We start from the raw sequence: 144,179 nt of genomic DNA, 5'->3' as shown, positions 1-144,179 counted from the left end.
ACTCTATCTCTTCCCCCCTCAAGGCCTTCCCATAGAGGTCTATTCATACCTCTCCCAATTAGTTTTTTAGTTGGGAAACAGTTGGGCCACGGGCAATAGGAGGTAATCAATGAGTAAAACCCATGAACTCTGCCCAAAATTAAGGAAATTTAATTAAAAAAAGTTTTTTAATACATATAAGCGGGTTGGGTATTGAGTGAATTGCGTGTACACGCTTTTAGCTCAGGGTAAAGTAGCATATAGGGAATAACACACTGTTTTTTATATATTTGGACCAAGTTTGGAAGGAGGGGTTGCCCTAGGCCAATAACAAAGCATCATATATACCAAGAGTGGTGAATGGTGCTACAACACTAACCCGACACCACTAAGCATGCTTCTTGCCTTTTCCATCAATGTCTTGTTAATTATTTATGCAAATCCATTTTGCTGAGGTGTGTATGGAGTAGTCTTTTGTCATGCTATACTACACTTCTTACAGAACTCTTCAAATTCCTTCTTGCAAAACTCCCCACCGTTATCTGTTCTCTGTCTAGTTTTCCACTAGAGCCTTAAATTATTTAAACTTGTCGAAGACTTTATATTTCTTCCTGAGAAATATATCCATGTATTCCTTGAGAATTAATCTATAAATGATACATAATACACAAACTTACCCAGTGATGGAACCGACACAGTTCCAAACACATCACTGTGCACAAGCTCTAATATCCCTTTTGCCCTCTTAGAAACAGAGGGGAAACTCACCCAATTCTACTTCCCATATACACAAGGTTCACAAAAATCAAAATCCGGAGAGAAATTAGACATACCTTCTACCATACCATTACCATGAAGTATTCAAAGGTCCTTCTTTCCAATATGTCTAAGCCTTTGATTCCATAGCATGGTCTTTTTTTGAGAGACCACTAGATTTCTTGCTCCACTTTTAGGAACCATAGAATTGTTGCACCCATTAATAACAATGGTACCTAGAATCTTGTACAAAATTCCAATCTGGTCTCCCTGCATCAATACCAGTTCTCCTCGAACCATCCTGTAGGTTTCTTTCTTGAACACTATTTTTACACCTTCATCATCCATCTTGCTTACAAAAATTAGATTTCTCGCCAATGCAGGAATATGAAAAACATCCGGAAGTGTTCTAAGCTTTCCACCTTGCAACTTTAGCTTGAGTTTTCCGTGCTTGACAATTCCAACCTTTTTTTCATCCCCTAAGAAGACATCACCACCATCATATTTCTCATCTTCACAGAACCACTCTCTATGGGGAGTGAAGTGAAAGGATGCACCTGAGTCAATCAACCATGCCTCATGGTCTACATGTGTGCTTGAAGCAGAAGCCAAGTACACATCCTCACCTTCATCTGAGGTGTTTTTCACCTTTGTAGAAGGAGCATCATCAGATCCATTTCCTTTATCAGGAGCTTTAGATCTATAGTCCTGTTTGAAGTGCCCTTCCTTTCTGCATTTCCTGGACACCTTTACAGGTTTTCCTGGAGATTTAGATCTCCCACTCAAGGACTATTTTTTGTTTCTGTTCTAGGACCGTCCTCGTATAGAAAAGGCATCACCATTCTGGCCCTCCATATTTTTCTGTCTCATCTCCTTCGACAATAAGGATGAGATTATTACATCAAACTGCAAGGTAGTTGTATTGCTACCTCTTGCAACAACTGGATTATCCCACAAATCTGGTAGAGAACACAACAAATTGATGCACTTATCTTCATCTAAAATTTTAATATAAATAGATAACAACTGGCTTAGCACAATGTTAATGGCATTCAGATGCTCTATCATTGAGTCTCCATCCTTCATCCTTAGGTTATACAACTTTTTCCGTAGGAACAATTTATTCACCAGAGACTTAGATTGGTGCAAAGTCCCTAACTTGTCCCACAAAGCCTTTATCGAAGCTTCCCCTTATACATTCAACAATAATGAATCTGAGATACACAACCGTATTGTTCTCTTCACTTTCTGATCCAACTTGTTCCAGTCTTCATCAGACATTGCAGTTGGTTTAGTACCTGGATCTACCGTAATGCACTGATCTTTATCCACCAGCAGTTCCTTTATCTTGAGTTTCCACAACTCAAAACTCTGACCATTAAATTTCTCGATATCTATCTTTCCACTACTCGCCATCTTATTTCACCTCAAGAATCAAACCCGCAGATATCCCACTGAACAGGGTCTACCACTGGCTCGAGAAAAACCCCTCAATAGTAAAGGCATCCCCTTGAAGCTGAAACAATTCTGATACCAAATGTAGGTTTTAAACCTATACAGAAATTACCTACATACAAATTAAAAAAAGAAGAAAATAAACAATGTCGAGAGCATAAAACATAAAATAGATATACACAAATATTGTCCCCTGGATCCCAAAATCGGGACTGCCAGATTGATTTTTCATTTTATTCCTTTCAATGTTACAATACATATATATACATGTCGAAGCATCCATAAACCCCAATCCATTAACCCTGGATTATAACATAAACGTATTTCCCTTGACCGGATCTACAAAATACCATGGGAAGAAAACCATCATGCCCAAAACCATGTGCGAAATCCATGCACAAAACCATAGGTAGGTCTGCCCACCTAATATATGGTCCAAAAAAAATTCCCGGGGCATTGCCTCGGACTCGCAGGGGGACTATTGACCCCCATAAACCGCCTGACAGGGGGGGTTTCTACCCCCTTGCTGCACCCCCTCTATCCCCCCGGCTTCACGTGTGGGGCTTGTCATGGAAAGAATATAACACACTCCCAATAGTGTAGGGGAAATCTCTCTATTTTCGCATCAAATCCAACACTCATCATCGATTTGTGAGGGTTCAAATGCACATTTCCCCATCCGTTTGTTTGAGAAGAAATGAATGAATGCATGAAACATATGTAGGGTTATCATTTTGTTGTTTGTATTCCACTCCGACACGCTTCTCTATCTAGTGATCCCTGGGCAAGGATCATTGAGCAATAACTTGTCGTGGTTGCACATTTATAGCTACAACAAAATTGGTGACTCCACTGGGGAGTTAGCCCTAATTTTGTTACAATATCCTCTTCCTTTTGCATTTTAGGTATTTTGTTGTTTCCATTTTGTTTTCTGTGGCTATATGACCTTTTATGGGTTTTTATTTGTCTAATTAACCTTAGATATACTCAGATCTCACTTGAATTAATCTTTTTTTTGTAAATTTTCTCCATCTGCGTGAGCTTATAACTGTATACAAAGTGACTACTGCAAGTTGTACACTACATCCTTGTGTAGATTGTCTCTTGTTGTGTTTGTCGTTCTTGTGCAAATATATTAAAATTAGGGTTTTTGAAGGTTTTTTCGTCAGATTTTTATTTTCTCTTTCAGGCTTGTTCTTGTGCTCTCTATTGTGGTTTTGATCTTCTTCATATCTGGTTTGAAAGTTTTGTTTCAGGTTAGATCTGTCTATTTTTACTCTTTAGTATTTCTCTTGGAACCCATTTTTCTTATATTTGAAGGATTCTCCTTTAGATCTTCTTATTTCTCTCTAGATTTGTCTTTTACTATTTTTTACAACTGAGATCTTCCTCAAATCTAATCTCTTGCTTTTATCTTGAATTGGTTTTGTTAGTATATTAGTTTGAGGGTTTCCTTGAAACTGCTTTTGCTTGGTTTTGGGGTATCTATTCTCAAGATATTGCTCTTATTTTGTAGATCTGTATTTTTGTTGTTTCTTACAATTCAAATCTAGTTCAAATATGCATTAGGGCTCTTGCCTCTTTTGGATCTAATCATTTTATTAATTGCTGGGTGTTCTGTTAGAGCCTATATTTGCATCAGGTTGAAAAGGCAAGGTCCTAGGTCCACATCAGACCACGCTCAGCCTCGTAGCTAGCCCTACGAGGACAGGAGAGGGCTCTCTCCGGGTCGATCTCGGCAAAAGACAAGCAATGGGGCTCGAGATGATTGAAATAAAAGCTAATTTTAGGCTAGGTATGAAGTACAAGGGTTTGATTTGAGATTTTGGGGGCTTTGTGCTGGAAACAGGGAAAGGCAAATTGGGCTTGGGGATGAGGCACAGTTTCTGCAGAGTTCTGATTGGGGAAAGGAAGGCAATTGCTTTGATGCTTTAAAGTGAGTGAATGGATATATCAGACTAGTGAGGAGCTAAGTAGAGCAAGAGAGTCTCAAGAATTCTCCTTAAACAAATGAAAACATGGAAATTTAAACAAATTCAAAGGCAAAGCATAACAGTTAATGGATTCTACCTTAATCACTCATTTGTTCAAATTCAGAAGAAGAGACAGGAAAATGATACACATAACACTAATGAACTTACAATTACTTAGAGAAGAACACCATCAAAACATAAAGCCAGATGGATCCCAAACAGTGCTGCAAAACCCTGGTCTTTCCTTAGCCAAAAATGCAGAGATAGAATGTACAATGATATGCCAAAGCAATCCCTAGTGACCAACCCTGAAAATGACTTTGAAATTACATAATATAAACAAGCCAAACCTTTCCCTTACCACTAGGGGTCGAGCTCATCATTCTAGGAGCTGTTTGAACTAATTCTAAACAAGGAACTGAAAACTAGGCAGTCAAACAACTTACCCCTATATGCTAGGAAACTGATTCATTCACTCACATTTCACCTTTTGGTGAATGAATCTTCTAGAAAAAGTTAAAATGTGCCAATATTACATCATGGTTATCAAATTATATCATGAAAGGTCAAAAGTAACACCAAGAAGAAAAACTGGTCAAAACTAGGCGAATTGCTGAGCTGAACTGTGAAAAATAGGCAAAAATCCCCTATGCGCTGCGCTAAAATCTGTATGCATCGCGCCACTTTGGAGCTGATTTTGAGGCACTTCCTGAAGTCCAAATTGAGCCCAAGATATCTCATTGGAAATCCCTACCTATCTACTTTCCAACCCAAGTGGAATTTTTCAATTTGGATGTCATTGGCCCCTCCAAAACTGCAATCTCCCAGGACTGCTTCCTGTGTGTCAAAATAGGGGCAAAGAGGTCATTTTGTGAGTGTTTTTAACCTCCTGAGGACTCAAAACTTGCCCAAACTTCTTGGCCATGCACCAGAAGTCATGATTTTTCATGAAAAATCCAAAAATATAAACTTTTTTCAATTTGGAGCTCCCTAGCAAAAGTGCGCGCCACGTGGCGCGACGCACAGGGAGAAAAACCTTGTTTTTTCTGCCAAAATTTGTCAAAATGCCAAAAATCCCCCAAATTTCTTGAAATTTGGGTTGGACATTCTTCATTAAGTGTCATGCTGAGCTAAAGAGGCCTCGACCGATATCTGAAGACGATCAAGCTCCCTTTGTCTCTTTTGCTTCCTTATTGCCTTCCTCAATTTTGCCTTTAAATTCCTGATTCGTGCCTTGCAGACCTTGTTCCGCGCCATGTAGTGGAAAGCCATGTGTCTCAGAAATGCATGATCCTTATTGGCCTTGTCCAACAGTCCCTCTAATTGGATGTTGACTCTCTCGAGATTAGACTCCTGATCCTCATTAATCTCTTGCTCCAATGACATGAGCTCAATTCTTCTCCTTTGTGCAGCTTGGCGATTCTCGCGGATGTTTTGTAACTCCATGATTGCTTTCTGATCTTCAAGCTGTTTGTTCCTCTGCTCCAAGTATTTCATAGTCTACTTAGCTCTCTCCAAGTCAAGGGATAAGGCTTGGATCTTTGTTTGCTTCTCTTGGATGATCTCCCAAAGTTTGGCACTTTGTGGGCCCGTATCTGTATCATCATCATGGATGAGAATGAAGTCGGTCTCTTGTTCACTTGAAGGCCCCTCATCCTGCATTGGCCTCTTGCCTTTGTCTTGTACATGTGGTGCTGATGTCGGAAACGAGGCCCCTTCCACACCGGGTGGAGATAACACTCGCTTTGCTGCTGCAAACAAATGTCTGGTGCCCCTCTGCTATGTGATGAATACCGGTACACTAGCGGTCTCATGGCGCTCATACTGATGAGAAGGCCCACCTGTCTCATGCTTGACCTCTGATAATCCCTGTGAAGCTCTGAAGAAGTCACGAGAGATGAAATCATCCCAAGTGATGCCCTGTAATCCAAGCTGATGAACCACCAAAATCTTAATAAGAGCAAAATGATAAACACTGTTAAGTTGCTGCTGAGGGGTTTTGTGTTGCACAAGTGTGGTCATCCTCTCTATGTTCCGGCAAATGAAATACGGAATGTTCATCATCCGTACCCTGGTGAAATGCATGAGCAACCTGATGTGATAATCATATAGACGAGAGAACTGTCCCTCAAAGCTGAAATATTTCATGATTAATTTCATTAGTGGAGCATATTCATCTTTCAGATATCAGAATGGAAACACTCTCTTGAGCTGCCTCAAGAAACCGGTTTTAATATATGGCTCATAATGCTGTCAGTCAATCTTCTTCCTCTTGGTCCATGGTTCCCCAATGTTTGGTATGTCGGTTGCTAGTGAGATAGATTATGGTATAAGTGTAAAGGTGAAACCAGCCAAGGTAGCCTGATCTCCATGTAAATGCAGCACAAATAGACGAGCCAACTCATGATGAAATTGAACATTAGCCACCTTTTGACAAAACTCAAAGCATGACTGATGCCGGAAACAAAACATGGCAAGAGGGCAGGCCTGTAATTCAGTGAGGGTGACCGGTTCTTCTCTGATATGCCTACCTCCTCTATGAGGCCCCCGGGGTGCATGTTCCTCCATGGGGAAATCACTTTGGGTTTCCATTTCATAATCCGATGAATGCTCAGATGCTATGACTGCTGTTTTTCAAATTGCCTTGGAGAAAAAGATGCTGGTGTAGGAAAACTGTGCTGAACTGCTCTTTTAGTGATGTGTTAAAATTCTGCCACCAAAGGGAAACAAATCAAACAAGGGACTATTAGGAATAGGGAAAGTAGTAAGGGATTAGTGACTATTTGGACTATAGGGATTAGGGAAATGTAGGAGGGTTTTGAGGGATTTGATGTATAGGGTTAGGAATTGTTGTGTAGGGTTTGAGGTGTGAGATTGGAGAATTTGGAACAGAGCATTTAGGAGAAGGAATTAATGATCTTAGGGGGGTAGGAAATTAGGGAATGATAAATACAAGGAAGAAATGGAAAGGAGTGACAACTTTGGTAGCAAAACACTGATTTTGAAACCCACAGCAATTTCTTTTGAGGCACGTTGAGGTAGGGTTTGGATTTTTGTTTCAATCGTTATCAGCCATAAACCACCATAACTTATCACACAATTGGATGAAATACCAAGATAACGACCCTACCTGGCAAATCCACACAAGTTATGGGCAATTTGGAGAAATTTCAAGCAAATTCGGGCTTTCAGGTGTATGCGCCGCGCCACATACCCAACGCACCGTGCCGTCCCAGTGCACCGTGCCCGTTCAGAATTACACTGGACAACTTCTCCCAGTGCGCCGCGCCGCCTGCTCTATGCACCGCGCTGGCCAAGTTTCCTCCAATTTCACCCAAATCGCACACTAACTCAACCAATTTGCTTTGAGTGGCTTCTCTTTGGTCTTGGCATGCAAATGACATTGATCTTCATGAAAATATCTTTATAAAGACATGCATTTGATTTTTGACTCTCCTAGACCCATCTTTGTAATGGTTTGGCATTGGCACTTTTTCCATTTTAATACAACTTTGTTTTTAAATTTCCTTTTTGATAGCTGACATGGAATTTGGCAAAGGAGACCAGGGTTGTGCCTGAAGAAATCAACTGAAAAACTTTTGAAAATTATTACAAAAATGAAATGTTGAATTTTCTTCAAAACAGAGTTTTGAATAAAAGTCATAATCCATCCATATGATGATGAAAATCTTTGAATGAAAACTTTTTAAGAACCTCCCTCTGGCCTGCTGGCTTTATTGGACATTGTGAAGACACAATTGACTAACCCTAGACCTAATGACTGAAATGACTCTTGTGATCGAGAAATTGAAACAGGACTGCAAGTGACTTTAAACTTGATTTTGACGGACAGACCTGAGCCAGCATGATAAGGCATGAGGGGCAATGTATGACAAGACCTTTCCGTCAGATTATGGCATGCTCCTAAATGGAATGTAGGTGATCGAGCAGGATGGGACACCTAAAAATGAAATGCAAAAAGAGTTTTGATCTCTGACGGAGGACTGACAAGACCGACTCTAACATGTTCCATTAAACATTTTATCCTTACATTTAGTTGCTTTCAATGGTGTTTTTGATTTTTGCTATTTCTGGTTGTGCAAATCTGAAATTGAAAGGTTTTGTTGGGTAATTTAGATATGCTTTTTGTATGAGATGTGAATATTTTTCCTTTATTCCCACTCCTTTCTAGTTTTTACCTTGTATTAGGGTTTTGGTTTTTCCATTGTAGATCATTATTTTCTTATTATTTATTCATTGAGCTACATCCCTGATACTTGATTTTCACTTCTTGTTGCTAATTATCAACTCTTTTTTATTTATTTTAAGTGATCTTTGGTTTGCAAACCCAAGTTTAGAGCTTGTGAGTGCATTGTGTTCTTATTTGGTGTTCCTTTTGCTCTCTTTTTGAATGATTTGCTGGATTTGTTTTTGGGTTTGTTTTCTTATAAGCTTAGTGAATTTTAACAAAGTGATTATTGAGAGTGTGCGAGGTTTCTATTTTCAATTGAAAAGGAAAATACTTTCTCTTCTCTAGTTAGAATTCATCGAATGAAAAGAGAATTTTTAATTTTCATATAGTGTACATTAGGTATTGAGTATTTAGTCTATTCACATTATCTTAGTTACATGCCACTACCCTATTGAGTAAATAACAACCATTAAAATTAATGGTTAATAAAATCTATTTGAGATTTTTTCTTTTTTCACTGGTAGCACAACAAGATTAGCTTAGGCTAGGGTCTTGGAATAGGAGAGTGAGGTTAACTACTTTAAAACCACAAAAACAAACTTAGTATCTTGTGTTAGGGAGGAAAAATCCTTTGTTGTCGCACGTTTCCTAGAAAGCCTTTCTAATGAGAGGTCATGCGTGGGGTTGCATTGAGGATAGTGGGGTGACGTGACCCTCTTTGTTTTTCATGGTGGCATGGTTTACACGTATTACAAATGGTGTTATTAAAATCTTTCCCTATAACACTTGGGGACCACCTAGGAGGAGTACACCTTGATTTTAGGAAACTCTCAAGGGAGTTTCAAGATTAGTTTCCCTTCCTTTGCATGTGAATTTGACTTAAAATTGGCCCCCTAAGGCATTTACTATAGGTGGTAGCCTTAGTGGCCTTTCCTAGGAAGCTTACATAGGTGACAATTAGGGGGTCATCCTTGTTGTACCTGGGGCATATTTCATCCAAACTCACTCGTTTCTCCTGGGGGGCACTCCACTACTGATATTTGAGTGTGAGTACTTGTGCCTAGGCGTAAGAGTCGTTAAGTATGTCATTGTTATAACTGTCCCAACCATATCTTCACTGTCGATCTAGGCCTTGATTAACTAGTTTCCGACAACGAGAAGATCCATTTTCTATCTCTATGGTTTGTGTGTGCTTATCTTTTTGGTCTCTTTTAGAGAGTGTTGTTTGGTATGATTCATAGTTTTTCCATAGGGGTGTCTTAATTGTCTTTATTTGATAAAAAACATATATTCACTGTGGTTGAAAAATAATGGACATTCTCGTATACTTTAGGCCTTTCTCCCGAAGAGGAAGGTCCATCACCTCGTAGACGTAGGTTAACTCTAGTAATGGAAAAATTAGACCATACACAGGTTGGGGGGGTAATATCGGTCCTAGGGAGGAAGGTATTATAATTGTTGAGGTAATTAATGAAAGTCCTTTGCCACACTATAACCCACCGTTGATTGATCCTCTTGCCTCAGTTTTAATGCAGCTGAATCCTGATGTTAGTGAAGCTTTTTCAAGCCTTTATTATTGTATGGCTAATGAAAATTCTACTTCTTCTGTGGGGGATATGGATCCCTCTTTACCCTCTACAATGATAATCTGTGCTGCCATGTCATCATTACCACCACTAAGTGTGGCAGGATCTATACCTCCTTCTACACTTCTCACATCTTCTTGGGTCATTCCACCAGTTATGTCTGTGAACCCATCATGTTCTCCACTTTTTCTATGTCTATGCCTCCCTCTAGCTTTGTGTTTGGAGTAGGGCAAAATCTTGATCAATCCACGAGAGCTGGGACATTAATTCCTAGCTCATCTCAACCTACAATTCCTACACTTAGCATGAGCATCTTTACTTCTAGGAACATGATGGGAGGGTCATCTCTTGGTTCTATCCAGGTTGGGGGGAACTTTATTTTTGGTAGTAATTATCAACCTTGGTCTAATTCTATGTTTGAAGGGATGCCTTGCTCTAGAGGTTTATTTTCCTTTGTTGGGGGGGGGGAGGGGGGCAATATACCTAGGGGAATTGTCCCCATTACTACCACTATGCCTATGAGATCTCATGCTTACAATAATGCTTCTACACATGGAGGATTTTCCTCTGGTGTTGGGTATAATCCTAACGGTAGCCAAGCCTTTTTGATTCCTTTGGTCTTTGGGGGCACTTACCCTTGGAGGATTAATCCTTACACCTCGTCTGTTAGCCCAGGATATTAGTATGTTGGGATGAATTATAATATTGGTTCACACTCTTCTACGTTTAACTATGGTATTGGGGGACCATATCGTCTGTTAGGGGGTTATGTCCCTTATGATTCATTTAGTCAATAGTAAATTCCTTTTCTAACACGTCTTGATTTATCAAGTTTGGATAAGCTGACAAATGACCCCATCTGCCACGATCCTAGGTGGCCACCTGTGCCGACAAAGTTACCCTCTATTATTCCTAAGTTTGAAAGGAAAATAAGAGAGATTCCTTCCATGTAAATCACCACGTATCATTTATGGTGTTCATTTAACGCTTTGGTGGATGATTTTGTGAGGTTGAGTCTCTTTCAAATAACCCTAATAGGGGTTTCTACAAAATGGTATATCGAACTTGATAATGCATCCTATAGTGACTTTTCTTCCTTGCCTCATACTTTCTTGAACCAATTTTAGTTACATACTAATCAAGATCTTGGGATTAACCTTTTGTCAATTTTCTAATAAGGTAATGCTACTCATAACTCTTACCATATTCAAGATTGGTGCAGACACAAGATGTTAGTATTAACTAAGCTTCCTGATGATGTACTTAGACATTGGTTCACGTGATCCCTTTTTCCACAAATAGCCAAGGATGTTGTTATGATCGGGGCAAATAATTTGGAGTAGTCCCTCTTACATGCCCCACACCTTGACATGATTTACTCTCAGTCGAGAACTTTATATGACATCATTCCTAATGATCCTCAACCTTCCACATATTTGCAATTACCCAAGTTGGGACCACACTCTAATGGTATTATTGGTTCCATTTTTTTCTGATACTGTCAGCCAACTTGCTTCTCAACTAGGGAAAATTATTTCCACTTCTCAAGCCCCAACAAGTGTATCTGGTTCTCAATAAGCACCCTCTTCTTTTGAGCACTCCACCAAGGTTCTCATGGTGAAGTCCACATCACCTAAGAATCCTCAGTAACGTAGTGGTAGAAAGAATAAGAAGAATAAACTTGATAAGGAGAATAACCAAAACCAAAGTAATCAAGGTGGTGCCACAAGTGAGTCTCATCAAAATATTAAGTTTCCTTATAATATTTGTCAGGGAGAACACTTAACTCATGAGTGCCCTTGTATGGATGAATTCCATCTCCTCCTTGCAACACCGACAACCACCCAATAGCTGATAGTTTTAACTCATCCATTCCCTACCTAGACACAATAGAAAATGGTTACACAAGCTCCTCAACCTCCTCCTAGGGGCAATGGGGGGTAATAATATTATGGTCATGGTGACAATGTTCCTGTTCACATGTTATAGTAACCAGTTGCTTTGACTATGAGAGTGAAATCCTATGACCCTCCCGAGTCAAGTTTTGCTTCCAATGACTCGAGCACCCCTGTTGTTCCATTGGACCTCTCACACTAGATAAGCCTATGGAACCGATATATCACCCGCCTAAGGGTATTGTTCGAATGTCAACACACTATCCTAATGCACATGCTGCCAAATATTATAGTGTTGTTGAGGACTTAGCCCAAGCACCATGTGCCATTTCTGCCTTGAAGATTTTGCAAAGATTCCCCATGCAACACAAGGCCTTATTCAATGTTATCGGAGGGTTGGATCCCTCAGAATCTAGTTTGATAATGTTTGAAATTTATTCCCCTCATTTTAGACTCTCTTGTCAGGTTGCTTTTTAGATCTCGGTGTGTATTTTTAATCGCGACATATATCACACTTTAGTAGATGAAGGGTCTTCTACATATTCGATGTCAGTGTCATGCAAGAAATATATTGGTTCTCCAACACTCACTAAGTCAAGTACTACCTTACAAGCCTTTGACAAAGATCATTTTTTTCCTCAGGTAATTCTTCCAAAGTTTTCCATCGAGCTAGGGGGAAAAACCACATATGTTGATGTTGAAGTCATTGATGCTTCTTTATATCATAATATGATCCTTGGTCATAGTTTTTTCTATGCCATGTTCGTTTTCGTGTATTCAATGTTTTGTGTGCTTCAGTTTCTCCATGAAGGACATATTTTCATGATAGATTAGTTAGATTACTGCATACCATATACCAAGTCTACCACTACAAGCAATATTGTGCCATTCGTTGGAGATAGCCCCACGAATTATGAGAGTGTTGGTGCGGAATTGTTTATAAGTATGTCTCTCATCGATGTCTTTCATTTACCCCTACTCGAAATTCCTTCTTCTTCTATCAATTCTCCCATGCACATGATCTCATCTGTAACTTGTGGACCCTATAGGTCTTAGGACCCTTGCGTGGTACCTTCATCATTGGACATTGATCAGTATGGTGAGCACATGCCTTTAAGTCCAACTGAGATTACTTATAAATGCATCTAGTTGGAATCTGAGTCTGTTGAGTTGGGTGTCACACCTCTTGAACCACTCAATGATTATCTTATGCCTATTTGGGCAGTTGACCATCCATATGCTAGTGAATTTCTTGATACTATACTTCTATCTGACGAATACATTATGTACGGATCCAGGTGGATATTGGTGGCCACCCGTCTATTCCACCTAGACCCCCAGTCAGTTTCATCTATTTCCTTGTTCATTTCAGCATTTACTATTTTTAGTAGTTTTTTCGGGTCCTGAACTTTCGGAGCAATTTTGACCCCCTAAACGACATTTTTTTTTGGGTCCGCAGCAAGCCCATTGCCATAGGTAGGGGTTTGCGGTGAAACTTGTAGTACTCGACGAGACCTTTCCAACAAGGTATTTTATGCACCAAACAGAGATAATATGACCAAGTTACGACCCTGGGAAGTTAGTTGCCCAACTAACCCCAACAAGGCCCACAAACTCTTGGTGTTACATCTCTCGGGGTTAGGGTTTTCTCATGTTTTCCAATAATAAATAGGCCCTTGAGCCTCATTGTAACACAATTGAGAGGCAAGTAGCTACCACATCTCTTCTCAGAGATAAGCTACCATCACTCGAACTATCTTATTTCCATTCTGTTTGTAAGCATGGTTCAATATTTTTCTATTAATGAAATGAAGTGCTTTTCTACTGCATCTTTGTGTTTATGATTATATCTACAATTTGTTGCATTCTTGTTTAAGTTCGGATTAGTGGTATCAGAGCGATATGCTCTTTCTTTGTTTTTTTTTGCATGTCCCCAACGAGGTCATGGTATAAGGAGTTAGGGCTGGATCTAGTTGAACCATTGCAAGATTAGCCTCGCAAAACCCGATGACCTCCCATGGTGGAAGAAAGGAAAGACGAGGGGGTAGGAGATCCTTTCAAAATGTTGCTTGAGGAAGCCCTCTAGCGATAGAGAGACGAGATGATGGATAACTTTGCCCAGATCCTTCAATAGTTACTGACATATGATGCATCTTCATCCAACAGCCACTCTTGAGGCACCACTCCTTTTAAGGTATAAGTTAACTTCAATATTCCAATATTCAAAGGCCTGATAGATGTAGACACTGTAGATAAATGGTTAAATCTATTGGAAGGATATTTTTCAGTTCATGAATTCTCCAATCAAGAAAATATTACGTTTGCACTTCTCAAAGTCGTCCCACACGTCAAGGACTGGTGGGAAACCTACTGTGAACAAAAGGACGAGACGCCATCAAGGAACAATATTACCTTGTTGGCAGCTATGAAGACAAATACATAAAGTGGACCATGCTATGATAGGGAAGGGATCAAGATGTGCCAAAGTTCACAAATATTTCCCATATGCTTCGTAGGAAGATGGGTATCAAAGATACTGAGTGCATTTGGTGCTCAAGTACCACGACTGTCTACACAAGTACATCTAGGATGAGATGGAGTTCCTGGACATTTCCTCACTCGACACGGTGTATCGGTACACTATTCAGATTGAGCAGAAGTTTAAATAGAAGAAACAAAAATTTGGATCTACAAATCTAAAGCAAGGAAAAGGTGCCCCCAAACCATAGAACAAAGGACCAAGCCAAGGCGGGGCTACCCAGGACAACCCGTCGAAGCCACAAGCAAAGAACAATACTATGAAGATGAAGAAGGACACGAGAAAATGGTGTGAGTTCAATAAGAGCTCCACTCATAATACAAGTGAGTATCGGGGCAAGAACTCACTGGTGGTTGAGTTGAGGGCTTCCAAATCAGACGCAAGTTCAGACTATGAATCAGAACCCGATAAGGGAACTTACAAAGGGAAGTAGATCATTGATGCGGAGCCTAATGCCACTATGGCCACCACTAAGATCCAGAAGATTGAGCCTGAAGATCCAGAGGAGGGGGAACGCCTCTTCCACTCACATATGTGGGTGAAGGGTTCTCCACTATAGTGCATTGTCGACAGTGGGAGCCAAAATAACCTCATTTCAGCAGAGGTCATGAAGCAGCTAGGCCTAAAGACTACAACACATCCACAATTGTACACCATCGGGTGGCTTCACTAAGGACGTCATCTTCGCGTCAGCCAACAGTGCTGCCTTCCCTACAACATCAAGCTCTTCATGGATGAGGTACTGTGTGATGTTGCTCCTCTTGAAGTTTGTGATGTATTGTTAGGACAACCATACTTGTGGAAGTGGCATGCTGTATATGACGCTAGACCTCGCTCTGTGTCTATTACTTTGGATAATAAGTTGTATAGGATACCGAAGGTAGCTTGCCTACCGCCATCTCTTTGATCACTGCAAAGAAATGCAATAAGATCATTTCCCAGACCAGGAAATTTGTTTTCCTTATGATTCGCCCCTAGGGCAAGAAGAAGGTTGTGGCCATGAATTCCAGGAAGGGCTCCTCTGCACAACAACAACAACAGATGGACAAGGTCATGGAGGAGTACAAGGATATTTTCACCTCACCCACAGGGGTACCTTTGCACTGTCAGGTCAAGCACTACATAGATCTAACCCCGGGTACGACACTTCCAGATAAATCGATCTATTGACGCTCTGTTCTGGGGAACAATGAGATCAAGAGGTAGATTCCGGAACTATTGCAGAAAGGGAACATCAGGCCAACATCACCACCTTGTGGGAGCCCAATTGTATTGGTACAGAAGAAGGATGGGACCTGGAGGCTCTGTATTGACTATCGAGTGCTGAACAAGATCATTGTCTAGAATAGGTACCAATCCTACGGATTGATGACCTTCTGGACAAACTCAAAGGGGCCAAATATTTTAGCAATATTGACTTGAAGTCAAGTTATCACCAGGTGCCTATCAAACTCTTTGATGTGTGGAAGACTTCCTTCAAATCCAAGGAGGGACTTTTCGAATGGTTGGTCATGCCGTTCGGATTGACGAACGCCCTTGCAACCTTAATGAGATTGATGGATGAAATCTTGCGACCCTTCACCAATGCATTCATGGTGGTGTATTTAGATGGCATCTTGATCTTCAGCCAGAGTTGGGAAGGGAACTGTTGTCATTCATTGTTTTATATGCTTGTAGTTGTGAAAAGGGTAAGAAAAAGCAGTGAAGTTTGAAGTCCCCTTCCAAGCCACAAGAGCTATCAGAGCTTAATCAAACCCTCTCCACTACATGGTGCTCTGGAAGAGATTTCTAATGGTATATGGAAGTCCAAGAATGGACTTATGGATCAGAAGTTAGAACATGTTGAAGTTACCCTTAGAAAGCCTGGAAAACAAAGATAAAACACCAAAGGACCAAGGAAAACCGCTTGTCGCAGGACAATGAGCTAATCATAATCGCAAATCAACACTTTTCCGAAGTGGCAACAAGGCACGCAGCGGAATCTATGATCATCTGATCGCCGATATCGTAAATCGACTATCGGCAGGTGCGAGCAGAGCTGTGTATCACATATCAGAGGTTGGGGGTCTCGGGCACAGTGATCTCACATATCGAACATGTCATCTCGCAGTTTCATGGTCCCATAAATAGCAATATTGGAAATCAGTGGAATAGAGGGGCTACCACTGTAAAAATCCCTACGAACTGTCGAGTTTTCGATCCAGTGTAAAAGCATCGGGAGGTCAAAAAGGATTAACAAAAGAAATGCATGAAAAAACCAAGGCCAGGTTGCTCCCTTCTCTCTCCTCCATGTGGTGGAATATGATAAATCCTGCACTCCCACATATCGGGCATCCTGCAGTCCCACAACCCTGCAATCCGTAGTACCGTTACCCCGCAGTGTCGCGATCCCGCATCTTGTAACTTCACAGTAAATCCTGCATATCGGCGATTGACGTGGCGATGAAATTCTAACTTTAAAAACCTTGTAGTATCGCCGATTTGCGATACAATATTAAATCATCGGGGAGGGGCCGATTCTATTTAATAAAGGAATTCATGGAAAAATCAAGGATGGGCGGACCCTTCTCTCTCATCCACGTGGCAATACAGAAGGTGATGCGATAAGTACAAAGGACACGTGTCACTAAGATTCTACATTTGCAGGGGTCTTACAGGGGCATTTCCAAGTGACGCTTGTCACCACTCACAGGGTGACACGTGGCAGTGATGAAATCACCCCTCGCAGATTGGTGATCGACAATTGCATAGGTTAAAGCACTCCTACACCATAGTCTCCAGGCTTGTGATTGCAATATGCGGGGAACCCTCCTGGATGCGATATTTTATTTGTCATATATCATGAGGACATCGCGTTCGAACTGTCGGCCTATGATGTAAAAAGACATAAAGTCCCTCCCTCTCCCCTATTGTGATCACGATACAGTTGGTGGGCCTAATCCCACAGATCGGCGATCACATGTATCACCGAGTGTTATCAAAGGCAGGCGCGGGATATCTTCGGGATACAGGATTCCCAGTAACAAATGAAAATGACCCCTAGACACAGGTCTAAAGGTCTTAGCACTTGAAGGCTAAGCCCCTGGTCGCAGCCCTTGGTCATATGAGGAAAACAATAGTATAAGGGGCTAAACTCAAGGGGGATAAGGAACATTGAAGCCCGCCATTATGCAGTGTCTGTAAGGGTAAAGGCCTCGATTACAACAAGGCCCGTAGAGCACGGTACAGGGTAGTAAAGGCAGATGGGTCAGCAGCTAGGGCATTGAAGGAAGCATGGCGCAACGGTGAAGCTAGTATGGGGGGCTCCGTAATGACTCAATGGTTCGGCACATGACTCCACTTCGACACACAACAAAAGGACTACTGAGATAGAGATTTACAGTCAACCCACTCCCTACTCCAGAGAATGAGTCATTCACGCAGTAAAGGCAGAAGCGATAGGGAACCAACTAAATAGCAGAGGCACATCATGACTGAGATGTGGCTTGACCATAGACCTTTAGAGGGACAACAGATTGACACTTTCTCCTTCCTCTTTCCATTTTATTTCTTTGTTCATTAATTTCTGTTTATTTCCAAGAAGGGGTTGAATCTGAATTGTAATCTTTTTGGGCAATAACACCTTACATAGGCCGAGACAGCTAATCTAGCAAGAAATCTGGAGCTCTAGCTGAGATATTTTGTAAACTATAATTCCAACTCCCCCTCTTCTCATAAAAAGGGGGAAGCAATACTTTAACAAGTGTTGGCAGGTTCCGAAATTTCTCAACCGAGCGATATGAATTTTGAGATGTCATTTTGGTTCTATTTTCTTATTCATGGGGGACTTGACTGATGTTGTGCTGGATGTTATGGAATGGTATGTTGGAATTTTATTGGATGAATGAAACTCTCTGGTGATTCCAAGCATGATCAATGTGCAGTATGTTTTTCCTCCTGTAACCTCATTTCATAAGCTGTTTTTCCTTCTCTGAAATAGTGTAATGAGATTTTTGGTTTCTCCTTGATTCACGGATTTATCCTGGCTGCTAAATAAAGAACAATGCCTCTGTGTATTAAAGACTTACTTGTGTTATTCAATAGCCTACAATACCTGCAGTGACTACATATTTACTTGTGTTATTGGATTAACCTATAGTACTGGTATGAGCACAACCTTTCTCACTCTGTTTGGTGATAGACGTACCCATGTTATAGGCATGAAACCTCAATAAGTACTCCGCTGTTTATATCACTGTACCTCCTCCCTCTTCCATATTTCCATTGGAAAATCTTTTCTTAGGATTCTGTGTTGTTTATAGCCCTATACATCGAATTCCATTTTTCTGCTGGAACGTTGCTGCTTAGGATTCTGTTTGTTACAACCCTATGTATCTTGTTGTAGTGTTTTATTCTCAAAGATGTACGAAAAGAACCCACTTAAGATTGTGGATGACAAAAAATATCAACAATATAAATGGCTGCTAAACATTGTAGATCTGCAACAACTAATAGAAACAAAACCTGCCAAAGTCTGGATCTATGCCACAATCATAGTTAAACAACAAAAAGAAAGAGTAATAACTCCAATCATCCAATGGAAACTAGATATACAAAGAATACTTTATTAAAACACATGTCAAGGGAACAAATAGGTGTTACCGGTCCCCCTCTATGGGATGGGCTCTTGGCTATCCTCAAGCGTCTTCAGCTTGTGTAGAGTCTCTCTCCTTTATAATGTATAAACCCAACAAAAATATGGTGTGCGACAATGAAAATAATCAGAGTTACAACAGTGAGTGCAACAATGAAAATAATCAAAAGTGAATAATGAATGGAAAACCCTTCTATTTATAACAAAATATTGAGTTATCCTCGAATAATGAGCAATAATAAAATATTATTGATCCCATTCTTGGAATAACCACCTGGAATATTTTATTATATTTGTTTAGGAGGGAAAAAGTATTTAAACTTTTATTTAGAAATAATAAATAAATAAATGATTTATTTATCATCTCAAGGAATTAGTTAAGGAATAATAAACAAATAATTATTTATTTAATTATTCTTAATGGATTTACTCAAATTTGACAAAGAATAATAACTAATTAGTGATTAATTAATTATTCTTGTAGAAAAATAAGATAATTAATGATTAATCTGTTTATTTTTCATGATTGGGTCAAATATGACAAGGAATAATAATTGAGCAATGGTTTAATTAATTATTCCTAGAAGAAAATCAAATAAATAGTGATTTATTTAATTATTCTTCATGGGTTTAACTATAAATTACTTAACAAAGGTGGTTTATTAAGTAATTTCTCATAGTGAAAGCCATTTTACTATGGTAAAATTGGCTTTACATGGTGTACTTCGATCCATGTAGTAAATTAGGCTAGATGATCAATCTTTTTGTGATAATAGATTGCCCCCCAACATACAAGTGTTAGGAGAAAAATGTATGACCAAAGTACATTGTAAAGACACAATCACTAGACAACACAGGGCAGCTAGAGATTGAGAGAGAGAGATCAATGAAGTTGAATGTGAAAGAGAATAGGGATAAAGGGGGTGAGACTAATGAAAGTCTCCTTTTATGTTGTGGTACCAGACCTGAATGAGGTAGGAGAGGCATAACCATACCACCAAGATAACTTAGTACAAAAATAATGGTTTGCCCAGAAATATAAATCTGAGCAATGAAGTACATGTTGAATGATACATGACACGCTGACATAATAGAGCCAGAAAATAATACAATGTGTCCCATATACATAATGCACTTGGAAAAACATGAGCCAAGACTGAATACAATAATATATGAGTACATGAGATACAAAGGCCCTTCCCTCAAAAAATGGGTGGGAGGGAGGGTAGAACAACCGGAGAAGCCCTGTTGAACAAGGAAGGGCTCTGCAAAACTGAATGGATCATTTGGAGGAGACGTGCATGCTATGAACACTGTGATCGGTAGGAACCGAACCCATCAACTCTGCGGAACTGCATATGAGGCTATAGCATAATAGGTATGCATACGGGCATGTGGGGGGCTACCTGAAGGGCCACCCCCTCATGAGGTATGAAACATCTCACACACACCCTGAAATCATTGGTACAATTTGTTGCATCACTGGACCATCAAGTGTTTGGATCACGAACATGAAGCGACCAAGTCAAATGGAAATAATGAGACCCTCTGCTCGATCCAAGGCGCCGAACAAGAATGGAAGCTAGAACCAAGATACACGCCCTCTAGGCTATTCTTCTAGAATAAATGAGCTGATGTTAACAAAATAGGGCCCGCGATAGATGAGGCACTGAGGATCCTCAACTAAAGCGTGAGGGAAAATAGTAATGTGACTGATGGACTGACATCAGGGATAATGGGGAAAAGTGGGACAAAGGGACAAACAAATGACTACCCTCTTTAGAGCATAAAGTGCATGGTTGACCTGGCAACAATTGACTCAACTCCGGAGGGGATGGGGACAATATGATTGGAGGCCAAAATGGGTAACATAGGATGAATGGTCTACAAATATGGACGAAATACTATGACATGATATAATGGACATGAACTAGAATCCAAGAATTCAAAGGTGACTCATCGCGGATGCTCTAAACAAGGGTGACTCAATGACGTTGCCACACAGACGAGGCCCGATGGGGACCATCAAAACATGAGTAAATGATGGTTACTCATGACGAAAGTCAAGATATGGTACGAAAAGTATTAAGAGGAGGTGGACCTCAAAGTGCAAGTGTCGCTTTATGATGAAATTCGATTTTGAGAGGCGACGAAGTGACCTTTCTTGGAAAAAAGGCTTCCTAGTGAAGTGTCAAATCATAAAAAACTGAGGAAGACCCATTATAAATCTTGGTGAGAGACTTCCAATGGTACTGATGGTTTGTCAAATTGAGCTATGGTCTGGTCGCAATGGATGACAAAAAAATTGGGGATTTTTCTATGAAAGGAAGTTTTCCCTCCAATTTGGATTCATTTACTAAGTGAGTTGTGGTGAATTTGGAGGGGAGTTAAAAGGCCCTATATCTTGTGGAGATCGTAGCAGAAAAACTAACTATTGGACTTAGGATCTGCGACTATTAGGTAGGTAGCCTTACTTATCTCTTCAATCTCAGTGGTTTATTTCGTGATTTTTGGCACCTGTCAGCTCTTGAGAAACCCCTGCTCTGATCGTGGTCGCATCACACTTTCTGATCCCAAAAGTGCGATATGGATGGCATAAAATAGCTGGAAACCTGTGAGCTTGCACTTTCTGGGTTGAAAACTGCGATTTGGGGCTAGAGAGAGGGTTGGTCTGCTAGCCTGGTGGGGGCTGTAGGTTGATCAGTGCAGACCATTGTTTTCTTCTTTGAACTAACAAGACATGTGGTGTGTTGTAGGCATGGCAGAGCTGAAAATAAACTGGCGTGAACCAGAATTAGATACTCTTGGATCCGAGATCCAGGGGGATTAGGTGGTTCGAGGGGTATTAGCCCGTTATGGGGTTCTCAAGTTGATAGAGAACCCACTGATGAGGGTAGGTAAGCCCTTGCTATCAAGAATTATGAGCTATTGGGATCCAGACTAGGAGGTCTTTGTCATTCAGGGGCACACGATCGAGCTCACATTACAGGATATTTACTTCTTGACCGGACTGCCTCCCCTTGGAGTGGTGGGGGATATTCATCCAATGTTACCTTATGGGAGGAACATTACTGAGTTTGTGGAGTGCCATTATCAATGGGGTGTTCGTGTCAAGGGCACGACTATCCTGCTTGTTGACCTAGAGAGGCTAGAGACACAGGCTATTACTGCGGCTGTGCTATGGGTCTTGGGTAGCTAGGCGTTCCACCACATCACTGGTGGGAAGATGATGTTGCTTGAGAGTGTTTTGGTGGGACATATTATGTGTGGGTCCAGATGATGCTGTTGTTAGTGAAACGAAAATTGAGTCTTTGCAAGAGGCAGGTGAATTGTGACTATCCTTTTGGTACAATACTATGTGCGTTCTTCTTTGAGAAGATACCCACTATTCATCCTCATATGCAGATTTGAGATGCGGGCCCATAAGAGCACAAGATGCGTTGCTGGGGGAAGCTACTGCGGAGAGGAGGAGGGGGAGTCGGATGGGTGTTCCGACCCGAGTTTTTCACACACTGGGATCAGATGCCCCTTTACATCGACGATTACCCTTATAGCGGGATTAACTATGAGGGGGAATCTAACTTGCCACTTCCGCTTGGGCGAGCATGGGGACCAGACGGTAAGTGTTAAGTTGCTATTGTTATTGTTCATTTCATATGTTTATCACATGTATATGGTACTGAGTGTAAAATATGTTGTATGCAGACATAACACCAGTAAAGCCGATAGGATATGCAGGCTGACCCGCAGCACTTGGGGCTGCAGATCAGGGTACATCATCGTCACAGCAGGGTCCAGAGGATACTGCGCTTCTCACTGATATTCATCGTAGGTTTGATGTACTCTTGACCGGAGTTTTAGAGTGCAGATGGCATAAATTAGAGGATCGATACACATATGAGTGCATTGGTCTTCCCTCAGAGTGGCAAGGTATCGTGTGCTACGTGGTGATGGCAGGTGAGACAGTACGTGATCTATGTGCAGGTGGAGCAAAGCCTTTGGCGCAAGATCCGCCAGACAGTGACTAGATGTAGGGACATGTGAGTCTCATTGATTGTGGTTTTTGTAACATGCTATGGGAATGTAGGATGTATTTAGAGCTATGGCTCCAAATTTTTTTATGATACATAATATGATTATGCTTTTTATATGACGATGATGGTTCGTCATTTGTTTTGTTTATGGTTATCTTCTGTGGTATACATGTGAAAATGACAATCTAGAAGGTTGTTTGCGATGGTATCTACATAGTGATTTTTGGCTTTAGGTAAATGATTGAATGTAATGGTTTCAAATTCACGTACCAACAAATTAACTCGTAGATATTTTCTAAATAGGACTTGGTTATGCACATGATACACACCATTCAATTGCATAATGAGTAGTAAGGAATCTAAACGAACATGAAGATGAAGGATGCGATGGGTGAGGGCATCGACTAACAAACCTATCACTGCATCATATTCAACCTAATTATTGGTGGCAGATCCAATGTAAACGCCATTTGAAAGGACTAACGTATGCAAAGGGGTGAAAATGGCCCAGGCTGCCGAGGCTAGATTTCGGGAGAAGCGATTCACACCATCGGTGTGACCAATATATGGTGTGGATGATGGATCCATCTGAAAGGTTCAAAACACAACGGATGAGAGGATACAATCTACCTAACTTCATGGAAGAAATAAAGACACGTAAATCAAAGGGACATGCTATGAGCAGAATTTCTTGAGGTAGAGCACATTGGGAGAATTAGGAAGGAAATGGCCTTCGAAACCCTCTCAAGAAATGCCCCTTTGCTTAAGTGCATGGGTAATCAGGGGTAGACATAGCTTCCATGGTGTCCTCATCGGGTGGGGACATGGGTAGACGGGAGGAAGTTTGAATACATGATGTGAAGACGTTACCTGGTGCATCTGCCTGAGAAAGAAGGTTCACATACACATCAACTTGAATGATAGATGATGGGCTAGTAGATGGAGGATCTACAGATGTTGAGACCTGTGATTCTATCGAAATAGGTTCAATAGAAGCGCGTGTAGAAACCTCAGAAAGGTTTGCCTGCAAGGAACTCAAGGATGATGACAGGTAAAGGATATGGCCTATGGTGTCCATCATCTCGACATCGGGGGGAGGGATCACAATGGTGGGACCAGAGTCTCCATGTTCTGGTTGACTAGTGGTACCAAAACCTATGGGTAGAGGAGTAGATGATCCACTACGAGTGGCATCATATTCATGAAGTGCCCCAAGGTAATCGTGAAACTCATCGAGATGAGGGCAACAATGGGAATAGTGACCATGATGATCACACATGGCACAAGGGTGATTTGTGAGCAATGTTTTGAGTTTCTTGGGTGGGTCTGGTAAGTTAACATGGAATTCTAGGATATTTGACCTAGGAAACGCTTCATGAACCAAAGGTTTGATTTGAGGAAGTTTAGGACAATTTTTGGTGGCGTTCCCAACAACCTTACAAAAAGCGCACAGGGGTGTCAACTTTGGGGCCTTAAGGGCTTGTTGTGGCCAGCAACAACCCCCCCCTAATTCAACCTAATATCAGTCATGATGATAGATTGAATAGGGGACCCTTAGTTAATTTTCAAAAAAACAAAGACTTCTTATGAAATTACAAGCATAAAACGTAGAAAAAGGTCCTTGGACGATTTAAGCCTAAAACTATGTTCATAAAAGCAAATCTCTAAGAGTGCATCACGAAAAAGATAAAAAACACCTTCGTTCCCTCTCTAAAAAACGCCAATATGCGCATCGCCTCGGCGTTGATGAACAACATCGCCAAGGATAATTTTAGGGGCGAATGTTCGCCCTTTGGCGAAATTAAGGGGTTTTAAATTTTTAGTGGGCGAATATTTTGTATCATAGTACATTTTTACAAATCACCTCAAATAGCCCACCTTATTTTAAGGGAGAGGGTAAAAAAGGTAAATTTAGCCCTTGAAATTAGGACTTACAACCTTCCATTCACCCATTTTCAAGAATAGGTTTTATTTAAGTGAATCCATTCGCCCATTTTCAAGAATAGGTTTTATTTAAGTGAATCCTATGGGCCAAATACCATATTTATAAAAGAGGTATGGTAAATTAATAAAAATATAAATAAATGAGAGGTATGGTAAATAAATAAAACATTTTTTTATATTTACTCCATAAGTCACCTTATATACATGTAAGGGTGTAAACAAATAAAAATATAAGTAAAGTGGAGGTATGGTAAATAAATAAAACGTCTTTTTATACTTACTCAAAAGGTATGGTAAATAAATAAATATATAAATAAACTAGACGCATCGTAAATAAAACCTCTTTTATATTTAGTTCATAACCCTTGTTCTATTTATGAAGGCTCAAGAAAGAGGTTTTATTTAAGTGAATCCTATGGGCCAAATACCATATTTGTAAAAGAGGTATGGTAAATTAATAAAAATATAAATAAACAAGAGGTATGGTAAACAAATAAAACATTTTTTTATATTTACTCCATAAGTCACCTTATATTTATGAACACTCAAAAAATGGGTTATATTTAGGTGAAACCTATGGCCAAAATACTATGGGACAAATACCATGGACTAGATTGTTATTAATACCATGCAAAAAACCATTATTAACCCTAATATTAGAATTAATAAAAATAAAAATGGCACATGGTATTGACCCATGGTATTCACCAAAATGGCACATGGTATTCACGTGGAATGTAGCCTATTTAAATGGGGGAATTAAACCAACATGTAGCATATGCTAAGATTCACTAGGACTTTACAAAGTTTTATTATTTAGTGAAAGACTCGCCAAGATCTTACAAGATTTTATAATTGAGTAAAATATTCGCCATGCGTGGTGAGAGATTCGCCAAAAAATTATATATACATATTATATTATTGATAAAATCGCCTTCCGTTTTTCCTATATACCATGGAGATTCGCCCATTTATTATATTTATAAATTTAAGGGGGGTTCTTAAAATTTTCCCTGAACATCGCATCGCAATACACTAGCCTCCATAAAGAAAAACTTGTAAACCCGCCGACCTGCGATCGTGCGATCGCGTGATCGCACATCGCAGAAACTAGGCAAAGTACGTTGGCAAGCATTGAATTGTTGCGATCTGCGATATGACGATCTGCGATGTTGCGATCACTGCCGTTTGCGATCGTGCGATATGTGAGGATGCGCTGGCAAGTCATAAAAGCACCTCGGTACGACTCTTTCGGGCACGCCACCCAAAGAAAATCCACTTACCATTACCTGACTTGGAAATTATGTGCATTCAATGTTAGTAATGAATTAGTTGTCAGTTATTAAGTGGCATGAAGACGCGTGCCTTAATGTGGATTTTGCTTCACGTAAGGTGGCGTATCTAATCTATCTCTTGCATTTAACGCCTTCCCATCACCTTTTTGATCGATCTTTCCATTTCGCTCTTAACTTGTAGGAGCAAAGCTCGAAGGCAAAACCGAACAGAAACGCTAAGCGAGATGGGGAAGAAGAACAAAGCTCAGAGCTCAGAGGCAAGGGAAAAGACCAAAGAGATGGCGCCCCTCTACACAGACACTGCATGCAATAAGGATGCGGGCATCTCAACCTGGGAAGGCATGTATAGGATATTGGAGGAAGAAAATCCGAGAATAATCAAAGTAACTCCTGCTGTCCCGGATGCATTACGTTCTTCAGAAGCATCCCTGGAAGACCTAGCATGTTCTTTCCTCCACAGAATTGCAGCAAGGCCGAAGATCCTGCCATACATAGACATGATCAAATGGATACTAGATGATGCGGAGTTGCACCAGAGACAGTTCAAAGCCCAGGGACATGGGATCGTAGCAGCGTTTGCAGCTCAAGACCTAAGGCTCATGTATCATTTACTTGAGCCGCAAGCGACCTACAATGCAGAATTCGTTATGAAGTTCGTAGCAGAAAATCCCGACTTATCTGATACCACTAAGGAGTGGTCAAAAAGAGATGAACCATTGAAGAAAGATAAGAACGGTATGTATAGCACTGGTTCTCTTACTTCCCCATATTGTTTTGCTGCAGCTATGCTCTGTAGAATATTCGGTAAGCCAGATATCAATAAATTTTCAACCGAATGGCTACCCCTGATCGATGCTGCAACTAACTCTGAGATAGTGGATTGGGCCAAAATCCTTTCTGACACTCTGTACACAGCGGTCCTCCACTACCGTTCTAAAAGATCCCACTCCTAAAGAGTCTATCCACCTTTTTATTTGTCTGCCTATATAATGGATTCTGTCTGTCTTGTATCCAAATTCCCTACCATGGGTTGGCAATGGACTACCCAGGACCCATTGCCTATTCATGTCTATCATAAAATTCTGTGGGATTCCCAGTTCGCCCCCCATTTTTACCAGATTTGCCATGGACTTATATTACCCATACATAGGATAATATACAATAAAGATCCCCCAAGATGCTCTCCCGAGGCACAGATTGATATCACCTCCATCGCAAGATGGTTTGGGGAAGAATGGTTTACTTATATCCGAGTTTTTGGAAGCACAGTACCCCCGCATGTCCTACCCTTATATATCCCAGATAAATTGTTGGCCCGAGAAATCGCTTATCAGACTTGTTCTGAAGGTGGTTTAACTAAGGACCTAAAGAACAAAAAGAAGGCCATTTGGCCTCAATTCCCAGTCACATGTGGGGTCTTCTCTTTATTCGATGTAGGGCACGCTTTTGGTGAGGTGGAGAATGTGACGTGTCTCCAACTATTTAAACTCCCACCAAGGCCATTCGACCCAAATAAAGTTGCCCAGGAATTTACAACTAGCGTCAGGATAAGTGTGTTCTCTGGACAGAAAGATCTGTTTGACGATCTTTTTCAGGGAAAGAACTCGCTCGAAGAAGTTTTGCAGGAAGCACGATCGAGGCTGTCCCCGGACGACTTCCGGAAATTCACATTGTATAGAGAAAGAAGGCTGGCTAACATTCCACTGGAAGGACTGCGGATAGCTGCTAGAGAACCGACTCCAAGCGTCAGCCTCAGTGAACACTCCAGTGCCTCCAAATCTGATTCCAGCGCCGTGCAAGAAATATCTCCAGATCTTGAAGAGTCTGCCTGCAAAGAAGAAAGAAACGAAGAAACAATCAAGGACACATCTCAGTCAAGTTCGATGGCTCAGCAGCAAGTTGCCGCCTCGTCATCAAGAGAAGTTCCTCCCCCCGTCACCGAAGCACCTCTTGTTACAGTAGAATTAGATAAAGAATGGGAGACCTTCAATGAACTGATTAATCTTGAAGGTCAGGTCCCGAAAACACCTGTGGACAACACGCAGGTGGCGCAAGAGGTCCTCTCAACCATAGTCAGTAGCACCACAGAGATGGAGCATCTTCCTATCGCTCCATCCTCAGAACTTCTACTTAGCGTAGAAGAGATCCCTCCACTGGACGTATTCTACAGCCCACAGCACAAGGCAGTTGTAAGGAGACAAAGAAAGAAAAGAAAGCTTGCGGATGCACTAGCTCAAGATGCTGAACACCTAGATGTCTTGTGGAAAGATCCGAATAGCAATCCAACCGAAAACCTCACCAAGTTGTCTCAGATTGCAGGAGCATATGCTTCTGCGACCATCGACAAGGCTTCTGAAGTTCAGCAACTTCTAAAAGAACGTGAGAGTCAAATACAACTGCTGCAACAACAGTTGCAACAAGCCAATATAAACGCTGAAGCTTCCAAGCAGCTTGAAAAACTACAAGAAGACTTTCGCCAGATGCAGCTGAGCCACCAAAGAAATATTGAAGAAAAGGAAAAGCAACTGCAGACGGTGCAAGAAATGCACAAGGATGAACCCAAGCTGACAGAATTTATTTCAGAGTCCATCAGCTTGAACGACCAACTGTCACAGCAACAGGAAGACATGGTACGTAGAATATCACAGTGGAGGCATTTTTGTGAGCTGAGCGACAAGATCACCAGCCAGGTAGTGGAACTACGGAATGACTATGACCAGGCCAACAAAAGAGTAACAAAATATCTGGCTTGGCAAAATGACGAGGAAGGGAAGAAAGCAGGGGCGCCTAAGATTAATGAAAATCACAAAGACTTGCTCTTCAACAAATGGGACGAGCAAATAACACAGGCGGAGCAGGCAGCAGAGTCAGCGGCAACACAGGCGACCATACTTATCGATTGTGTAAATGAAAATTTGCACAGAGCTAATTTGATTTCAGAGTCCACCCCGGGATACTTACCAAGTGCGTTACAGCTGGGAGCAGAATGGAAGCAGAAAGCACAGGCGAACGGGAAGACAATTCAGGCATTGGCTAGGTTAAACTGGGAAAGTTACTGGACTTACTTAGTTAAGCCTCACAGCCAATGCATGACGGTAAGGTGCATCATGAACGCGGCCGAGAAAGTAGCGCCAGCTCTTATGGACGCTGTTTTCGCAGCCCAACTAAGCACGGAAGTCGGCCAACCGACTCTTCTCAAGCCCATGCTTGATAACTGCAATTTCAGGGACCAAATTAAGAAGTAATTTCAATTTAGAAAGTTGTTTTTCTTTTTGTTTTACTGAATTAGAAAAAGGGCGGTCATTTGAGAGCCGTATCCTAAATTTTGTAATAATACTATTATTAGGATTAGATAGTAGTATTTGAACCCTTCTCATTGCATTGGAGAAGGGTCCAGAAATTTGTCAAAAACTTGTCCTCAGAACATGCACTTCTGCACCCTCAGAGGAGGTTTTGATGAATGGAAGGATCGTGATTTATTTATGTTTGCATTTTTATGTCTGCTACTGATGTTGCACTTCTGTACTCTTGGTAGACGTTAGAAGCAAGTAGAGGTAGATCGTTATTGTTTGAAGTCTATGAGTAAGAATTAGTCATTAATGGTACTTTTATCTCTTGATTAATTTCTGCTTGTATTCTTAAAGCGATATACAGCTGATATTGTTTGCATGCTAATGTATGAATATATAAGTTATCATTTGGCACTTCTGTACGGTGGATTTATCTATTCATGCTTAATATGCGAATGATTTGATTATGCGATGTGCTGTTCACAACCGCTCTGCCTAACTTCTTATGCAGAATGGTTTATCTTTATTGATTTATATTCTGATATCAGTTGAATGATCTTTATTACCAGCTGCTGTTAGAAATCTTTCTAGATCGCATAACAAAAGAAACATCCCGGGTTAATGTAAATTCTGTGTGTTGTTTTTCATTTGATTATAGTAATTTAGATTCAAGTTTGCAAGATAGATTTACAGTAGTTTTAGAACGTTTCTTAGAAGTAACCTAACCAAAATTCCATACACACACACATACACATCCCATGCATCGGGAAGCTGGTCCCGTTATCCCCAGTCGGACTCGCTACTCCAAACGGGCAAGGAGCCGCCAACCAGGTTTCGGACCGGGTGGGCATCCCCCTTGTTGTTGACCCGACTTCGGGGCCCTCAACAGGGCTGGAGGAGCTTAGGGAGCCTTGTCCTTAGGTTCTTTCGTCTTAGCTTTGCCCCCCTGTCTGGATGCTTTCACAATAGGAACTAGTTCCTGTTGAGGTTGTGATGGAACTGAAGTAGTGATAGGGGCCATGTGGACCGGTTGAACTGGGGTCAAAGCATGATAAGGTCTTAACTGACCAGGCAAAATGTTTGCAGTGGGGGTCGATGTACCATACTAGGATACCCAAAGTCATGTTAGGAAGGAACAACGAAGCCATGACAGGGACAGAAAATACTCGTGGAGGTTGGAATAAGAAAGGTATCTATCCTATAGGGTAATGTCTCGACATAATAGCTCCTGGATGGTTGAGACCTGGAGGAACAGTTCCTGGTGGAAACATAGGAGAGGCACCCACAAACAGAGGAGGTCCTGGGGGGGTGGATCTAGAGGGCTTAGCTGGAAGGGAAACAACAGGGTGCTGAGGAGCTGGCTATTGATCAGGTGTACTGGATTGCTTAAGGGCAGCTCGTGATGCTTGTAACATGCAAACACTCATAGAATTAGGCTCTGAGATGGGAGAGGGAGGACCAGGGAAAGAACCCAACAATGAGGAATCTTTATAGACTCCGATTGAAACATTGGTGCGAGGACTTGAAGACTGTTTATCTGACATTGATGAGATAATGGACTCGAGGGAGGTCATGGATGCCGTCTCATAGTAAGTCAACTAATAGATGGTAATGATCTTCCCTTCATGGGGGAAACACATCTTACGGAACACTGTAAATGTGATGGCTGACATGGCATATGTGTAACTACAACCTAAGAGAATGTTGTAATCCAAAGGGGCATCAATGAATTTAATGTCGACATCGACAGTCTTGCTCGAAAGGGTCACTGGATAGTTGCAGTACATGACAAGGGGCTGGGAGGAGTGTTTATCTCAAGCACAGAAAGTGATGGTGGAGGGGGACAACTCAGGTGACTTAAGTTGTTTCCAAACGATAGCGGACATCGCGCAAGTTGATGCGCCTTCGTCAATAATGCATTGGGAGATGATGGCATTATAGACTCTAACTGGTATCTAGAAATCAATAGATGTAGGAAATGGGGGATGCTCTGATGTATCAACTGAGAAGACAATCAAATGATCATCATATGGATATACTGCACCCAAGGCAGTTACTAGTGCTTTCTTTTGAGATGGGCATGAGTGGAGGACTTCCAATGTCGACATGGCATCAGATGATTGTGCCAAGTCATCTACTATACTATATGTATGGGAAGCTATGTTAGAAGCTGCATTACGATGTAATGGTCCCTTTGGGATCTTAGGAATGGACTCAACTTTAGGTTGAGGGATCTATAAAGGACCATTTGGTGTCGTAAGAGGCTCAACAGATACTTTGGTTTTGGACTCAGTGGTAGATGAAGTCGAGGGCTTGTCATATTGACACGACTGAGTTTTCAGGTTGATATTGGAGGGGTTAACCTCATCATAGTTCATCATAAGGATTTGGTAGTCACCAGGACCAGAAGGTTGGGGTGGATGGGCTACTTGACCTGGCTGAGGTTGAGCAGCAACAAATCCTTGCTGAGGGAAAGGATTTGTGAGCACTGCTGGTTGAGATGACGTAGGATTCTGAGGCGATTATTGACCTCTAGAAGCTACTTGAGCTTCCCACATTTGTCACATCTAGGGTAAGATACGATACTCATGTGTATAATGGCCATGTACACCACAACATGCACAAGGCTTGTTCATACAAATATCCTTGTTGTGCTTGGGTTGGCTGCCTTGTTGTTGGTTGTTGGTGTTAGGCTGGTTCCCATGGGGTTCACTAGGCTGGTTACCCTTATTACCCTTACCCTTATTCTTTTTCTTCGAATTTTGGGGATTGGTTGCACTCTGCTGCGGAAACACTTGATCCTGAGGGGGCGGTGGTTGCTGGGGATGAGGATGCATGAGAGGCTACAACGCTAATGCTTGAGGGGCTGGAGTGCTAGGCTGTGCATAAGGAGGAAAAAAAACTTGGTAGATGGGTTGGAGCACTGGAAACATGTTGCTAGTAGGAGGGGCATAAGTGTTAGAGGAATTGGTGTCCCCTTACGGGTAGCCATAACTTTGCTGAGTATATGACGAAGAGTGTGAAAGGGATCCAATGATACCATCGGCGGCATGAGATGCCCCCGGTGCATTGGCACTTCCAAGACGAGGGAGGTCTGGAATGATGGCATAGACATAACGATATTGTGCATAAATCAGGCCATATCTTAGGGTGGTTTGGAGAGCTTCTTCCTTGGTTTGAGGAAAATGGGACACGAAATCTTTTCCAATGGGAGATAAAAGGCTCCTAAGAAACCAATCTAGATAGACATGGTCTTCGAAAGGTGGGGCACGACATGTGCTCCTCCTTCGACGCCACTCTTGAACATGGTTAGAAAGGTGAGTGGCGGAGGACTGACGGAATGTGGTCAATAGCTCCGTACCAGTGTCGTACCAGAGAGGTAACTGGAAATATGAGAGGAACGCTTTAGCAAGCGTCACGAAAACGGAATGAGATGTGGAGGGCTGGTCTACATACCATTTTGTAGTGTCTCCAGTGAGCGTGCATTGGAATAGTTGAAGACGAATGGAGTCATCAGTTATGGAGTTGGATGAACACCACATGTGGAAGGATCGGACATGGTTGGTAGGATCCTCTCCAACATTACCCTCAAACTTTGGGATGTCTGAGGGAAGCTTAGTCAGTTAGGTCCCTATACTACTAGTGTAACCCTTTTATTATATTGTTGTGCCCATGTAGTCCCCATATTGTTATTATTGTGCCCGATAAAAGCCCACTATTGTTATTATTGTGCCCTTACATTATTATTGTTATGTCGGATCTGATTATATTATGACCCCTTAAACTCCTATATATAGAAAGGAGGCCTTATCATTTGTATCATCCAAGAATTGTTCATTTGTGTAATGTAAAGGAGGTTTCCCCCTCGAAGAGGCTGATTCTGAAGTCGTTGATCTATCTTTTCTATCTTTTTGTGAGCTAGTTTCTTAACATTTGGTATAAGAGCTTTGGATTCTAGGGTTTTGCTGCTCCAAATAGGTCATCATGGCATTTTCGCTATAACTTGTTTTCTGTGACGTTTCATAAGCTAAAAAAACAACCCATTTGAAACAGAATCATTCTGAACCTCGAGTCTGAATTTCAGATCTTGTATCACTATATTTTCAGAGATATGATCTGAGGAAGTTAGGGTTTTTGTAGACTCCCGAATTACATTCCAAACATGTGACCTTGGGAAAATAGTCATAACTTTCTCTCTGAGCATCATATTGAAATTTCGTAAGAAGTTACAGAAAGAGGACGGACTTTGGTTTTATGTGTATCTTTTTTAGACATGAAGGTTGAAATAGTGACACGTGGCACGTCGTACAAGTTTTCTCTACTGAAAAATTATATAATCAGGTCATCTTGGGAGATTGGGCATAACTCTTTCTTGGAGAATCCAATTTTGATAATACTGGTGGCATTGGAAAGAGGACTCAGAGGGATACCGTAGGAAGAAATTTCAGACCTTGGCGACCCATAATTATAGAGATAAAATAGATGCAATATCGAGCTCCTAAAATCAAGAAAAAGCGATATGAGGAAGTTTGATGGCAAGGAACCGGTAAATTAGATACTTCAGATGGAGAAATATTTTGATCTACATGGTGTAAAACTGTTACAAAAGGTACATATTGCATCTTTATAGTTATAACCGAATCAATTTTTATGGTATAAAGGGCTTTGTTCTCGTAAAACACTTGTCACTTGGTCAATTTTCACGGAGGAAATGATAGCACATTATGAGGATACAAAGAGCAACACCTTCTTTAGCCAATTGGTAAATCTCAAACAAAAGGGTTCAATGGCAGAGCACATTGAGGAATTCCAAAAATTGAACATAAGGGTAAATGATATTCCAAAGAAGCAAAGGATTGATGTCTTCATAGGGAGTTTAAAGGATAACATTCAACATGAGGTTTGTCTTTGGGAATGTGATTCATTGGAGAAGGCACTCAGGTTGGCAAGAAAAATTGAAAGAAAAATTATGGAAACAAGGAATCCTACGACTCACAACTATAAATATGGAAGTGTTTTTGCTCCTAGCCTTCCAAAACCTACAAGGTTTACACCACAACAATTGGAAGAAAAAAGAGAAAAAGGGCTTTGTTACAGTTGTAGCAAATGCACTAAAGGTCATAAGTGTGCTAAGAAGAAATTATTTTACATAGATTGTGAAGAGGAGGAACAAAAGAATCAAGAAACATCAAAAGAAGAGGATATACACCAGGAACCAACCTCAGAGAAAGAAGAAATGAATCTGACCATATATTGTAAAGCATTGGCAAGAAGTGCCACTCAAACTCTCAAGATAGAAGGACATATGAAGAAGAAAAAGTTTCAAGAAGTGAAAAATTACATCGAGCATCAAGAAATGAATCCGACCATATCTTGTAATGCATTGGCAGGAATTACCACTCCTCAAACTCTTAATATAGAAGGACATATCAAGAAGAAAAAGGTTCAAGTAGTGAAAGATCACATCGAGCATCAACAACATGTTCTCCAACTTCTAAAGGATAACCCCACTTTGGTGCATAATAGAATTAAACAATAGGTAGATCAACATCGCAATGAAAGAAGTTTTGATATAGGTGACTGGGTATTTTTACGAATAAAACCATACAAACAAATGTCCCTCAAGCAAGCTAAGAAGGATTATAAATTATCACCAAAGTACTATGGTCCTTACAAGGTGCTGCAAAAGATTGGTACAATGGCATACAAATTGGAGCTTCTTGTATCTTCCCGAGTGCTCCTAGTTTTCCATGTTTCATGCTTAAAGAAGGTTATATGTGACAAGCTCCTAGTTCAAACAATATTGTCAGAAATTGATGAGGAAGGAAAAATGATATTGGAACTTGAAGCAGTCACGAAAATAAGAACCCGATAGCTACGAAATCAATCAATTTCAAAGTATCTAATCAAGTGGAAGAACTTACCCGTTGAACATTCCACATGGCATGATGAGAATTTTATGTAGAGGCATCCAAAACTACTCAAGCATTGAGGACAACACTTTTTGAAGGAGAGGGGCATGTTAGGTCCCTTTAATACTAGTGTAACCCCCTTATTATATTGTTGTGCCCATGTAGTCCTCATATTGTTATTATTCTGCCCCATAGAAGCCCACTATTGTTATTGTTGTGCTCTTACATTATTATTGTTATGTTGGCTCTGATTATATTATGACCCCTTAGACTCCTATATATAGAAAGGAGGTCTTGTCATTTGTATCATCCAAGAATTGTTCATTTGTGTAATGTAAAGGAGGTTGCCCCCTCGAAGAGGCTGATTCTGAAGTCGTTGATCTATATTTTCTATCTTTTTGTGAGTTGGTTTCTTAACATAGAGGGCCAACCAACATCATGGTGTATGAGGTCGTTTATCAACTGGTTAAAATCTGGTAGACTTAACCCAGCCATAAATGGGAGCATGGGGGCTGCCAGAACAGTTCTTGAGATTGTTCCACTTGATGTGACTACTGGGATAGAACCGGAGCCAACAACAGGTTGGGTTCCTGCACCAGTTGTGGGTCCAGACATGGTGATGATATGTGGTGAAGGAGGCTCGGAATCAGAAGAACCAGGAGAAGAGTCAGTATGGGGACTCGGAGGGCTATGAACTCGAACCTGACGGGGAGGGGTAATATGCCCAAGTGGAAACTGGGTGTGAAGGCCTAATAGTATCCGCAACAAACGCCTTAGTGGCGTAATGGTGGTAGGACACACGTGACATGAAAATGGTGAAGGGAGATCAACAATATGCCTTTGTCTCAATGAGGGGAGATAAATTTATTATGTTAAGTCTTGGCTTGGCGGTGTAAACCAAGTGCCCTTCACTTAAGGTGTGCTTGTGTGTGCAAGTGTATTAATTGATTAAGCCCAGATCGTGTTTGTAAAAAAGAAAAAAGCTTGTTGAAAATAAACTGAAATTAATAACAGAAAATGAACAACAAAACAATTAACTAAACCCCACCCAAAATGGGTTTGCAAACACTGCACTGGTTGGTGGCTAAATTGATGGAAAATACACTAAAACGGTCAAGAGATCTAAATGTCAGTGTGACTAGGATCAAGTGACACTAAGCTGCTGGAAAGTGGTGCAACAACAACAAAAAACTAGAGAGGAAGATCACTGCAAAAAGATAGGGAGATGGGTGAAACACTTAGGGAAACCGATGGGACCCTAAGGAAAATGACCAAACAAGTTTAAATGTGAAACTATGGATGGTAACAACCTATCTTAATAGATATGAAACAGAAGGGTATAGATCTGGAAAATGTGGCTGAAAGTGCTGCAGAAACTCAGACTACTCACTCAGCTAAACTCCTCCTAGAAAGGTGGAAGCGTACTAGAAGCCCTAGGGGAGGCTAAATTCGACTTCAACAAGTAAATCAGAGTGGATCAAGGCCTAAGTGGGATGAGACAGAGGTCAGACAACCCAATAGACAACTCTCTGCAAAACCAAAAACAGATATGAGAAAAACCCTAAAACCCAGAAATCGCAGGTACTGACCTGTTTTCCTGTAGGGATCGCACTTTTTGGGCTGATAAGTGCGCTTTGGCCTCGTGATCAAACTTTTTTGGCCAAAAAGTACGTTTTCTGCTCCGTGGATCCCGGTTGGCATATCTCGGAAAAAAGTACAACCTTTGTCACGACTGGTTCCGGTGACCCGCGAAAATGACCAGAAAGCTTGCAGAAGTCAGAAATTTAACAGATCTAGGGTTAAAAGACTAGGAAACATTAAGAGAATTGGAAAAATAAGAAACCCTAAGTTGAAAACTGAAGGTCACCCAAGTTTCTGGATCTGAAGTATAAAACCCAACGGAGTCGCCAATTTTGTTGTAGTGTTTTCTTCTCAAAGATGTACAAAAAGAACCCACTTAAGATTGTGGATGACAAACAATCTTAACAATATAAATGGATGCTAAACATTGTAGATCTGCAACAACTGATAGAAAGAAAACCTGCCAAAGTCTGGATCTATGCCACAATCATAGTTAAACAACAAAAAGAAAGAGTAATAACTCCAATCATCCAATGGAAACCAGATATACAAAGAATAATTTTATTATAACACCTGTGAAGGGAACAAATAGATGTTACCAGTCCCCCTCTATGGGATGGGTTCTTGGCTATCCTCAAACGTCTTCAACTTGTGTAGAGTCTCTCTCCTCTATAATGTATAAACCCAACAAAAATATGGTGTGCGATAATGAAAATAATCAGAGTTACAACAGTGAGTGCAACAATGAAAATAATCAAAAGTGAATAATGAATGGAAAACCCTTCTATTTATAACAAAATATTGAGTTATCCTCGAATAATGAGCAATAATAAAATATTATTGATCCCATTCTTGGAATAACCACCTGGAATATTTTATTATATTTGTTTAGGAGGGAAAAAGTATTTAAACTTTTATTTAGAAATAATAAATAAATAAATGATTTATTTGTCATTTCAAGGAATTAGTTAATGAATAATAAACAAATAATGAATTATTTGATTATTCCTAAGGGATTTAGTCAAATTTGATAAAGAATAATAATTAATTAGTGATTAATTAATTATTCTTGTAGAAAAATAAGATAATTAATGATTTATCTGTTTATTTTTCATGATTGGGTCAAATATGACAAGGAATAATAATTGAACAATAAATTAATTAATTATTCCTAGAATAAAATCAAATAAATAGTGATTTATTTAATTATTCTTCATGGGTTTAACTATAAATTACTTAACAAAGGTGGTTTATTAAGTAATTTCTCACAGTGAAAGCAATTTTACTATGGTAAAATTGGATTTACATGGTGTACTTCGATCCATCTAGTAAATTAGGCTAGATGATCAATTTTTTGGTGATAACACATCTATTTCCATCCTTCCTTTACTCCTCTCCACCATTACTACAACTTTAGTATTGAGCTATCTCATTGTTGGTGTCAGCCACCGGATGAAGCCATTTCTCTTTGAGATTGCCCCAATGAACCCCCAACATTTAGATCCATGTATTGGCTTGAATCTACCTCAACGAAGGCTTATTGAATCAATCCCATCCTATTACCTTTTTCACGTGACAATTGGAGTGCAACTGAAGCCCCACTCATAATCTTCCAACACACTCCTCTACTTAAGATGTCCTAGGCACTAGTCTAAAATCAACCTAGAGGCTGTCTCTACGAGGCTTTTTATCTCCCCTGCAAAAATTGTTCTACAAGTGGGATTTGAAGCGGTAAGAGGCACCTCCACCATATTCGATAGGTCCTTCAAACCCTATGACACCACAAGTTGTGTGCTAAATTGGATAAATGCACCATTGGCCTGACCCAGGTTTAATATCTGGGATACATCATTGATGAGTAGGGTGTGCATGTGGACCCATCTAAGATACAAGTCATTTGGGATTGGCCAGCCCCAACCACTCTAACAGAGCTCTGCTGCTTTTTGTGTCTTACCAATTTCTACCGTATGTTTGTGTTGGGGTTCTCTCATATCACTTGGCCTTTAATTCAAGCCACCAAGGGAAAAGAGAAAGCAAAGTTCTTTTGGTAGAAAAACCAACAAAAAGCATTCTCCGAGTTGAAGAATCACCTCTGTTCTACACCAGTTCTCACATTATGAGACCTGCAACAACCATTTGAGATTGAGACAGATGCCTCTGACTATGCTATTGGTGCAGTTATTACTCAGCATGGGCATCCAATGGCTTAACACAGTGAGACACTTTCAGACATAGTCCAAAAGTACCCCACTTAGGACAAATAAATGTATTCCATTGTGCAGGTCTGCTGTCAACGGAAGCATTACATTCTGGGGAAGGAAAAGGTCATCCACATAGAGCACAGACCTCTATAGTTCATACAAACACAAGGGAAGTCACAGAATGATTGCCATCAGAAATGGTCCACCTATCTGCAACAGTTCCATTTGAACATTAAGTATAATAAGGGTAGCACCAATAACATCGCTGATTACCTCAACCGACCACCAGTCATGGCGCTGATCACTGTGCTTGACTCCTGTGGGAATGAGACATCGGGGTGGCCACATCTTTACAAGAGCAATCCAGAATTTGGCAACATATACTAGACACTTCTGGAAGAGAAGCAAGTTCCAAAATTTCACCTTCAAGATGCACTATTATGCCACGTGGGACACATCTATGTTCCTTCAAGTGAGCGTGCCAAGATTATTTGGGAGGTGTACTACAGTCGGGTTGCTAGACATTTCGGAGTAGAGAAAATAGTGGCGGTATTGCAGAAGTATTTTTATTGGCTAAAACTTCTTCAAGATGTTGGGAAGTACATCCGATCCTGCATTGCCTGCACCATTGCCAAACCAACCATCAATAATCAAGGATTGTATAATCCTCTACCTACTCCTAGCCAGCCTTGGGAATTTGTCTCCATGGATTACATGTCGGGCATTTCTTCTACTAAGCACGAAAATGATTGTGTTTTTGTGATTGTTTACAGATTCTATAAGATGGCCATCATGGCGGCCTACAAGAAGAGTATCACATTAGAGGCCACTGCTAAGCTCTTCTTTCAGTGAGTGTGCATACACTTTTAGATCCCATAGTCTATTGTCTCGGATCGGGACAACAGATTCCTGAGTGCATTTTGGTCAAGTCTTTGGTCGATGATGGATACAAAAATTACTAAGTCCATGACTTTCCATCCCCAAACTGATGGCCAAACAAAGGTTGTCAACATGATGATCGTACACATTCTGCACATGTACAACACGAGGCATCCACACACGTGGGATGAAAGTATCCCCAATGTACAACACAGCTACAACAGGTCTCTCCACAGCTCGACAGGCCACAACCCCTTTCAGGTAGGGCTGGGATTTCAGCCATTATGCCCCATTGATGTGGCCATACCATTTGTAGCTACTCAGGTAGATTCAGATCACATTCAGTCCAAAGCTGAAAGGGCTAACAAATTCATTGAGCTAATTTAACACATCCGCCAACAGGTCCATGATATATTGGACAAAGCCAATGCTAAGTACAATTGGCACCATGATTATTATCAAGTTCTACACAAGTTCCAAGTGGGAGACAAAGTTTGGCTACATTTTCAAAAGGAGCACCTTGTTGGACCCCACCATAAGCTTCACCCACTTCGATATGGGCCATACACCATGACCAAGGCCATCGTTGAAAATGCCTTCGAGCTCAAAATCCCACCGTTCCTTGGTATTGTTGTACTATGAAACAACCCCCCCCATTTATATATAACAATAACTAATTTTAGACATATAAGTGGGGACCCTTTTTAAAATTTTAAGTCTTTAAAAAAAAAAAAATCCTAACTCTAAGAAATTGCCTTGAAAAACTCTTAGAACGACCCAAGTTTAGGATCCCCATAGTAAATCACATTTTTCCATGTGATGATCATAAACACCTTGAAGAAATTGAGATATGCGATCAAACCTCTCACTGTGACATACCGATCAAAACCTCTTAAGAAATCACAATCACATTTTCCGAAAGTCGCAAGTAAATAAGACCCGCCACAATGTCATTCGTCGATGATTTGTGAAATGCGATATTGCGATATCCGCAATCACAATTCGCATTATGAGAAGGTAACGCTATATAACATTGTTTTAAAAACTGCGATGCACGAATCAAACAACAAGCATGGGAAGTAACTGTGTTTTAATATAATAATGAATAGTTTGACAGGGAAATTAATGTTTAGCGGCTCGAGGAGAGGTAATTGATCTGTTAATGAGATCTAAGACAATTATTAAGGTATTACAGACTCATGTGCATGGATTTGCCTATGTTATTTTGTGCAATGGACCGATAAGATTTTGAAATACATAGGCAATGAAGTAGTAAAAGAAACATAATAGACAACACACATAAACACAACAAGTTTAATATGGATTTCACCCAAAACTCTTGGGCTACATCTCCTGGTCCAGCCTTTAGTGGTAGCCTGTCTATTATGTCTTCAGAAGTAGAGTTTTACAACAGTGAGCTCAAATTGAGCCTCACACAACATATACAACATCAAGAGTTTTGCTTGAACCTCTCAAGCCTCTTTGAGTACACAAACTCTCTCTATCACTCTTTGTCTCTGTCTTTGATCTGTCTCAGCACTGCCTTCAATACTGCCCTCAATACTGCCTTCCTTCGTTTCTATCGGCCTGTGGCTTTAAATCCAATCTGCGCTGATTGTTAATTTCCTCTTCTCGGCTTTCTGTCTCCCGGCCTCTGTCCGCTCGAATCCCCCTTCTGAGCGTTAATAGTCATTGCATAATGTCTTTTAGGGGAGGTGGCCACCTGTTCCACAACGGATGAGTGCATCGGGCCTTTGCAATCCTTGAAAAGACCGTTCTCTGTATACACAGAGAAATGCATTCAAACATGGGAAAAAACCGCCAAACATAGTTTATCGGACTTCAATCATTCATAAATCTGCCTTATACTCCTATCAGATCCACCTATAAGTCACTATCGCATGTCACAATGCCCCTCTCTGTGGTTTCCCTTTGTATTTTGAAAATACGTAAAAACACGAAAAATCCTGTAAAAATGGCTTTGGGCGGATTTGAAATATTATTCATTTTCATTCCCAAAGCCCTTCAGGTCTGGGTTTCATCGCATTGAAGCTTATATATATGTGCATATAGCCTTGCTCCATTGTGTTTTCCGATTGCGATATGATGATGCGATTGATCGCAATCATACATCGCCAATACCCCGGGCCGTTTGGTGAGCACTCTATTCGTATTTGCCAGCTGCGATGCAACGTGGGACATCGATCTGCGCGCTTGATTGACGGTCCCCTTTGACCCCGGTGATTGTTGTCGTGTATCCCATGTGGTCTCCACCGATAGCCCTCACTTGCCACTACCGATTGCGATTTGCCAACCAAATCTGGATCGTTGATTGGCCAGATCTGACGGCTATTGTGCATCACTCCTTTGACCACTGATAAGCCTGTTTTCCACTGTTTTTTGGTGTTTTTGGGTCCCGATAGTGTTTTATGAAGATTTTCTCACACCATTTTTTTGATCTTTTAACCGATTTTAAAGACTTAGAGAGTTCTTGGATCCATTTTGGATCACGCCTTCCCACTGAAAAAGATTTTGGACCACCAAAAGTTGGTTTTCAAGCATCAATCAAGTGAGGATATAGCTCCCTCACTTGCCCAATCTTTATCCATTTTGCACTACTGGGTTTTGAACCTTTGAGTCCGATTCTGAGGTACTCAACATCTCCTCTGCGCGTAGTTCTCACCTTCCTGTCCAGAACTGTATCTTCCTGCAACTCATTGAGATATTCAGGCAACAGATCATCAATGGAAGGCAATTGACTTTGCTCTTCAGGATCTTCAATCAATGAAGGTTCAAACAGTCTTAAATTTTCTACATTTACCACTAAATAGATGTGTATGTAAGCTGGCAAATCAAGGCGAAAAGCATTCTCACCAATTTTCTCAAGTACCTTGAAAGGCCCATACCTTATTGGCTTTGGCTTCTTCCCTTCACCTTGCATTATGTCCTTGCTTATATAAAACCAGACTTGATCACCAACTTGGAAGTTATACTCCATCCAATGCTTATCATGCCTTGCCTTGTACTTGGCTTGGCTCTTTTCCAACTGTTCCTGCACTACCTGGTGATTTTCTTGGATCTGTTCAATGAACTTGGTTGCTTTGTCCACATCAATGTGTCCATCAACTGTTATGTCTTTACTAAAGAAAAAGTCCAAGGGAGACCTTGCTATGAAACCAAAACAAGTCTCAAAAGGAGATCTCTGTGTAGAAGAATGTTTAGCACGATAGTAATAATGTTGCACATAACACAAATGTTCATCCCAAAGGTTGGGATGCTTGCTGAAATAACCCCTGAGCAACTGGATCACTGGCCTGTTGACCACCTTTGTTTGGCCATCTGTTTGTGGATGAAAGGTTGTGCTCTTCTTCAGTCTGGTGTCCATCAATTCCCACAGACTTGTCCAAAACTTCCCAACAAATCGGGAATCTCGATCAGATACTATGGAAGTGGGTAACCCAAAATGTACCCAGACATGCTAAAAGAACAACTTCGCTGTTTGTTCAGCTATAATCTATTTGTTACAAGGTATTAAAATACACATTTTGCTAAACTTGTCCACAATAACATATAAATAGTCATGACCCTTTCTAGATTTTGGCAGTCCCCCAACAAAGTCCATGGAAACACTTTCTCAAGGATGAGAAGGAACTGGAAGTGGAGTGTACAAGCCTAGTTTTCTATTGCTGGGCTTGCTTTTAGCACACATGGTACACCCTTTAATATATCTAGAAACTATTTCATGCATTCTTGGCCAATAACAGAATCTTTGCAGCTGTGCAACTGTCTTACTTACCCCAAAATGACCTGATATTAGAGAAGTGTGTGGTTCCCGGATTATATTAACTCTTTCAGTTTGAGGAATGCATAACTTTCCCAAATGATACAAGAGTTGGTCCATAACATGATAATCCAATTCTTCTACTTGTTTTCCATGACTTAAAGTTGCATATGCATCTTTAAAATCTACATCTTGAGCATATTGTTCAATGTAGCTTTCATGCAGTACTGAATTATGCTTAAGTATAATAGATGCATTTTGATTGGTCTAGACAACATATCTACAAATTTATTGTGTATGCCTTTCTTATATCTGATGACTAGATGAAACTGTTGTAGAAACCCCATCCACTTATAGTGTCAAGATTGCTGCAACTTAGTTTGTGAGTGTAAATATTGAAGTGGTTGATGATCAGTATGTATAACTCTTTCTTTGCCCAATAGGTAATGTTTCCACTTTTTCACACTCTGCACTAAGGCATACAATTCTTTATCATATGTGGGATAATTAACTACTGCAGAATTAAAAGTCTCAGAGTGATAACATATGGGTTTACCATGTTGCACCAACACTGCTCCCATGGCATAGTCACTGGCATCTATTTCAATCTCAAATGGTCTTTGAAGATCTGGAAATGCTAGTACTGGTGTTGTACTAATCTTTTCTTTCAAGGTGTCGAAGGCTTTCTACTGTTTGCCTCCCCACTGAAACACCCTGTTCAATCCCGTTAAAGCATCTAAGGGAGCTGCAATTAAGGAAAAGTTAGCAATAAACTTTCTCCAATATTGTGCTGCCCCTAGGAAGCTCCTAACTTTTGTAGTAGATTTGGGTTTAGGCCAGTTCACAATGACTTTGACCTTAGAGGGATCTATCTTCAATTCACCACCCCCTACAATATGACCCAAATAATTTAAAGATGTTTTGCCAAAATCACATTTTGATAACTTAACATAGAGATTTTCTTTTTTCGAAACATCTAGAGTCTGCTTTACATGCTTCAAATGTTCTTCCCATGTTTTACTGAAAACAAGAATGTCTTCTAAATATACAATTACAAAATCATCAATAAAAGGCCTGAGTACATCATTCATTACTCTCATGAAAGTGGCAGGGGCATTAGTTAAGCCAAAAGGCATAACTAGCCATTCATACATCCCTTGCTTCATTTTGAAAGCAGTCTTACATGCATCTTGCTCTGCCACTCCGACCTGATGTTAGCCACTACGCAAGTCCAACTTGGAAAAGTAAACATCTTCTTTCAGCTGATCTAATAGATCATCTATGCGAGGAAGAGGATAACGATTCTTGATCGTTATTTTATTCAATGCTCTGTAGTCAATGCACATCCTCCACAAACCATCTTTCTTTCTCACCAACACGATTGGAGATCCACATTGTGATGTGCTTGGCCTTATGAACCCTTTCTCGAGCAGCTCCTATACCTGATTCTTGATCTCTGCATTCTCTAAAGCAGATAACTTGTACATTCCGATGTAAGGCAATGGAGCATCTTGCTGCAAATGAATATCATGTACAATTTCCCTTTTGGGTGGTAGACCTTTAGGTTCTTGAAATAGGATATCATATTCTAACACAACTTTTTCTAAATCAGCTTTCTGTTTAGCATCACAGCCCTCAAATACATTGGTTTTATCAGGTTGCTTTTCCTTTACAACCATCAGTAAAAATTGCTTGCATGAATTTACAATTCTTTTCATCTGCCCTAAGTTTATGAGAGTATAGTTATTTTTGAGTTTATGAGCTCTTACAATATATTCTATTCCATGTTTGATGAGTTGATACTTATTTTCAGCTCTATATAAAATGACTTTTCTATCGTACAAATAAGGACTTCCTAAAACAATACCACATATATCCAAGGGAACTATGTCTAACTTAACCTCATCTACAAACGCTGACCCAAAAGCAAACCTAAGTTTACATTGTCTAGTCACATGCAGCTTTGCTTTATCACATACCCAACCTAATGGATATGGCTTCTTGTGAGGTGTGGTTAGTAGTCCCAACTTCTTTACAATTGCTTCAGAAATAAAGTTTACTTATGAACCACTATCAAATAAAGTATCAATCTTTTGATGCTTGGAAATAACTCTAATATGAAAAAGCTCATGTCTTTTCCTCTCATTTTCTTCATTATCAATAGATTGTGTAGAATTACTAGTAGATACTTTAGAATTTTACATTTCATACCTGCGGCTGTGATTGTTGTTTCATCACCCGAGTCTGACCCCAAATATTTCTGAATAGTAGCATCAGTCTTCTTCTTCTTGCCATCGAACTTCTTGGGTTTCAGCTCCGGATGAAAAGACCAACAATGTTCATCATCATGTCCATCCTTCTTGCAGTGAGTGCATGAAGGTTTGTCTTTCTGTACAGTGTTTGTCTTCCTCTCTTTCCATTTCTGCTTCCTCTTTTCCTTGTTCTTGCTTACAGTGGGTTTTGATGATCCCCCAATCTCTGGGTTCACATTCTTGCCTCTAGCCTCTAGATGTGTAGCCTGAATAGATACCTCCTCTATGCTAGTAGGATTAAACATGAGAATGGTATGTCTCAAATAACTATGTAGACCACCTATATAGTTCAACAAAGTTTCAAGTGAGTCTAAGGAAATTCCTAGAATTAAAGCTCTTTTTCTAAATTCTTGGGTATAGCTTAGTACACTTTGCCACTTTAATTGGCGAAGAGTTTGCTAACTCATCATAGCTTGTTGCATATAAGCTAGTGGATAGGATTTTTTTTAAATGGTAGAAACAAATTCACTCCAGGTAGAAAGAATTTTACCATGCTTCTTCAAATCAGCTTGGGTCCTGCCTTCCCACCACACTAGCACAGTTCCTCCAAGGCGCAGGCTGGCCAGGTAAATCTTTCCCCTTTCTAAATCGATGTTCTGCACCCTACAATATACATCAATCTGTCTAATCTAGTTATCTAGATTTTATGCATTTAATTCTCCATCATATATTGGCAAATCAAATTTTACATCTAATTTAATCAAAGGGCTAGAAGGAGGTGTTGATAGAGGAGGCTCTTTTCCTCTCCCTTTGCCTTTAGAATGGCCATCTAGAAGAGGTTCCTCTCTTTCTTTGTCCTGTTTGGAGGTTGAAGAATCTTCACTTCGACCTTTCTTAAATTCTCTATACATATCTTCTACCATGGCTCTCATGGTCATGAAACTGTCCATGAACTAGGAGTCTGATTCCAAGCGAGTTTCTTCTGCCATTTTCCTCCTAGGATAGACTCTTCCTATTTCTGGGTTAGCTTCAACCAATTCTCCTTCTCCTAATTTGAGCTTTGACCTAGTTATCATTCACCAATCCAGCACAAGCTTGTTTAACCTTATCAAACCTAAAGCTCTGATACCACTTGATCTATTAATGAGAGCTAAGACAATTATTAAGGTATTAGAGACTCATGTGCATGGATTTGCCTATGTTATTTTGTGCAATGGACCGATAATATTGCGAAATACATAGGCAATGAAGCAGTAAAATAAACATAATAGACAACACACATAAACACAACAAGTTTAATATGGAGTTCACCCAAAACTCCTGGGCTACATCTCCTGGTCCAGCCTTGATTGGTGGCCTCTCTATTATGTCTTCAGAAGTGGAGTTTTACAACAGTGAGCTCAAATTGAGCCTCACACAACAGATACAACAGCAAGAGTTTTGCTTGAACCTCTCAAGCCTCTTTGAGTACACAAACTCTCTCTATCACTCTCTGTCTCTGTCTTTGATCTGTCTCAGCACTACCTTCAATACTGCCCTCAATAATGCCTTCCCTCGTTTCTATCGGTTTGTGGATTTAAATCCAATCTGCGTTGACTGTTCATTTCCTCTTCTCGTCTTTCTGTCTCCCGGCCTCTATCTGCTCGAATTCCCCTTCTGAGCATTAATAGTCATTGCATAACATCTTTTAGGGGAGGTGGCCACCTATTCTGCAATGGATGAGTGCATCGGGCCTTTGCAATCCTTGAAACGACCGTTCTCTGTATACACAGAGAAATGCGTTCAAACATGGGAAAAAAACCGCCAAACACAGTTTATCGGACTTCAATCATTCATAAGTCTGCCTTATACTCCTATCGGATCCGCCTATAAGTCGCTATCGCATGTCGCAATGTCCCTCTTTGTGGTTTCCATTTGTATTTTGGAAATACGTAAAAACACAAAAAATCCCGTAAAAATGGCTTTGGGCGAATTTGAAATATTATTCATTTTCATTCCCAAACCCCTTTGGGTACGGGTTTCATCACATCGATGCTTATATATATGTGCATATAGCCTTGCTCCATTGTGTTTGCTGATTGTGATATCGCGATGCAATTGATCACAATCGCACATCGTGATAACACCGGGCCGTTTGGTGAGCACTCTCTTCATATTTGCCGACTGTGATTCTGCGATGCAACGTGGGCCGTTGATTTGCATGCTTGATTGACGGTCCCCATTGACCCTGGTGATCGCTGTCACGTATCCCGTGTGGTCTCCGCTGATAGCCCTCACTTGCCACTACCGATTGCGATTTGCTAACCAGATCTGGACCATTGATTGCCCAGATCTGACGACTACTATCCATCACTCCTTTGACCGCCGATAAGCCTATTTTCCACTGTTTCATGGTGTTTTTGGTTCTCGATAGTGTTTTCTGTTGTTTTATGAAGATTTTTCTCATACGATTGTTTTGATCTTTTAAGTGATTTTGAAGACTTAGAGAGTTCTTGGATCCATTTTGGATCAATAATGATTTTCCAAGTTATGGCTAATTAATGCTGAGTATCTTATTTGAAATCCTCCCATGATTCAAATTCTTTTCACAAAGATTTTAGCCTTAATCGCCCAATATTGTCTACGCTGATATATCTTGTCCATTCCAGGCAAGCTACAAAAGATATGTCATTGTGGAAGGTGATGCAGAAGCAGAAAAAGCAGAGCATTACAGAGTCTGAGCTAACATAAATGTCTCCTATATTCTTTGATACGGTATGCATCGCTGACAGGGGAGCAATAGCTTGGGAGGTCATATACAATAGGCTTGAGGACGAGCATCCCAAGATTACTGTCACAAGAGCAACAACTGACTCAATAAGACCTTTGAGACTCCAATTCAAGGATGTTGCCTATTATTTCCTTCATAAGATAGGAGCGAGAGAAAAAATCCTCTCATACACTGATATGATTAGGTGGGTGGTGGAAAACCTCACCATTAAAGATAGGCAATTCAGGAATTCGAGAATGGAACTCATGAGGTCATTCAGAGCAGAGGACCTGAAGCAAATGTACCATATACTTGACCCTCAATATATATATGATAAGACATACGTGGCCACTCTCATTTAAAAAAAAACCATACTGGGAAATTGGTCCCATTATCCCCAGCTAGAGCCACCACTTTAAACGGAAAAGGAGCTATCTTAAGGTATGGACCACTTGGTTATCCCCCATGTTGGAGTAGTAGAAATCTGAGGCTTCAACATTTTGGTGCTAGAAGGAGGCCTGCAACTATGAATGGCATATAAATCTAAAGATCAATAAAAAAAACATTCGTAAGAGTCAAAACCCCTCCACCACTTCTACACCTTCTAGATCTCGTTCAAAATATCTGGATCAGAAATATGAAGTTGTAGAAACATCTCCCTCATCTCCTGAAGTAGTAAGACAACCACCTTCTCCAGATTACACTCCCGAGTCTCCCGAAGTCCATTCTTTGATACATAAATTGGAACAGATATCCATTTCTGCCGAGAAACTAGAGAGGCCCGAAGCTTCTGAAGAAAGTGTTACTTCCTTATTATGAGAAACTAGTGTATTAACTAGATTACAAAGTGAAAATCTTGGAGTAACTCCTTTTGAGTTTCCCATCCTTCCACAGCACAGGAAAGTTATTACATAAAGATCTGAATCAGATACTAGCGAGATCACATCAACCATCCATTCACTTCCCCATCCATTTCTACTCAATCTGCTTCTTCCTAACTATCCACTTCTCCAACTAGTACTGCTACTAGTAGTATTATCCCAGTAGTAAGTTCTTCACCATCTATAACTACTTCTGGACCGACCTTCCAATATTTTCAGTCTCCAACTCAAGGTATGGCCAATCAACCCGCTCAACCTTGGACAAATCTTGGTGTTGTTCTGGTTGCTAATCGAAATGCTTTCCCAACAAACCTAGAAAAACGGTTACCTAAGTACAATCCTGATTATGGTCTTCCAGCTAAAGGACATCTAAATAACTTTATGTTAGCCATGAATCTTAATGGAGTTTCACATGAAGATGTTGTGATCGAACTGTTTCCTTACACTTTCCAAGGATCTACTGGGTCTTGGTATTTTTTCCTTCTAGCAGGTTCAATAAGAGACTGGGATACTTTTCAAGAAGTATTTCTTGCAAAATTTGGTGATGACAGGACCATTGCATCCTTAATCAATGATCTTTCTAACTTAAAAGAAAATTCAGATGAAAGGATCGAAGATTTCAACACCAGATTTAACGAGTTACTAACAAAATCCCAGCTACCTCAAAACCTGTAGCAGATGTACAAATAGAATGGTACATATCCTCTCTTCCTTCTAATATTGAAATTTTTGTAGATAGAGCCAATAAGGCTACCCTTGTAGAAAACATGAAAGAAGCCCTGTCTATAGAAAGAAGGATTATTGCTTTAGAAAAGAGATCACAGACAGACGAAAGGAAGTCAAAGAAAGTAACATTTAAGGATGATTCCAAAAAGAAAAATTCAAAGGACACTTTTGATCTTCGAGGCCTTCAGAAAATATTAAAAACCATGTCCAATGAAATGGTCGAAATCAAGAAGCAGGTTGCAGAATCCTCTGCTCCCAAGAAACCTTTTCGCTCATTTAAATGAAACCCTTCTTCTACATCGCAACCACTGAATATTATTTCAAATGCTGAATCTGATCCAGAGATAGAAGAAGACTCTCCAGCCAAAGAGGAAGCCGAAACGGAAAAAGAGGTTGAATTAAATGGAATGTGGGATTTCATTCTTCCAACTAAAGAAGAAGCACAAGCTATGCCAGTAACTACAAGAAGTAAAAACTCTCCTGATATGTCTATCACAAATTAGAAACAAAAAACTGCTACTCCTGTAAAGGAGAAAACAATAAGTAAGAAGTCTAAGACTAGTCAAACTGATCCTATTCCACTAGACCCTCTAAATGCTTCCAAAACATTGGTAATCTCAGACACAGTGGAATATAACATAGTCGAAGATATGAAAAAGGCGAGAGCAAACATTTCTTTACACGAACTCACTAAACTCAAGCAACAACAAAAAATTCTATTAAGAGAGTTAAAAGCAATTCCTATGTCGCCTCTGCCATCCACTGTAGTTACTCAAGTTGCTTACAATATGGGAAAACCTCCTTCATCTTAAAACAAAGTAAATTCGACAAATTTAGTCCTGATAGGTGATAGGTCTATCTCTCATACTCCTCCATTTCTTCTTACTTATGAAATTTTCAACAGAAATGTCTATAATTTCCTTGTTGATTTAGGTGCCTCTTCAAATATTATGTCAAGGACCGTGTGCACCAAATTGAATATTACATCTCAAAAATCTGCAGTACACATAGTTCAATTGGACAGGCCAAAAGTAGAGGTACTTGGAGAAATAATATTAGTTTCAATTAGGATTTCCTCTAATCCAAAAGTTTCACAAATAATCGATATTCTAGTGGTTGATATTCCTGAATTTTATGGTTTAATTCTAAGAAGGGATTGGTTTGAAAAGTTGCACGGATACTTCGCAACTGATTGGTATCACATGTGGTTGCCACACAAATGGTAAACCAAATCAAATTAGAGTAGACCGAGAAAAGTTCATGAAATACATAGCCACTGATCTTGAGGGAAGCAATGAACCTGTTGCCTTCACCAATAATATCATTGGTAATTACTCAACTAAGTCATTTTAGGATCTTTTAATGCTCAAAGGTCCCCTTTTCTGAATGATGTTGTAGTGTCTCAAATAGAGATTTTTTCACAAACAGATGCTTCAAAGTGTGTTAATATAGTAGATAAAATTGTAGATAATTCATTATTTTGGACTCTTTATTTTGATGGTTCCAAATATGAAGATGGTGCAGGTGCAGGATGTATTTTAATCAACCCGCAAGGAGAGAAAACCATGTTAGCCTGCAGACTTGAATTTCAATGCACCAACAATACCGCAAAATATGAAGCATTGATTCAAGGGATGTATAAAGCCATTGGCCTTAATGTCAAATATTTGCAAGTATATGGGGATTCTGAAATAATTGTTAAACAGGTAAGAAATACAATTCATTGTGTGTCTAGGCACCTTAAACATTATCAATCTCTTGCCTAGAATATTACTTCTCATTTCACTGCTTTTAACATTTCTTCAGTTCCTAGGTTGCAAAATGCAAGTGCTAATCTACTTGCTAATGTGGCATCCAAGCTTATACCTCCTGAAGAATTTAGTCTAGATAGATTTTCAATAGAGTTAGTTTTTAGGCCATCCATTCCTGATAATGTGACAAATTGGAGAGTGTTTAATAATGATGTGGATATAATCAATTTCCTTACATCAGAAGGGTCTTATGAGGAACATACCATAGATGAACATGAGCATGATCTACAAATCAACCATAAACAAGATCAAAACCCAATTCTGAAGTCTATAGTTAAGATGGAAGATCTCTATGATTTAAAGGATAGATTCAAGAAAACTACCAACTCCAAAACTCAGAGTTCCACTTTGAGATTTGAAGTGGTAAACCTAGGGTCAATTGAAAAACCTCAAAATGTCAACCTAGGTCTTGGTTTATCATCTGAAGAAAGGATATCATTCATTAAGTTTTTAAAAACGTATAAAGGTGTCTTTGCCCGGGATTATGCAGATCTCAAGACCTATGATACTTCTGTAATTCAATATACCATACCAATGACTTCGAATGAAAAGCAAGTACAACAAAAGCTTAGGAAAATTCACCCAAACCTTGAAAGTCAAATCAAATCTGAATTGAACAAGCTCCTCAAAGACAAAATAATCTTTCTCGTTAGACACTCAAAATGGGTATCAAATATGGTCCCGATAAGGAAAAATACTGGTGATATTAGGATTTGTATTGATTTTAGAAATCAAATAGAGCTTGTCAAAAGGATAACTTTCCTCTGCCTACTATGGAGCAGATATTGTAATCAGTTGCAGGTTTCGAATTAATGTCTTTTCTAGATGGATTTTCATGATACAATCAAATTCTTGTACATCCAGATGACAAATTAAAGACAACATTCATGACCAAGTGGGGAACACACACTTATCAGAAGATGCCTTTCAAACTCATAAACGCAGGTGCTACATTTCAACGTGCTATGGATATTGCTTTCAAAGGTTTGATAAATAAATCAATTGTTATTTATCTAGATGACATCACAGTCTATTCTAAGGATAGAAACAATCATTTAAATGACCTGAAGCATATTTTTGAAAGATGCAAGAAATATGGCATTTCCTTAAATCCAAAAAATCTTATTTTGCTTTACCAGAAGGCAAACTCCTTGGATTTATAGTGTCCAAGAAAGGGATTTACATCGATCCTGATAGAGTCCAAGAGATTGAAAAAATTCCTCTGCCACATAACGAAAAAACCATGCAATCGTTCCTAGGCTTGTATAAAGATTTGTTCTAGATTTTTCACAGATTGTCCTACCCCTTCAAGCAATGATAAGAAAAAAATGCAGTCTTCAAGTGGGGTAAAGATGAAAGAGAATCATTTGAGTTGATTAAAAAATCCATTATCAATGCTCCTTCTTTAACAACCCCTAAATTTCTCAAACCTTTTGTTTTGTACACTTTTGCATTTGATACATCATATGCAGCGTTTTAACACATTTGAATGAACAAAATATTGAGGCACCCATCTCTTTTTTCAGTTCTATCTTGCAAGGTGCCGAGTTAAATTATTTAGCTGTTGAGAAACAAGATTTTTCTATTTTTAAAACCTTGAAACATTTTAGACCTTTTCTTCTTAAAACCCATACAAAAATAGTAGTACCTTACCCTGCAGTAAGGAAATTATTGATTCAAAGAGAAGTGGGGGAGAAAAGAGACAATTGGGTTACTGCGCTTTAAGAGTACAATGTAGAAATCTGGCCAGCTAAAATTGTTAGGGGCCAAGGTTTTTTTAGGATGTTGACTGGAGCTTCCCACCTATCAGTAGAAGAAGGCCAAGGTAATGAAGTGTAGATATCAGAGGTAAGCCTCAATGATGCACAATTGCAATATGTTGATTTGAAGTTTTATTTGAAGAATGGATATGCCCCTATGCATCTCAATTATAAAACAAAGCATGCTTTAAGGTTGAAATCAAATCAATATGAATTAATCAATGATGTATTGTTTAGAAAAAAATATGATTCGGTATTGTTAAGATGCCTAGAAAAACCTGAAGCTGAAAAGGTCATGCAGGAATTACATGATGGACCAGCTGGAGGACATTTTGGAGGAAATACCACAACTCACAAAATCCTCCATGCAGGTTATTATTGGCCAACACTATTCAAGGATGCACATGAATATGCAAGAAAATGTAAAACCTGTCAAACTGCAGCTGGAAGAGAAAAGAAGCCAGCATTCCCTTTGCAACCAGTGAACATCCAACAACCATTCGAACAATGGGGATTAGATATAATTGGTGAGATTGTTCCTAACTCTTCCAAGTAGCACAAATACATCCTTACAACTACTGATTATTTTACAAAATGGGTGGAAGCTATCCCCCTAAAGATAGCTAATACAAAAAGCATTACAGACTTCATTGATCAATACATAATTACCAGGTTTGGCTTACCCACAACTTTAATGTTTGACAATGCATCTTATTTCTCTGGAAATACAATGGTAGAATTTTCTTTGAAGAGAGGTTTTAAATTAAAGTATTCAACCAACTATTATCCACAAGGTAATGGACTAGCAGAATCAACAAACAAAAACCTCATCAGAATCATCAAAAGGACTATTGACCAAAATCATAGGAATTCCCACAAAGCATTGACATTTGCTCTTTGGGAAGACAGAATTACACATAAGGCCTCCATCGGTTCTTCTCATTTTGCTTTAGTTTATGGAAAAGAAGTTGTTCTACCCACAAACATATCAATTCCATCTCTTGCCCTAGTGCAATTCATTGATGAAAACCCTTCCTCCTCTTTGCAAGCAAGACAATTATAGATTCTTAAACTCGAGTAAGAATGAGAAAAGGCTAAAGCAACCCACTTCCATCATTAGCAATTAGTCAAAGCCTCTTTTGATACAACCTCTGCTAGTCATAAAACTTTTGAAGTAGGTGATCTGGTTTTGAAATGGGACAAAGCACATGAGGGAAAAGGTAAACATATCAAATTCCAAAGAATATGGCTTGGCCCTTTCCAAGTCATTGACAAAATTGGTCAATCAACATTTCTTTTACAAGACTTATCAGGAAGGACATATTCCTTGCCTATTAATGGGCAAATTCTCAAGAAATACTTTCCTAGAAGATAACCTCTTCTAATTTTTTATCATAACCCCTTTAAAATTGTTAAGAAAATAAAGGTTAAGTAGTATTTACTTTTGGTTTTTCAAAATAAAATCTTTGATAATATTTTTGATTTTTTGCTTCTATAATTAGGAGAAGTTAAATAAATAATTAGGACATTTGAGTATCAAAGTAAGCCTGATTTCTTTGGAAAAACTTGATCTTGCTGAAATATTTATTCTATGAACAAACTCTTACCTTTACAAAGTATAGATGTGTTGTTATCAGTCAAGAAAAGAATCTTTAACCTAGTAAGGACTTTCTGCAGATCAGTATCTTAAAACTCTATCATTATCATCCAAAACTCTTAAATGAGCCAATGATTCACCCCATCTGATAAAATCTTCCTTTTTCAGAGTGTAATTCTAAAATATAAAATACTTAGAAGATAATAAGTCTCATTACGAGCTTGTTTACCATGATCATAGGGAAATAATTAAACTGATATTACCAAAACTGCATACCAAAACAAGGTAATAGCCAATGATCTAATCAATCAAAGGACAAGGGGTCTCATCAAGAGCCAGCTTGTTCAGTTTAGTTACAATCAATGAGTGGCATTCTCATTATTAGGTTACCAATCTTAGACAGTGTCTTTTAAGAAACAAAAAAGAAAAAGGACAAGATCCAAATGAGATTGGAAGCAAGTGAATATCATTTTGAATTTTGAAGATTGCTTCAGATGGGACAATGAATCCTTATTGGTTAAAATATAACCCTGTCGAGGCCATGAATGCCCGCTAGCAGCAGAGGCTCTATATGTGATAAATGAGTAAAAAAGCAAAAAACTAATCTGTAGAAAGACACCTGCTATATCTCTTTAAAATCTTAATATTGATTGGTGAAGGCATTTGTATTTTTATCACTATAAAGGGTAAAGAAATTGAATAAATAGATTGGGTAAGTGATTATGATTCTAGAGAAATGTTGTTTACTTTATAACTCATGTAATTATTATTCCTATAACTCTTCTTACTTTCAAAGTTCTATAAATTTCAGAAAACCAATCAGAGATAACTGGTTCTCCCAAGTGAATTACCAATTGTTGTGCTATGAAACAACCCGCCCATTTATATATAGAAATAGCTAATGTTAGACATATAAATGGGGACCCTTTTTAATTTTTTTAGTCTTTAAAAAAATAAATCCTAACTCTAAGAAATTGCCTTGAAAAACTCTTAGAACAACCCAAGTTTAGGATCCCCATTGCAAATCACAAATCACATTTTTCCATGTGATGATCATAAACACCTTAAAGAAATTGCGATATGTGAACAAACCTCTCGCTATGACATACTGATCAAAACCCCTTAAGAAATTGCAATCACATTTCGCGAAAGTCGCAAGTAAATAAGACCTGCTACAATGTCATGTAATACAAAAATTCATATGTAATTCCAAAATTCATTTGGAATCCCAAAAGTTGTAGAAGTCCAAAGGTCACAAGAAGTTAGAAAGTCAAGAGTCATGAGAATGTGAAAGGCCATTCTTCAAGTTATAAATAGATCCTCATTTCTCATGTAAAGAACTTTTAACCTTGGCTTCTCCCACAAGGCATTAGAGAGACAACATTAGTACTTTTGGGGAGCAACTAGTGGCTCTAATGCTCCACTATTGGAACTAGTGATGTTAATTGCATTTATGTATCTTGTTACTTTTGCTTAATATTGAAGCTTTCCAGGCCATCACATTTTCACACGTGAATTGTGAATGTTTCTAAGACTATTTTTTGAATATTTATGGTTCATGTTTTCTTTTCATCAGTACTTGATTAGTTGAAATAGTTTGGTTACTCTGATGATCCTTGTTGGAAATGAGTTGTTATGCTATAATGATCGTCGCATCCTTGTGAGCTATTTCACTTGATTTTATATGGGCCTTTCTCTTTCACTTGTGTCTCCATTAAGGTAGCACTATTACTTCTTGTCGTGGCGGAAAAAGTCGTTTGTGCGGACACAACTGACCTCCCTAGGAGTCTAAACTCTCTAGTGACAAACAAGACAAAATGGAGTGATCTTTCTCTAAATATACCTTTTAAAACATGAAAACTACAAGTGTTTAGGCTTACCTTATTCCAAAATGCTGTTGTTGTAGTCCGTCCTTGCCGATCCGGATGAGCTCCTCCTTCAAGTCAATTCCTGCAACCACAAACAATCAAACAATTACCAAGCACTTGCATTTCATATAATAAAACATATATTCAACATGCAGACCAAGGAACACATGAAATAACTCATTAACACAAGCTATTGAGAAAAATAAACCAGTTTGTATTAATAACGAAACAAAGAAACTCTTACAACCTGGCCTTGGTGTTGTGCAAGTCCCTCCCAGGGTCCATCAAGGGTTTTCCTCTACTTTGACAAAGCTCACCCACTTCCAAGTAGAATCAAGCAAAGACAATCTCTCCTCACAAGGTTCTAAATGGGAGTCCTAATTCCTGCAGCATTTACCCAAAGAAAATGTATAGCTCCAACCTCTCCTCCCTCTGGCTCAATGTCTTTATTTATAGTGCTGTAAAGAGGTTATTCAGGTCCACCATCAATGGGATAATCCCCCTCTTTGGGTGGGATAGCTCCCTTATTGATGGGATAAGTTCCTCCTTAATAGGGATACATGAACCAACTGGAGGCGCATCCATTTCATCAAACCGACCTCTAGAAAGTTCTAGAAGTAACCACAAGTAACTTTTTTAAGATGAAACTCGCGCATTTTGCCTTTTACAGAAGGACGCACCTGTCCCTTAACATACAGAGCGTCCAAGGACGCAACTTTTGTGAACATTGTGAGCGTCCCCGCAGGTAAGGCTAGAGAGAACCTGCGACCCCAGAGATAAACACATTTTTTACAAGACTTTCTCTCTTCTTTGAGTTTGAGATGGATAGCAGAGGCATAAGACTTGCCTAAGAGGGTAGCATGACTGTTGATTTGAGCCATACTAACTGTAAGTAGTCATGGTGACATTTTTTAGTGTAACAGATTGCCCCCTAAAGTGCGAAGCCTGGAATAGATTAGGGTTTTGTAATTCTAGGAAGGGTGAAGCGCTTTATCATTTCAAGGATTGTCTTGTGGATGACCTGGTTGGAACCTGCAATTTTCAACACAAAATACATGTATAAGATTATATCATCACTGAGGTAGGCATTCCCATACTCAGATTCAAAACTTTAACTAATGGACTAACTATTCTGATACAGGAATGATCTTGCAGTACATCATTTTTATAGACTTTTGTAGACATAGTATGGATGCAGCCATCTATTTATGATTAGTCTACATAGATAATGAATACAAAACTCCTCGCAGCCTGGATGGTAGAAACTAGATCCAGGGTCTTCACTTCTACTTCCCGAATTGGTACGATTCTAGCCATGTGATTAAATGATTTGATGTCGAACATGTTAGAAACCACTTGATTACCAGTCGATGATGTAAACTGTTAACAAGCGTGAGAGAGACCACCAGTAATGTCAATGGTTCTCAAAGTACCAAGCACAACTCGTGAAATGTGAATAGATGTTTTGATGTCGAACACTTCACGGAATCCTTTGATCGAAAGTCAATGATGTAAACTGACGTCAAAGGCGAGAAACCTGCCATTGATGCATGCAGACTTCAAGGTACTGTCGATTCCTAAGTCATCTTTCTAGATAATGTGTCGATGTCGATAGAAAGCGACCCGTTGCAGGCAAGCCCGCAACACGAAATCATTGTTCAAGTTGAAGAAATGTTGCTGTAAAGACTGACTCAGGGATGGTCAAATGGATGACAAGTATTTTGCAGATGAAAGTTTTGCTTGCAGACCTCTTGAACACATAACGACACGACAGATGGCTTGGTGACGAAGAACTCAAAGTTAATCCCCGGAACCCGGTTAAAGACTTTCAAAGTGGTTTGGTCAACTGTGAGGTAAAAGATTTCCCAACCCAGGTGAATGAAAAGTGTCGTGTTCAAGAGTGGTAATAAAGTTTCTTTTGAGACAAAAGGTAACAAACAGGTTCATTCTTCTCTCTTTTCCCCCACCATTTCTGGCAAGTACCTCTTTATTTTTAACAAGCTTGAGGAGGATAACATATGCTTGATTATAAGCTCATCCTTCGAACGAGTCCAACCTAGTTTAAATTCGAACCCTAGGAAGGAGTGGTTCGTTCCTGTTTGTAATTGAACAGGTCCTTTACTGTAAAAGTTTAACGAGCCCAGTATAGGAGAAACTCGGCGTTTTTCATTTTTAGAGAGTCTGAAAAAACAAAAGGAGACTCCACGTTGAACTTTTTCGTATATTTGTGTCCCTCAAGCCCGAAAAAGTATAAAATAATACCTGGGGGAACCGCTTGATCTTGCGACCAAGGAGTACTTTCATAATAGTGTCGTTGACCTGAAAAGTAAAAAGCGATCAAGGACACGTCGTTTTATTTCCTTATCGAGTTTGAAACGACAAAAACCCGGCAATCTTTTCCTGATTTTGCGGTCAGAAAAGAGCTAAAAGGGGACCGTCTTTTAATTCCGTTTTAACGAGTGTAAAAGAAACGCTCGGCGATCTTTTCATGTTTTAGGAGTCAGAAAAGGGCTTAAAAGATGACTCTGATATTTTTATTTGTGAAAAATGACAATTTCCCTCGAAATCCCTTTGTCCTGCACAAAAGCAACACATTACTCATACCTGTTTAAAATAGGCAAAAATACATCGAAAAATATATTTTCATGGTAAAAAATGAACTAATTCATCCAAAAAACCTATAAAAAGACCTTTTACCATGTCATTTTTACCGTTTGACTGTTGAGGTTGAAAAAGGAGCTTTTGACAAGAAACTTCCCGTGGTCGCTGCGGAAAATCCGACCGTCGGAATCGAACGCCGTCTTATCCAGGTATTTTACACATCCTACTCTGCATTTCTATCCGTTTAGAATCAATTTTTAGGTCTTAGTTTCATTTTTTGGGGGGGTTTTGGTTTTGGAATGCGCTTCTCGGCGGACGCGGGTGCCCTTCGGGTGACCCGCGTCCCCCGACTTTTTCTCATACGGGAAAATGGTCGGAAGACGCGGCCCGCCTTCAGGCCAGCCGCGTCCGGGTGCCCTGTGCTACAAAGTCGGGGTGCGTCTTCCGAGAAGTGCGCATTTCAAAACCCCAACTCCCTCAAAAAACTACCAAAAATTCCCAAATCAATTTCTAATTGCTATTTCTGATGTGCAGGGTATTAACCATGTTAGATTGGAGAGAAAGAGAGCATGTAGAGGATGATGAAGTTGCAATAAATCATCAACCTTCCCTGGATGCCCTAAGAGCATGCGGATTATACAAATATTGGACCATACCGGGCATGAGGGGCCAGGTAAGATTCTTGGAATGGCTGGTTGAGCGATGGAACGTTCAAGAACAATGCTTTTACATAGGAGGGCACCAGCTCGAGATAGAGCCCTCGGATGTATACTTTCTCACTGGCTTGCCGAACAGAGGTGAGCAACTCAGTCTTGCGGGGACTAGGCCGGGTGGCCAATCCCTTGATAGTCTCCGCGACGAGTGGTGCACACCTGGGGCTCACCATTCAAAAGGCATAGAGATAAAACACATCACTCTGCCTGAACTCAAAGTCATAGCGTTCACGGTTACCAGAATTTGCGGCGCGGCCGCTTTACACATTGCTTCCGGATCCCAAATGCGGATGGCAATTGACTGTTACCAAGGCACCATTTTCAACTGGTGTGAAGCTGTGTCGGCTCATATGAAGAGCCAACTGACCAAGGCAAAGAACGGACGACTAAAGACTTTTGGATATGGGCCTCTAGTCGTGAGCTTTGCCTTGGAGAGAGTTCCAATGCTGATCCCTCAGCAACTCACTGTTGATATCTTGGGTCCTCGGGAGCCAAAGCTGATACGATGGGTTGCGGTGATGGCCCGGCATCCTGACGAGGGTGCGACAGTGGTTCGATTCTCAGATAGTTACTTTCACTGGTTAGAGGACCAGGTTTTTTCGATACAGGACTTTCCGTATGCCGGAGTGGATTTTAGAGGTGATCCGGACATGGTTCTTCCACCGGGAGAACAATGGGATGACAGAGGTACTTTTATTTTCACAAGTTTTCTAATTATGTATTTTTTTTTATTTTTCATATATATCGTCTCAAAACTAACAGTAAAATTTTCAAAATGCAGATGTTGGTCCACAGCGTCCAGCCAACCTCCGGCCTTTTGATAGACTACATCCAGCTGCACCGGTACCGGCCCCACAGGACGCGGCTGCAGAAGTACTAGCTGAGTTGGAGCATGATCTAGAGCGTCTCACGGCAGATATACCTGAGACTACTATGGATGACATTCCTACCCGGCTTCAGCGCTTCGTAGTCGCGGTCCCTGGACCGTTTAGGAGATTTTTGCGTAAGGTAGCCCGCGCAGTGGTGTCATACAGAGAGCACCACCAGTGATTGACTAGTCACTTTTGTAGTCACATGTGACATTTTGACTTTTTGTACTATCATTTTGCCGATCATAAGGTGTTTTCAACCTATGATCGAAGACGATGTATATATTTTTTGACACACTTCTATCTATATATATCACTATTACCGGCTTATCTTGTTTAACATATGTGATGAAATGTTTTTAAATTTACTTGCATGATTATCGTAAATGTCTGTCCAACATTCGAGAAGCAATTGCATCTGCTAATGTATTCAAAGACCTTGGAATATGTTGATATTCAATGTAATCAAATTCACGTTCCAAGAGACGCACTCTCAAAAACAACCTTAATAACACAGGATTCCTAATGGCATAAACTCTATTAAGCTGTAATACAACAAGTTCAGAATCTAACCTCACTATCAAACGTCGAATTCCAAATGAAATAGATTCGGATAATAATTCAATCACTGCACTGTATTCTGCAATGTTGTTCGTTGTTTGACCGAGGCTTACCCCATGCATAGAAACTAACTCGTCAGAGGGCGAATAGATAACCCAAGCTGCGGAAGAGATGTTCCGTGTACTACGACAAGCACCATCAGCAAATCCAATGTATGTTTGGAGAGGCGTCGACATCTGCAATATCAAGAGTAAAACCAAGATAAGCCAGAATAACGACGAAAAACCACACTCTCTAAGCTAAGCACACTGACTAAACTAACACACTTGCTAGCTAGAAAGAAAATCTAACCTATCTAAAAATTTCTCCATACCCATCATTTAAGCATAATACCTCTTTAGGTAAAGTCCATTTCTGGGTTTACCCAAAGAGTCCCCATCAAAGTCAACTAGCTCATAAGCCCCTTTTGCTAGCTTTCGCTTTACAATGTAGGGCCCATGCCACATGGGAACGAATTTTCCAGCACCTAGCTTATCGTTAGCTTGATCATATAATAGTACTAGGTCTCCTTCCGAAAAACTTCGAGGGGTTACATTTTTATCATACTGAGCTTTCATTCGTTTCGCGTGAGTCTCGATTGCCAATGTAGCGTCACGTCGAGTCTCATCTAATTTAGCCAAGTACAATAAACGTTTCTCCTCTTCGGAAGTAGCTGGAAGTAATTCGACAGCCATTTGAAGTGATGGGATTTCGCATTCAATGGGTAACACAGCTTCTAAGCCATAAACTAGCTGGAAAGGAGTGAACCCTGTTGAATTTTTCACTGAGGTTCGGTATGCCCATAGCGCTGAAAATAACATGTTGTGCCAATTCGACCGATGAACACCAATGGTTCGTCGGATCATGATAACTAGAACTTTGTTGATAGACTCAACCAAACCGTTGGCTTGCGGATAATAAGGAGTAGAGCTATCGTGGCGCAAACCAAGCTGGCTTGTAAGCTCAGTCATCATGACGTTTCGAAAATGGCTCCCATGGTCAGTAATGATTGCTTGTGGGACACCAAACCTAGTTATGATATGATTGAATACGAAAACTGCAGCTGTTTTGCCGCTTGCGTCGAATGTAGGCATCGCCTCGGCCCACTTAGTAAAATAATCAACCGCAAGGATGATATACGCATGCCCCCCGGCCGAGTGAGGGTTACAAGTAATAAAGTCGATACCCCATTTGGCGAATGGACCAACGGCAATTATAGGGTGGAGAGGAGCAGGTGGAGCGCGCATCTTGCGATCAAACACTTGACAGTTGTGGCACTTCCTGACTGCAAGGATACAATCTTTAAACATAGACGGCCAGAAATAGCCAGCGCGCAACACCTTCTGAGCTGTGGCATACCCAGACATATGACCGCCACATGCTCCAGAGTGACAATCATTCAAAACCCTCTCAGCCTCTTCGTGAGTTAAACAACGTCGAAAAACTAAGTCTGCCCCCCGGCGATAAAGTGTATCTCCAATAATTTTGTATGGCTGGGATTGAAACCGAATTTTTCGACGTTCCGCTTTGGAAGCTTCAGGCCGAAAGGTTTGGGTTTGGAGATAAATGATTATATCCCCGTACCACGGATCTACAGTACTGATAAGAAACAAAGATTCGTCCGCAATGGACTCCTCTGCCACAGTCTCTGTGTCAGCACTCGGGAAATCACACATCAATTCCGCAAAAACTAAGGATTTCTTAGACTTGGACTTCTCGAACTCCAAGTCGAACTCTTGCAGGATGACAATCCATTTAGAGTACTTGCCCCCTAGCAGTTGTTTTGTCAAAATATAAATCATAGGGTTGCAATCCGAAATAACTGTAGTTTTGCGGAGAAGAATGTAGTGACGGAAACGCTGGACAGCTTGAACGGCTGCCAGGGCCAATTTCTCCACATGCGAATATTTTAGCTCAGTGGGATTCAAGGTCCTACTAAGATAATATATCACATGCTCCGCTCCGAATTCATCTTCTTGAACTAACACCATTCCAATGGTGGAATGCGAAGCTGCGAGGTATAAGAAGTAGTCTTGGTTGTAGTTGGGAGGATGCAATAACGGTGCATGGGTCAACGCGTGTTTAAGTGCATCAAAAGATTGTTGGGCAATCTCGTCCCAAAAGAATTGTGCATTCTGTTTCAACAACCGTGTAAAACCTTTAGTGACCTCGGCGTAGTTTGGGATGAATCGGCGTAAAAAGTTCGCTTTCCCTTGCAAACTTTGGAGTTGGCGCAAACTCGAAGGAGGAGGCAATTTGATGATAGCCTCGACTTTCGAGGGATCGACGCGAATGCCGGCTTTTGAAACAACAAATCCCAGCAATCGACCTGTTTCTATACAGAAAACACACTTGTGGGGATTCAACCGAATTCGATAATGCCTACACCTCATAAAGATTGCTCGTAGGTGGACAAGGTGATCAGCTCGATGTAAAGAATGAGCAGGCAAATCATCGAGATAGGGTTGCACAATGTGCTTGATGTCATGAAATGCATAAGACATCGCCCGTTGAAAAGTGGCCCCGGCATTCTTAAGCCCAAAAGGTAACTTGCAATAAGCAAATGTCCCCCATGGACAAATGAATGCCGTTTTTGGTTGGTCGGCAGGTAGAATATTGATTTGATTATAGCCCGAGAAACCATCCATGAAGGAAAACATTTCACTTCCGGCACAATCATCAATAATTTGATCGATATAAGGCGTAGGATAGTTGTCTTTTGGACAAGCTCGATTTATATCCCTATAGTCGATACAGATTCTTATTGTTCCTTGTTTCTTATTGACCGGAACAATATTCGATACCCAATCCGTTAACGGGATCGGATAAATGAAACCTGCTTTCAACAGCTTTTCGACTTCTGCTTTAATCGCAGCCGCTTTTCGAGGGTGAATTTGACGCAACCGTTGCCGGACGGGTTTAGCATCCGGGTAGGTCTTTATTTCATGAACAACAATGGCAGGATCAATTCCCGGCATTTCCTCGTAAGACCAGGCAAACACGTCGCGGAATTCTTGGAATAGGGCCTTGTAAGTTTGGATTTCTTCTTCAGTACATGCGGCACCTATATGAATGTTTTCCTCGATTCCGGGCTTCACTGAAATATCAATGGGAATAGTACGAGAAATATTCCCTAAATTCAACTCTGAATCAGAATGTTTCGTTGGATCCTGAGCGTCTTTGACATATTCAGCGGTAAAGATAGATGAAAAATCATTTTCAAATGCATCATCCTTAGGTAAAAACGAAGATCTGTGATGGAGATCCTCCCATGGTAGATCATCTACACTTAGGATTTCGCGAAGTTGTTCGTCAGATGACACGACTTCGGGAAACGTTATCCGTTCTAAGGGTGAGGTGAAAAGTGACTCTTCACTGACCACATTCATTTGGTCGACTTCGGTTGAATGAAAGTCAGTAAAAGACATGAGAGCTTCATAAGCAATTTCATATGGACTCAAAGGCATAGCATCACCGAGTGAGTCTAGCTCAGAGTCAGATGGGACGAACCAAGGATCATCATAAATAATGTTTTCTGATGTAATCATATGAATGGTTGCAAACGAAGGATCTGCGCTGAGTGGAGGGAGAGGAAAAGTTCCCAGTAAACCGGAATCCTTAACTAAACCTACACCAACGTCCCTATAAGGGATTGTCGTCTTACCAACATGCTGGATACTCTCTGAAGAGGCTGGGTCGGATGAAAAGTATGTCAGCTGATCAATAGTCACGATCTTACCGTTATGTGGAAACTTAATTACTCTGAAGACCGATGAAACGACCGCTGTCATAGCATATGACCAACTTCGACCCAAAAGAAGGTTGTAGTCTAGAGGGGCATCAACCACTTCCACATCCAGACTAACGGTTTTACCTTCAACCCCTATAGGCAATTCTTGTAGAATACCAAACGGACGGAACCCACGGCCATCAAAGGCCTTAAGGATGGTGGGGGATTGGTTCAACGAAGGAGAACCAAGCGATCTCCAACATTGAATCGACATAATACACGTAGAAGCTCCCTCATCAATCACAGTCCGATGAATAGGCCTGTTTTTGACTATCACTGGAATTTGGAAAGCCATTTGATGGGGGAGACGTGGCGTACTATTTTCTAGATCAAAGATCATTAGGTTCGGGTCCTGAACATCGACAGCTCCGATAGCCGACAAAAGCAATTTCCGTTGTGCTGGGCATGATTGCAGCACTTCGAGTGCCGACATTGCTGAAGGTGAAACAGCTAAGTCCTCAACAATGTTGTAATTCTGGGCTGCTCTCGCATGTGGATTGAAAGCAGACCTTCGAAGTACACCCTTGGCGGGCGGCTTAATCACTAAGTCTGGGTTAGGTTTTTCGATCTGTAGTGGATCGGAACCAGGAGCTGAGGTTGATGGGTTAGAGTGAGAAGATTCTGCTTCCTTGCCATCAACAGGAGCCTTACTACCATAATCTTGCGATCGAGTCGCAATCCTCACATGAGACATCATCAAAATGGGTTCTTCACTGGCATTCGAAGAAGAACCTATCATCTTATTCTCCTGCTCTGGAAATGGATTCTTTAACACAGCAGGAGTGGGAGAACCTTTGACTATTTTTACAACCTCGGCCCGATGAGGGCAATCTCTCGTAAAATGATCCTCTTCACAAATAAGACAAGGATATCGAGGTTTGCGTTTTTCGTCATTGGTTTCCGACTTTTCAGTTTTCTCCTTTGGAGCCTTGTCTGCTTTAGCCTTCTTCTTTCCTTTCTTCTTTCCACCGTTTTTTGGTTTGGCCGTAGATGAGTCTACAGCGTGAATGTCGGCGGTGAGTTCAGGTAGCTAACTGGCTAAAGTTGTAAAAAGAGGCCCGTGGTAACTCAATGTACCACTTGGCCGCGAGACCAATGAGTGTACGTTGGAAAAGACGTAAGCGGATGGAATCATCTGAGATAGAATTCGAAGCACACCAAAGGTGGTAAGTCATCACATGATTGGACGGATCTTCTCCAGACTTACCTTCGAACTTGGGTATATCGCTGGGCAACTTATTTGGCATTGGCGGCCAGAACTGAAGATATTGAATTGGATCGTTCGTTAGGCGCGTCAAGTCGGGTAAATCCAAAGTTGCAATAAACGGTAACTGCCGGTTAGGATCTCTAAAACTCTGGGTCACAATACCAGCCCCAGGAGGAGGATATCCAGGATAACTAGGAACAGGAGTCGCATTTGGGATATTATATCCTCCTGGAAAACCAGGATTAACCGGACCGTACTGGGGTTGTTGAGGTTGTTGATAAGTGTACCCAGGATACGGTTGATACTGGTAAACCGGTTGTTGGACAGCTTGCCCAGGTTGGTACTGTCCCTGGTACGGAGGTTGAACAAATTGAGGTTGAGTAGTCACAACCGTACTTATACCAGGCTGACCTACAGGCATCTGGACCGTGGTTTGAATCGTAGATCCAGACAACGGTAAAGATGTCTGAGGTGTGGTAACAGGGACAGTAGAAACTGGAGCCGTCGATACTCCAGAAGTAAGTATGGTAGATGTAGCGATAGTTGCGGCAGCCGTTTGAGATGGAGTACTAGGTGCAATTGACGGCTGAGTAACTACCGAAGCTACAGAAGTTTGAACATTTGGCTGGACAGGTTGCGGTTGCTGGGTTGGACCAGAAACTACGGGTTGTCCAGCTTGAGGAACCATCTGTACACTTGGCTGCAACACCTGTTGACCCTGTGATGGATCCCACACTAACATTCCAGGGTACTGACCCGTAACAGGTTGAGGATACTGAGATCCATAACCAGATTGAGGGTAGGATTGATAATTGTAAGGTGCAGTTCCCATACTTGGAACATATGACTGACCTTGAGGCGGTTGATAACCTTGACTTGAGTATTGACCTTGAGGTTGATAACCTTGAGGTAAATACTGATACTGGGGTTGACCTTGACCTTGAGGTTGGTACCCTTGAGGTTGATAACCTTGGGGTTGATAACCTTGGGGTTGATACCCTTGAGGTTGCCATCCTTGGGGTTGCCATCCTTGAGGTTGATATTGATACTGAGGTTGACCTTGGGGTACATATTGAGGCTGAGGTTGACCTTGAGGCAAGTATTGCACCATAGGTACATACTGACTTTGAGGTTGCCCCCCAGACACGATTTGTGTACCTTGAGGTTGCCCCCCAGGCGTTAACTGCGGTTGCCCCCCAGGCGGTAATTGGCCACCTTGAGGTTGGGAAACGGGAACTGAACCTGACATCATGTAAATGTCTCCTACACCCAATGGTATATTACCACTGTTTCCAGCAAATAACCCATGATCAACGGGTTGAGGAGATGCCCCCGCAAAGGTACCAGAAAGTGACTGATACCCAGTGGGAACAGAAGGACCGCCGTGTAAAAAAGATTCAGGACTTTGTGTAAACACGGACGACTGACCAGACATATTTACAGGAGTATGAATACCTCCAGGTGGAAAAGGAGTACGAGGTGTAGAAAAACCGACTGAGTTGTCTAAAAAATTGGTTAACGCAAGGTACCAAGAAGTACTTCTAGGAGGACTGTAAAAGATGGATTCACGCTCCCTTAGATCAATAGTAAGTTGACCTTCAAGGTGAGAGACACCTATATCTTCTTCTGGAGCAAGTTCTTCTATAGCAATCAAACCAGAAGGTAGATTTTCGGTGATAATTCTTTCTATTCTCGGTGAATCAGGGACACTAGAAGTTGGAGTAACAGGTTCGGAAATTTCAGGTTCTTCGCCTGTTTCACTGGCAGATGAAAAACTACCAGCAAGCTCGGAAACTGTAACAGTTTCGGGATTGTAACCTGTTTCTAAACTTTGGTAATCTGGATGGACTACCAAGGAAGATTCTCCTTCTTCAGGTGAACCTACTCTACTGTCACTAGGAGGAGTTACAAGGACCTTTAACCCTTCGTACTGACCCGGAATGTCTTCAGAGATTCACCCCGCGATTTACGGAGTTTTCTTAACAAATCTATTCCGGTAACAATCTCAGGAGACTTGCCCCGAAGTTGACGGGACTGTCTCGGTAATTCCGCCACAATTAAAGATTTTTAACTACAACACACGAAAACAAAGTAAAAATTTCAAATCAAACCACCTAAAGTCTTCTAAAGAAGCAAACAAATTTGAAGCACACGCCTAAAGAATCTAGAGCGTCAAACCAAACACAAACAGTAGTCTTCCGGACCAAAAGCGCTAGTTGGTGATTAGGCCCAACCTCGCAGGATTCAGTACAGAAATGGCGGGTGGAACAGTTACCCCGGCAACCTGCTTAATGAATAGACCGGCACAAGTTCCTCCACTTTAACCGTCTCGAAGTGAAGTGAACCCCCCGGAAAATCCAAGTGAGTATAACCGACGTCTGCTCCAGGTACAGTGGGACCTTCCCTCCACCGTCACCTCGGTAGAAACCTAAAGATTATGGTCACTAAAGTTACCAATCACAACAATTACACCTGGGGGAACAGTCTAAACTCCGACAGCACGCAAGGGCAGAGTAACAAGCTCAATCCCCTTACCGGCTCCTTGACAATAATCCAAGGTTTACCGATAAGTGACCCCTGGCTCCTCGACAATGGTTAATCCGAGGTTTACCGTTTGTAATACGTACTGTCTGGCGTCGTTCCCAACGAGGGGGGAATGATCCCCTCACTGGTTCGGACACGAGCTCGTGCTTCTCCTTTAAGAGGAGCTTTCCCAGAGTGCAACTGAAACAATTGGATTTAATCTACTCAAGATAAACTATCTGTTTGGTTTTGTAGTCTTGGAGAGTTAAGTACTCACCTACTCCAAGACCCTAGCCTAAGCTATGTTGGTGTTTCAGAGCCCTAGAAAAATAAAAATTACTAGATTGATTTTAATTTAAGCGTTACTTTTAAGGTTGTTTCTTAAGTCAAAAGGTGATGGAAGTGAAACCAGTGGTGTGTTGACTCGACTCGAAACCACTACAAAATGCACCTAGGATGATTTACCCACTACTTTACTTTTTCGATGAATTGCTTAACTAAAAAGTTGAGAGAATGCAATCTTTATAAAAGCAACTTCTTAATTGAAGACAATCAAAGAAACAATTCGTTTGTCTTTTCCAAGCATAAAAACATGACCGCTCTTTACATGCACGAAAAAACTCTTTTCCTCTTTAAAAAACAAAAAGCTACTTGAAACAAGACTTTTAAAGAAGATGTTTTTGTATTTTTCTTTTATTAAAGCAAATAAATCTAATATAACCAAAAATCAATCTTAACAACTATTAAAATCTACGAAAATTCACTCATAAGCAAACTAAAAGGTAAATTTACTCTAAGCAATCTTAACGAGGCCAAAACCAACAATGATTATTCTAAGGTGTTTTACTTGATCACAATCAAATCAAGGACTAGCTTATTGCAGAACCAAAAACTAGTCAAAACAAAACTCTAATCTTTTTGTTCTTTTGTAAAATGGAAATCAACACTTTATAAACAAGTAATTCGAAATTTGACCCAAAACAACTTAAATGGCAAGCTGCTCACACAAGGAGACTTTACGACAGGCCCGACTTCTAAGAAGGCTGACTAACCAGAGAGATCTAAGGCTGGACAACTTTCTACCGTCAAAGTCACTACAAGACCTATCCAAAAATCAAACCCTAGGCCTAAACTTCGTTGAAATCCACTAAAACACTCAAAGCTCACAAAACAAGTTCAGGTGAAAATTCTTGACAGGGTACTAAAGGATCTGGGCAGAAAACACTAAGAAAAATCAAAATCTAAAAGCAATTAAAGCAAAAAATGGAATTTTCCTAAATTTTACAGGAAGACGCAGGCAACCCGTTATAACAGGTGCGGGCCCGCTCTGTGCAAACGGCAACAGCGCGTCCAAAGACGCACTGTGCAGTACTCAGAGGGTGCGTCCTTCTGGAAAAGTTAAGAAAAACCAAATCTAACTAAATCTAAAGCTAAGCCACCCAAATACTAATTCTCACAGTCAAAAACCAGAAAATAAAAATGATTTTCTCAGAGCAAAGTTCACACAAAGGAAAAGACTTTCTCATTAATGGATTCCCCAGTGGAGTCGCCAATTTGTCGTGGCGGAAAAAGTCGTTTGTGCGGACACAACTGACCTCCCTAGGAGTCTAAACTCTCTAGCGACAAACAAGACAAAATGGAGTGATCTTTCTCTAAATATACCTTTTAAAACATGAAAACTACAAGTGTTTAGGCTTACCTTATTCCAAAACGCTGTTGTTGTAGTCCGTCCTTGCCGATCCGGATGAGCTCCTCCTTCAAGTCAATTCCTGCAACCACAAACAATCAAACAATTACCAAGCACTTGCATTTCATATAATAAAACATATATTCAACATGCAGACCAAGGAACACATGAAATAACTCATTAACACAAGCTATTGAGAAAAATAAACCAGTTTGTATTAATAACGAAACAAAGAAACTCTTACAACCTGGCCTTGGTGTTGTGCAAGTCCTCCCAGGGTCCATCAAGGGTTTTCCTCTACTTTGACAAAGCTCACCCACTTCCAAGTAGAATCAAGCAAAGACAATCTCTCCTCACAAGGTTCTAAATGGGAGTCCTAATTCCTGCAGCATTTACCCAAAGAAAATGTATAGCTCCAACCTCTCCTCCCTCTGGCTCAATGTCTTTATTTATAGTGCTGTAAAGAGGTTATTCAGGTCCACCATCAATGGGATAATCCCCCTCTTTGGGTGGGATAGCTCCCTTATTGATGGGATAAGTTCCTCCTTAATAGGGATACATGAACCAACTGGAGGCGCATCCATTTCATCAAACCGACCTCTAGAAAGTTCTAGAAGTAACCACAAGTAACTTTTTTAAGATGAAACTCGCGCATTTTGCCTTTTACAGAAGGACGCACCTGTCCCTTAACATACAGAGCGTCCAAGGACGCAACTTTTGTGAACATTGTGAGCGTCCCCGCAGGTAAGGCTAGAGAGAACCTGCGACCCCAGAGATAAACACATTTTTTACAAGACTTTCTCTCTTCTTTGAGTTTGAGATGGATAGCAGAGGCATAAGACTTGCCTAAGAGGGTAGCATGACTGTTGATTTGAGCCATACTAACTGTAAGTAGTCATGGTGACATTTTTTAGTGTAACACTTCTCTCTTAGAGGTTCACTTAATTTCCCCCCGTAGTAGAAGAACCTTGATACATCAACAATCGAACATTCACAAGGCATACTAGCTTGCTCATTCGAAAGGACAATTGCGCTTCTCTCTTGTGCTGACAACTAAAGCCAAGGCATATCTTTAAGTAAACGACAATTAGGCAATATTACGGATGGGACTCCTACGCCAAACGGTGTGAGGTCTAGTTGGAGCCTTATATCAAGTAGATCCCCTATATGTTGACAGTTTCCAGCGATGTCAACACATGCAGAATTGTTAGTTTAAAATAATAATAAATAATAGTTAATGATATTAAGTTACCATGGATACATCAACACTAGCTTAGGATAACCTGACATTCTTGTTTAACACATTCGGAAACAAGTTAAATAAATTAGGAAAACCAACAAGGTCGTCACAACATATATTCAAATTAATTCTTTGTTCTAAGCTCATTCATTCCAAGTGCTAAACTATAAGCTCTAATAGTTCTATTGGGTGGAGCTCTAGATTTATCCCTACGGTGTATTACTGGCCCTCTAAGCCTAGTGTTTGAACGACAATTATGATATCACTTTGTAACACACCAAATCCCCTAATGTTATATTAGGGATGTGGGGCATAATTAGACCCAAATTTCAATGTTTATTATGAAGATGGGGTTACTAAAATTTCCTCTTTCTTGTGTCATATAAAATTATATTTCTAATACCATCATCATCTTCTGCTCATCCAGAGATTTTTAACATTATAATTTCATCTCATACTGAGATCTGATGTAAACTTATGCCCACTTCAAGTTCTTACCTTCTTGAGGCCACGTTAGAACCAAAAAATCCACATGATTTACACATGGTGGCACTTGGCCACACATTCTAGTCTACATCTGTTAATAGCTTGTCATATTGACACATTGCCATATTAACAATTCTATAAAATATCCATTGTTAAGATCTCTGGTGGTTCCATTTTTCCAATAAGTCGATAGGCCTGAAACTTAGATATGTCAATATGGTTGATTTCCTTCGATATGTTGATATTCAATATCCATCAATACCAAATACTATGATATTGTCAAATTCTTTGAAACTACAAATCTTTGCAAATTATGATAAGCCAATGGCCCATACGCAAATCATCATGCCACCTCATTTGTTTGACAGCCAATCATTGTTTCATATGTAGAGGACACTGATGTTCTAGACACATGGCAGTGCTAACGTGTATACCAGAGTATTAGATATTTTCCAAGGCACAACCCTCACGATGTATCGATATGTCAATATTTAGATATGAAAACTCAACATGCCCCATCATTATTGAACATCCAATCAACACCTAACACATGTTAGATGTTGATGTGTCCTATGCCATGTAGTAATTTTTTTTGTGTGCCATGTGGCAGTTAAATTCATCGAAGGACAAAAATTCCAAATCTAGGTGACACATGTCCTCCATTTAGCACCACTACATCATTAGATATAACATCATCCTTCAATATTTCACAATAATTTGGTGTCATATTTTACCATGTCTAGTTAATAAAATTATCATTATCAAGTAATGGTCTATCAACTAGAGTTGCACCATATCAGAGATTTCCCAAAAGGCATTTCTTCTATTCTTCCAGGGCTCGATATCCTGGTAAGCCTTCCTTCTACCTGACTCTTGGTCCTACTTCTTGTCAAGCCATGTGACTAAGGCGTAGGGACAAGACCTACCAAACTCCAAATTTCAATTAAAACCTAGAAATTTATGCCCAATTAGCTCTCACATCCATAACTCTTCAATAGATTTCAAAACAAACCAACACCCTGCCTCTACTCAGGGAACATCAAGCATCTTACTTCCAACATATACAAAATGGAGAGGTCTGTGTGCATGGTCTTCTCCTAAGAAAGAAGGTCCCCTCTGTTAGGGTCCTATAATTTATAGGATCTCAACGTGATTGAGTATTTTATCTCAGAAATATTATATTGTAAATAATTTTCAATCTGCAAATGATTTCCAAATAAAAGAAAAATAGAATAAAAATGAAAAGAGGGTATAAAAAAAGAAGGAAAACAAAAACATTGAAAAAAAGAATAAAAGATTGAACCCCACCAAAAGAAAGAAAAATAAAAAGAAATAATACTGAAAGTGTTGCAAATCTAAATGCCACTACTGATAGATAGTTCTCTTATCATTGATAAATAAAGGTTGTGTGTAGCTTGTTTAAAATGCCACAATGACTAGTTATTTGTTTAATCATACAGTATAATCATGGTTAAACATGTTTAAATTTCTGTAAATTAGACTAGAGAATAAATATTTTCCAAATAGTTTAATCTTGGTAAATCAGTAGTTAGGTAGAAAATGACATTGATTCAATTGTTTAATCTAAATCAATAGGAGAAATAAGTGATAGGATTTAGATAGTTTTTCATTTTTCATAAAAGAAAATAATATGGGTTTGCTAGTCTAAATGCACCCCTTTAGAAAATTAAATGTTAGTTTAGTCAAAGGGTAGGTATAAATAGTTGATTTTATAAATATGCTTATGTGCACTTTATTCTAAATTTTAATGACATTGTAAAAAGCAAAAAATTACGATGTGGATAAAATATTTGAAATATTTCATATGACAAACACTATCCTAAGTTCAAAAGAAAATGATAAAAAAGCGCATATGGACAAGAGGGTTTTGTTGTATATGGTTAAAGGAGGATATACTCAAAACTTTAGGATTTACTCATCTCCACGATCAACGACTCATATATCTTGTTGGCCCCTCCTCTCCATCCTATCTTTATCGCCACGGGGGGGGGTGTCTGAAAAGGCGATATTCTCCATTGGGCCCCATCCTAACGTGGCACTCTCTCCTTATTTCGCACCCCCCTTGCCATACCACTTACCACCCGCTACCCCCTCCGAAACCACCTTACCCTCATCCACGTGATCATGTCCCTACCCCGCTACCTCAACCACTAATCTCCCTCCACGTTGCATAGCCATTGCCCAATTAAATATGTTCCTGACAAAATTACTATTGGGCATTTAATTTGATCTCCCGGGTAACTGTTTAGCCTTTAACAGTCCCGCGCCACCTCCAACAGAACTTCCCATCTTTGCTTAAAAGCCCTGAACAATCTTCAATTGTTTCTTTCACTTCTCATTCTCCATAATTCCCAGGTTCTGAGAAGCAATCATTTTCGAAGCAGTTGCTGAACCAGATTAGATCAGAATTGACAACCCTCTATATCCTCCCCCTGACAACTCATTACCTAAAATTGTTCTCGATAATCTATCCTATCAATTACAGTTATCTTTCACTGATCTAATCATGCCTCCAAAGAGAAAAACCTAGGAGAAACCTGTCAATCCATTGATCCCTCCCTCCATATCTTTAGATCACTTTCCTTTAGCTGATAGAGATTATAGGACCTATTAGCACTCCAGGAAACTCTCCTAGGTTGCAGCTCGGAGATGCCTGGTAACATATATCTTCAATATTTTTCTCTGAACTATTGGAATGAAAGATGGGTTGGATCAAGCCAGATAACCATTTCAACTCTGTTTTTACTCAAGACATGCATGAACACCCTCATATTTACAAGGCTTTAGACCACTAATGCTCAATAGTTTGTAGATTTAATGAATGGATGGAGAATACTGACCATACCAGCAGATGCATACATAAACATAAATGAATGGCTAGCTACAGGCAGCAAATGAGAATACTGACTGTACCGACAGATGCATATATGAACACATATGAATGGCCAACTACAGGAAGTAAAAGAAGCTTGCAAATATAATTTATCAACGCAGAGATAAGATGACAGTTATCTGGCATTAGACACAGAAGAAACATGAACAACCTGTTCAAGTGCAAGCTTGGAACAAAAGAGAAAATGGACATTGAACATATAACAGTAAAAGAAGCTTATATTGCTAGAATGAAGATGAGAAGCTTGAGTAGCAAAGTCTCAATAGTCTCCAGAAGTTGAACCCTTGTTACATCTTGTTTTCAGCTATTTATAGCTTGTTTACAATGGTCCTGAGCCTTTTGAGGCTTCATGTGTCTTAATCTATCCCTCTGTCTTGTTTAACTGATTGATTCCCTCAATAGGCAGGCATGGCCCGACGGTTTTCCTCTTTTGACAAAGGAATAACCGCATTCAGATATTTTGGGTAGTTGTTGCATTGTCTAGGAGCTCTATCATGCCAGAGATGCCCCACAATCATTCTGTTTGTTTTCTGAGCTGTGCTGTCGATGCCCATGATTGCTTCTCGGCCTCTGTCTCCCGGAATTTATTTCCCGGCCTTTGTTTATGTGATAGAATGGGTCTTCGGGCCTTTTTTTCCTGGAATTTATTTCCTGGCCTTTGTTTATGTGATAGAATGGGTCTTCGGGCCTCTGTTATCTTCTAAATGCAAACGGGGACTGCCTTATGTTATAACGGAGAAATGATGCAACTGTGAGAAATCCTGCCAAACCTTCAACGTTTCAGACTTCAAGAGTCCTTAAACATGGCATATATATCAATCGGGTCCGCCCTTTGGGTCGCTGTCGCCTATCACAGATGGCATGGTCCCTTTGTTCCCTTTGTTCCTTTTGTTCCTTGAAATATTTGAAAAAACACGAGAAATACATGAAAAAGGCCTCCCTCCGGACTTCAAATATTATAGATTTCATTCCCGAACCCTTTCGGGTCCGAGCTTCATCGCTATCGGTGCTATCGAGTTCCCCTTTGTATTTCAAATAACGAAATACATTGAAATGCATCGAAAATGGGCTTTGGCGGACGTGAAAGATTACACATCTTGCTTCTGAAACCCATCGGGTCCAGGTCTTATCGCATCGCGCACATATATATGTAAAGGCCGTGCCCCTTGGTTTTCCCAATTGCGATCCACCGATGCGATGTGGGCTGTCGATCTGCGCGTGCAATCAACGGTCCATGTTGAATCACCGATCGCAATTGCTCATTGCATACTGTCTGCGTCGATAACCTCTGACTCGCCTCCCCGACTGCGATCTGCCGATGCGATGTGGGCCATCGATCTGATCGCGCGATCGACGGTCCTTGTTTAATCGCTAATCACCATTGCCCTCGCCCCTTGGTTTCCGCCGATTGCGATCTGTCGATGCAATGTGCCGACCCGATCATCAGCGATCACTGATCGACGATCTCTTGCACCTATTGCCGCTGCCTGCATGTGCCGATCAGATCCACTGATGCGATCCACCGATTAGATATGGACCATTGATCGACCAGATCGAACGACTGTCGTGCATTTGGACTGTTAAGCCTACGATTTTGCTTTTTTCATGGTTTTGAAGTGTTTTTGCCTCCCGATAGTGTATTTCCGCCCTTCCAAGGGCTCTCCTCTTGCGATGGTTTTGACTTTGAATGATCCTTAAGAGGATTTTGGAGACTTTGGGGCATATTTGGATCCATTTTTTGGGCCATTTGCCAACAAGGCTAACACTGGCTCCTTCTGGGGATGAAAGCCTCCCTGTGAGGTTTCAAGAACTGCAGACCAATGCCTTCATACAAAACAAGCTTAAAAACATTGCCTAGTATTCCATTGGGCATGGAGTCTAATTAAGTCTACGCTAAAAAATATAAAAGAACATGCTTACAATCATTAAGGCTCGAAAACCTTAAACAACATAAATCTTCGAAAACTGGCCATCTATTGGACCATCAAAACTGTTTCTCCTCCTCTTGGCCGGCCTATCAGTCGGTTCATCAAAAATCTGCAAAATTGGGTTGATTTGATCCTCTACCTCAAAGAGTTTAGGGCATTTGACCTTATCAGGTAGAGAAGGTTTGTATTTCGCCCCCTCTTTGTATGCTCTCATCCTTGGATGTTCTTCGTGGAAGCCTTTGTATGCCTGCTGAATAACAATGGCTGCTGCGTACTTGACTATGTCATTTGTGGCCTGCATAATTAATATAAATGGTGAATCGATGCATTCTTGTGTGTGGGACACAAAGACTTCACCTGCTTCCGTAGCTCTCTTAGAACAATCCACATCCAAGGAGGTGTCCCAAAACTGTGCACCCTCTTCCTCTGTGATTTGGCAAACTGCCCTTTCAAGCTATGTGGAGGCCAACTGGGTAGGCTTTGGAATATCAAGACTGAGATTATCCATATCAGCCTTGGGAATTGAATTATGGCTTGCTCTAGTGCCTAATGGGCAATTATGAGGGATTGTCACTTGGACAGACAGAGAAGCATAAGATGATGGGAAACTGACTTCACCCTTTTTGATCACTGGGCTGGGGATAATAGCAGGTTTTCCAGTTTGTAGATCTGCATAGTCATTAGAAGATGGGATGGCTTTAGGCTCAGATTCTTCGGGGATGGTAGGATCTACTGCTAGCTGCTTCTGTTGATAAGCTTGTTGTTCTGCAGGGACAACAAACTCACGAGCAGTGCCTTTGGATAATGACTCTTCATAGGCAGCTCTGGTTGAGAAAGGGGCACTGCCCTTATCTTCCAAACCATGGACCTCCTCCTCTTCTTCGAACTGCTCTTCTTCCATGACTATATTCTGAAAAAGGGTTTTCACCCTTTGGTCTTCGTTTGCATTTTTGTTTTCTTGCAAAAACTGCAACTGCTCCTTTGCTCCTCTATATAGATTTGGATTTGGAAGAGCAAAGGTACTAGGAGCTCCTGCTTCCTCAGAATGCTGCTCAGCCTTTAATTTGGAAACTTCAGAGGTTAATGAATCTATCATCCTGGCCAAATTATCAATCTTAAGCTCTGAGGATGATGAGGACTCACCCCTCTGTCTTCTCCTTTCAGCATCTCCTTCGAGTCTTTCTGCAACCATGATGTTTGATTCTACTTCAAAGGCTACATCTTGCATACCAGCTGAAGAATCACATCTTCTTTCCCTGAGTAACAGAATCGAAGGAATTGGCATAAGTGATCATAGCAGAAGTAGGGGTAGGTTTCACTTCATATGGTATTCTGCTGTACATATGATTGAACCTCTTGTTGAAATCAGACAGCAGCTCACCATTCTCCCTCTGCAAGTTCCCAAATTCAGTATGATAGTAGAGCAGATCTTTATTATCCCCCCAATGCTTTAGGAACACATCATCTAAGGCCTCAATGTCTGCTATAGACCTAGGGGTTAATTCTCTGAACCATTTTCTAGCTTCTCCATCTAGGCTTTGGACAAAAACCCTCATCCACACATCATCTTCATTAATATCTAGGTTATCAACATAGCTATAAAAGGACTCTAGATGTTCTTCAGCTGATACTCCCTCTGTACCAGTAAACTTAGGCATGTATTTATGATATTCTCCTGCAGGCATGGCATTCAAAGGGACAGGCAAGACCAGGGGTCCATACCTAGCAGCTATGATTCTTTCCATCTTTGTAGGTGCTTGCTGGCCTGCCATGACTGGGGTATGTGAAAGGATACTGGTAGATTGAGCGGTATGAAGCAATGCAATGGTTGACAGAGACAAAGGAATGTGATGGACTGTATGGGATGCTTTCTTTGGATTGAGATTCAGAGGGGAACAAAATGAACAAGGAGCTTTATGAATCTCTGAAGGTGATTCTTCTCTAGCAGTACTAGGCTCTAGCCCTTCAAATTGTACATTCTCAACTATAACCTTCTCTTGCAGAGATACATAAGATTTCTAAGGCTTACCTGATCCTGATGCTCCTTTCTGCAAAGTTTTCTTTGTCTTAACAATCTTCTCAGGGTCAGGCACTGGAACAGCTGGTGATTTCTGAGGATTTCTTCGGGTATGCCTCACAAACTGAGCTAGGACTATGATGTGGAGTCACCAAAGGTTGGTCTTCCTCCAGTGGAGTCGCCAGATAGATGATTACAACTAGAAATGTGCCCAGACTTTGTCTATCATCAAAATCTGGAACTGTGTCGTTTTCCCAGGGAAGCTGAGCTTCAATCTCCTCTCCCCAGCAACGGCTCCATTAATGTTAGCACTCTAGGAAACTCTCCTAGGTTGCAGCTCGGAGATGCCTGGTAACATATAATCTTCAATATTTTTCTCTGAACTATTGGAATGAAAGATGGTTTGGATCAAGCCAGATAACCATTTCAACTCTGTTTTTACTCAAGACATGCATGAACACCCTCAACTTTACAAGGCTTTAGACCACTAATGCTCAATAGTTTGTAGATTTAATGAATGGATGGAGAATACTGACCATACCAGTAGATGCATACATAAACATAAATGAATGGCTAACTACAGGCAACAAATGAGAATAATGACTGTACCGGCAGATGCATATATGAACACATATGACTACAAGAAGTAAAAGAAGCTTGCAAATCTAATTTATCAACGCAGAGATAAGATGACAGTTATCTGGCATTAGACACATAAGAAACATGAACAACCTGTTCAAGTGCAAGCTTGTAACAGAAGAGAAAATGGACATTGAACATATAACAGTAAAAGAAGCTTATATTGCTAGAATGAAGATGAGAAGCTTGAGTAGCAAAGTCTCAATAGTCTCCAGAAGTTGAACCCTTGTTACATCTTGTTTTCAGCTATTTATAGCTTGTTTACAATGGTCCTGAGCCTTTTGAGGCTTCAGGTGTCTTAATCTATCCCTCTGTCTTGTTTAACTGATTGATTCCCTCAATAGGCAGGCATGGCCCGACAGTTTTCCTCTTTTGACAAAGGAATAACTGCATTCAGATATTTTGGGTAGTTGCTGCACTGTCTAGGAGCTCTACCGTGCCAGAGATGCCCCACAATCATTCTGTTTGTTTGCTGAGCTGTGCTGTCGATGCCCATGATTGCTTCTCGGCCTTTGTCTCCCGGAATTTATTTCCCGACCTTTGTTTATGTGATAGAATGGGTCTTCGGGCCTCTGTTTCCTGGAATTTATTTCCCGGCCTTTGTTTATGTGATAGAATGGGTCTTCAGGCCTGTGTTATCTTCTAAATGCAAACGGGGACTGCTTTCTGTTATAACGGAGAAATGATGCAACTGTGAGAATCCTGCCAAACCTTCAACGTTTCTGACTTCAAGAGTCCTTAAACATGGCATATATATCTATCGGGTCTGCCCTTTGGGTCGCTGTCGCCTATCGTAGATGGCATGGTCCCTTTGTTCCCTTTGTTCCTTTTGTTCCTTGAAATATTTGAAAAAACACGGGAAATACATGAAAGAGGCCTACCTCCAGACTTCAAATATTATAGATTTCATTCCCGAACCCTTTCAGGTCTGTGCTTCATCGCTATCGAAGCTACTGAGTTCCCCTTTGTATTTCATTATATAAAAAAATACATTGAAAATGCATTGAAAATGGGCTTTGGCGGACGTGAAAGATTATACATCTTGCTTCTGAAACCCATCGGGTCCGGGTCTTATCGCATCGCACACATATATATGTAAAGGTTGTGCCCCTTGGTTTTTCCAATTGCGATCCACTGATGCGATGTGGGCTGTCAATCTGCGCGCGCAATCGACGGTCCACGTTGAATCGCCGATTGCGATTGCTCATTGCATACTGTCTGCGTCGATAACCTTTGACTCACCTCCCCGACTGCGATCCAACGATGCGATGTGGGCTGTCGATCTGATCGCGCGATCAACGGTACTCGTTTAATCACCGATCACTGTTGCCCTCGCCCCTTGGTTTCCGCCGATTGTGATCCACCGATGTGATGTGCCGACCCGATCATCGGCGATCGTTGATCGGCGATGTCTTGCACCTATTGCCGCTGCCTGCCTATGCCGATCAGATCTACCAATGTGATCCGCCGATTAGATTTGGACCATTGATCGGCTAGATCGAACGACTGTCGTGCATTTGGACTGTTAAGCCTGCAATTTTGGTTTTTTCATGGTTTTGGAGTGTTTTTGCCTCCCGATAGTGTATTTCCGCCCTTCCAAGGGCTCTCCTCTTGCGATGGTTTTGACTTTGAATGATCCTTAAGAGGATTTTGGAGACTTTAGGGCATATTTGGATCCATTTTTTGGGCCATTTGCCAACAAGGCTAACAGGACTAGTGAAACATAATGCGATTGTGAATTTTTGGAGCTCTACTGTTGGCTGAAAGATAAACATGTCAACAAAACTGATGTAATTGGACTATGGGAGTCCAATCTTCCTCATTATATTTTCCCTCTGAGCTTCCATGACACTGAATTCACCAGAAAATGCCAACCTGTTATATTCCCAGCCAAAGAGTTGTTATTACCCCATCTGGTGACATCCTGTTTACTGTTACTGCCCAATCTATAAACCAAATGATGTTAACCCCCTATATGGAAAACAATGCCCCATTTTCCTTTGAAACCCTCACCCAGCTCTATCAGAAGCTTGATTTTGCTACCAGGGCCAAGATTTTTGAGATCTTCTTACCTGAAAATGCCCAATTACCAAAGAAGAATCCTCCATACCCTTCCTCAATCTTCCTTGATCAAGCTAAACATATTATAACCATAATTTCATATATTTTGGGTTATTATTATGATCAGTGGGTAGATGAACCCATTCTAGGCTTCCTTTCTATTTTTTCCATAGACAACAAACCATCCATTTTGTTTAATTTCAGTCAATTCTTGGCTGATAACATTCATGAACAGTTTCTGAAATTTCCAACAGAGCAGGTGTTTAATTACACTTCCATTTTAATCTACATGTTTCTTTATTATCAAGTAGACAGGTTCAGTTTTGCAATGCAGAAGCTAGATGATGAGGGAAACCAACAGCTTGTGATATTTTGGACTTCATTGGTCATGAAAGAGCAACAATAATTATCATAGAAATAGTTCATTGAAGAGTTTCTCCACCCAGCTGTGCATGTTTTAAATAGTTCTACATAGCCCAGAATCAATGAAGACATCAAAAGGGTTTTCCATTTGACAGATCAGGCCAAGACTGGAGATTGGTATCTATACCAAAAATATACAGAAATTCGATTTTATGGATGCGAATTGGCACCATACAAACTGCAAAATACCTCCCCATGAGGATTTTTTCCCTGGAATACATACGACAAATGTTAAATTCAGATGATATTCACTTTGTGGTGGCAAAGAAGAAGTCATAGTTTCACATAAAGACACAGGTGGGCCCAATCATATGCAATACTAGGACAACAAAAGAAGAGGCAAACAAAATGCTTAAAGAGATGAAATTCAGCCTGAGTTTTACATGGTCTTATGACCCTTGGGGTATCATTTCCAAGTTGAGAGTAGAAAACAAAACTACTCCCTATATTCATAACTCAAGACCTGAGATAGAAAAGTATGCAAATCAGTTAGAGTGGGTAGAGAATACTTTGCAGGAAGTTAAAGAACAACTGTTTTCTACTTCAAGTTTACATACTCCCACTCCTCAGGAGAAAACAAGTAAAAGACACAGAGAGGAGGGATCATCATCAACAATAGGTAGTGAAGCCAAAGAGTTCAGGATCAATTATAGGAAGGGAAAAAGTGACTCCTAGAATAGATTTTGAAAAGGAGACAGAAGATCGTGCTACCGTCATAATTGCAGATTCACCACCTACAAGCAACAAATTTGTTACATCTCCTATTGGAACTTCAACATCACAAGGTCAGAAGGAAATATAGATATCTTCTCAATATGTCCAAGGAGAGAAGGAAAATATTGTTTTTGACAGGTACCGAGAGATTAAACTTAAGAATGAGATTCTTAAGAACAATACCTACAATTAGTTTTGGAAGCAGGCCTCTAGCTCACATAGTAGATTGTTATCATCTTTTGATACAAAGTAGGGAAAGATGTAGATGGCCTTCCTCGAGGCCCAAATTCCACATCCAAAAACATCAACAGATTATAATAGTACTACATTTGAGTTCAACACCAAATATATCCATCCCATTGATCAAATGGAGATGCATAAGCAGACTAGTGAGATGATTTCTTCTACATTAACTAATACTACCATGTCATTGTCTAAGTTGTAGGTTTCATATGCCAACATTCAGTCCCAGTTGAAAATGGAAAAGGTATCCTCCTTAGCAAAGGATAATAGGATCAAATCTTTGGAATATTTGGTAGTCAAGATAGGATATGATCCTAAAGATATAAATGTTGCAGAGGAGATCATCAAGAAGAAAAATATGGATATTGCAGCATTGAGAAAATAGTTGAAGTTGCCATCCACAAAGGATCCCTTGACTAAAGACATTGAAGAAAATGAGACACAAAAGGCCGAGAAAATGAGACACAAAAGGCCGACATGATGAAGCTAATCATAGAGAAGAATATACAGATTAGACAGATGGAGGTAGAAATGGAAAAAATGATCAAGGAGAAGGAACAAAGTCAGAAGATGGCCATAGTCCCCCTGGATGCCATACCCATCACTCAGCTCCCAGCAACAAGAACAACAACTGCAGCTACTTCTTCCACTCAAACTACAAGTGTTGAACAAGTGACAAAAACATTGGAGAATATGTCAATCCAGTCAGAAGAGATCAAGACATTGCAGGGGAAGCTCAAAGCTCTGCAAGAACAGAAAGCCAGAACTGAAGCCTCTCATATGGCTGAAGTGTAGAAATCACAAAGACTGTTGGAGAGATTGCAGAAGGTGGAAAAGGATACATCAATTGGTCAGACCTTGGCCCAAGCCAAGGAAACCATTTGGATGGGTATTCTGGACTCTATGAATGAGATTTGGCCATGTATCCAAATCATTTTTGAATAGAAAGAATTGATAGAAAAGGCCACAGAAACCATTGTTCAGGTAAGGGAAAATTTGGGAGATATGCCCACAAAAGCCTCCAATATCATCAGATTCCTGAATTTGAAGACTAAATATGAACTTGAAGAATTAGGAATTAGTGACAGGACTGCTACCATCTTGGAAGTCAAGAAAGTTTTGACTAAAAGAAACCTCATTGATCAATTGGAAGAAAGGTGTGAGACACTAGAGTTGGGAGTGAACAGGTTTTGCAACAGAATTGAAGCATTAATCCAGAAAGGGCTGCCCAACATATATGTGATTAATGATAAATTAATCACTCAAGAAGATTATGTTCTGAAGATGAAGGAAGTGGCCAGAAGCAGTGTCAAGTTCAATGGCATAAAAGGTAGTATGATAGCAAGAGCATTCTTAGAAACTATGGAAAATGACTTCTATATCCAGAATGAAGTAAAACATGTTTTTATAGTAAAGCCAACTTTTGCAAAGTATACTGAGGTTGATGAGATTTACTGAAGGGTAATTAAATTAACCATTCCAGATGAGAAAATGTGGGAGGAATTATGTGATTTACTGGATTAAAAGTAATTCAGATGCAATAAAAACAACAACTAGCACAACAACCAACACAACAGACAACACATCAACGCAACACAGTTTTGAGGCTGATTCATCAATCGAATCCACCAAAACAGAGCCACCTCTTCATGCTACTGTCTATGTTGCCTATTTTTCTGCCAAAGATAAATTTTATTGTTTAGAATAATACTACTAATACATTGTCAATTGAGACATTGATTTTGTAATTATTTGTATAAATACTTCACTGTTTGAAGTATTAAGGGTTGATTGTTGAATATAATTTCCTTTGCAAATTGTAATTTTTTGAAGTTGCTAGAAGCATCAATAATATAGGGACATTTTCACATGATTCATGTGGTGTACGAAATGGTGATGTTTTTCTTCAGTTTATGTGTTTCATCATTGTCTCCTTTCTCTGTTATTTCTGAAAAGCTTAATTACATAACAAAAACTATTATGAATAGGATATTTTATTTAGAGCACCCTATTCTGGCTTTTAGTAATTTATATGTTTTTTGCTGAAATCAGATTAAGGATTCCTTCATTGCTCCTTAGTTTCTACTAATCTTACATTTCTTCTGTTTCATAATTCATTTAAAATTCTGAAAGATCCAGCTAGTGCAACCTAGCTTGCCCTGTGAAACTCCAAAATTTGATGCAGATCCAGTTAATCTTTAGACTCCATAGCCCAATGGAATTATAACAATTTAATCAACCAAACAATCCAATAAAAAAATCAGTGCAGTAATAACTAGCCTAAAATTCACATAAAACATAGCTAAATTTTACAGAGAGATCCCTCTCTGAAGTTGGTAGGGCTAGATTCCATCTTCCAAAGTGGTTTTGATGTTGTCCTATGTGTTTACTCCCTCAACCTCAAAAATACAGAACGACAACACCCTCAAATAGAGAGGGACTCCCAATACTTCTCATTTAGATTAAGGGGAGTAGTCCCATATGCTCTATTTCACCACTAGTTTGGTAAGGACCATCTTTATTGCAACATACTTAAACAACTTGAACATTTATACTAGTCACGCATGTTTTGCTTCAGCATTATAGTAGACACAATAATTCAATGTGACAAATTTCATGAAACAAGAACTAAATGTAGTAATTACAACTAAGGTTATCTTCCCCATTCATGAACATACAACACATAGTGATCTTAATTAACATAAGCGAAATACTTTCATTTCATATAACATTCATATTCATAAATGAATGCATATCAACATTCAAGCGAGCCATATTAATTACTCAACGCACTGATCACACATATTCAATATGACAATGAAACAACTTTTAGCCTATAATGCATACATATATAGTGAGTTATAGCATAGTACATAGACATGAAGCAATGAACAACGTATACACTTCATTTACAAGGAAGGAATACACTTATCCATTCCACTTGAATATGTTTTAAATTGAAGAGGGGAAACCACTCTCCATCCACCCATAGGCACAAATACACTACAAGTTTCTTGCAGTTTTCCACCGTCGAGTTAGATCCAATATATGAAATGTGACTCACTTAGGAAAATTCAATAAGAATTTAACTTAGGGCAAGGAGTATGAAGGCAATTCTCCTTCACTAGCAGGGAAGAGGAATTCGACATAGAAAAATATGCCCATTGAAGGCTTACACAACACAAAATGAAATACTTTCACCACTCCCTACAGTCACTCTACGATTCTGCTTCTATTTAGTGCTTAATGTTCACAAACATAACCAAACAATTGAGTTCCTCTTGGTCCATGTGACTCAGTTTGAAGCCATCCCCTACGATTTCCTCAACTAACACAATTTAAAGCATGGAATCTATGGTATAACTTCCAAACATAGGCTTACTGTTCACGTATTCAAGAGGGAATTACATGTCACTACCACTCTATGGCACAAAAACAGTTCTCATGTGCTATCAATCACAATATCCCCAATGCTCGACCTCCAAATGGTTCCCTTGGCTAGAATTTCTTTACTTTTCCTTCCAAGTGCTATCTCATGTATGAGAGTTCTGGGGTCTCTTCTTGGGCTGCAAAGTCAACTAGGACTCTGTCGTATGGTATGTAGCCCATGCTTAGGAAGTGCAATACCTTCTCCCCCATTTCTCTCATAACTATTTGGTAGTTGGAAGATTAACTAGAACATAAAGGGTCATAAACTTAATTTCAAGAAAGATAGGAAACTTTAGAATTGATCTAGGGGATCAAAAATATGCTCAAAAATGAAAGAGCTCAAAATATCCTAAAACCACATCAAATTGTGTATCATGTTTTTCTCATTCCAACGATGCTTGAATCACCTCAATATGACACTACATGAGGAAGTTAACGCGTTTTGAAGTTTTTGGAAAACAACTAAAAAAGTCAACTTGCAGGGTTGATTGGGTAGCGTACAGATGCCACATGGAAGTCCATATGATGAAATCATGATGACATCATCAGCTGAACGAGTGTATAGACTGGACAAGTGGCCTTTTGTTGAGCTTACACCTGGAATCTAATGGTTGGACAATGGAAAGTGAATGTGGTTTGGACAAGTGGGCCAATAGTTGGGCAACACGTGGCCCACTCTAATAGTGCCACATGGCACCCTGGATTGGACAAAAATTGGTTAGCCTCTATGGGTATCGAACACAAGGCCTCTAGCTTATGAAACCACCACCTGACCAATCGGGCTACAAAGGTGCTCATGAAACCATGTTGGAAAACTTATATTTAAGTTTTATAACATGGGAGGTTGGCATATAAATTATTGGGCCGGTGGGTTGAACCCCTGAATGGACCAACCAAAATTCTTAATGGTCGCACACTAGCCACGACGTCGGGCACATGGTTTGTTATACCACTGTCACGCCCTCCCTATTAAACTTAATCATCAGTGGGTGGCTATAAAAGGGCGGGGTCGATCACATGACCCCCGCCATGTTTTTAAACAAACAACGCAATAACCGGTGGGTGAGGAGAACCAAACCCATGAATAACACTAAAATAAGCACCCACTAGTTGGGCTATCACAATTTTTTGCCTAATTTTTGCAGAGAAGGCATTTTTTTTAGAATAGTTAACATGAAGATTTGGAAAAATAGGCCTATCTTGGCCATTTTTGAGCCTTTTTTATCCCAAGAAGAGCCTAGATAGGAGTTTTTGGGCATTCTGGATGCAATGAAAAATGTTATTTTTATAATTTGAGCATTTTATGTTGATGTATTTGAACATTTGAGCATACAATATAAAGGGCTACCATTGGAAGTTGGCCCCGAAGATGTAGCCTAGGAAGGGTGAACTCTGCCATCAATTTGTTGTGTTTTGATGCTACTTATTGTCCATTTTAACTATTTAAAATCTGCAAAATTTACTTTAGTTTGTGTGATTTTTCAGTCACGATCTATTACCTAAAAGACATAAACTAGCTTGCAAAACATTTAATGAAAATTTTAGTTTTTAATTTCAAATGAATTTGGTATTAGAGCATGGTTTTTCTAAAGGTTTGACATAATTTTCAAGTGTTTTTTTTTAAATGTTTACAAGGTCTAAATTGAGAAGAGGAGAAGGAGTGCTTGAAGAACCAAACCCTCAAATATTCTTAAGGTGGCCACAAGCTCCAAAAGTCATGGTACATGAAGAAGGAGAAGAACTGATGTTTGAGGATGAGAGAGCTCTTAGAAAGGATTTCTACAATATGTCTGAGATGTTGAAAGTGTTGTACAATAAGAGAACAATAAGGTTGCAAGGAGAAAATTATAATCAACCAAAAGGTAATGGTGGTGATGGAATAAAGACTCCACCTCCACCTCCTCCTTCACCTCCTTCATCCCATAGACCTACTATTCCTCCATCTCCAAAAGGACATGCTAAGTCTCCTTTGATTAAGCTGGATGTCAAGTTTGAATTTCCTATGTACAATGGGGAATTAAATACTGAAAATTTGGATAATTGTGTTTGTAAAATTGAAGTCTATTGCAGGATTCAAAATATTGCTGATGATTTCACAAAGATCCAACTTACTTCTCTTCATTTGGAAGGTTCAACTCTCATCTAGTGGGAGGCCAGAACTCAAGAAGATTTGAAGAGAACTAGTAAAATTATCTCTTCTTGGAATGATTTTATAGTGCATTAAGAAGGAAATTTTATCCATTAGCTTACATGCAAACATAAATTATGGATTGGAAAATTTTTAGACAAGCTAAGGGTCAAAGTGTCAAAAGTTACACACAATAATTTAGAAGAAGAGATTTAATCTTGGGTGTTGATTTAACTTCACAAGATACTCTCCTTAAGTATATAGGTGGATAACATAGTTATTTGAGACATACTAATGTTTAATCCCACTAATCGAGATGAATTATGTGTTCAGGCAACTTATTTAGAATAAAGAGGCAAGAATGTTCCTCAAGAGATGAGTAAGAAACCTTCTAAATATAGAGACAAATGAAAGGGGAAGTTTAAAGGAAAAGGAAAAACTAATGCTACTATCAAGAAAGAGGGAGAGAAACTTACCTGTAGATATTGTTCAAAATATGGCCATGATGAATACCACTATTGGAAATTGCATCCAAAACTAAGACCAAAGAAGTTCAATAACAAGGGAAAACAAAAGACTTCTGCTACAACTCAAAAAGATCTAGGATTCAATTTAAGTGATAAAACCAAAATCACAACCATGGGAGTGAAAGGTATAACTTATAATGCAAGTAATAGTTCCTCGAGTAAGCCTATTGAATCCAAAAATTACTAAGAAAGAAGTGAGTTTTTCCATACTAGAGTCATTAGAAAACATACAAAGGTTGATAAATTATTTGATAGTGGATTCCAAGTCAATCTTATCTCTAAAGCAATTGTCAAGAAACTTAATTTAGAGACTACACCTCATACAAAACCTTACCCTTTCGGTTGGGTATGTGATGGTGCCAAATTACAAGTGAAAAGAAAATGTAAACTCAAATTTTCCAGCACTACTAAGGGAGAGCTTGATGTTCTATCACTTGATATTTGCGAGATTGTTTTGGGGAATCCATACTTGTATGACTGAAAAATGTTCTATCATCACGAGAAAAAAAATCATCTTTTTAAAGATGGAGTTGAGTATATGTTAGACCACATCACAAGAAGATGAACTTATCTCTTGTTAGTGATGAGCAGATGAAAATGGTTGTAAATTCTAGTAAGAATTTTGTGTTGTTGATGATTAAAGCTAAAGATACCACTGAATCTAAAGCTTTCACAGGATGTGATTCTAAAATCAAGCATGAATTGGTTGAAGTTGTTAACACTTATGACAAGATGTTTTAGGAACCTGAAGGGTTACCTCCAAAAAGAGGAATCCAACATGAGATTCAATTGCAGCAGGATGCACCACTTCTAAATATTGGCATGTATAGAATGTTAGTTTTGGAGAATGAATAAATTAAGAAGCAAATTCAAGAGTTGCTTGAAAAAGGGGTCATCAAGATTAGTACATCTCCTTCTCAATCTCCTATTGTTTTGGTTTCAAAGAAATATGGAACATGGTGAATGTGTGTGGATTTCTGAACTTTGAACAAGATCAAGGTAAATAATTGCTATCCTCTTCCTCGCATTGATGATTTGCTAGATCAGTTAAAGGAGGTTGTTTATTTTACTACTTTAGATTTGAGAAGCGATTATCATCAGATAAAGATCGTTGAAGATGATATTTGGAAAAAAAATTTCAAGACAAAACAAGGTTTGTTTGAATGGTTAGTTATGTCATTTGGGCTTTGCAATGCACCTTGCACATTCATGAGAGTTATGAATGATGTATTGCGATGATTCCTTGATGAGGTTTTCATAGTCTACTTATATGATATTCTGATTTTCAGTAAAACTCATGGAGAGCATGTCAAGCATGTGAAGCAAGTTTTAGATGTATTAAAAAAGGAAAAGTTGTATTTGAAGATGTTTAAATGTGAATTTGGGAAAACCTCTTTGGTGTATTTGGGTCATATTTTAGGAGGGTCTATATTGAAGATTGATCCCTCCAAAGTTGATGTTATTGTGAATTGGCCTAAAACCAACAATGTAATAGAAGTTAGGAGTTTTTGGGAGCAACCCAATATTGGAGAAAATTTATCGCTAACTTCTCATTTATTGCAACACCATTACATGATTTGAAAAGTGTGAAACAAATCTTTCAGCGGGGAGGCAAGCAACTAAAGCCTTTGACACTTTGAAAGAGAAAATTGGTACAATACCAGTTCTATCACTTCCAGATCTTAAGCATCCATTTGAAATCCAAATCGATGCAAGGGAATATGCTATGGGAGCAGTTTTGATGCAGCATGGTAAGCCAATATGTTATCATTCTGAAACCTTTACCAAGGTAGTAATTAGTTATATAACTTATGATAAATAGTTGTGTGATTTGGTACAAAGCATGGAGAAATGGAAGCATTATTTGATGGGCAAAGAAATGATTATTCATACTATCCATCAACCTTTGAAATATTTATAATCACAAACCAAGTTACAACAAGCTAAACATTTCAGATGGATGGGATTCCTACAACAATTTCATTTGGTAATTAGGCATAAGAAAGGTATATACAACAGAGTTATATATATGTTATCAAGGCCTATTGCTAATGCATATATTATTCTTAAGATTAACTCAATCATGCATGAAAGTTATATTGAACAATATGCTCAAGATGAAGATTTTAAATATGTTTATGAGACTTTGAGTCAAGGAAATTGATGAGCCCCAGTATTGCAACAAGGATGCTGTAAATCCTAGGGTGACCAAATTTACTTTATCAACCTAGGGTTCGTACAAACTTGGAGGTGACAGTGCTATATGCACAACATATGCAACAATCTACTCTTGTCACTTCTCAACTGGGGTGATAGACCACTAGGGTTTTTCAAACCAATCTTCTATTGACTAGAAGGAGATTGACTATTGACAGTGAATGTAAATCTATCTTTAATGTAAAAAGTAAATTCTTTCCTATGTTAAGGAAATGAAAGTGCTGAATAGAAAGTGCTATGAAAATGACATGAAATCACCTAGCTAGGAATTAACACACATTGCTTGCAAAAGAGACCTAATTTAACCTTGCATTCTACCATCTAGTTATCTAGACTAAGTAGGTATGGAAATGATCCTAATATTGTTAAGACTGATATATGCATGCACTAGCTAAATATTGTAGAAAAGAATCTTTTGGTTTTCAATTTAGAAATGTAAATGTTAAACTAATCAAGCTGATCTTTTGCAGGGGAGAAAGGTATCGAAAAACAGGTCGACAATGGTATTGAGGGGTATGGAGGTCAAGTGGAAGGCATACCCTAGGCTCTGATCATTATTTCTACCCAAAACAGTCTAAAATAGGCTGCTACAGGGTTTCCTGTAGTTGCTACAAGATTTTCTATAGTTACTACAGGATGTCCTGGTTTACTACAAGAAACCTAGATGAAATCTATAGGAAGGTAGGGAAGGTGAAAGGAAGTGCTGGGAAGGTGGATGATGGTGGAATAAGGTGACGAGCTACAAAATAGAAATCTGAACTGATGGTTGGTAGGGTTTGGTGAGAGATGGAGAAGACTTAAGTGAGGCTGGTGGAATGATTTCTCCATGCAGATCAACAACTCCTTCAACAACGCATATTGATTTCTTCATTTATGCACAACTTTATATAAATGTGGAAAATATGAGTTGAATTTAAGAAACTGATTTATTGATGGCTAGTGGATCGATTCTATGGAATGGAATGATTTCTAATTTACAACAACCTTAAGAAACCAAAATAACAATTGCAAGTGCTTCTAAGAAATCATGAAAAATGACCTACTCAACAAGAAACCCTAAGCTATGCAATAATCAAAATATAACTTTGTTTTTGGGACTATGAGAGTGGGGTCTTCAAACCATGATCCCATGAGGGAGATGAGTATGAGTCCACTGTCACAAGATTTTCTGAAGTCTTTCCTTTCCCTACTGTAGCACTGATATACTTCTCCAACTAATGCAAGAAAAACTAACCAATCATTCAAAGACTTACATATTAATTAAAACATAAATAAATTCAGCAGCTAATTTATGATTCTAATCTAAGAATACATGTACAAAAAGAAGAGGAACCTCTTCTGATAGGGTTGGGCCCTAACCCAAGAGCTTCAACCCTCTGATTCAAATCAGTACTGGATCAAAGAAACCATTTTCATTATCATCAAAATTTCAAAAATAACATGAGTATAATAGTCACAATATCTTAAGCTTGAAATTGCCTCTTGGCTACAATAAAAAGTCGAATCCTAATGAGGCCCTAGCCTTCTTATTTATACAACTAAAGCTACCAACAAATTCCTTAAAATTAGGGAGGCTTGGCTCCCAAACTCAAGATTAACTTGTCTTCAACTATCACTGGCTTGGATGCCAATGAACTCGGTGGGCTTGGCTGCTTGTAACTCTGAGATGATGAGATATGATGGAGGAATCTTCGAGTGATTGAGGAGTTAAGGAGGGAGACCCAATCTCCTAAAATCCCTCTTGATTGTCTACTTTGAGTTCCTGCACTTAAATTAGCCAAAAACTGCTCCAAATCCTGCAATTAATGCACATTAGGCCACATGACATAACATCTCACCTTTACCCTTCTCACTAAGAAAAATATAATAAAATATGTAAAGAAATGTGAGAAAATTTGATTTTAATAAGCTGGAGAGTGGCATTAAGGCCCATATAATTTACCTATTGATGAGCCTCATCATCACCCCCCTACTGAAAGTGTTGCTCATCCTCTGAGCAACTTAGTCTATGTCCATGTCTTTCATAACTCTTGTGGCCTCTCTAACATCCCATGCCTCTGTTGATGGAGTTTCCTCTTGTGGATAAAATCCTGCATGTTTCTCTATTTCCTCCCACTGCTTTCTTTCCTCTTCCTCCTTTCTACCTTCTAGCATACCCAATAGCAAGGGTGGACTGAGTTTCAAACCAATCCAGTTGATTTTGAGTCTCTGTAGTGCCTTCTTATACAGTGGGGTCATTTCTAGTGCATCTCTCATTCTTTCAAGGGAATGATACTCTTTGATCCTTAGGTTGTATGGTAGGGTGACCCATCTCCTCTGGCATGCTTGATGACTTTCATCCCCTAGCAATATCAAGGTGTCCTCAAAATGTGTGTCTTCTTTCTCTTGTGTAGCTAGGTATCTTGGTGCAAATTGGGGACCATTAGCGATGATGTTGTGGGTGCTAATGACAACCATCTAATAGATATGTTTTTCTCTGATGTAAAGGGGCTTTTTTTCTTCTCTTTCCAACCTCTCTTCATCTCCTTTTCCTTGGCCTCCTCATGACTCACCCATGATGTAAGGGACATTAGTTGTAAGTACCCCAACTTTGCATTGGGGTCCCACTCATTCAATTCTGTTAAGGCCAAGTTGTGCAATTATAATTCAAATATCTTGGCCTTATCCTCTAGGGTGCTTTGGTCACATAGCTCAATGAACTGCCTATAGTCTTGAAAAGGCATAGTCCCCCATTGTGCTAGTGTCTTTGTCTAACATTGCAACCATTGATCTTTGAGGTACAAGGCATGTGACTTTGGTGGTATCTTGCACTGGAGTGACTCCATGGAGAGGCTTGCCATGGTGGCTAATTGGCTCTCTTTTTCCTATACTTGCCTCCTTAGCCATGTGTTTTATGCCTCTAGTTGAGATCTCATAATTCGTTCCCTATCTCTTATCCTACTCAACTCTCTTCCCATCTCTAGTAGCTTCTCTTCCATATGGCCCACATCCTCTACATTCTTTGATTTAGAAATTTTCATCCAACGATGTGTCCTTCCTCTCTCCTTCTCAAGCTCAAAGAAGAGAGGGATGGAAACTTTATGTGGTATTACTTTGCCTCCCTCAATGAATCTATAATAAGAGCTCAGATTGGGCTATGGGATAGGTTCCTACAACTCTTAGGATTCTCCCTTAGATATCTTTGGATAATTTGTCTCTTCCCGCACTTGTATTGTTGCTTCCTTGCTTTTCCTTTGTCCTTGCTATCCTTCCTGCTGCTTTTTCTATGTTTCCTGTAGTGCTGATAGAGTTTCCTGTAGGAGGCTTTTTCCTTTCTGAAATGGGGTCAAAGGTTCCTTGTTTTGCTTTTCTAATTCTGACCTGGTGACATGCCTCCTAACATAGGTGATGGGAGACTTTGGGGAAGCCTGTTTTGATGTGCTCTCTTCACCTTTTATTTCTGGGGAGACTAGCTTTTCTTGCTCTTTTGGTGAGTCCTCAATAATGATAGGAGTCTTGGTGGGTGTTTGTGGTTTCCCCTATTTGATCCTAGTGCTCCTCCTTGTTTTGAAATATAGGGGAGTCTACCTCTGTCTCTTCCCTTTTTATTTGATAGGTGTACTTAGGGTAGTCAAGGTAGCAACTGCCTCCATCTAAGTTGGTTCAGGGGACAAAATTGGAGATTCCTCACTTTCCTTGGTGTGCTCCTCAGGGTTTTCTTCTTCCTCCTATTCTTTCTCTTCACCTTTCTACTCTTCTCCTTCTTATTTTGCTTCTTCTTCCTCTATTTTATCCGTTTCTACCTCCTCTTCTTCCTCTATTTCTTCTCCTTCTTCTTCAGGTTCTTCTTCCTCTTCAGGTTCTTCTTCTGCTTCCTCTTCAAGTTCTTCTTCTTCCTCTTCAGGTTCTTCTTCTGCTTCCTCTTCAGGTTCTTCTTCTTCCTCCTCTTCAGCACTAGAGGTATTGTCCCTATCATATTCAAGGGCTTGTATATCAATCACAACCTCTCTATCCATGTCTCTGAATGTGGACCATTGAATGGGGATTCTGAGTTAGCTCAAGGAATCCTCTAGTATTATCTTAATAAGTCCATGGTGTGCCAATTGTTGATGTTTTCCCTCTTGGACTTTTAAGCTCATGTCTATTATTGATTGTAACAAGAAGTAGGGTATATTGAGTCTTCTGTCATTGGGTATCCCCTCTCCAAATCTCAACTCATGGAGGAGCCTAAATTGATAGCCATAGACTATACTGAGCCTCCCTTCACAAGAGATATATTTGATAATATGATAGCTTACCTCATTCCAAGGGTAGGGAAGGCTTTCCCTTATTATCCCATTTTTATCCTCAATTGGCTCTTCATCCCTTAAGAAGAATTTTTTCTTTGCAAAAGTGCTTGCAGCCTTATCCTCCTTTCTCCATGGCATCCCTTGAGGAAGTGTAGTGATTCTGCTAATTACTTTAGGAGTAATTGTAATTGACAGTCCTCTTACCACCGTGGTAGCATTGATCCTAGCCTGAGGGTTAAGTGCCATGGAAAACTCTTGAGCTACATCATCATCATACCCTCTGAGCAGCTCAAATAATCCCAACTCATTATGTATTTTGAATATTTCTTCTACAGGGGGATGGAGGTGTATCTCGGATGTCTCTGTGGGTTCCCTTTTGTTAAACCCTCCTGTCATGTTGCTTTTCTAGTTGGATGACTATAAGGAGTTTGGTAGGCTTAGATTTAGTTATTAGGGTGATTGAGGGTGGTGAATGGCTGCAATTTTTCCCTATCTCCACACACTTTCAAACTGTTCACATTTTTTTAACTCCCAGGCCCACTGTAATCACTTAAAAACCCAAATTTTTCTATTCCTAGCTATCAATTCAAAGCATAGGAGATATGGTCCGCCTAAATTTCATTGTGAGGCTTTGGATAAGGAGAATTTATGAGTAGTTTGACCCTATGCACCTCCTTTTTTCATTCTTTGCGAATTTCCATTGTTTCTTGTAGCTCCCCGCATTTCTTGTAGTTGTTGTTTCATATAGGGTGGTTGAAACAAATTTCCTCCTCGATGGCTCTCCAAGGTGGTCCTAGTCCTCTCTGATCTCGAAATGAACAAATGGTGCATGAGAGTTCGTAATATTTTCTTTTAATGGTCGATTCCTTCGAGTGCTGTATTGGATGGCAGTGTACAAGATTTTGTCTTATGGACCATTGGCCCACTGTTAACTATCATGTGTAGGTTTTAACCCATATAGAAATTACCTGCATACGAATTCTAAAACACATAAAATAAAAAATGCAAGAGCAGAACACATAAAACACATATACATAGAGATTTCCCCTGGATGCCAAAACCGGGACTACCAGCTTGATTTTTCATTATATTCCTTTCAATGTTACAATACATATTTATACATGCCGAAGCGTCCAATACCATGGACTGAAAACCATCGCATCCAAAACCATGGACCGAAAACCATAGGTAGGTCCGCCCAACCTAATATAGGGTCAAATTTTTTTTTCCTCGGGGCACTGCCCTGGACCCCTTAGAGGGGGGCTACCCGCCCCCCTCAAACCCCCTTGTGACCCCCCCGCTATGCAATTGACACAACGAAGGGGGGGCTCCAACCCCCCTCTAACCCCCCCATTCACTACGTAGGTTAGTCATGGAAAGAATATAACACATCATGCAACCTCTCCTCGTAATCATCACCCACTCTTCCATAACTTAACTCGACCACATTTTCAACTCATTCCTCTTTGATGTGATGGTGCCACATGTCAGGATGACTAGGAGTTCACTTTTTGTTTTCGAGTTGAGGGTGGCCAAGTTAACTGGCCACCTCCAACTTATAAAATCGACTTTTTCATATTCCTACACTTTTACTATATCATACCTAGGGAAGAACTCAGATGAGGTGCCATACCTGTGCCTTCCTTTGCTTGGTTGCTGCATGATAGAGGATGGCTCTGCTGTGCTTATTTTTTTTCAAGTAAGTGATTTTCCTTTGTCCATTTTTTATGTATATTTCTTCTTGTGATGTGGTTTTCCTCTTTGTTGTTGCGTGCATGTGCTTGGTCTTGTTTCTCCTGCTGCTGAGCTCTAGATGGGAGTCACAATGGTTGCAGGGGTGTTGGAGCTCCTTGCTTACCGTCGTGCTGAAAGGGAGTGCATGGAGAGCTGCTGCTGTGAGAGCATAGGTTGCTACGGGGTTTCCTATAATTACCACAGGAAACTTGTAGCTGCCTTTTTCATTAGTTTTTTTTTGTTTTTTGTTTTTTCACTTGGGGGAGGAATAGGTGGTGATGTAGGAGTAGAAAGGGTGGTAATGGGGGAGATGGAGTGGTAGGTGAGTGAGGCCAATGATGGCATGGCCCTTAGACTTCTCTCTCTCTCTCTCTCTCTCTCTATATATATATATATATACATATTGTATATATATATTTTTATATTTTATATTTTTATTTTTATGAGTGGTTTTTGATGGACACAGAGGGTAGTATGGTCATGAGTTGGTGTTGGGTGAGAGGTGGTGAGGTATATGGTCCCCTCTTTCAACCCATAACAATATTACATTAAAATTTCCCAACCGGAATTCCATTCCTAGAGAGTTTTAGGACATCCTGTATTACTACAGGAAACTCCTGTAGTGACTACAGGAAATACTGTAGAAGTCAGAAAATTGTCTACAAACTGGTTTTTGATGCCTGGAAGTGGGGATTGATGATGGAGACATCGTAGGCATGGAAGATATGAAGTGAATGAAGGAAGAATGGGGTGATTCTTAGCTTTTTTTCCTCTGAACTTTGTGTCCTCTGTTTCCTTTAAAAACCTGCAAAAATCACAGAATTTTATTAGTGGGCAGGTTTGAGGTCACTGCCATGTTATTTTGTTTTTTTTCTTTTCTCTTTTTCTCCTTTTTTGGAAAGATACATAGGTCACCTCAAAGTTGGTTTTCAACTTGTCTGTCTGCCCTAGGTGCCTAAACAGAGGTTTTTACCCACATATCTTTTTATTTTCCTTTTTTAACTCTTGGGCTACCTCAAGGAGGTTTTCAAACCAAAGGAACAATCTTCAAGGATTTGGTGAGTTGGAAGTTGAGACACTTCCAAGCACATTCACTTCCTTACTATTGGTACTAATGAACTCTTCCCTTAATAGAGGTGTTTTATATGCTTTTAATCTGTATCCATTGACCAGCAAGGGGATACCTTCTTCATCAATGGTCCTTACACAAACCCATTGTCATGGAATTTCTCTCTCAGATATGGGCCCAGCCACCTAGTCATAAATTTTCCTTTGAAGTCCTTGAACCTGGAGTCATATAGTAGAGCCCAATCACCTTCTTGAAAAACTTTGTCTTTGTTGTTTTTGTCATGCCAAATCTTTCTTTTTACTTGAGTCACCTCTGTGTGTAGGAGGGCATGCATCTTGAATTCATCTAAACCATTGAGTTGGAGCAGCCTCTCTTGCCGTGCCCTTGTAACATCCAAATCCAACTATGCTACCATTCTCAAAGTGTTGTACTCAAACAAAATGGAGAGACGAGCCTTCTTCCCATAGACCAAATCATAAGGGGTGATGCCAGTGGTCAATGTCTTCCAGGTTGTATTATAGGCCCAAGTGGCCTCCACTAGTTTTTCAGCCCAATATTTTCTGTTGCTACTCACAACATTTGTGAGAATGCATTCCAATGCTCTGTTGGTAACATCTACTTGTCCATTGGCCTAAAGATGTTAAGAAGTTGAATTCCTGTGCTTGATCTTATGCTGACTCAACATATTCTCAATCAGGTGTGAGGTGAATTGAGCACCCTAACCAGTGACTAGCTCTCTAGAGTACCCAAACTTTTAAAAACATTCTCCGTTAAGAACTTAGCCACTTTCTCTTTTGTTTCTACCTTGACAACCTTGGTTTCAACCCATTTTGTCAAGTAATCAGTGCACACAATTATGTACTTTTTCTGCCCTAATGGTGGATCAATGGACCTAATGAAATCCATGCCCCACTTGTCAAATGGCTTAAGAGTCACTTGAGGTTGCAAATGCATTTCATCCCTGGGAGTAGGTTTCCCCATTCATTGGCACTGGTCACATTTCATGGTATATCTTCTTGTTCTTGGTGGAGAGTGGGCAATTAGTAGCCAACTTGTAATACATTGAAGGCTATCCTCTTGGCTGCAAAGTGACCACGACATGGCCCATCATGAAAGGCAAAAAGGATGTCAAAGAATTCCTCCTCTTTAACACATCTCCTCAAAATTTGATCTGGGCCTAGCTTGAAAAGATTACCCCGAATCCAAGTGAATGGTGCACTCCTTCTTATAATTCTTCTCTTTTCCTTGGAGGACAGATTTGGAGGGAACTGTGCAACCACTAAGTAGTTGGATATGTCAGAAAACCACAGAGAGAGAACTAAAACAGAAAATAAATTATCATCTAGCGGTTGATCATCAACCATTCCTTCCTCACCTGCAGGAAAAACAAGTCTAGACAAAAAATCTTCAAGAACATTTTCTCTACCAAGCTTATCAATGATAGTTAGATCAAACTATTGTAATAAAAGCAACCATCTAATAATTTTGGCATTCACATCAGGCTTGTTCATCAAATATTTAATAGCAACATGGTTAGTATGTACAAAGGTATGGTAACCGATGATGTAATGTCTAAATTTATTCAAGGAATGGACAACATCTATGAGATCTTTTTCAATTATAGTATAGTTAAATTCAACCTTGGACAGACTTTTGCTGATGAAATAAATGGCATAAGGTAACTTGTCATCTATCTGACCTAGAGCTTCTCCTATAGCTTTTTCAGAGGCATCAACATGGATTTGGAAAGGAAGATCCCAATTTGGGCCTTGGAGTATAGGTGCAATAGTCAACTTGTCCTTTAGGGTTTCTAGGGCCTCTTGGCAGCTTTCTGACCAGAAAAATTCAGAGTCCTTGGCCAATAGTCCAAACAAAGGTGAGGCTACTTTGCTGAAGTCCTTTATGAATCTCCTATAATATCTAGCTAAGCCCAAGAAACTTCTAACATCCCTATGCTTCTGAGGAGTAGGGACCCTCTTTATGATAACAATTTTATTTGGGTCCACTTGCAGTCCTTCCTGGGATATTGAGTGACCTAGAACAATCCCCGCATTCATCAAGAAATCACACTTCTTAGGACTAAGGGATAAGCTCATTTCAATGCATTTGTTTAACACTTTCCCCAATTTAGAGAGAGAATACAGGAAATCACACCCATAGGGAGTGAAATCATCCATATAAATTTCTATAGAGTCATGGATTAGCTCCACAAAGATACTCAAGACTGACCTCTGAAAAGTGGCAGGGGCATTACATAATCCAAAAGGAAGGACCCTATAAGAAAAGGTACCCCAAGGACAAGTGAAAGTGGTTTTATCTTGGTCCTTTGAGCTAGTCTGGATTTGATTGTAACCACTGAGTCCATCCAGTAAAGAGAAGAACTTATTTCTTGCAAGACTATCCAAGACTTAATCTATGAAAGGTAGAGGGAAATGGTGTTTTTTGGTGGCTTTGTTTAGCTCTCTGTAGTCCGCATAGATCCTCCATTTTCCATTATTGTTTGGGACCAGAACCAGAGGAGACACCCACTCACTATCTGAGATGGAGTAAATGAACCCTACATCCAAGAACTTCTGCAATTCTTATTTAACTATACCTTTGAGGTTTGGGTTCATTCTCCTCTGAGGTTGATGCACTGGATTGCAATCTTCCTTGATGTAAATGTGGTGAGTACACATCGAAGGGTGCACTCCCTTCATTTCCTTATAACTCCCGGCAAAGGAATCCAGATGCTCTCTTAGCATGTCACATAACTCCTTTTCTTGATGTGCAAACAGAGAGGGTTTGATTTTTAATGTTCTTTCTAGACTAAATTGTATCATCTTGACATGAGTAGGACTTGAGTTCTAGGCACAAATCAGTCCAAGGGTTATCTTTAGATTTCTTTACTAAATCATAAAGAGACATGGTGTTGGGGGGCTAATTCTGGAGGATTTGATCAATCAGGTCATCTTCATTACGTTCCCCCCTCCTATAGTAGCATCTAGGGTACAAACTGGGTAAGAGGTGGCAGAGTAGACTTCATCTTCCTCCTCCTCTTCCAACCATAAAGGTAAGTCATGCTCTAGAGATGGTTGAGCAGGAGGGTACAAGATCAATTGTTTGGACAAATGCCCATTTTTAATGGTCATATTCCCAACCCTACAACTTATGTAAGCATCAACAGTGGCTAACCATGGCCTTCCAAGGATGAGAGGATAACCATTGAAATTTGTCTTAGGTTGGAGAACTAAGAAGTCAACACGGTATTCCCAAGAATCAATGGAGACCATCACATCCACAACAACTCCCTCAGGACCTAATCTAGATCTATCTACAAGCTGCAAGACTGTTGTGGTGTTCCTTAATGATCCTTGGAGATTCAATTTAAGCATAGTCTCCTTAGTCATCACATTTATGGAAACCCCAAGATAAATGAAGGTATGGGGGACACTGACACCATCGATGTGCACATCTACCAGAAGACTTCTAGGGTCTAGATATTTCGGGCAAATTATTTGCCTGAACATTAAGTCAGACAACTATCCAATGACATTAATGGTAGGGGTGTATTTCTTTCACCTCCTAGGATGTTTGAAGAATTTCTCCTTGATTAACTTGTTATAAATGGGGACATCCTTGATATCTTGGAGGAGTGGAATTTTAACACACATGTTTTTCAATTCACTTAGGAGTTCTGTCTCTTCTGTGGTGTGCTGGATAGGATGGATTAATCTCTCAGGAAAAGGGGGTGGATTGGCTTGAGGAACAATCTCCTCCTTTTCCTCTTCAAGCTTCCCAGGTGGAGATGGAGGTTGATTATCTGGAAGCATTCTTCCATACCTGAGGTTTATTTCTTGAATTTCTACAACATAGGTAGGGTAGGATGTCTCTCCACTATAGACCTGCTCTGTTTGTTTGTTGTTCGAGTTCATATTTGGCTGAGTAGGCATCTGAGGTTGCTTAGGTGGAGTAGGGTGAAGGAGATGTGGTTGAGATGGAGGTGGAGGCAGTAAGGCTAGAGATTGGTTGTATGGGAGCCTCCACCCTTGTGATGGTGTATTCCACTAAGGTTGTGGGGGAGAATATGGCTAAAATGGTTGATTGGAAGGTTGGGAATGGTATTGAGCTGAAAAATGACTAAGGAGAAGGTGTGGACCATGAAGGATGAGCAAGAGGAAACCAAGGGGGAATGGATGCATTCTGGTTAGGGTTGTAATATGAATAGGACACCCCTTGCATGCCTTGCTGGTATGGTTTAGGTCCTTGAGGCCTCCTTTGGTTGATATAGAAGAATTGTTCAGTCACACCTTCAGTTCCTTGATACACAACTTTCAATCTAAGCAAAGAAGGGCACTTGTTTGTGGAGTGGTTCTCCTCACAGACTGAGAAGATCTCTATAAGATTCAATGGAAATTCATTTCTAGGGTGCCTCCTAGTGCATCTAGGGAAAAATACAACTAAGGCTCATTATTCTTCCTCCTACTTCCTCTTGATTTGCATGGTGTCCATTTGAAGAGTAGGGGTATGTAGCATTTCACTCTTGAAGTCTTCTAACATGTTCCCAATTTCACTTTTGATGGATGTGTTAGAGGAGGATGAACTGGCCAAAGCTTGACTATCCCTACCCTTCTTTTTGGCTACCCTAGAATGATTTTTGAAAATTGTCTTGATATCAGCATATGATAACTGGTAGATGTCCCCTCCCACCATCATGTTTAGGATTTCTAGGAGATCTTCCTAGATCCCTCTAAGAAGGACTAGCTTGAGTGATTCAAGATCGAGGGTGCATCTGGCCCTTTTGTAGCTAAGTTGGAACCTTTCCTCATAATCTTCCAAAGACTCATCATGTCCCAAGTTCATTCTAAATATTTCCTCTTTGGTGTCTTTGGACTTACAATAATCCCTGTACTTATTGTTGAAGGATTGTCACATTTGAGCCCAGGTAGTGATGCTGTCCCTAGGTAAACCCATGAAAAAGCACAGGGCTGCATCCTTAAGGGTGGATGGGAAAAAATTCAACTTCTGGTCGTCAGAGGTATAATCATAAATTCTGCATATGACAATAAATTCAAACAAAAAGGTATAAGGGCCCTCTGAGGTTAAGCCATGGAAGTGAGGAAGGGCAAAGGGTCTTATGTTTTTCATCCTAGCATCTCCATTAGTTTCTCTGATGGGAAAAGCACCCTCAGTTCTGTTTTCAGCTCCATTTATGTTTTCAATCCCATTTCTATTTTCAGCCATGGGAATGGTTTCTTCTTCTTCTTCCCCAATAGGCTCTTCAAGGATCTTTGGTTGTTCACCTAATGGGTCCTCTAGCTCATAGCTACCGAAGAAGAGGGAAGGTTCGCTGTTAGATGGTGTGGGGGTATTTGGAGAAAATTTTATTATTATTTTTTATTTTTTATTTTTTATTTTTTAATTTTTATTTTTTTTTTAATTTTATTTATTATTTATTATTATTATTATTATTATTTATTTATTTATTTTATTTATTTATTTTTTATTTATTTATTTATTTTTTTTTTTTTTTTTTTAATTTTTAATTTAATTTAATTAATTTATTTATTTTTCTCAGAACTAGTAGAATGGAAAGAAAGCAGAATTTGCAACTATTTGTTAAATGGAACTACTTGCAAAATGGAAAGAAAACAAAAATTGCAACTATATGTTGAATGAAAAACAAAAGGAAAGCAGGAATTGCATCTATTTACTGAATGTTAAATGGAAAGGAAAGTATAAATCACATCTACCAAGACACCTCCCTGATAACAACGCCAAAAAGTGATGCGCCCCAAGTATTGCAGTAAGGATGCTGCAACTCCTAGGGCGACCGAATTTACTTTATCAACCCAGGGTTCGTACAAACTTGGAGGTGATAGTGCTATATGCACAAATGATGCAACAATCTACTCTTGTCACTTCTCAACTGGGTGTTGAAGCCTCAGAATTCTGCTGCTCCAACATGGGGTATAACTACCCGGTCCTGACCTTAAAGACAACTACTTTTCCGTTTGAAGTGGTGGCTCCGAATGGGGATGATGGGACCAGTTTCTCGTAGTGGGTCTGAAAATGAGAGTGGGTGGTTTTCAAGCGATTGCAATAAGAATAATGATAACTAAATGACCCATTCTAGCATGCAAATCTCTAGCTAACTTAATCTAAAATAAACCCGGGTATTTTGTGCGATATGCAATCTAAAAAGATATCCATTTGACATGTGATAATAAAGATCATTCACACATTAAACATAGATGATAACATGTAAAGATAATTTCTTTGACTAAATAGTTAGTCAAATAAATGTATAAACTATATCACATATATTAATGATCATATATGAAAATAAACACTTTCAGCTAGGCATCATGTAGTAGTGCAATTAACACATAACAGAAAGAACATATTCCATATATAATTCATGAAAAAGAAATGTTATCACTAATTAAACAAAAACATAACAAATCATACAAGATAAAAGTACCATATGTGTGAGGTGCTCATTTGACTAATGACATAGATCAACTCCTTTCTTTAGATCAAATTATTCTCCAAGCATACAATAGCGCATCAACGAAGGAAAGTAGTTTGAAAATCAAAAGTAATGACCATGTTCCATAATTTCATCAAGGCATTCACAAACTTACAGAAGTGCATTCTTTGCAAATGTTGTTGATAAAATTCTAGGCCCTTCTCTAAATGCATGAGAAGGGTATAAATACTATCTAACTAAAGTTCAAAAATAGGTTATACAAAATATTTGACGAGGTTTCAAACAACCTTCCTCTTAACTAGAAACTAACTCTAAATATAAAAAATGATTTGATGAGCATAGGTTATAAAGATGACTTGCTGTCTGCCAGCTTCTCCTTTAGATTGCATATATCGGACATCAGTTTCACTTGAGAAGGAGCCCCAAACTGCGTTCTGACCTGCCCTGCGAAGATAACATTTGTGAGAGGTGGAAACATCCTTTGAGTTGAGTAGAGTGAACAATTGAGCATCATGATTTGGCTGTGAGGTTTCACAAGGAATTGCCAATATGCTTCCTAGTTAGTCTTTGATAATTGTGTGGTCGCCTCCCTTTGGGTTTTCATCTTTTCCTTCCATTTTTTATCCAAGTCATTTAAATCTAGCAACAACTTCAGGTTACCTTCTTTCACCAAGTTGGTAGTGTGAAAATTGTGATTTATTGCTTTTACTATGTTCTTTGCCACTCCTGCTGCTCTTGCCACTGCTAACTCAGCTTGCTTGATCTGTGCTCCCAATCTGTGAATAAAATGTCCTTATGTGTTTCTTCAATCTTAGGAAGATTAGCACTCCTTCCCTCTTTAGTTTCTTTCCATTCAATGTATTCAAAGATCTTTGTATTTAAATCATTAAATTTAGTTCTTTGATCAATTGCCTTATCTGCTAACTGACCACTGGTAATTACATAACGGGTGACATGAGACATTCTCTAGCAGAATAGATCTTGTTGTTTTGATATAATGGAATTTAGCTCTAATGCCTCTTTGATGAATTCATCGACAATAGGGAGGTCTTTATATTTTGTCATGGCTTCTCGCAATTCTTGGATTTTCATGTTTTTCGCAGAGATGTTTGCTTCATGTCTTATCTTTAATATCTCCATATTCTATTGCAATTGGGCTACTTGTTCAACGGCTTGCTTGTTCACACTTGCCTTCAATTTCAAGTTGTTTCTTGAGCTGCGCTATCTTTTCTTCCCTTTCCTTTAAAAAAATATATACCTCCGTAGCTTTACCCATGGTGGAAGTAACATATGTCCTTGCAAACTGTGACAGTCTTGTTAAAATTTCAGCTGGATTGGAAGGAATATCCTTCCAGACTATGTCCATCGGCTCATTTCCTGGTGGGATGTCAGGTGTTTCCGCTCTCTTTCTTTTCCTCTGACTTCTTACTATAGCCTTATGCAGTGGGCTATAGAATACATCTAAAGGGGGGATTTTAGTAACCTTTAAGATAATTTCATATGTTGGTAATGCAAGAATGATTTTCGTATTCTGCGAACTTGTCCCTTGCTCATCCATCGAAAAAGATTCTGAAGTTTTTTGAGTTTGTAGTGGAGTATGATATTCCGTGGTTTGATGGACATCTGTTATCTTAGGAGTATCTTGTAGCCTTTTATTTAATTGGTCCCATTCTGGCTCCAATTTGTTGCTTCTGACTTCGGGACCGATATCTTTAGTTAGGTCACTTATGACCTATTTTTTGGCTAACCTTCTGCTAGATCTGCTGTATTCTCTGTATCTTGTGCTTTCCTTGTATCCTGGGCTTTATTCACTTAAGATTCCATGCAAGAATTTGGTCCTTTTTTTGTTAATAGTTACACTGGTTGTAGGTTTGTCCTGAGCTCTTAACAAATGCGATGGAATTTTTTCGAGTCTTTGATTTCTGAATTCCTCAAACTTTTTAAAATCATCAGGATTCAAATTTTCCTTCGCCCAATGAACGCTTATTCAAATGATTTAGCTGATTGTAAACGATCTTCATAATCATTAGCCTCATGGTTAAAGGGCTTAATCTTTACTACAATAGTAATATTGTGTGCTATTTTGTCTGGGTCAAATTGCCACTTTGGCAAAGTATGGAGCCTAAGGCTCTCTAGGATTAGTAACTCTTTGTTGGCATGGTTGAAATTTGCCAATGAAAAAGAACCGACCAGATGGGAAAAGTTGGCCATAAAGACTTTTTTTTGTCTTTTAAGGTCTTGGTTAAGCCTTTACCCACAGTCTGGTGAGCTATTTCTCTTGATAGTAGCTTGTCGGAGACATGCAAAGGGGGTACATGTGGGTCCGTTGTACTACCAAAAACTATGATATATGTAAATAATTCTTTAACAAAATACTTGCCTACTACTAGAAGGTCTGTAGCGTTTTCTTTAGAAAATATGGGGGCTTTCTTATTAAAAATGAGTTGATGTAATGGTAAAATGACACCATGGCATAGTTTATAAAAATGGGGAATAAAATGGGACTCCCACATCTGTTTGTGACTGAGATGGATGGGGTAGGGGTCTTGCAAAGTCCATTTCCAACCCATGATTGGAAACTTAGTATAGAAACAGATGGCATCCATGATATAGGCACTGAAATAAAATGGAGGAAGGTTCTCTGTGGAGGTGGATCTATTCGGACGATACACGGAAATGGCAGTGGCTAAATTATCAGATAGGATAGTGGCCCAATTCATTATGTGAGAATTGACACATGCATCTACCAAAGCAACCCATTCTATAGAGAATTTGGTATTATCAGGTAATCCATATAACCTACATAACTTACAAGCTGCATAGTTATGGAGATTTTCCAAAGAAGAAATGGGGTACATACTCGTCTTACCATATTTGAATTTGTTCTCTAGAACTCTCCAGCCTTGAATCATCTTGAAGGGTTATTCATTCTTCTTTGCAAAGTTGGCCAGGTATGATATGTTATATATATCCCAAGGGTTAGGAAGATGATACATTTGCTTCAGGTCTTCTGCTTTGAATGATCCCATTAGCTCCATATTTGAGTTTTTGAATTGTCTATCCTCAATACTAAGATTTTCCACCACCCATCTAACCATATCATTGTATGGGAGTATCTTAGCTCTTGCCCCTATTCTGTGAAGAAAAGAGCAAGCGATATCTTTGAATTGAAGTCCTGAAGGTTTTATTGAGTCAGTTGTTGCCTTTGTGACAGTAATTTTAGGCCGCTCATCTTCAATTCTATTAGATATGACTTCCCATGCTGTCACTCCTCCATCGACACTGCAAATTGTATCAACAAATATAGGCAACATCTCTGAAACCTCAGACTCTGAAATTCTCTTTTGTAATGACATCTCTTTTGAAGCTTCCCCAAAACTAAAGAGATATATCAGTGCACACAATATAGGGCAATTAAGGTTGAGAGCTCTTTGAATGACTTTGAATCGTGGGAAGATTTTGAATGAGATTTTAATGTTAACTAGCCATAACTTGAAAACATCAATTCCTCTCCTCGAGCTGCTAAACATTAATTACTCTGTCAAACCACTTAATATTCATTTAAAACTTAGTAAATTCCCATGCTTCATGCTTTATTTGCACATCGCAACTCTCAAACATTGTAATACAACATTGCTTGGAGATAATGCGAAATGCGATTGCGAAAATCGCAATATCGCATTTCACAAATTCTTAAGGGGTGACACAATGACATTCTTTATTTATTTGCGACTTGCGAAGTGCGATCACGCGTTCTTAAAGTGTTCAGATTGGAATATCATAGTGGGGGGATTTATCACATATCACATTTCGGGATTTTCTTTAAGATGTTTATAATTATCACATGGAAAACTGCGAAATGCGATTTGCGATAAAGGTTCTAAGTATGGGTTGTATTCTAAGTGTTTTAAGGAAAATTTGTAGAGTTAGCATTTATTTTCAAAGGCTAAAAATTTAAAAGGGTCCCCATTTATATGTCAAATATTAACTATTATTCTTATATAAATGGGGGGGTTGTTACATAGTACAACAATTGGCGATTCACTTGGGAGAACCAACTATCTCTAATGGGTCTTTTGAAATTTCTACAACTTTCAAAATTAGAAGAGTTATAGGAATAATAATTACATGAGTTATAAACTAAACAACATTTCTATGAAATTGTAATCACTCACTCAACCTATTTACTTGACTAATTTTCTCTTGTAGTGATAGAAATACAAATGTTTGCATCAATCAATACTAATATTTAAAGAGATATAACAAGTGTCTTCTACATATTAGTTTTTATTGTTTAGTCATTTATCACAGATAGAGCCTCTGCTGCCAGTAGGCATTCATAGCCTTGAGAGGGTTATCTTTTAACCAACAATGGTTCATTGTCCCATTCGAAGAAATTTTCAAAATTCAAAATGATATTCATTTGTTTTGCTTTCTCATTTGGACCTCATTTTTTTTTTCTTTCATGTAATTTTTATTTTCAAGTTTCCTAAAAGACATTATCTAGGCTTGGTAACCTAATAATGACAATGCCATTCACTCGTTGTAACTAAACTGAACAAGCTAGCTCTTGATGAGACCCCTTGTCCTTTGATTGATTAAATAATTGGCTATTACCCTGTTTTGATATGCAGTTTTGGTAATATCAGTTTAATTATTCCCCTATGATAATGGTTAACAAGCTCGTAATGAGACTTATTATCTTTTAAGTTTTGGATATTTTAGAATTACTCTTTAAAAAAAGAAAATTTTATCAGATAGGGTGAATCATTGGCCCTTTCTAAGAGTTTTGGATGATAATAATAGAGTTTTGAGATACTTATATGTAGAAAGTCCTTACTAGGTTAAAGATTCCTTTTTTAACTGATAACAAAACATCTATACCTTATAAAGATAAGAGCTAGTTCATAGAATAAGTGTTTTAAGCGAGGTCAAGTTTTTCCAAATAAATAAGGTTCACTTTGATACTCAAATGCTCTAATTATTTCTTTAACTTTTCTTACTTGTAGAAGTGAAAAATTGAAATATTATCAGAGACTTTTATTTTGAGAAGCCAAAAAGTAAATACTACCTAACCTTTATTTTCCTAAGAATGCTAAAGACAATATGATACAAAATTAGAAGAGACCGTCTTCTAGGAAAAGTATTTTTTTAAAATTTGCCCATTAATGGGAAAGGAATCAATTCTACCTAACAGATCTTGTAAAAGAAATGTTGATGGACCAATTTTCTCAATGATTTAGAATGGTCCAAGCCACTGTCTTTGGAATTTTGTGTGTTTTCACTTTTCCTCATGTGATTTGTCCCATTCAAAACCAGATCACCTACTTCAAAGGTTCTATGACTGGCAAAGGTTGTATCAAAAGAGGCTTTGACCAATTGCTGATGATGGGAATGGGTAGCTTTGGGATTTTCTCTTTCTTCTTCAAGCTTAAGGATTTGAAATTGTCTTGCTTGAAGAGAAGAGGAAGGATTTTCATTAATAAATTTCACTCGGGTGAGAGATGGGATTGCTATGTTTTTGGGGAGAACTTCTTATTTTCCATAAAATAAAGCAAAAGGAGAAGAACTGATTGAGGCCTTCTGTCTTATTCTATCTGCCCAAAGAGAAAATGTCAATGCTTTGTGCCAATTCCTATGATTTTGTTCTATAGTCCACTTGATGATTCTGATAAGGTTTTTGTTTGTTGATTCAACTAATCCATTACCTGGTGGATAATAGTTGGTTGAATAATTCAATTTAAAACCTTTTTTTAAGGAAAATTCTACCGTAGTATTTCCAAAAAAATAAGATGCATTATCAAACATTAAAGATGTGGGTAGGCCAAACCTGATGATTATGCATTGATCAATAACATATGTAATTATTTCTATATTAGCTACCTTTAGTGGGATAGCTTCTACCCATTTTTTGAAATAATCAATAGCTGTAAGGATGTACTTGTGCTGCTTGGAAGAGTTAGGAACAATCTCACTAATTATATCTAATCCCCATTGTTCAAATGGTTGTTGGATATTCACTGGCTGCAAAGGGAATGCTGGTTTCTTTTCTCTTCCAGTTGCAATTTGACAAGTTTTGCATTTTCTTGCATAGTCATGTGCATCCTTAAATAGTGTTGGCCAATAATAACCTGCATGTAGGATTTTGTGAGTTGTGGTGTTTCCTCCGAAATGACCTCCAGCTGGTCCATCATGTAACTCTTGCATAACCTTTTCAGCTTCAGGTTTTTCTAGGCATCTTAATAATACTGAATCATATTTTTTTCTAAATAATACATCATCAATTAATTCATACTGATTTGATTTCAACCTTAAAGCACACTTTGTTTTATAATTGAGATGCATAGCAGCATATCTATTCTTTAAATCAAACTTCAAATCAACATACTGTGATTGTGCATCATTGAGGCTTACCTTTGATATTTTCACTTCATTACCTTGGTCTTCTTGTGTTGATAAGTGGGAAGCTCCAATTAGCATCCTGCAAAAACCTTGGCCCCTAACAATTTTAGTTGGTTGGATTTCTACATCGTACTCTTGAAGTGCAGTGACCCAATTGGCTCTTTTCTCCCCCACTTCTCTTTGAATCAATAATTGCCTTACTGCAGGGTAAGGTACTACTATTTTTGTATGAGTTTTGAGGAGAAAAGGTCTAAAATGTTTCAAGGTTTTAAAGACAGCAAAATCCTGTTTCTCAACAGCTGAGTAGTTTAGCTCGACACCCTGTAAATTGGAACTGAAAAAAGAGATAGGTGCCTCGATGTTTTGATCGTTCAACTGTGTTAAAACTACTTCATATGATGTATCAGATGAAAATGTGTACAATACAAAAGGTTTAAGAAATTCTAGAGTTGTTAAAGAAGGAACATTGATAATGGTGTTTTTGATCAACTCAAATGACTCTCTTTCATCTTTACCCCATTTGAAGACCGCATTCTTTCTTATCATTGATTGAAGGGGTAGAGCAATCTGTGAAAAATCTGGAACAAATATTTTTACAAAATTGATTTGGCCTAGGAATGATTGCATGGTCTTTTATTATGTGGGAGAGGAATCTTTTCAATTTCTTGGATTCTATCAGGATCAATATAAATTCTTGTCTTGGACACTATGAATCTGAGGAGTTTGCCTTCTGCTAAATCAAAATATGATTTTTTGGGATTCAAAGAAATGCCATATTTCTTACACCTTTCAAAAATATTGTTTAGTTCATTCAAGTGATTGTTTATGTTCCTAGAGTAGACTGTAATGTCATCTAGGTAAATAACAACTGATTTATTAACCAAACCTTTAAAAGAAATATCCATGGCACGTTGAAATGTAGCACCTGCATTGATGAGTCCAAAAGGCATATTCTGATAAGAGTACGTTCCCCACTTGGTCTTGAATGTTGTTTTCAATATGTCATATGGATGTACAAGAATCTGATTGTATCCTAAAAATCCATCTAGAAAATACATTAGCTCAGAACCTGCAACTGATTGCAATATTTTCTTCATGGTAGACAAAGGAAAGTTATCCTTTTGACAAGCTTTGTTTAAGTTCCTAAAATCAATACAAATCCTAATATCTCCATTCTTTTTCCTGACAGGAACCATAATTGATGCCCATTTTGAGTGTCTAACAGGGAAGATTATCTTTGCTTTCAGAAGTTTGTTCAATTCATATTTGATTTGGCTTTCAAGGTTTGGATGAATCTTTCTAAGCTTTTGTTGAACTGGTTTGTCATTAGATGTCATTGGTATAGTATGTTGAATTACAAAGGTATCATAGGTCTTGAGATCTAAATAATCCCAGGCAAAGACACCTTTATATGTTTTCAACAACTTGATGAATGATATCCTTTCTTCGAATGATAAACCAAGACCTAGGTTGACATTTTGAGGTTTTTCAGATGTACCTAGGTTTACCACTTCAAATATCAAAGTAGAATTGTGAGTCTTGGAGTTGGCAATCTTTTTAAATATATCTTTCAAATCATAGAGATCTTCCATTTTGACTACAGAATTTGGAATTTGGTTTTGATCTTGTTTATGGTTTATTTGCAAGTCATGTTCATGTTCATCTATGATTTGTTCCTCATAAGATCCTTCTGATTTAAGGAAATCGATTATATCAACATCATTATTAAACATTGTCCAATTTGTTACATTATCAGGGATGGATGGTCTAAAAACTAACTCTATAGAAAATCTATATGGACTAAATTCCTCTAAATTTATAAGCTTAGATGCTACATTGGCAAGTAAGTCAGCGCTTGCGTTTTTTAATCTAGGGACTGAAGAAATGTTGAAAGCAGTGAAGTGAGAAGTAAGATTCTGGGCTAGAGTTTGATAATGTTTGAGATGCCCAGACACACAATGGATTGTGTTTCTTACCTATTTAATGACTATTTCAGAGTCTCCATATACTTGCAAATACTTGACATTAAGTCCAATGGATTTGTACAACCCTTGAATTAATGCTTCATATTCCGCAGTATTGTTTGTACATTGAAATTCTAACCTGCATGCTAACATGGTTTTCTCTCCTTGTGGGCTGATTAAGATACATCCTGCACCTGCACCATCTTCAGACTTGGAAACATCAAAATAAAGAGCCCATAATAACGAATTATCTACAAGTTTATCAACTACATCTATGCACTTGGAAGCATTTGTTTGTGAAATTTTTTCTATCTAAGATACTAGAACATTATCTAGAAAGGGAGATCTTTGAGCATTAAAGGATCCTAAGAATGACTCAGTTGAGTAATTTTCGATGATGTTAATGGTGAAAGATACAGGTTCATTTCTTCCCTCAAGATCAGTGACTGTGTACTTCATGAACTTCTCACGGTCTACTTTGATTTGGTTAGGTTTACCATTGTGTGGCAACCACATGTGAGACCAATCAGTTGCAAAGTATCCGTGTAACTTTTCAAACCAATCCCTACTTATAATTAAACCATTAAATTATGGGATATCAACCACTAGAATATCGATTATCTGTGAAACTTTTGGATTAGAGGAAATACTAATTGAAACTAAGGTCATTTCTCCAAGTACCTCTACTTTCGTTCTGTCCAGTTGAACTATGTGTACAACAGATTTTTGAGGTGTAATATTTAATTTGGTGCACACAGTTCTTGGCATGATGTTTGAAGAGGCTCCTAAATCAACAAGGCAATTATAGACGTTTCAGTTGAAAATATCATAAGTAAGAAGAAATGGAGGTGTATGAGAAATATACCTATCACCTATCAGAACTAGATCTGTGGGATTTACTTTGTTTGAAGATGAGGGAGGCTTTCCCATATCATAAGCAACTTGAGTGACTACAACGAATGGTAAAGGAGCTACATGAACTTCTTTTAACCCTCTAAGTAAGATTTTCTGTTGTTGCTTGAGTTTAGTAAGTTCATGTACTGAAATAGTTGCTCTCGTCTTTTTCATATCTTCGACTAGGTTATATTCCACTGTATCCAAGATTAATAAAGTTTTAGAAGTAGTTGAAGGATCTAATGGAATAGAATTAGTTTGAGTAGTCTTAGATTTCTTACTTATTATCTTCTCCTTTGCAGGAGTAGCAACTTTTTGTTTTTGAATTGTTGTAGATGTATCAGGAGAGTTTTTACTTCTTGTAGTTACTGGCATAGCTTGTGCTTCCTCTTCAGTTGGAAGAATGAAGTCCCACATTCCATTTAACTCAACTTCTTCTTCAGTTTCGGCTTCTTCTTCAGTTGGTGAGTCTTCTTCTGGTTCTTGATCGGATTCAACATTTGAAATAGTATTTGGTGGCTGAGATGTAGAAGAAGGATTTCTCTTAAATGAGCGAAAAGGTTTCTTGGGAGAAGATGATTCTGCAACCTGTTTCTTGATTTCAACCATTTCATTTGACATGGTCTTTAACACCTTCTGAAGGCCTTCAAGGTCGAAAGGGTCCTTTGGAGCTTTCTTTTTTGAATCTTCCTTGAATGTTACTTTCTTTGATTTCCTTTCTTCTATCTGTGACCTCTTTTCTAAGGCAATAATTCTTCTTTCTACAGACAGAGCTTCTTTCATGTTTTCTACAAGGGTAGCCTTATTGGCTCTATCTACAAAAATTGTGATATTAGAAGGAAGGGAGGATATGTACCACTCTATTTGTACATCTACTGCAGGTTTAGAGGCAGCTGGGATTTTGTTTAGCAACTTGTTAAATCTGGAGTTGAAGTCTTTGATCCTTTCATCTGAATTTGCTTTTAGGTTGGAAAGATCATTGATTAAAGATGCTATAGTCCTGTCATCACCAAATTTTGCAAGAAATATTTCTTCAAAAGTATCCCAATTTCTTATTGAGCCTGCTGGAAGGGAAAAATACCAAGATCCTGCAGATCCCTGGAAAGTATAAGGAAACAATCTGATTACAACATCTTCATGTGCAACTCCATTAAGGTTCATGGCTAACATAAAGTTATTTAGATGTTCTTCAGTAGGAAGACCATCATCAGGATTATACTTAGGTAACCATTTTTCTAGGTTTGCTAGGAGAGAATTTGGATTAGCAACCAGTACAGCACCAGGGTTTACCCAAGGTTGAGTAGGTTGATTGGCCATAACTTGAGTTGAAGATTGGGAAAATGGGAAGGCTGGTCTAGAAGTAGTTATGGAAGGTGAAGAACTTACTACTGGATTAGTAATACTACTAGTAGCAGTAGCTGAAGAAATGGATAGTTGAGAAGAGGTGGATTGAGTAGAAGTGAATGGTGAAGTAAATGGAGGGAAAGGTGAAGTGATCTCGCTGGTATCTGAGTCAAATCTTGATGTGGCAACTTTCTTACATCGTGAATGAATGGGAAACTCAAAAGGAGTTACTCCGAGCCTTTCACTTTGTAATTGAGTTAATACACTAGTTTCTTGTAATAAGGAAGTGACACTTTCTTCAGAGGCTTCGAGTTTCTCAGGTTTCTCGGTAGAAATGGATATCTGTTCCAATTTCTGTATCAAAGAGAAAACTTCGAGAGACTCAGGAGTGTAATCTGAAGAAGGTGGTTGTCTTAATACTTCAGGAGACGAGGGAGATGTTTCTACAACTTCAAATTTCTGATCCAGAGATTTTGAATGAGATCTAGAAGAAGTAGAAGTTGTGGAGGGGTTTTGACTCTTATGAATGTTTTTCAATTGATATTTATATTTATATGCCATTCATAGTCAGATGGTGTTCCTTCTAGCGCCAAAATGTTGAAGCCTCAAAATTTTGCTTCTCCAACATGGGGGATAACCACACCATCCAGACCTTTAAGACAACTCCTTTTCTGTTTGAAGTGGTGGCTCTGACTGGGGATGATGGGACCAGTTTCTCGTAGTGGGTTTGAAAATGAGAGTGGGTGGTTTTCAAGCGATTGCAATAATAATAATGATAACTAAATGACATATTCAAGCATACAAATCTCTAGCTAACTTAATCTAATATAAACCCGGGTATTTTGTGCGATATGCAATCTAAAAAGATATCCATTTGACATGTGATAATAAAGATCATTCACACATTAAACAAATACGATAACATGTAAAGATAATTTCTTTGAATAAATAGTTAGTCAAAGAAATGTATAAACTATATCGCATATATTAATGATCATATATGAAAATAAACACTTTCAGCTAGGCATCATACAGTAGTGCAATTAACACATAACAGAAAGAACATATTCCATATATAATTCATGAAAATGAAATGTTATCACTAATTAAACAAAAATAGAACTAATCATACAAGATAAAAGTACCATATGTGTGAGGTTCTTCTCATTTGACTAATGACATAGATCAACTCCTTTCTTCAGATCAAATTATTCTCCAAGCATACAGTAGTGCATCAACAAAGGAAAGTAGTTTGATAATCAAAAGTAATGACCATGTTCCATAATTTCATCAAGGCATTCACAAACTTACATAAGTGCATTCTTTGTAGTTTTTTTTGATAAAATTCTGGACCCTTCTCTAAATGCATGAGAAGGGTATAAATACTATCTAACTAAAGTTCAAAAATAGATTATACAAAATATTTGAGGAGGTTTCAAACAACCTTCCTCTTAACTAGAAACTAACTCTAAAAATAAAAATGATTTGATGAGCAGAGGTTATAAAGATGACTTGCTGTCTACCAGCTTCTCCTTTAGATCACATATATCAGACATCGGTTTCACTTGAGGAGGTGCCCCAAACTGCATTCTGACCTGTCCTGTGAAGATATCATCTGTGAGAGGTGGAAGTATCCTTTGAGTTGAGTGGAGTGAACAATTAAGTGTCATGATTTGGCTATGAGGTATGATAAGGAATTTCCAATATGCCTCCCAGTCAGTCTTTGATAATTGTGTGATCGTCTCCCTTTGGGTTTTCATCTTTTCCTTCCAGTTTTTATCCAAGTCATTTAAATCTTGAAGCACCTTCGAGTTACCTTATTTCTCCAAGTTGGTAATGTGAAAAGTGTGATTTACTAGTTTTACTATGTTCTTTGTCACTCCTGCTGCTCTTGCCACTGCTAACTCAGCCTGCTTGATCCGCACAACCCAATATGTGAATAAAATGTCCTTATTGTCTCTTCAATCTCGAGCAGATTGGCTCTCCTTCCCTCTTTAGTTTCTTTCCATTCAATGTATTCATAGACCTTTGTATTTAAATCATTAAATTCAGTTCTTTGATCAGTCACCTTATTTGTTAACTGATCACTGGTAATTAGATAAGGGGTGACATGAGACATTCTTTGGCAGAATAGATCTCGCTGTTTTCATAGAAGGGAATTTAGCTCTAATGCCTCTTTGACAAATTCATCGACAGTAGGGACATATTTATATTTTTTCATGGCTTCTTGAAATTCTTGGATTTGCATATTTTTCACAGAGATGTTTGCTTCATGGCTTATCTTTAATATCTCTATATTCTGCTGCAATTGGGCTACTTTTTCAGCAGCTTGCTTGTTCACACTTGCCTTCTCAATTTCAAGTTGTTGCTTGAGTTGCACTATCTTTTCTTCCATTTCCTTTAACAAAATAGACACCTCCGTAGCTTTTTCCATGGTGGCAGTAGCATATGACCATGTAAACTGCGACAATCTTGTTAAATTTTTAGCTGGATTGGAAGGAATATCCCTCCAGACTATGTCCATCGGCTCATTCCCTGGTAGGATGTCGGGTGTTTCCACTCTCTTTTCCTCTAAATTCTTACTACAACCTTATGCAGTGGGCTATAGAATACATCTAAAGGGGGGATTTCAGTAACCTTTAATATAATTTCAGATATTGGTAATGCAGGAATGATTTCTGTATTCTGTGAACTTGTCCCTTGCTCATCCATCAGCTCAGACTCTGAAGTTTTCTGAGTTTGCAGTGGAGTATGATATTCCGTGGTTTGCTGGACATCTATTATCTTAGGAGTATCTTGTAGCCTTTTATTAAATTGGTCCCATTCCTACTCCAAATTGTTGCTTTTGACTTCGGGACCGGTATCTTTAGTTAGGTCACTTATGACCTATTTTTCGGCTGACCTTCTGCTGGATTCCACTGTATTCTCTGTATCCTGTGTTTTCCCTGTATCCTGGGTTGTATTCACTTGAGATTCCATGCGAGAATTTGGTCCTTCGCTGTTAATAGTTACACTGGGTGTAGGTTTGTCCTCAGCTCTTAACAAATGCAATGGAATTGTTTCGAGTCTTTGATTTCTGAATTCCTGAAACTTTTCAAAATCATCAGGATTCAAATTTGCCTTTGCCCAATCAAACGCTTGTTTGAATGATTCAGCTGATTGTAAAAGATCTTCAGAATCATTAGCCTCATGGTTAAAGGGCTTAATCTTTACTACAGTAGTAATATTGTGTGCTATTTTGTCTGGGTCAAATTGCCTCTTTGCAAGAGTATGGAGCATGAGGCTCTCTAGGCTTAATAATTCCTTGTTTGCATGGTTGAAATTTTCCAACGAAAAAGAACCACACTGGATGGGAAAAGTTGTCCATAATGACTTTTTGTTGTCTTTTAAGGTCTTGGTTAAGCCTTTACCCACAGTCTGGTGAGTTATTTCTCTTGCTAGTAGCTTGTCGGAGACATACAAAGGGAGTACATGTGGGTCCATTGTACTACCAAAAACTCTGATATATGTAAACCATTCTTCAGCAAAATACTTGCCTACTATGAGAAGGTCTGTAGTGGCTTCTTTAGAAAACTTGGGGGCTTTCTTATTAAAAATGAGTTGATGTAATGGTAAAATGACACCATGGCATAGTTTATAAAAATGGGACTCCCACATCTGTTTGTGACTGAGATGGATGGGGTAGGGGTCTTGCAAAGTCCATTTCCAACCCATGATTGGAAACTTAGTACAGAAACAGATGGCATCCATGATATAGGCACTGAAATAAAATGGAGGAAGTTTCTCTGTGGAGGTGGATCTCTTCTGATGATACTCAGAAATGGTAGTGGCTAGATTATTAGATAGGATAGTGGCCCAATTCATTATGTGATAATTGACACATGCATCTATCAAAGGGATCCATTCTATAGAGAATTTGGTATTATTAGGTAATCCATATAACCTACATAACATAGAAGCTGCATATTTATGGGGATTTTCCAAAGAAGCAATGGGGTACATACCCGTCTTATCATATTTGAATTTTTTCTCTAGAACTCTCCAACCCTGAATCATCTTGAAGGGTTCTTCATTCTTCTTTGCGAAGTTGGCCAGGTATGATTTGTCATATATGTCCTGAGGGTTAGGAAGATGATACATTTGCTTCAGGTCTTTAGCTTTGAATGATCCCATTAGCTCCATCTTTGAGTTTCTGAATTGTCTGTCCTCAATACTGAGATTTTCCACCACCCATCTAACCATATCAGTGTATGGGAGTATCTTAGCTCTTGCCCCTATTCTATGAAGAAAAGAGAAAGCGACATCTTTGAATTGAAGTCCCGAAGGTTTTATTAAGTCATATGTTTCCTTTGTGATAGTAATTTTAGGCCGCTCTTCTTCAAGTATGTTATATATGACTTCCCATGTTTTTGCTCCTCCATCGGCACTGCAAACTGTATCAACAAATATAGTTGACATCTCTGAAACCTCAAACTCTGAAATGATATGCTTCTTATTCTTTTGCATTACCTTTCAGAATGACATCTCTTTTGAAGCTTTCTTGAAACGAAAGAGATATATCAGCGCACACAATATAGGGAAATTAAGGCTAAGATCTCTTTGAAATGACTTTGAATCGTGGGAAGATTTTGAATGAGATTTTAGTGTTAACTAGCCATAACTTGAAAACACCAATTCCTCTCCTCAAACTGCTAACCATTAATTACTCTGTCAAACCACTTAATATTCACTTAAAACTCAGAAACTTCCCACGCTTCACGCTTTATTTGCAGATCGAAACTCTCAAACATTGTAATATAGTGTTGCTTGGAGATAATGCGAAATGCGATTGCAAAAATCACAATATAGCATTTCACAAATTCTTAACGGGTGACACAATGCAATGCTTTATTTATTTGCGACTTGCGAAGTGCGATCGCGCGTTCTTAAAGTGCTCAGATTGGAATATTGCAGCGGGGGGATTTATCGCATATCACATTTCGAGATTTTCTTTAAGATGTTAATAATTATCACATGGAAAACTACAAAATGCGATTTGCAATACAGGTTCTAAGTATGGTTTGTATTCTGTGTGTTTTAAGAAAAATTTGTAGAGTTAGCATTTATTTTCAAAGGCTAAAAATTTGAAAGGGTCCCCATTTATATGTCAAATATTAACGATCATTCTTATATGAATGGGGGGGGGGGGGGGTTGTTATATAGTACAACACTGGGGTGATAGACCACTAGGGTTTTTCAAACCAATCTTCTATTGACTAGAAGGAGGCTGACTACTGATAGTGAATGTAAATCTATCTTTAATGCATAAATTAAATGCTTGCGTATGTTAAGGAAATGAAAGTGCTGAATAGAAAGTGCTAGGAAACGACATGAAATCACCTAGCTAGGAATTAACACACATTGCTTGCAAAAGAGACCTAATTTAACATTTCATTCTACCATCTAGTTATCTGGACTAAGTCGGCATGGAAAAGATCCTAATATTGTTAAGACTAATATATGCAAGTACTAGCTAAATATTGTAGAAAAGAATCTTTTGCTTTTCAATTTAGAAATCTAAATGTTAAAATAATCAAGCTAATCTTTTGTAGGGGAGAAAAGTATGGGAAAATTAGTCAACAATGGTACTAAGGGGTATGGAGGTCAAGTGGAAGGCCTACCCTAGGCTCTGATCATTATTTCTTCCCAAAAAAGTCTAAAATAGGCTAATACATGGTTTCCTGTAGTTGCTACATGATGTCCTGGTTTACGACAGGAAACCTACCTGAAAGCTATAGGAAGGTAGGGAAGGTGAAAGGAAGTGTTGGGAAGGTGGATGATGGTGGAATAAGGTACACGGAAGGTGCACATTACTCAAAGATTAGCCCAACTCTCTAGGATGGTTGGATTTTCTCAAGGTGGTTTTTCACTGTGGGCTACAAAAAAGAAATCTGAATTGATGGTTGGTAGGGTTTGGTGAGAGATAGAGAAGACTTAGGTCAGGCTGGTGAATTGATTTCTCCCTATAGATAACAACTCTTGCAACAACACATCTTCATTTATGCACAAATTTATGTAAATTTGGGAAAGATGAGTTGAATTTAAGAAACTGATTTATTGATGGTTAGTGGATCAATTCTATGGAATGGAATGATTTCTAATCTACAACAGCGTTAAGAAACCAAAATAACAATTGCAAGTGCTTCTAAGAAATCATGAACAATGACATACTCAACAAGAAACCATAAGATATGAAATAATAAAAATATAACTTTGTTTTTGGGACTATGAGAGTGGTGTCTTCAAACCATGATCCCATGAGGGAGATGAGTATGAGTCCACTGAAACAAGCTTTTCTGAAGTCTTTCCTTTCCCTACTGTAGCATTGATCTCCTTCTCCAACTAATGGAAGCAAACCTAACCAATCATTCAAATACTTACAAATTAAATAAAATATAAATAAATTCAGTAGCTAATCTATGATTTTAATATAAGAATACATGTACAAAAAGAAGAGGAACCTCTGCTGCTAGGGTTGGGCCCTAACCCAAGAGCTTTATCCCTCTGAGTCAACTTAGTGCTGGATCAAAGAAACCCTTTTCATTATCACCAAAATGTCAAAAATAACATGAGAATAATAGTCACAATATCTTAAACTCAAAATTGCCTCTTGGCTACAATAAAAAGTCGAATCCTAATGAGCCCCTAGGCCTTATTATTTATACAATTGAATCTACCAACAACTTCCTTAAAATCAGGGAGGTTTGGCTCCCAAACTCGAGATTAAGTTGTCTTCAACTATCGCTGGAATGCTACCAATGAACTCGGTGGGCTTGGCTGGTAGTAACTCCAAGCTGATGAGATCTGGTGGAGGAATCTTCGAGTGATTGAGGAGTTAAGGAGGGAGACCCAATCTCCTAAAATACCTCTTGCTTGTCTACCTCGAGTTCCTGCACTTAAATTATCCAAAACCTACTCCAAATCCTGCAATTAATGCACATTAGGCCACATGACATAACATCTAACTTTTTCCCTTCTCACTAAGAAAAATATAATAAAATATGTAAATAAATGTGAGAAAAGTTGTTTTTAATAAGATGTAGAGTGGCATTAAGGCCCATATAATTTACCTATTGATGAGCCTCATCAAAAATCATGTTGAAGAGTTAGATTATCATGTTCATAGCAAGTTGTTGTATCATCTTGGCAAGTTATGTGTTGCACAGGGTGAAAGAGTCAATGTCATAAAGGAAGCTCACACTTCTCTTATTGTTGGTCACTTTGGTGTAGGAATTTTTTTTTCTCAAATTCAGAGGTATTGTTATTGGCCTTGCATGAATGAAACTGTATCAAGATATGTAAAAGGATGTTCTATGTGTGCTACTAGAAAGATAAGCAATAGGAAATTGGGTTTGTACACTCCACTTCCTATCCCTTCTTGTCCTTGGGAAAGTATTTCTATGGATTTTGTTGGGGGGCTACCAATGTCTAGGAAAGGTCATGATTTATCGGGAAGTTTTGGTCAAGTTTATGGGAACTCATGGAAATAAAGTTGAAGAAAAGCACAACATTTCATCCAAAAATTGACAACCATAAAAAAATAATGAACATAAGTAGTGCATCTCCTTCGAGGATATTGTGGTAAGCATCCTAAACTTTGGGATGAGAATTTTTATTACATCCAACATGCCTACAATCGTGCCAAGAATTCATATATGCAAGTATCTCCATTTGAAGATTGTTTGGGTTATTTTCCAAAGTCTCCTTTGGATTATTGATTTGTGTAGCTTGGGAGGTACTATAAGCCCTAGGATTCAGGGTTTGGAGGGAAAATCACCACAAGGGTAGCTTGTGGGCTTGGAACCCAAGTGTGGGGTTTTGCATGCATTGTGATTTGGGCCAAAACCATGATGGACGTACAACATGTGATGGATGAGGGTGATAGTTCTTGGTGATACGATTCCAACGCATCGAGAATTGTCCAAATCCGAGTTGTCATTAGAGAGAAACGAATTTTTGAAGTTGAGAAGGTAATTATTTTTTATGAGAGATTTTTCAACGTAAATCACATGATATTTCATTTGTCGATGCATTTCGAACCAACCAGTGTGGTTCATCGTCCAAGTCACGTAGGCTTGGTGTAAAAATACTCCAATAGACATGCCTCTTCAATATTCGTTGGAGCCCTTGTATGTGTATAAGTACAAGGTGTATTGGAGTCATTTCATCATCCAAGAGTGGGCAATACACACCAAAAGGAGATTTGAATTTTCATGAGGCTTGGCCGTAGCAAGGGAGCCAAGAAGGGACAATGTGGAGGAGCCAAGGAAAGTGTAAGGGTTTCTTATTTTTGTACGTGACAATGTGGAAGTCTAAGGGCTGTTTGAGGCAAGATTAAGGACTATCTTGGGTGTAGATTGTTGGGTAGGGAAGGCCGCATATTTGGAAGAGAAAATGATGTTGTTTAAGGATTGTTTGGGTGGCATATAAGGGAGCCACAACTACAACTAGATGTTGGGCTAGGTTGCAAGCCATAGCCAATATCTAGAGGCCACCTAGGTGCTGCGTTTGAGGTTAATACAAGCATACAAGGGCAACGTAGGAATGGAGGCATCTTCCCTTGGAGAATCACAGTCTTTAGAGGGTTGTCTTGCTGAATTGCATGGAGGAGTAGGTCTATAGGTGATGCCCTAACTAGAGGTGCAACAATCAAGCAAGGTGAAACAATAATGTTTGGAAATGTGTATTGGGTCAAGTTCGTGACTAGAATGGATCATGTTTATTGTATCTTGTTGATGACATGTGTATGACATTACGAGTTGGTGAATTTTCATACTAGGAGCAAATTCAACAATGAGTGGATTGGGTGTCATAGGTATGTTGGAGGGAAACGTGTTGGCTACACAAAGTAGCCCTAGAGAAACATACAAGAAAGATGTTGTTGGTGCGTGACTAGGTGAAGTATTGCAGCTTTATGTGCAACACTTTGATGGACGAAAGTGACTATTAGATTGGCAGATTGGAGATCGGGAATTAGGCCTAGCCAGAGAGTAGTTTGATGAGCCTGTGTTCATTGTAGAAGACGTGACCTTCATGAGTGATAGGAGACAACCCTCTTGGAGTCTTGATATGTACTGGCCTTGATGGACTAATGCACTACTAGTGAGTAGTACAGAGGCGAAGGACCGACAAAACAAGATACGACATTGAAGCTGCATCGAAGATTGTCTTTGTATCTTGTATACCATAGATTGTTGTATTATTCAAATTTGGTTTAATATAACAAAGATTGGTGATTATACATTATTGTACAATTTTGTTTAAAACTGTTTATATTATGCATATGTGATTTACTTCTTTATATTTTCGCTGTGCAAAGTAGTTTATGGTTGAGATTCTTGGTTTGGTAGCGTTAGTGATTTTAAGACTAACCTAGACCCAAGGTCATGGAAATTCAACATGCATTTCATATTTGGTAAAGATATTGTAGTAGATGGACATAGTGATGTGGACAAAGCCAAACATTTCAGTGAACAAACTTAGCTAGTGCATCAAAGGGTACACGAACAACTGGAGAAAAGCCAAGCCAAGTATAAAGCAAGACATGATAAGCATCTAGTTGATCATGATTTCCAAGTGGGAGATCAAGTTTGGATCTACATCAATAAGGAAAGACTACAAGGTGAAGGTAAAAATCTCAAGCCAATCAGATATGTTCCTTTCAAAATCTTGGAGAAGATTGGTAACAATGCTTTCTGATTAGATTTTCAGCCTTACATGTAAATTTATTCTATTGTGAATGTGGAAAACTTGATATTGTATCAAAGTCCTAAGATTTTTTATCAAGAAGATAATATTCAGATTCCATCTGTAGAATATTTTTCTCCTAAATATTTAAATGAGTTGTAGGAAGACTCAATTCTTGACATGAGTGTAAGAACTTCACACAGAGGGAGTGTGGAGTATCTTTGAGTGGGGCTCAAAGGTATAAATCCAAGTAAATCAAGGTGGATAGAGATCGGGAAAGTGAGGGAGTTGTACCCTCACTTAATTGTTGAGTAAAAACAAACTTTTGGTGGTCCAAAAGCTTCTAGTGGGGAGGAATGATCCAGGGGATAAAAAATATGCTAAAAAATGAAAGTTCTTAAAATCTACCGAAACCAACAACAAATCGTAGATCTCATTGTTTTGATTCTAATGACACTTGAATTGCCTCAATTCGACACCAAATGAGGAAGTTATCACGTTCTGAAGTTTTTGGCAAACAATTAAAAAAGTCAACTTGCAGGGTTGACTGGGCAGTGTAAAAATCCCACTTGGAAGTTCGTACGATGATATCACGATAATATCATCAATTAACTAGGTGTATGGTTGGACAAGTGGCACCTTATTGAGCTAAAGCATGGAATCTAACAGTTAGAAAGTGGTAAGCGAATGAAGTTTGGACAAGTGGGCTAATAGTTGGGTGACATATGGCCCAATCACACAACACCACATGGAATCCTAGACTGGACTAAAATTGGTTAGGCCAAACGGCCAGCCTCTATGGGTATCAAACAAAAGACCTATAACTCACAAAAACTTGTTCGATCAATCAGGAAACAAAGGTGCTTATTAAACCATGTGGACAAACTTATATTTAAGTTGTATAATGTGGGAGGTTGGCGTATAAATTGGTGGGCCACTGGATCAAACCCTCGACTGACCCGACCATAAATCCTTAATAGTTGTGTGCTAGCTACAAGGGTGATTGTATGTTTTCTTAAACCATTGCCACACCCTCCCTATTAACCTTAACCATTGGTGGGTGGCTTTAAAAGGGTAGGGTCGGTCACACGACCCTCACCACGTTTTTAAACAAACAACACAATCACCAATGGGTGGGGAGGATTGACCCCATGAATTGTAGAACACTAAACTAAGCACTCACCAATTGGGATATCACAAATTTTTTCCCCAAGTTTTGTAGAGAAGACGTTTTTTGCAAAACAGTTTATATGCATATTTGGAAAAATAGGCCTATCTTAGCCATTTTTCAGCCTTTTTGAGCTTAAGAAGATCCTACACAAGGTTTTTGGGGCATTCTGGATGCAATTGAAGTGTTATTTTTGCAATTTGAACATTTTATGTTGATGTATTTGAACATTTGAGCATATAATTTAAGGGCCACCACTGGAAGCTGGACCCAAAGGTGTAGCCCATGAGGGGTGAACTCTGTCATCAATTTGCTATGTTTTTATGCTTTTTATTGTCCATTTTAATTGTTTAAAATATGAAAAAAATAATTTAGTTTGTATGATTTTGCAATCACGATCCATTTCCTAAAAGGACATAAAATAACTTGCAAAACATTTCATGAAACCTTCATTTTTAATTTTAGATCAAGAATCCTCCTCACAAGCTTCCTCAAGGAAAATTTATTTCCATACATCGAGATCCATATAGGTTGTTCCTCCTCTTCAACTTCAAAATTTCATGATTTATTTAGTATAATATTTACATCAAACAATTTTAGCAAGAAAACCATGTTGGCCCTTCAACATTATCATCCTTTAGTTATATTACAAAACTCGAGGACTCTAAAAAAGGACTTTATAATCATATCACATATTGACATATAAGTGTTTCAGGGCTTATTGACTTATTGGTATGCCAAAATCCATAGGGATCTGAGCAATGCATACATTATAGAAACATCAATATGGCAATGTGCCATTTTGGCAAGACATGTACCATGACGCGTGGCCAAGTGTTCCCACATGTCAACCATGTGGCTAGCATTATGCCGATGTGGCTTCAAAAGGGTAAGAAATTTAAGTGGGCATAACTTGAGGCTAGAGCGCAAAATGAAACGAAATGTATATCGTCAAAAATATTTTGATGAGAATACGACAACAATGGCATCATAAATTTAATTTCATATGATAGAGGAAATAGGAAAATTTTATAAACCCATCTTCATAATAAACCTTGAAGGTCCAATCTAATTATGCCCCACAACCCTAATAAGGAATTAGGGGGTTGGGTGTGTTAAAAATCCTTTCCACTTGGATCCTTTATCGGTTTCTTAGTTTTTTGTCTACATATTACTAGGAGCAAGGTGGGTCTCGAGCTTAAAGAAGGAAAATCCTATGTGAGGCTTTATTGCTCTCACACTCCTCAACCCATTTAGGATGAGATAAAAAAAGAAAAGTAGGAAATTGCGTGTGAGCAAGGATACCTGACTGATATAGAGGTGGCCAATGAGGTCGTTGGTTGGGTGCCAAATATTAGGCATACTCATAGTTGCTTCTGTCAGTATATGTACACAATGGATATTTATTGGAATTTGAAAACCTTGTTGGGTAGGGTCTTGCTAAACTAAAATGAAACCAAGGAGGATATCCTCTTAATGTTAGATGAGCTTTAACCCTCCATTAAAGCTTTGGACATGTATTTGCAATGTATTTAAACTCATTTAAGCCTACCTTTGGATTGAGGATGGTCGCTAGGAGGAAACAAAGAGCCAATTATTATGGAAGGATCTGAATCTCCCAAGACTAAATGATGGTTCCTCTGTATTATTTTTCCTCATGTTCATTATGTTGTTTTTTTGTTTTTTCAGTTTAATGTAAGTAGACTACTACATACTTCATCACATAATCTAATCATTTTTATGGTCCTATTGTTGTTGTGACAAACGCCCTCCAAAATTTGCCTATACCTGGATTTTGGAGCCTATTGTGGATCTTGCGATCGATTGTTCCGTGGTCACTTCTTGATCGATCGAAGTCACTTGCTCACACATGCTCAGTTTGCAATGAGTTCATGAATGCATTATTCCATGCAAGCTTGAACAAGCATAAGCATAGTTCGTCAAGATAGTGTCTATGCAATTTTCAACCCATGTCAACAGTCAGTGTGCACTATCATTGACAATCCCTCACTTTTGGTTGCATTTGTACTTCTATTTTGGTGAGTTTTTCAAACTGTCACTTTTACGCACCTTCATTTTCGCGAGTGTCATTTTCATGCTTTTGACTGTCACTCTTTCTTAATTTCACTTTAATTAGTGTCTTTTTCATGTTATCTTCTCTATGGCATGTGTCTCTTTCAATATTGTTTGCATATCGCAAGTGTCGCTCTCCCTTTTCTCTTCATATAGTAAATGTCGTCTTTATGCATGTTAGCCATCGCACAATGTGTATAAGCTCATTTTGGTGGTTTCAAGGGTTTATCTTCATGAAAATGAGTTGATATTACCATGTAAACATCTGTCGCAGTCATTCCCAAAGTTATAAGAACTGTCACATAAGTGTCATCACGGTCGTTGCAAAGTTGTCGTATTGAAGGAAATATGTTTTTAACGTGTTCTGGATGATCTATGTCATTATTTCATTTAGTTTTGTAAGTGTGTGATCACAGTCAAGTCAAATTATTGTTCACATCTGTCTCATTGATCCCACACTTAGCCTTTTTTCGGAAAATTCCCCGCAACTTAACCTCATCCGACATTCCTCGACTATGCATTGCAAAATTCCAACCCTCAAGATACAAACCTGTCCCTTGGAATTGAGAATTTCACATTTCCTACCACCCAGGACTGTGCACTGCATAGTTCTAGTGATCAAGCCCAGGCCTTGGCACTAGAATTGTGTAATCCAACCCTCCATCTTGGACCCAACTACACATTACACAGTCTCTGAGATGAAGCCAAAAAATTGAGCTCTTAAATTTCATAATGACTAGGTCTTTTCTTCTTCCCAGAACTACGCAGTTGACTGAAACAATGAAAAACCCTACAGTCTGGCTCATTGAGCCTCAAAACTATGCAATCTTCCTACACCATCCAGTCTGAACTTCACATTGCTCAATATCAAGGCTCAAGCCTCAACCATGAGCTCTTGAATTACACAATTACATGATCACTTGGGAACCTCTGTCTTCCATAACTATGTAATGGGAAAAATTAGTGTTCAAGCCCTCAGTTTGGCTCCCTTAGCTCCCCAAATGCACAATCGTTTTGCTCAGTCCAAGCCTGAATTGCGCATTGCACAGTTTCAATGATCAAGCCTGACCCCTAACTTCCTAAGCTGCACAATTATGCAGTCACTGAGCCTCTCCCTTAGCCTACCACCCAGTTCTGGCTCAGTCAGTGGATTATCATGCATCATCTTAGACTATGGGTTTATCAGACTGATGTCATCTTGTCATGAATGGATTGTAGATGCATGAACTCTATCATGCTATGGAAATATGACGAAGAAGGAGATGGATAAGGAGGACATGATAGAAGACACATATGGAGCTAAAAAGATAAGATGATCATCAAAGAAGATGAAGGAACATTAAATTACAAAAGAAGACCAAAGATCGGGATTGCTTGAAGACTCCATATGATTCACAGCCTTTTGGAGGGTACATATGAAGAAAAAAGAATATCTCTCATTAAGGTGAAGCATTGGATACATCTCTTATTGAAGATGGAAAGAAAGAAGAAGCAAAAAGGACAACTTTGCACTACCACATCATCATGCATTCCATGTCACTAGTGTCATGTCATGTCTAGTCACGAGTCATCATATGCCACATCATTATTGTGGATTATGTAGCTATCTATTCAAAATGTACTGTAAAGTGGAAGTCCAAAGGCCACATTCAGAATATGAAGAGTGATGTAAAAGTAATAAAGTCATAGGAAGTCAAACAATCATGAGGGTAGTCAAAGAGTCACAAGGAAGGTGAAGCATCACCTCATTGGTTATTTATACCACCTCATTGTATGAGCAAAGAAATTTTCACCTTGGCTCCTCCCACAAGGCATTAGAGAGACATACTTGTTCTTTTGGGGAGCAAGGAGTGGCTCCAACACTCCACTATTGGAGCTAGAGGTGTTCATTGTATACATGTGTCTTAGAACTTTTACTTAATATCAGAAGCCTTATGGCCAACATGTTCTTCATGCATAGATTATTAATATTTGTAAGACTATTATGTGGATGTTTTTAATTCATGTTTTCTTTCATCTATGCTAAAGTAGTTGAACTATTTCATTTATTTTGGTACTTATCATATTGAGAATGTGTTGTAATGGTAATTATCATTGTCGCATCCTTGTGGACAATTCCACTGGATATTAGATAGATCTTCTTGTTGTAATGGATGCAATAACCGTCACATCTTCATGGACTACTCTATTAGATGTTGAACATATTCTTCTTGTTTATGTGTGTCTCTACTAGGGTGGTACTATTACCTCTCTCTTAGAGGCTCACTTCTCTTCCCCTTTGTAGTAAAATAACTTTGACACACATACGACAGAACACTCACCAAGAACACCCCCTTGCTTTTAGAAGGCACATTTGCACTCATCTCTCTTCAAGATGAAAGTTAGATCCAAGCCAAACCTATAATAATACATGACAACAGAGTCAATACTTCAAATGGAGCTCCTATTCCAAATGGTGGGAGGTCTAATTGGGACTTCACATTGGGGAGACCCCTTGGTTGATGAATTTCCAGTACCGTCGAAAAAATGGCACTAGAATGAGGGCCATATGACAAGTTGTGCCCGTTGAGTCTGTTTTGAACTTCTTATAAAAAATGGCTCATCCTCAAATCTTACTCCCGGGGTGTTTCTCCAATTTATCCATTTGTCAATTTTCAATCCCCGATGAGCCTCTCTATCACTTGTCTCAGTTAAAGTTTGATGGTGAGGATGGAACATCCATAACCGAGCACATTTCTAATTTTCTTAAATTTTTTGAATCTTACGAAATCGATGATGAAGAGTTTTCTTGTGTGATTTTATTCCTCACCCTTAAAGGTATTGTTAATCGAAGGTGCCATAACTTTCCATCTACTTCCATCCATTCTTTTCATGATTTCCTCGGGGAGCTTCATCAAGCCTTTGATAGGTATGATTACTGATATGTTTGTAAAAGAATCAATCACTTAATAATGAAGCCTAATGAATCAGTTGAGGATTTTTCTGATCGATTCCTTCACCTTTGTTATGAATTTCCTGAAGAAGATATGGATCGAGATTTATTGAAACAAGAGTTTGAGCGCTTGGTTCTTATCTCTTTTCATGGTGAATCTAGACCAATTGATGTTTCTTCATCCCCAACTCTTGTAAACCAAGAGACACCCCTAATTTTAGAGGAGTATGTGATATTCCTTCCTTTTGTTCCTCATCCTCCTTTTTCAGTTCTAATGTAGGTGCCTCCTTGCGATGATCGTAAAGTTGGGAAATCTACACATCAAATCCCTAATCCATCTTCTCATCCTCCTTCCACTTTTCATGATTCAAATCTGATAGAGGAAATCCTAGAATGGCTCATGAAGCCTATGGTGAATGAACGTTTTTCTATTCCTCAAGAAGATATTAGCACTCATAACTCTAGTCATGAATCTGATTTGGAATTCTGTCATCCTTTATCAACTACATTCCCTGACCCTTTGTACTGTGATCCACTTAATCAATCTGCTCCATCAACTAGTTTTCCACACTCTCCTAATTTTCAAGTTTTTGGCCCAAATTGTGATTGGGTTCAAGATAGTCACATTACACAGGTAGAGGAGTAGGAAGGTAAATGTTCATTCAATCTTTCTTCTCTTTTTCAAATTCCTCTTTGCAAAGATGGTGTCTCCTCATTATTGGCTAGTATTGAATATGATAATATCGGTAATGAATCAAATTAAATTAGTTTATTTAGATCTGTAGTATTGGAAACAGTCATTCTGATGATGATAATTTTGTTGATGTATGTGATGATGAATGCCCAAGTACACCAATTGATCTTTCGATTTCTCATGAAAAATTTAATTTGAAAATTTTAGATCTGGAATCTGTTTCAGTCAAAGAAAATGCTCTTATTGAATTTTTCTCTTTGTCCCACTATCCCTTGTGCTCTATTGTTTACGATGCATCTACATGCGATGAAGATACTCCATGCTATTCAAGTTATTCATTGTATGAGCTAACTTCTTGTCCATGATGAAAGAGGGAATAATCAGATCATTGGGTATCCTTTCTATCTCGTATCATCTCTTGTTTTGCATGAAGACAAATATTCAAATCAACTTGCTCATGAAATTTCTCCATCTCTAGATTTGCGATCAGAATAATCTTTCATCTTGAGTAATCTAGTTGTCGAAGTTGTAAAATATGATCAAATCAGTGACAAAGATGGTTTCCATCTGGTTAATAGTGATTTCATCCAAATTAGTGAAAGCAACAATCCTCACACATTGCATGATCTCGTTCAAATTTTTGAATGCGATTTTACAATCCTTGAAAGTTTCGGGACTCGCTAGAGAGTCAAGGCACTTCAACTTCCATTGATGGTTATGCCAGGATATCACAACTTTGATACGACCCCCAAACTAAGTCAGGTCCAATTTTCTTCACAAAACTCTTCTTTTTTCATGGTTTCACTCGATGTAAATTCTTTCTTGAAATATATTTTAAATTGTGTAAATGATCTTTAGAACCTTCAAGATTCTATTTTTGATCGGATTCAAGATGATTCCTATTCATGCAAATCTCCTATATCAAAAACGGGTTTGGAATGTGTATCTCTCATGGAATCATGGAACTGCGAAGTTGATTATTCCAAATATTATCTTTGGCCAAAGGAGTCATACATGTTACACTATTTTGAAAACAATCAAATCCTCATCCTTCTTGTGAATATTCTGATGCTAATATTTTTCTTCATTTCACCTGAAATCCTCTTGAGTGTTAGTGAATGCATAGATTGTTTTACAAATCAAATCATTCTTCACTTGCTTTACCCTGACTAGTTTCTAATTCTAATATTTTTTTACTTCTTTCGATGATTACGATGCTAGTGAAGTGTGTAACCAGTCACAAGAATATGGTTTGTTACACTCGTCACGTGAAGAAGATGATTCTATTATGGAGAGCATGTTCAAAACTATTCAATTTGATTTATCTTTGGTAATTCAAAACTGGGAATCTGATGCTTTAATCAACCCATTTGATCGTGATTCTGTTTATGATGACTGTCGTTCAACTTACAATTTTTCCACTAGCACATCCAATGACAATTGTTTTACATCCTTTTATCTTTATGGTTCAACATTTCACTGTTCAGATTTTTTTGAACAGTTGAGGCACTTCATCCTTTGCTGACAGTTATATCAAGTCCTCTTGGCATGCTTGTTGAATATGATTAGATCTATTTTCCCTCACAAGATTCTCATCTTAATCCTATGACTCTAATTGAAAATTCATATTTTCAAAGATTTCGAAGTTTTTAAGAGGATTATCATGAATTTTATGATCCAATCGTTGAATGGTTGGAACAATCTTACTTGGCAATCTCTCTAAGGAGTTCGGTGTAGATGGAGACACATCCGTGGGAAGCTTCTGAGTTTTGTTGAATGATGGTTCTTGTCGAAAGGTAAGAATGCAAATTGTTTAAAAGTAGTAACTATGACATATCTTTCTGCTGACAGGAAATACCTACAATTTTTTGTGCAAGTTATACAAGTTCTTATCTTTTCCATTACACATCATTTTATTTTTGTTTTAATCTATCACATCTTTGTCATTGCAGGTCAGGAAAAATTACGGTGGCTACATTAGATATTCCATTATAAGTGACCCCAAACTTCTAGCCGGTCAGGTTAGGAGTAGGTCTAGTTTCATTTTACTTGCACATTCATCCTACATTTGTTTCATGTAGTTTGTCTTGTGTTTTTTGGTTTTGGTTTTGGTTTTGGTTTTGATTTTGCATCATGTTTTGGTTTAGCCACTTTCTGTCTTGTCTTCAGGTTTTGTTCCCTTGTTGTGTGTTGTCTTTACTTTCATTTTGTGAGACCTTGCATGAATATTACTTATTGGCTCGAAAGGAATGTGGCAAAATAGAAAAGGACTTTGTGACACTGAAACATTTGGTTCACTCTTTGTCCTTCTTCCTTTTATTGGTTACATCTTTTGGTCGATGATGTTCCAACAAAAATTATGATCCTTGCGTTAAGAAAGCCTTGTGTTGAACCATGACCTCCATGTCTATTATGGAAACCTCACGCATTCACTCAGGTTTTTATGTCTAAGTGTTTTCAGGATGATCCAATCAAGTAGAGAAGGAAAAGGGGAAAATCTAAACGAGAAAACCAAAATCATAGGTCTCTATATGATTCTATGTAGGAAAAACCTCTCCTTCTCTCAATAAGTCAGGATCCCTCTTACACCCATAAATAAATAAGTGTCGATGCACAATCCTATATAAAATAAACAAATAAAGGCAAAAGAAGAGAAAGGCTTCCTATGCAAATAGGTGAAGCAAGCAAATCCATCGGGGTACTATCCAGGCTTGCTGGCAGTGGAGCAATGTTTGTGTTCCTGAAGTGACTCCATTGGGGTACTATTCAGGCTTGCTGGTAGCAGAGCAATAATAGAGATGAAAAACTATACTCTATAAATCTGAAGCTTGCAAACTTCATTACCCTATCTTGATTCGAAACATTGTGTGCTTTCTGATCTTATGTTTGTGTTTAACCGAGTAAACGAATGATGGGGACTATGTTTATGCATGGGGTAAGTGGGGAAGCCATGGTAATATGAACGATGAAATAATACTTCCTGAAGAACTAGACCCTACACAAAATAATTGACTAAGGAAGAGAAGCTGGAGTTCTATTAATGTGTCACCAAGTGTTGTTGCTACGACAAATGCCCTCCAAATTTTTTCCTATACTTTGATTTTCGAGCCTATTGTGGATCTTACGATCAATCATTCCGTGATCACTCCTTGATCGATCAAAGTCACTTTCTCACACATGGTAAGTTTGAAGCGAGTTTATGAATGAATTATTCCACACAATCTTGAAAAATCATAAGCACAGTCCATCAAGACAATGTTTATGCAATTTTTAACCTATGTCAAGAGTTAGTGCACACTGTCATTGACAATCACTCACTTTTGGTTGCGTTTGTACTTTTATTTTGGTGAGTTTTTCAAACTCTCTTTTGTGCACCTTCATTTTCGCAAGTGTCATTTTCATGCTTTCGACTGTCACTCTTGCTTGATTTCACTTTAATTAGTGTCATTTTCATGTTATCTTCGCTATGGCATGTGTCACTTTCAATATCGTTTGCATATAGCAAGTGCCACTCTCCCTTTTATCTTCATATGGTAAATGTCATCTTTATGCATGTTAGCTGTCGCACAATGTGTATAAGCTCATTTTGGTGGTTTCAAGGGTTTATCTTCATGAAAATGAGTTGATCTTATCATGTAAACTCCTGTCGCACTCATTCCTAAAGTTTTAAGCATTTTCGCAGAAGTTTTGTTACGGTTGTCGCAAAGTGTATCTTTAGTGTCGCACTTGTCTTAAAGTCGTTGCAATTTTTTCGCATTGAGGGAAATATGTTGTTAACGTGTTCTAGATTATCTATGTTGTTATGTCATCAAGTGTTCTAAGTATGTGATCACAGTCAAGTCATATCACTGTTCACATTAGTCTCATTGATCTCATACAACCATTTTTTGGTAACTTTCCTGCAACTCAGCCTCATCCAGCCTTCCTCAACTACACATTGCGCAATTTCAACCCTCAAGCTGCAACCTTATCCCTTGAACCTATGCAATGTGTAGTTCCTATCTCCTAGGACTATGCATTGTGCAGTTCCAGTGCTCAAGCCCAGACCTTGGCCCTAGAATTGCGCAATTCATCCCTCCATCCTGGCCCCAACTAAACATTGTGTAGTCTCTGAGCTCAAGCTCAAACCATAAGCTCTTGAACTATGCAACTGCACAATCACAAGGTTTTCTATGCCTCCTAGAACTATGCAGTTGAGTGAAACAATGCAAAACCTTACAGTCTGACTCACTGAGCCTCAAAACTGCGCAATATGCCTACATAGTCTAGCCTAAACCTATGCATTGTGTAGTTTGAAGGCTTAACCCTCAGCCCTGAACTCCAGAACTGCGCAATGGGAAAAATCAATTTTCAAGCCCTGAGACTAACTCCTTGAGATCCCCAACTATGCAATCTTTTTTCTCAGTCCAAGCCTGAACTGTGCATTACACAGTATCAAGGATCAAGCTTGACGCTTAACTACCTGAGGTGTGTAATTGCGTAGTCACTAACCCTCTCCCTCAGCTTGCCACCCGGTTTGGCTTAGTCAATGGATTATCATGCAACATCTTAAACTAGGGGTTTATCATTTTGATGTTGTCTTGACATGAGTGAATTAGATGCAGGAAATCTATCATGCTATGGAAAGATGATGAAGAAGGAGATGGAGAAGGAGGACAGGCTAGAAGACAAATATGGAGTTGAAAAGATAAGACGATCATCAGAAAAGAAGATGAAGGAACACTGGATTACAATAGAAGACCAAAGATCAGGACTGCATGAAGACTCCATCCTATTCAAAACCCTTTGGAGGGTGATATAATGAACAAATCATATCTCTCATGAAGATGAAGCATTGGATACATCTCTTATTGAAGACAGAGAGAAAGCAACAGCAAAAAGGATAGCTTGGCACTTCTACATCATCATGTAGTCCATGTCATCAGTTTCATGTCATGCCCGGTCACAAGTCATCATATGCCACATCATTATTGTGGATTATCTAATTATCTATTCAAAATGTAATGTAAATTGGAAGTCCAAAGGACAAATTCAGAATATGAAGAGTCATGTAAAAGTAAAAAAGTCATAGGAAGTCAAACAGTTATGAGGGTAGTCAAACAGACACAAGGAAGGTGAAGCATCACCTCATTGGTTATATATACACCCTCATTGTATGAGAAAAGGTCGTTTTACCTTGACTCCTCCCTCAAGGAATTAGACAGACATACTGGTTCTTTTGGGGAGCAAGGAGTGGCTCCAACACTCCACTAATTGGAGCTAGTGGTATTCATTGTATACATGTGTTTTAGAACTTTTACTTAATATCAGAAGCCTTATGGACAGCACGTTATTCATGCATGGATTATGAAAAATTTTAAGACTATTCTGTGAATATTTGTAATTCATGTTTTCTTTCACCTGTGCTAAAGTAGTTGAACTATTTCAGTTATTTTGGTACTTATCATATTCAGGATGTGCTGTAATGGTAATTATTGTTGTCACATCCTCATGGACTATTCTGCTGGATATTAGACAAATCTTTCTTGTTGTAATGGTTGCAATGACCATCGCATCTTTGTGGACTACTCCACTGGATGTTGAACAAATTCTTCTTGTTTATGTGTGTCTCTACTAGGGTGGTACTATTACCTCTCTCTTAGAGGCTCACTTATCTTCACCCTCCGCAGTAAAATAACTTTGACACACATACGAGCGAACACTCACTATGCACACCCCCTTGCTTTTTGAAGGTACATTTGCACTCCTATCTCTTGCTGACATTTATAGCCAAGGAAAACCTATAAGAATACATGGCAACCGGGCATATCCTTCAAATGGGGCTCTTATTCCAAACACTGTGAGGTCTAATTGGGACTTTACATTGGGGAGACCCCTTGGTTGATAGATTTCTAGCACTGTCAATAGGTCCTAGTTCCTCTTAATTTTTGGATGCTAAAAAAATTATAGTTCGCAACTAGTCTGGTTTCCCAAACGACATAACCAAAACTTATTTATGTCTATAGATTGTAGAAATAAAAAAAGAAATTAACTTTACCGAAAAAAATATATATTATTTTTATTTTTAATATTAATATTTATTGAGCTAAGAGGAAGTTTCACACCCAGTATGGAAAAGATGTTGTATTGTTATGTTATGATATGTAAATATTTTTACTTGGTCAAATAAAAATAAAATCAAAACCAAAATAAATAATATATATATATATATATATATATATATATATATATATATATATATATATATATATATAGATATATATATATAGATATATATATATAGATATATAGATATATATATATATATATATATATATATATATATATATATATATATATATATATATATAGATATATATATATATAGAGAGAGAGAGAGAGAGAGAGAGAGAGAGAGAGCTCTAACGAAGAATCAGAGCTCCTGTGGGTGAGATGGGAGAAAATAGTCATCCCAAAGGCCTGGGGAATGGGCAATAAAGAACATCCCCCTCTTTGCAAAAGCTTTGGCAACCAAAGTGGGATGGAGGCTTCAATCAACATACAACTTATGGACTATTGTGGTATTTAGGAAATATATATTCCTCGCTCTGTGGAAGAATGGATTAGATCTCTTGATAAGAAAAATCCCAACATATCAGTCATATGGAAAGTTATTTTATCCTCCTGTTCATTGACCGAAGAGGGTCTTGCTTGGAAGGTGGAAATGGAGAAAAGTTAAGGATAGGAAAGGACCCCTCGGTTGGATGTGAGTTACATTACAGTCTCCAACATGAAATTATTAATCGTTTAAACATCTAGGGAAGGTATACCCTAAACCAAGTGGTGAATACTTTTAGATCAACCATATGGGATCAAGTTTGGGGTGATGCAGCACAACTCGATTTGCCAAAAGTTCTTGTGGAACATTGGAAAAATTATACCAATGCCTTGAGTATCTCATATCTCAAACTACAAGTTCGTGAGGATACTCTATGTTGGATCCATTCTCCTTTTGGGGAAAATACTCCCAACATAAGATATGAACATTTGATTAGTTCCAGCTTGTCGGAAAGCCAAGAATGGTGGTGGAAGAAAATATGGAAATTGTCCTGTCCTACAAAGGAAAGGTTGTTGATTTGGTGCCTATTAAAAAACAAAATTCCAACATGGGATAATCTGCAAAAAATAAGAAAGGAATGTCTAGGGTGGTGTTCATTATGCAAAAATAACAAAGAATTAGTGGCACATTTGTTCATATCTTTCCCTTTCTCCTTGCGGGTATGGTCTATTTGCAAATATTCCCTTGGATTTGGAATGCAATGACAAGGGGAGTCTTTCCAAGAAGCATGGAACAATTAATGGGATTAGGCTAGTGAAGAGCAGCTCAAGAACATCCCCCTTCTCATTAGTTGAGGGGGTGTGGCTGGGCAAGAGCAAGTCCATATTCTAAGACAAGATATCGACAACTGAAAAGGTGGTACCTCAGGTGATGGCCATTTATTCCCTCATACCATCAACAATATCTTTAAAAGATCCCAAGAATATTGTTGCAGAAGAAATCGACTCTTCAATTCCATGGGCCTATTTCGATGGCGCTTCCCTTGAAAATGATTCATGTGTTGTTGGAGCTATACTATTCTTGAATGCTTCCCATTCATTCAAACATCAGAGTGGGCTAGGAAGAGGAACTAATAACTATGTTGAGCTCATGGCATTGAAATATCTCCTCCTTTTTGCTTCAGAAAAAAGGGTGCAAGGCTATTCAGATCTTGGGGACTCCATGATAGTTGTGAACTGGTTCAATGAGGTTTAGAGATGCCACAGACACACACTTCAACCCATTATTGAGGATGTTCTTCGTATCAAGCACACTTTTGACTATATTTAATGTTGCCACATTTACAGGAAGTAGAACACTAACACAAACAAACTCTATAAGGAAGGCTCTTCACATATTTATTATCACATGACTTTTAATGAAGGCATCCTTCATAAAAAAGGACACAATGTTTTCGAGTATATATCATTTATGGATCTGTTTTTGTGGGGTTTTTTACGTTATATCTAGTCATGCTTTATGCATTGCTACATATAGATATAGTTAGATCCACTCGCATAGGTTGAATTTTTATTTTTTTATTTTATTTTATTTTTATTTTTATGGTGTCTTAAATTATGCATGATATTCACAATGGACATGTTTATGTTTTTGGGCTAGTTACTGGCAATTTTTCATCAAATGGGCATATGCCAATATTATCAGAATGCATCCAGTGCATTAACATAATGTAATTGTTCAATTTCTTAATTAAAACTACAATGTTTTTCTATATATATATATATATATATTCTCAAAACACAACATTTTCTATTCAAGGTTTATTAATTGTTATGGAATATTGATGTTACTTTTTGTTTTTTAATTCACTCTTTACCTTGTTATTATGAATTTTGAATTTTATAGATGAGGGTAAACATGAAATGTCAGTTGTAACCATGAGGTATTTTCAAATTCAACTTTAGAATATTTTAAATTTGAAGGTGAACTTAAAAGTAGTTTCAAATTTAACTTAGATTCTTTTCAACTTAAATTATTCTGAAAATTTTGTGTCATGTTGCTTGTCTCAAAATCTAGAACTATTATGAAAAATTATTTTATAATCATGAAAATTAATGTTTTTGGGAAGAAAGTAATTTTGATTTTGATTAAAAAATTATTTTGATAAAAAAAAATTAATAATAAATATTAATGATTTTTATACTTGCCGAAAGTAGGATATATTGTAATCATTGGCAATCAAATTACTTTGACTTCTGGGGGAGGTAGGAGTGGGAGGGGTTTTGTATAACCCCAACAAAGAAATAGAGATGAAATTTGCATGTGGATTAGGAATTTCCTCAAACAATCAAGCTGGAGCCTTAGCCCTCTAGCAAGAGCTAAGGATTTCCTCCTCAAAGGAATTTCATCACATAAGTTTTATTGGATACTCAATGGTTGTAATTCAAAGATACAATATCAAAATAAAAGATCAAAAGAAAGAAATCCCCCCTTCTATTCCTCCGCATAAGGATGCTTCTAAATAAATTCGATTCCTATGATATATAACATATTAAAAGGGAAAAAAATAAGCCCGTCGATGAACATGCAAACAAAGGCGCCAATATAGAACAACGGATAATGTTGGTCGATCAAAGGGATCCAACCATATGTTATGTTCCATGAAAGCCAAAAAACATAGTTTAAAGCTTATCAAGGCGTGGAAAACTTTTGAATTAATCTTTGACAGGACATTATCCGACCTTATTAAATTCATTGCACGATAGGAACATATTGTGTGGCATTACATCTTGCAGGATTGTCATAATGATAACACTAGCTAGAAGTGACAAAGGATTATGGTAATGACAAAGGAAAAGTGGAGAAGAATTAAATTGGCATTTAAACCTTGCTTCAAAGGAAGGAGAGCTAGTACTTTAATCGAGCAGAGGAAGTTAATATCAAGCAAAATTAAGGTTGGAATAGAGGCACCAGGAATGGAGTTTCAATCCAGGTATGCTCAAAGATGAGATGTTCGCAATCAATGCGAAAGGATTTTCACAACAAACGACAAGGAACAAAGCAGGTATATTATGAGCCTTATACAACATACAAGTATGAAGGTGATTCAAATTCAGGTTTAGATTATTTACAAAATGGATTCATGCAACACAAATGGAAGTGGCACCCTCTGAGAGGAACAAATGGCCACACTCAAGGAGGAGATTGTGGTGTTGATAGCTAAGAATAGGGAATACATAATAAAGGAAACATGCCCCCACTTTTCACTGGTGACCAGTTAGCTTATAGGAATTCATGAGGATTTCGACCACCTCCAACATACTTTGGACCATTTTGGCAACTAAGCTCATTAATTTGAATCTCAAAGTTGATAGCATGAAAGTCATGGTGGAATTTGCTACGGTGGGAGTTTTGAAGGAAGTCTTTGGGCTCGACGATGCCTCCTGTTGTAGGGAAAAGTATCCGATTCGGATGACCCTATCCCACTCTAAGGTTGATAGTACCTCAGCAACAACTGTAAAGAAAACTACTTAAGGTTTACTTCTTTATGAAAGCAAGAGAGAATGAAGAAATGCACTAACCGTTGTCTTGCGCTTAATGTCGAATCCAAACTCTTCTCTTTGCCTGCTTGCTCCCAGCTCCTTGCTCTTTTGCTGGCCCAGCTACAATGAGATCCTGCAAAATAACAAAGAAGGAAACTACAAGAAGCATGCAATCATAACTGATTCAAGGATTAGCATAAATCAAATATACAATTATCACAATACATCATTGAAACAAGTGCATATAGAAGAACCTCAATAGCTTTTATTAATGGAAGAAGTAAAGTTCTGAGAGTGTTACAACCATTGAAGGCCCCAATCCAGCAACACCTCCCAGCAGAAAGAATTTCTCCTCTTCACCTCCTTCAAGCAATCACCCAATAGCTCTATAGTGAAACCAACAGCATATCATTACTTTGCACAAAATTCCAGCCTCCTGAGCTCATAGGAGAGAGCTCAATATATAGATGAATTGAGAAAGGATGAGTCAGCTTGCAACTGATGTGTAGCTGCCTTGTGTCCTCTCTCTCTTCAGTTGATCTTCAGTTCTTGAGTCCACTTGGAGAACCTTGCTTCCACTTGGAGAAACAGAGCCTCTGACTCATCACAAGGCGAAATCCCTGATCCAAGTGTCATTTTTGGAAGATTCCAGAGCAATGACTCAGTGTGCCACTTGTCCCATCTCGCTCAGCGCATGTGGCCTTTGTTCTACCTGCTTTGCAACGCAGGTACACCATGGAGGAGTTGAGTTTCAGCGCAGAAGCCTAGTGGAGCACCTGCTTTGATTTCAGGATTGCTTGTTTTTGAGTGTTTTCAGGTGGAGAACTGATCTGA

The sequence above is a fragment of the Pinus tabuliformis genome, chromosome X (assembly GCF_031772625.1).
Source record: "Pinus tabuliformis cultivar Carrire ecotype Pingquan chromosome X, CPIR1, whole genome shotgun sequence".
Lineage (NCBI taxonomy): Eukaryota > Viridiplantae > Streptophyta > Pinopsida > Pinales > Pinaceae > Pinus > Pinus tabuliformis.
This window is presented reverse-complemented; position numbering follows the sequence as displayed.